Genomic DNA, 121896 nt, shown 5'->3' with positions numbered 1-121896 from the left:
CCCGCTGGCAGTGAGCAGCCAGATCCCGATACCTGGGACTCCTCCCCCCTACTGCTCTTTGGTGGGGAAGCTGGTCCCGATTTCCAGCTGCTGCTCTCTGAGTCCCCTCTGGCCCCTTCTTCCTGGGGTGTCCCCCTTGCTCTGACCCTGGGAGCCCCTTTCTGTGAGTCTTCCGATTCGCTGGAAAGACTCAGAGACCTCGGACCACTGTCATTGCTTACGTTTCCTTCGGATTCCTCCCCCTCGCTCTCCGTTTCCTCCCTTTCCTGTGCCTCTGCTCCTGAGCCCCTGACACATAATATTTGCGGGGCTCAGTAGGGCGCTTTCTATGGGGGGAAATTGCCCCAAATATATTTCATAGCAGGTCTTCATACTCTTCCCATTTAGTATGTTAAGGATTTGATTACATGATTTTAAAGCAAAAAAGACTGAGAGCATTTCTTAAAATTTTCTGTGCATAGATGTATCTAGCACTTAAACATCATTTTATTCTTAACCAAAAGGCTTCAGATAATAACCTCCAAATCCAAAGGTTTAAAATTTACAATATTGGTCATATTTTAGCTTTGCACCCAGTTTAGTTCCTGCTAAGCACTCTTCAAATTTTGCATCCATTTCCCGGCTCTGAGCTTCAGTAAACAAAGTCTTCCAGTCACCCACAGCACCTATTAAGAAACGATGAAAAATGAATCTCAATACAGTGATACCTTGGGTTACATACACTTCAGGTTACAGACTCTGCTAACCCAGAAATAGTACCTTGGGTTAAGAACTTTGCTTCAGGATAAGAACAGAAATCTTGCTCCAGTGGTGCGGCGGCAGCAGAAGGCCCCATTAGCTAAAGTGTTGCTTCAGGTTAAGAACAGTTTTAGGTTAAGAACGGACCTCTGGAACGAATTAAGTATTAAGTAACCCGAGGTACCACTGTATATATTTCTTCCTATATAGATGTTCACAGATGAGATTTATGGTTTTGGAATGTTAAAGCAGAAGGGTGTACTGTCATGCTTCTCATCCTGCAACCCTATGCTCCCTTTCTTGGGATTAAGCAAGGAAGAGCATTACTAGCATGCATCAGAATGGGCTGTTTGGGGATGTGAAGAGTGAGTGACAGAAACATTTGAGGGGTATATGTGTGCATGTGCATGCAGTTGCAAGGTTTTCTTTTTCAAATATATCTGTTTCTTTTAACATCATCATCATCATCATCATCATCCTCATCATTATTACAGTCGTACCTCGGTTCTCAAATGCCCCAGAACTTGTATGTTTTGGCTCCTGGACGATCGAAAACCGGAAGTTAGTGCTCCAGTTTTTGAACATTCTTTTGGAAGTCAAACGTCCAACAGGGCTTCCCACGGCTTCTGATTGGCTGCACAATCTTCCTGCAGCCAAATAGAAGCTGCGCTTTAGAAGTCGGATGTCTCAGAAGTCGAACGGACTTCTGTTTGACTTTTGAGGTACAACTGTATTATTATTAAACAAACACAGCTTTCCTCCCAAGAGAAGCCTAAGGGATTTTTGAGAATTAAAAGAAGCACACACACACAAACATCATAAAATATATTATCTTAGCATGCTGGCTGACATGTTTTTAAGGCAATATTTTTAAAATATCATTCTTACTTCCTTGTAATGCACTGGCTACTCTTATAGTAGCTATATAAGAGAATTTAACATAATTATAATTTCAGTATATTGTAAATTTTGTAGAACTCTCAAATCATCTCGCCTGCTGAGGATGTCTCTTATCTTTGCAGCAGTTTTTAAAAAAACTATTCTTTTTTTTTTTGAGGGGGGGGAAGAGTTTGACACCAATTAAGAAAAATGCAAACACGAGAAAGAGTAGAGAAGCTTGCCTTGATCTGTGGAAATATTCTGTTGTCTGAAACCAATGGAAAAACAAAAACAAAACTGGAAGCTTATCCCTGTCAAAATGGTTCTGGTTAAAGAAACATGATGTGGTAGTATTGTAAATAATAGTGTGGTTTAAATTACACAGAGAAGTTATTTATACTGTGGCTAATTGGTTTACAGTTAGAGCACCAGCCTACTTGGAAATAAGCTCCACTGAATTCTATCTATCCACTGTGCACTCCTATGCTTGTCCACTTAGAACCTTTCAAGTTCAATAGGATCCCTCCTCCCATAAATGGCACCCCTAGATGGCGCTGTGTTACTGGAAGAAAGAGAATTCAGTGTAAACTAGTGGCATAAAAGCAATATTACCTTTCCTGAAAATGACAGGAGCAAGTATACCATGTGTTTCTTCAGATTTGCTCCGCATTGCTTGGAAGGTAGAATTCTCTGCAACAGACTTAATCATTTCATCAGACAGAGGTAGTTCATAAAAGTCAGCTATTCGCTTTACTCCTTCGTAAAGATTCTGGAAAATAACAATAAAGTTAGTTATGACTTCATAAATATATTTGGTACTAAGGTAGATTTCTAAGTTAGAATCAGCCCTAAGATTCAAGAATGGGGCAGGCTAAACATCTGAATCAATATATTCATAAGTGCAAGTGCTTTAGCTATTCTAAAAAGGTGCATTTGATATTAGCAAAATAAGTGTAGCGTGAAAAGTACAGAAACATTGTCTCAGCAAAGGCACATCATTTACAACTTTTCATTTGCTTCTGTAGCTTAGATTTGAAAAGCATTTCCCCCCCCCAGATTTCTGCTGGGTAGATTTCTGCTCCCCATTTCCCCCCCCCCCATTTCCACCGTGTCATGTTTAATCATCTACAGTATATTCCTTTTAACTCAGAAATGTTAGAGATGATTAAAAGTTTGGAACACTACTTCTGATAAACTTAGTTAGCCTGTGAACGAGTACACCCAGAGAGATTACACCACAATACTTAATCAGACTGGCATATTGGTATGCTTAGTATTTAATGAACTGCAGAACTGTAATTTTTCTTTTATTTGAAATATCCAAACCTACTTAACAAACAAAAACCAAATGCGCATGCACACGCGCGTGCACACATGCACATACTACTCATGCTCTTAAGAAAACAGTTGTTGCAGAAGAAAAGTCAAAATATAACACTGGCAGAAGCACAGCAGAAAGGACAGCAGCATGCTAAGTAAGAACTCCCCCTCTCAAGGGGGGGGGAGGACACAGAGGACCAGGCTTTCGGTGAAGACCAGAGAAGTGGCAAGTTCATTATGCCCTTGATTGTTCCAATGAATTATGATAAAAGGGGGTGGTGTAATAAAAGCAATAGCTACTATATAACCAGGACAAAAGGATAAACATTTAACTAACATTCTTTTCTTGTTTGAAACTGGGAAGTGCAAAATAATAACATATAGATGGATTATCAGATTGCAGCATCCCTTCCCCCGCCCAGCATGACAATTTAGTTTTTTAAAACCTTCTTTTGGAGCCAGCAGAAAGTTTTTCAGCCTAAATCTGGCATGGGAGGTTGGAGAGGTTGCAGCTGGGGACAAACACACACACACACAGAGAGGGGGGGCACCTAAAACACAATCTGATCTGTATTTAGGCCTCCATTTAAAAAATATCGATGAGGACCTCATTCCATAACAAGAATGAGGAAAAATGAATGCATTTCTAATAATTATTAACTACAGGTTAACTACAGGAAAAGAAAACCAAAGGCAATGAGGAGGGAGGGAAAGGGAGCAGAAACAGAAAAGCAAAACAATGCTTCTCCCTTTACCAATTCAGCAACCATCAATACACCTGTCTTAATTTCCACATACAGCTTGATTAGGCCATCTAAGAAAATAAATGCACAACAGAATCATTATCTCAATTTCAAAGAATGCTCACTTCTTTCAGCTCTTCAAATGTGATGATCATGATATTTTCATCATCCATATGTTTGTCCCAAGCAAGAGCATGGTCAAAGTAGGATTTCCAACAAACTGAAATGAAATGCAAACAGCATATTTCATAGCCGGGGGGAAATAAAAAACAAAAATGACATCAGTTGCTAGCAAAAGCTGCACATATCATACAATGAGAATACAACACTTTGTTAATTCTGTTTAACCCAATACTGATAAACACCAGCCATTTTATGACATGTAAAATCTGTACACAAATCATCAGGTGTTGAAAAGATGCCTAAATTCATATCACCCATCAGTGATGAGTCTGGCTATCTACCACCATCTGGAGGACAACTACTGATGATGCAAGTCTGAGCAAAAAAAATATCGACTGTGGGCTTTTCCCTGCAATCAAGAGTCCTGGTGATCTGAAACTTGTTTGCCTTTCACCTGAACAGAAGCTCTATACAAATACTTTGTGGGAAGTTTCAGAAATACAGAAAGTGAGAACTTCTAACCTACCTTCGCCACTCATGAACTTTTGAAAAAAATCATCCCAAGAACTGGCATCTGGAAGAACAGGGTTTTGGTTGTAAAAATGGTAATAGGATACAGCGGCATCTTTGGGGTTTCGAAATACTACCAACATCTATTTTAAAAGAAAGAAAGAGAGATTAGATTTTGTTGGAATCTCCCCTGTGCAAACAGCTTTCTGGAGCTGACACATCAAGGAGGCCATTGGCCCCTACCTAAGGCAGAGCTTTTAAGCTCCGTGCCTTGCTCTGGAAGGGAGCCTCTCACACAGGGCTCCCACAATTTTTCCCAGGAGCCTCCAGAGCCCATGCGAAACCCTCCCAGAGCCCAGTAAGAAAGGCTGAGAGCTTAAAAGCTCTTTCTGTGACAGGAAAACTTAGCACAGAAAGTGCTTTACAGCTCTTTGCCGAGCATGCGTTTAATTTGTGCCATTGCATGCTGGCCAAACAGTTAAAGCTGTTATTGCGCAAGTTAAATGCAGACAAGTTGCAAGTCAACAGTATCTATATACAGTAAGCCTGCAAGTGACGCTCATTTAGCTTTACTGTATTTTTAATCTCATGTTGGAAGCCGCCCCGAGTGTCTGGGGAAACCCAGCCAAATGGGCAGTGTATAAGTAATAAATTATTATTAATAATATTATTATGGAATTGGCAAAGTATTTTATTAAATTAAATTCAATTTAATTAAAATTAAATTGAAATGCTGAAAAAGCTGGTGCCTAAAAATGTTGTCTGTTCTTGCCCATCTCGCTTAACCTGGTTGTGGGGAGAGACTTGTGTTTCTGGGATATAACAGACTGCCACAACAAAAGGCAGGAAGTTTAGCAGAGTAGATATCACTTCCAATAACACTTTGCCTTGGAGAGACTTGGGGGATGGCTTTTGCTTTATAGTTCCCTCTTCGGAATTTCCCCCAGGTAAACCTGAGTATCTAATTCTGAGGAAGAAGACAGAGGAAGGAGACTGTCTACATTATTCTATGGTTTGGCTCATGAAACAGAACAGGCATAGGCAAACTCAGCCCTCCAGATGTTTTGGGACTACAACTCCCAACATCCATAGCTAACAGGACTAGTCATCGGGGATGATGTGAATTGTAGTCTCAAAACATATGGAGGGACGAGTTTGCCTATGCCTGAAGCAGAACTGTGACAGACCCGCATGTGAAGAGAACAGTTTCAAAGGTCCCTTACCTCACACAGAGATTACCGATAAAGCAGCACCTTTGCCTCCAGCTATGCAAAGAATGCAGTGGGTCCAGATTTAGTTGTACCTAGGTCCTATTGAAATCAATGGGTTTAGTCATGAGTAACTAAGCCAAAGCAGGAGAGAGCAATCCAAACCAGCCAGGAGAGCCGCGCAGAGGAACAACTCTGCTCAGTCCTCAGACAAAATCTTCAGCCCAGTCCGAGGGAGGGTTGGAATGCTCTGTTAGCCTGGATTTAGGGCCAACTGATGTAGAATTTGCTTTGACAATATGACAAGAGCTGTCAAATTAAGATACCTATATTAAGTACTCAGTATTGTGATTAAATGCTGTTAGAGTATTAGGCAATCATAATAGTAGTGAAGCTAGTCACTTACCTTCACCTTATTCTCAAAAAAAGATTTGGGAATATTATCATAATGAAAATGTGTAGAAAAAATACGTGGAGAAGGCTGCTTGTCCATGTCCTAGAATAAGAATTAGAGGAATGTTAACTTTGTTGTTGTTTCAGGATCTAGAGGGGTTGTTTTTCCTCTTCTTTTTATTGAGCTTTATAATGGGGGGGCCCCTTTGATTTACATATTGACAGAAGAATAACAACAAACTATACAAAGAGGTTTGGAGTACATGACCATTTGGGTCTCTTCAAGTTGTACAATTCTTTGATTCTAAGTATTCACCTCTCTCCCTCCCCCCTTTACCTAACCTAAAGACATGATTCGGATCCAAATAATAATTATTAATAAAGTTCATATGATCACTGAAGTGGAGAGGGTCTGAAAGTTGTTAACATCAGCTTCCGGCACTGACTGCCATGGTGAACAGCTGTGCCCATGCCAGCGGAGCCCTTCTGCGCGGCTAATTGAGGATAATATGGGAGTAATTATCCTTGCAAAAAGGGGGGGCTAGCTTCACCCACAGATCATCTGATACCTACCGCCCGTTCCAAAGGAATGGGGGGGGGCAGGGGACGTTGGGTGCATTGCACTGCGTATATCAGGAACTCTCAAAAGCGGTCACCATGAGCAGAGGTACTCTGTTTTTAAAGATGAAATTTGGACTTAATTAACAGGCATGCTCTGAACTAGAGGAGGTAAGATAACCTGCTAATTGGATCAGCCACTGAGTGCCAAGGTTTCGATGTGGAGAAGGACTTTAGTCATAATTGGATCGGTATGTTGGGTGACAGCATCTTAAAAAGTAGAGACATCACCTTGCCAACAAAGGTCCGTATAGTAAAAGCTATGGTTTTCCCAGTAGTGATGTATGGAAGTGAAAGCTGGATCATAAAGAAGGCTGATTGCCGAAGAATTGATGCTTTTAAATTATGGTGCTGGAGGAGACTCTTGAGAGTCCCATGGACTGCAAGAAGATCAAACCTATCCATTCTGAAGGAAATCAGCCCTGAGTGCTCACTGGAAGGACAGATCGTGAAGCTGAGGCTCCAATACTTTGGCCACCTCATGAGAAGAGAAGACTCCCTTGAAAAGACCCTGATGTTGGGAAAGATGGAGGGCACAAGGAGACGGGGACGACAGAGGACGAGATGGTTGGATAGTGTCTTCGAAGCTACAAACATGAGTCTGACCAAACTGCGGGAGGCAGTGGAAGACAGAAGTGCCTGGCGTGCTCTGGTCCATGGGGTCACGAAGAGTCGGACCCGACTAAACGACTAAACAACAACAACATGTTGGGTGAGGTGAGCCTCCATTATTTTCTCTCAATATATTTTATGTTATGTATTAAGATTAACTGCAGTTCTCACTCAGGGCCACTGGGTGGATTATGGTTTTGGTGAGGTGTCAGCTTGTTAGTAGCTGGAATGAGATCACAGAAGATAACTTTGGATATCTGCCTGGGGTCAATGGTAGAATGCCAGACTTCTCTTTATCTTGGGTGTGATGCATTGAGAATTGCGCTTGTGTGCAGAAACCAAAAGTGAAGAATGTTGCTGAGGACTTTGGATTACAACAGGAAGAACAAATAAGAAAATTAAAAATATTTAACACATAACTGCACAGAATTAACCCTCTTGCTAAATTAATGGATGAATTATTTGAATACGAACGAAAGTCGCAGGACCAGTAGCTGTCAAAACAAATGAAGGATTAATATCGGAAATGTTTTATTTGGACTAGCTAAGAATTGCAGCACGACATTAGATCATCCTTCCCTGAACTTCAGAACATGGGACGTCACCCAAAAATATGTAAGTTGGCATTGGATAACTGGTTTTCTTTTTTTTTATCATAATTTGGAAATGTATTATTGTGGCTTTTATTGGATTGTAAAAATGGAAAATTAATAAAAATATTATTTAAAAAAATGAAAGTTGTTGATGTAAATATAAAAGAAGACATTAACAAAACTGTATTACAGAATGTGGCAAGTACAGTTTTTCCTTCAGAGTTTTGTTTGTGTGTTGGAGAAATGTGCTTCAGGTTACATATGCTTCGGGTTACAGACTCCGCTAACCCAGAAATATTACCTTGGGTTAAGAACTTTGCTTCAGGATGAGAACAGAAATCGTGCTCCAGGAGCGTGGCGGCAGCAGGAAGCCCCGTTAGCTAAAGTGGTGCTTCAGGTTAAGAACAGTTTCAGGTTAAGAACAGACCTCCAGAGCGAATTAAGTTCTTAACCCGAAGTAGCACTGTACAGGGAAATGACAAAAGAAGCAGAGGAGGCGGAGGCGGAGAGCAGTCAAGTGGTGACAGGGCTCTACGATGTTCTATGAGCTCTATGATGCTCTCCCTGCCACCAACCAGGGAGTTCAGGAACAGAAGGGGAAGCGGTGCCTTGGCACATGCCAAAAGAGAGTTAAAACACAGGGATCCAAGACCTCTCGCAAGATTCCCACTTATGCTGTGTTGGAGTAGGAGCTGAAAGAAGCCAGTCCCCAAATCTGACTCCTCAGATGCAGAAGCATGATTCAGAACTGTTGCTGTTTGTGCATATGTAAATAAAGAACTGTAAATATCTCTCTGAGTGAACAGGGGGTGTTTATAGCGAAGAGCAGACACCACTTTGACAACATTTCAGTTCTGATCATTTGCTAGACAAACTTGGAAATCATGCCAACCTGAGCTTTTGTGGGCAATCCAAATTCAAGCATTTGTATGTTTTCTGATGGTGACAAGTCCTTGTAATTTGGGATTGCAACTATCATGTCATTTACCATTTGGAGCACCCAGTTAGTACCTGCAACATAAAAGCAAATGAGACATATATGAATCACAAGAGCATAAGCTGCACAACCAAATGCAGTCATGTTCATATACAGCAGTCAACTTAAATCATAGGTCTTCTACCAGTGCATTGGGACCTGCAGGTGGGTCATAAGACCACACCAGGTAAGTCACAACAAAGCTGTTGCCACCACGCAAGCCTTGGAGACTGCAGACTTTTATTCTCTCTTCTTTTGTGAGAAAGTTCCTTCCCCACCTTGGCCAGCCCAGCTTTTTAAAAAGAACTGTACAGAGTCAAGGCTTTGAAAATGAAAAAAAAAACACAAACCCAAAACGTTTTCTTTTGGAGTAAAAACTTCATTGTGGGAGAATCCAGGGAGTTTCTTCACATTTCATCCAACAAAGGGGCAACAAAGAGCAGTTGCCACTTACATTAGATTCTGAGGGTGAGGATCCTTTCCCATAAATCATGTTTGTTTTCAGGCAAGTTGACATTAGGTGGGAACAAGAGTCACAGAGGAGTGGATTAAAATGGCAGAGAAGGTGGCACAAGGTAGAAGGAAAGTGAACAAAGTACAAAAAGGTACAATTTCAGAGGCCTCACTGAATAACATGGAGGATGGGTTGTAACCAAGGACTTATGAGGCACACATCTCCTCTCCACATAAAAGAGGGCCTTGAATTGCTTCTCATGGCTGTTGTGGGGTGCTCAGCCACTAAGTGAGGGGTGAATCCAGGCACCCCAAAATGTATTCGCCTGGGTCCCATTTCAGTTCATTTGACGTAGCAAATAAACACTGGCTTCCTTGTTCAAACTTTAACAGAAGGCACTTCCACATGACAGCTTATTATTCGCTGTGGAGTCAGCTGCTCAGGTTTGCAGGTTTTGCATACAAAATCCCCATTTACCATTTATGAAAAGCACAACAAAACATGGAATCTGTAAATCCAGATTACATGGGGGAAATAAACACAAATCGTATGTGATCAGATATCAGTTGGTAACCAAATCCATTCCCCTTTAATGCCATTAAAAGATGGATACTCACCGCATTTTGGATAAGCAACAATCAACTTATCATCCTTCCTAGCTTCCATGGTTTCCAATGCTTCAAAAGTCCCAGGACTACAAACAAGTTTTGGATACAGCACTCCTCTGTAAGTAAAGAGCAGCTCCTCATTCTCCTCCCCTTGAAGCGTAGCAAAAAGGTGCTCTATTATTTCCACAAGACTTGTCTTTTTCTCGGCCATCTCCTTGGCTGCCTCAGTCTTGTCACAACCCCTTTTAAAAGGCAGATTTGCTTCTGTATGACCAGAAGTTGTACAATAAAGGTATATAGCAGAAGAGGAAGTAATTCTGAATGACAAGCACTGTACTCTCAAAACACTCACACACTACACTCTCATTGACCTCTGAGAGTTTGCAAACTCTGTCCTCATTTGCTTCTGACTTGGAACAGCCCCATTTTCTGGATATGTAAATTACAAAATATTTGAGGGGCTGGGCAGGGTGCTTTTGTAGCACCCTGCTTGTGGTTAACGCTTAGCTGGAATGAAATATTCAACGCAGCAATAGAGAAATTAAATTAATAATTTATTTGTCAGACAAATAAATGATAGACACAGTGGTATAGGGTTACCAAAGCTCTGCCCACTCCAGCCCTGATGGCCAGCACTTATATTTCCTCAGCCCAACCCCCTTGCTCCTCCTTTGGCTGCCTCTGTCCAATCAGCCTGGATCTGCTTTGTTCCCTTCTCTTATCTAGCAAAGAACAATTAAGCTCCCACTCCTGTTAAGCCAAAACTGGGATGATGGTTTATTGCTCCCTAACAAGACACATTGCTAGCCACCTGTAATGGTTGTAAGGGGGTTACTTGTGCGTAAATTGCCTTCGGTTTAGTTAGATTGCTTGCCCAACCATGCTTAGGCTCACAGCTCGCCCTCCGTGACCTGTTAGTCACTTGCAGAATCCGTCAGTGGGCGTTTCTTGAACCTCTTCCAGCATAAAAGCTGGAGCTGGAAGACGCCAAGTCTCTTCCTATGTTCCCTGCACGGAACTCGGCTGTGCAAGTAAGGGGAAGGCAGGGGCGTGCCAGTGCTCTCTCCACTAGTTTCGGGTGAAGGGTCTTGGAGCCCTGTCTCCAATTCCTCCATCTCCCTCTCTTCTCTACTGGTGTTACGCTGAATTCCTTCCCCCCTGCTGGTCCCCTCTCCGGCATCGCTCTGGAGCCCTGCCTCCGCCTCTCGCTCTGATGTCAGTTCCCTGACACCACCTTTTGTTAGAAAGTGGGTCTTGAGACCCTCAAAATAAAACCTGAACAAAATTGGTGCAGCAGCAAAAAGTTTCTCGCAAGAGTGGGTGTCCAGAGTAGGCACACCCAAAATTGACAAAGCATAATCTTATATTCCCTATACCCGAAGCTCAGGTTCCCTAGCATTGGCTAGGATACAGCCTATCACGACCGGCTAATTACCCTACTAACATTCCCACCCTTGTTTACATCTCCCATTACTCTGATTTCGATGCCCACCCCTCTTATTCCTTATTTGATCTATGTTCCTATGCATTTACATGTCAACTGTTATACGAATTCTAAGATCATATATATATATATATATATATATATATATATATATATATATGCAGGTTTTGGTGTCCTCGGGTGTCTTCCCGTGTAAAAGTTGGGGTGTCTAGGCGACGTTTCGACGAGGTCTCACTCGTCATCTTCAGGCTGGTGCTTTCGGCTTCTTGTTACTGGAACAGAGCAGGATCTCAGTGTTTGAGTTCCTATAAATACTGTTGAGGGGGTGTGGTGTATAGCCTCCAATGTTCTGGGCAGAGAGGAAGTTCCCAGGCTAGTGTGCCTTTTCTTCTTTTGTTCCTTAATTACTTGAGGGATATCTTGAGTGATTTCTTGAGTGATATCCTGAGTACCACTTAGGTGGGTCATTAGGTGTGGATTAGTTGCTAAAGTCTTTGTGTCTTGACCTCTTGAACTTTGTGAAGAGTTTTTCTGAGAAGATGGCTGTACTGCACTTAGTTGTGCTCTGGCTTGGCTTCGTGTATAGGGGCGAGCTGTGGTTTTGTGGCCTGTGTCAGCCAGATCTGTGTAGGGATTGCAGGGGGGTGCAGCATCCGGAGGTGCCACCATGGTTTGGCTACTGGATGGTGTCTGTAATTTATCTGTGGAGAGAATAATCATGGAAGCCATCGAGATAGAGAAACACCCTCACAACATGAACAAGCGTGACGACACATCCCGCTTGCCAGACATCTGGAAATTAGCCCTCCCCACAAAAACTGACACCAGATCCAGAGGCACACAGAACGCCATCACCAATCAACCACACCAGACCCAAACCCAGACCCTCTCCACAGATAAATTACAGACACCATCCAGTAGCCAAACCATGGTGGCACCTCCGGATGCTGCACCCCCCTGCAATCCCTACACAGATCTGGCTGACACAGGCCACAAAACCACAGCTCGCCCCTATACACGAAGCCAAGCCAGAGCACAACTAAGTGCAGTACAGCCATCTTCTCAGAAAAACTCTTCACAAAGTTCAAGAGGTCAAGACACAAAGACTTTAGCAACTAATCCACACCTAATGACCCACCTAAGTGGTACTCAGGATATCACTCAAGAAATCACTCAAGATATCCCTCAAGTAATTAAGGAACAAAAGAAGAAAAGGCACACTAGCCTGGGAACTTCCTCTCTGCCCAGAACATTGGAGGCTATACACCACACCCCCTCAACAGTATTTATAGGAACTCAAACACTGAGATCCTGCTCTGTTCCAGTAACAAGAAGCCGAAAGCACCAGCCTGAAGATGACGAGTGAGACCTCGTCGAAACGTCACCTAGACACCCCAACTTTTACACGGGAAGACACCCGAGGACACCAAAACCTGCATTCCTGTACCCGTGAAAATCTACGAAAGCATATATATATATATATATATATATATGCTTTCGTAGATTTTCACGGGTACAGGAATGCAGGTTTTGGTGTCCTCGGGTGTCTTCCCGTGTAAAAGTTGGGGTGTCAAACTCGTCGAAACGTCGCCTAGACACCCCAACTTTTACACGGGAAGACACCCGAGGACACCAAAACCTGCATATATATATATATATATATATAAGATATTCATAGATGTACCAAGCAAACACATACAAATATGTAAAGCACATGTCTGAAACCTTAATTACCAGATCACCTTTTGCCCCTGTTGCCCCTGCATTCCAAAACAAATGACTAAAACAAATGGCTCATGGTATTAAACTCTATCTAAACAGAGATCTTGGGTTCACATTCTCACACACCCGAGTGGTTTGAGCCTTCAAAGGTACGCTCTCTCCGAAGGTCTAGTCTTCCTTAAGAAGCTGAACCCCTTGAAAGGACCCCTCAATAGTCTTGTTTCACCAGCGAAAGCAACTGAGCCACATCCTGACCACTAGTTGTCCCAACAAAAAAAATTCCTTCCAGTAGCACCTTAAAGACCAACTAAGTTAGTTCTTGGTACGAGCTTTCGTGTGCATGCACACTTCTTCAGATACACTGAAACAGAAGTTTCCAGACCCTTCTATATAGTGAGAAGGTGGGGCGGGGTATTACTCAGAAGGGTGGTGGGAATGGGTGTATCTGAAGAAGTGTGCATGCACATGAAAGCTCATACCAAGAACTAACTTAGTTGGTCTTTAAGGTGCTACTGGAAGGAATTTTTTTTGTTTTGACTATGGCAGACCAACACGGCTACCTATCTGTAACTGGAACTAGTTGTCCCAGTTACAGGTGTAAGCAAGTTCTTTACCTGCTGTCCTGTTTATGAGCATCCTATCCACAAGCTGTTCTAACTACTAGTGTAAGCAAATCTGGGCTGTCTGAGGTTGTCTTGCAGGTGCAAGCATTATGGCTTATGTGATAAAGCAACATTATCATTTATCATACTTTTAAATCCGGCGTTGGTTGGCGGCTTACCTAACAAGGCTTTTTAGGGATTAACAAATGAAGCTTTTTAAGGGATTAAGAAACCATAATCCTAGGTTTGAGTACAACAAGTACCCAAGATTAAATCTAGCTCTTTCAGAGTCTGCATCACATTCAGCAGGGGTGGGGTGCCTTCTGAGATGAGGCCCTGCCTATGCTGCTGAAGCCTGCTCACATTTTCTTGAGTTCTTTTCCCTTGAAAGGCACTGACATTCCCTCTACCCTTGTGGCATGTTGGGAAGAGAGGGTAATTCAGAGATTCCCAGTGCTAGGGGATAGATTCAGATATTCCAACTGAGCTCTAGCTTCAAGCAACCTCTTTCTGGAGCCCTGGAAAGCTTAATGCATTAAGCCCTCCAAGCATTAAGCCCTCCAAGCTTAATGGTGTCTATCAGCTGTGTTTGTCCCACTTGTCCCAGGGGCACAGCAAAAGAGGAGCAATCAGGTACCAGGCATCAACAAGCCTGAACAATAAGCCAGCAAGCCTGACTCAGCATGATGTCTGAACATTCCTTCTGATTATTCTAATAAATGGTGATGAACAGTAATCTATGGCTGCAATCCTAATGTACACTTACATAGGAATAAGACCCATTGAAATCAATGCAACTGATTGGCATTATCAGGGAGCATTTCTCCATGCGGTATCATTCTAAACATAACCAGGTCTTTCTTGTTGGGCCCTTGTCCCCTAAATAATTATTTAAACATTCCCATTCTTCTTTCACCAATTTTTTAGGTTTATCTCTTATTGCACCTGTCAGCTTTGTGAGCTCCAAGTACTCGCACAATTTGACTACCCATTCCTCTTTAGTGGGTGTATTTTTATCTTTCCAGTGTTTTGCCACTATAACCCTTGCTGCTGACGTTGCATACATAAATAGCCTGGTTTTATTTTTGCGAATATTATCTGAAACCATTCCTAGTAAAAATTCTTCCAGTTTCTTGCTAAATGTAGTTTTTATCAATCTCTTTATCTCTTCATAAATCATGTTCCAAAATCTTTGTATCTCTAGACAGGACCACCACATATGGTAGTATGTTCCTATCTGTTCCTTACATCACAAGCACTTGTTTGATTGATTTATTTTTGCAAGTTTTACAGGGGTTAGGTACCACCTATAGTACATTTTCATAAGATTTTCCCTTATAAGGAAACAAGCTGCGAATTTTATAGTTTTAGTCCATAATTCATTCCAAATATTGGGTTTGATCGTATGTCCCTGGTCCCTCTCCCATTTTACTGTAATTTCTTTGATATCCTCCTCCTTTCTTTGCCAATTCAAAAGTAGTTTGTACATTTTTGAAAGGGTCTTTTGATTATTATATAAAATACAGTGGTGCCTCGCAAGACGAAATTAATTCGTTCCGCAAGTCTCTTCGTCTTGCGGTTTTTTCGTCTTGCGATGCACGGTTTCCCATAGGAATGCATTGAAAATCAATTAATGCGTTCCTAGGGAAACCGCCTTCAGACCAGGTCCGGGGACAGTCTGTCCCCCGACCTCTTCTGAAGGCTGGGGGGGGGGGGACAAGGGCTTTTCTTCCCATTGCCAGCCTTCAGAAGACTGTTCTGAAGGCTGGCGGTGGGAAGAAAAGCCCTTCTTCCCACCTCCCGCCCCGCAAGCTCCGGGGACAGGAGGGCTTTGCTGCCGACCGCCAGCATTTTAAAAGCCCCTGCTGTCCCGGGGCGATTTTAAAATGCTGGCGAGCGGGAGCGAAGTCTCCGCTGCCCCGAGGAGATTTTAAAATGCTGGGGGTCGGCAGCGAACGCTTCGCTCCCGCCCGCCAGCATTTTAAGATCGCCCGGGGCAGCGGAGAAGTCTCCGCTGTCCCGGGAAGGCAGGCGGGGGGAGCAAAGACTTTTGCCCCCGCCTGCCTTCAGAAGAGGTCCAGGACCTCGTTCCGATGCCCGGTGGCGGGGTGCGAGGTTCCCGCCCCCCCGCCCCGCTTCGGAGCAGCGTTCCGAAGCGGGGCGGCTGGGGCAGGTGTTCCCGCCCCCCCGCCCCGCTTCGGAGCAGCGTTCCGAAGCGGGGCGGCTGGGGCAGGTGTTCCCGCCCCCCGCCCCGCTTCGGAGCAGCGTTCCGAAGCGGGGCGGCTGGGGCAGGTGTTCCCGCCCCCCCGCCCCGCTTCGGAGCAGCGTTCCGAAGCCGGGCGGTGGGGGCAGGTGTTCCCTCCCCCCCGCCCGGCTTCGGAGCACCGGGAGAAGCGATCTCCCCGCAGCCCCTTGCTTCAAAAGAGGTCCGGGGGCAGCAGGGAAGAAGCGCTGCGCTTCCCGCTGCCCCCGGACCTCTTTTGAAGCAAGGGGCTGCGGGGAGATCGCTTTTCCCCGCAAACCCTTGCTTCAAAAGAGGTCCGGGGGCAGCGCGAAGCGCTTCCCGCTGTCCCCGGACCTGGGGCTGCGGGGAGAAGATCGCTTCTCCCCGCTGCCCCTTGCTTCAAAAGAGAAGACCCGCTGTCCCCTGGGCAAGCTTCGTTTTGCGAAGCAAGCCCATAGGGAAATTCGTCTTGCGAGGCAACTCGAAAACGAAAAAACCTTTCGTTTTGCGAGTTTTTCGTCTCGCGAGGCGTTCGTCTTGCGGGGTACCACTGTATGCTTCTCCAGATAGGATATTTTTTTGTCAAATCCTTTGGTTCTTTTATCCTTTTCAAGGGCGGCTTTTAGTTGATAGTACTCCAGCCAGGTTATTCCCTTCTGTTTTAATTCTCTTAGGTCCTTTATTTTCGGATCACTACTTATTTCCTCTACTAAATCCTTGTATGTTAACCAATTGCTGTTCATATTTAATCTATGAACTGACATAGATTCCATCGGTGACAGCCACCATGGTGTTTTGGTTACTACTGATTTTTTACTCCTCTCCCATACTTCATATAATGCCCTTCTCACAATATTATTTAAAAATCCTTTGTGGGATTTAACCTTGTCATAGCCTATGTAGCCATGCCACCCATACACAATATCCCATCCCTCCAGATCTAGGACTTCCATATTTTTAATTAATATCCAGTCCTTAATCCATGTCCAGCTCGCTGCCTCAAAGTACAGTTTAAGGTCAGGGACCGCAAAGCCTCCTTTTTCCTTCAACTCTTTAGTAGCTTAAATTTTATGCGTGGTTTTTCCCCTTGCCAAATAAACTTGGCAAGGTCTTTCTGCCATTCCTTAAAACACTTTACGCCTCTAATTATAGGTATTGTTTGGAACATAAAAATCATCTTTGGCAAAACCATCATTTTAACTGTGGATATTCTCCCCCACAGGGACAAATTCAATTTTCCCCAAGTCTCTAATTCTTTTTTTTATTTCCTTCCACTTCTTCTTGTAATTATCCTTATATAAGTTTATATTCTTATTGGTGATCCAAACCCCCAAATAATTTACGTTATTGGCTCCCTTTAAACCTGTTGTATTTTCCAGTTCCTCTTGTTCCGAATTACGTAAATTTTTCGTTAATAATTTGGATTTTCCTTTATTCAGTTTGAATCCAGAGTTCAAACATTTTGGCATTTTATTCTGAAAACTGACGACAGGGTCAAGGTAATTGGTTCTTTCCCAAATGAGTGCTTCAAATCCCCACTCAGTCATTAAGCTAACAGAATGGCTTTGAGAAGGTCACTCCCTCTCAGTCTAACCTAACTTACAGGGTTTGGTGCGATAATAAAGTGTGTGTGTGTGTGTGTGTGTGTGTTGGGGATGATGGAGGAGAAATTGCTGTGCCCTAAATGAGGCCCTTCGAGGAAGGATGAATGGTATCATCCATTTTTTAAAGCCAATACATGGTGTAGTAAAGTTAGTATTATTTAGAAATCATTCTTTGGTCAAGTGAAAGGAGTAAAGCCTTATGGGAACTCCATCAGCCACAAGGACCCTGGGAAAGAAGTTGTGTCTCTTTAAACCCTAGACTAGCTGGCTCCTCAGCTGAAAGTTTTATTAGAACCAAGGAAGCTTTGATTTAATGAAAGAACTAACACCTGAGTTCGATGGTGTAAACATCCCCCCCAATGATGCTATCTGTCCTTGAATTGCTTGGGAATGTGTGTCTGGCTAATTTCCACGGAAGGGAGGAAGCCCTTTGATTTAAAGTTTGAATTCCAAATTGGCCCAGCTGTCAAGAGGTAAATTGATTGACTAGCAAGCCGGTCATTGGCGCATTTAAAAATAATTTGAGTCTTATGATTGGCTTGAAAGTTATAACGCTAAGTGCGAATTGTGAATAAAAGATCAGGGAATTGTTTTGAGATTTGCTCTCTGCCATTGCTCTGCAATCTGCAAAGATGCCGGCTGTATTGTTCCAACCTAATAGCCGTCGTTTCGTCTTTTGAAATGGAGATCTTCAAAAGGCTTCAACTTGCAGATTCCTAAAGGACTTCAACTATCCTATCTTGTGTTAGAGCTTGTGAGTATGTAGAGTTAGCTACACTATGTACCTTTGTTATTTTCTTATCTGTAACGTTCAAAAGAGGTGCCTGCTATTCTAGCATGTTTCTTATGTTATTTTAAAATAAAACTTTTAAGAATGAAACTGTTTTAGTTTGTGTGCCTTTCCGGAGGGAATAGCTAAGTCCTAGCCTTACGCTTGGTTACGCTCTACCGTAGAACTTCTGCCTGCAAGTCTGTGGATGCAGCTTGTGGAGTAGGGGGACAGCCAGGCTAAACGGGTCGCAGCCTTCTCCCTGGGTTGTGATTCTGGGTCCCCTGGACAAGAGGGAGTGGTGGCAACCCTACCGGGTCGTGTTTGTTCTGTTTTGAAAAAAGTAATACGTCTGTCAACCTTGCCCTGGGCGTCCTAGTCTGGCCGGAGAGCAGAGACAGGAGAAGGGAGGGGCAAGAGGTTGGGGGCGACATTACTACACATGGTGTGACCCACTTCACCAGAAAGTGTCTGGAGAACATCCTGGGAGTTCATTGCAGTTTTTGTAATGATTTAGAGAAACACAAAAATCCAGTGATGTTTGGGTTAAGGTTTCTGGTGTGTGATCAGACCAACAGTCACACCTGTCTACTATGTAGAGAATTTGACCTGGTATCACACAATACTGCAAATCGCTATGAGTACGTACATGTGTACATAGAACAAAATAACAACTGCTCTGGGAGAAAAGTGTCAATGCATACACATGGATCAAATATTAAAAGTATTACCTGTTCAGGAGCCATGTATTGTGCTGTTCACTGTTTTCTGCCCTCTGTATATCTACACCTGCTGTTACCAGCCAAAATAATCAATTTTTATTTTATTGTCTCTAGACATGAATATATTTATTGGCTGCTGGAGGGGGACGGGGACAAAAAACAAAATAAAAAAGCTACTCCTATATTCAGACATACAAATTAATAAGATCTGAATGAGTCAGCATAGTCCAGTTCAACAGTTATCCTGCAGAGTCTGAACCATCTCAACTTCTTATCTTCTTTTTTAAAAATGCTGTGCCTTTCAAAAAAAACCCTCCCATCTCCCATCTCAATTTCAGTAACGCTATTTCACGCGCCTTCATGTTCATACCCAAGACCATGAACAACGATAATCATGTATCAATAGAAAATGAAAAGCTAAAGCCTCAAGATGAAAGAAAATGGTTAGCCTAAGACCACCTAGCTGATCGGGTGGCGCTGTGGGTTCGGGTGGCACTGTAGGTTAAACCACAGAGCCTAGGACTTGCTGTTCAGAAGGTCGGCGGTTCAAATCCCCGCAACAGGGTGAGCTCCCGTTGCTCGGTCCTTGCTCCTGCCAACCTAGCAGTTCGAAAGCATGTCAAAGTGCAAGTAGATAAATAGGTACGGCACTGGCAGGAAGGTAAACGGTGTTTCCGTGCTCTGCTCTGGTTCACCAGAAGCGGCTTAGTCATGCTGGCCACATCACCCGGAAGCTGTACGCCAGCTCCCTTGGCGAATAAAGCGAGATGAGTGCCACAACCCCAGAATCGGCTACAACTGGAACTAATGGTCAGGGGCCCCTTTACCTTTACCTATCTGATAGCCAATGCCAGACATGAACTAATTCACAATTCAGTCCCATAAAGACTATGCTAAACATATAGGGGGCAATGACAAACCTAAACAGCATCTTAAAAAGTAGAGACATCACCTTTCCAACAAAGGTCCATATAGTTAAAGCTATGGTTTTCCCAGTAGTGATGCATGGAAGTGTGTGAACCTGTTGGCCCTGACCATCCGGTGCCCATGTAACTGGACTCAGCATATTTAGGTCAGCAAGCTCTTCCACAGTTAGGTGAGAAGATGCTTTTGCCTCCTTAACCATTTGCCGGACAGCAGAGATGTTTGCCTTCTGAGCCTTTACCGACTCAGGAGGCACTGCTATGCCTGCTAAGTGAGGCAGACTTGAGGGGTGAAATGAGGTATCACAGGAAAGATTGGGCTGAGATAAGAGAGGGGATTGCTGAGAAACCTGAGAAACTTCAGAAACTGACTTCTCAGACGCTGGCTTCTTAAAACCCAGGTTCAGGGGCGTTGTCACCAACAACCTTGGCAGGGCGGAAAGAACAGATGGTAAGAGAAATAAGATTATCTCTTGATAAGAGAAAGGACAGGCTGAACTTCTGCGGATGGTGGCCTAACAACCGAAAGCAAAGCCTTTCTTTCTATGGGAACAAAACACTGAATAACAGCAGAATGCTGAAAGACAGCAGAACGCTGAATTTGAGCCAAATGCTGAATGGCATCTCGGCAGAAATGCCAAACCTGCAGGACTCACACTCGGGCTTTGGGCTCTGAGTGCAGGGTCTGTCCTATTTGTTCCCAATCCTGGAGCCTAAAGGAACCAGCCTCGGGGTACCACGGACATTGGGTATGAATTACCGTATTTTTCGCTCTATAAGACGCACTTTTTCCCTCCTAAAAAGTAAGGGGAAATGTGTGTGCATCTTATAGAGCGAATGCAGGCTACACAGCTATCCCAGAAGCCAGAACAGTGAGAGGGATCGGTGCGCAGTGATTCCTCTTGCTCTTCTGGCTTCGGGGATAGCCACGCAAAGCCTCTTGAGTGCAGCCGGAGTGCTCCTGCCTCTTCACTCAAGAGGCTTTGTGTTGCTTTCTTGTTTCTTGTTTTCCTCTCTAAAAACGAGGTGCGTCTTTATGGTTGGGTGCGTCTTATAGAGTGAAAAATACGGTACTTGCAATAGGACATTTAAGTGCTTTTAAAAGTAGGCACTGCAACTCGTTACGATGTTTCAGCTGTTGCGCAGAAAGGGAACTCCTCATACTCACGTTCTTTCCTTCCTATACTCACCAGGATTCTGTAGAGGATGCAGGGACATGTCTGTAGCTCTTGCCAGTGTGGTGTAGTGGTTAAGAGCGGTAGTCTCGTAATCTGGGGAACCGGGTTCGCGTCTCCGCTCCTCCACATGCAGCTGCTGGGTGACCTTGGGCTAGTCACACTTCTCTGAAGTCTCTCAGCCCCACTCATCTCACAGAGTGTTTGTTGTGGGGGAGGAAGGGAAAGGAGAATGTTAGCCGCTTTGAGACTCCTGAAGGGGAGTGAAAGGCGGGATATCAAATCCAAACTTCTTCTTCTTGCCGAGCGAAGTGAGTAAAACCAGCCCCGTGGACCTGGGTGCCAGATGAAGTGATGGACATGAGGCAGGAGTTGATAATGCAGGTGAGCTGCACACAGGTGAGCTGAAAGCGAGCTGCTGGCTAGCCCTGTGGAGCCTCCTTTTATTGAGACAAATATGCAAACCAGGCAGATACATTTTGGGCTGTCACCTTTACACATCTTCCGGTCCCAAGATCGTGGGGTGGCATGAAGTTATTTTGGCACCTGTTTCCACCATGTCATTGCCCCCTTGCACAGTGTATGACGAATGAGACAAAAGGTCTCAGAGAAAAAGGTTACCGACAGGGCACCGCAGACTACTGAGACCGCAAAAGGGTAGACAGAGGCAATGATGTTCAGACAGCCGTGGCTTTGTCTGTGAGGGGTGTGTGTGCTCCGCACCCCAAGGTCACACGTGCAGGCAGGCTGAGGCTGCCTGCGGGTGGGGAAATGTGCTCCCTCCAGACCCCACTCCGCAATCATCCCTACAAGTGAGAGCTGGACCATAAAGAAGGCTGATCACTGAAGAATTGATTCTTTTGCTGGAGGAGATTCTTGAGAGTCCCATGGACTGCAAGAAGATCAAACCTATCAATTCTGAAGGAAATCAGCCCTGAGTGCTCACTGGAAGGACAGATCCTGAAGCTGAGACTCCAATACCTTGGCCACCTCATGAGAAGAGACGAGTCTCTGGAAAAGACCCTGATTTTGGGAAAGATTGAGGGCACAAGGAGAAGGGGACGACAGAGGACGAGAAGGTTGGACAGTGTTCTCAAAGCTACCAGCATGAGTTTGACCAAACTGCAGGAGGCAGTGGAAGACAGGAGTGCCTGGCCATGGGGTCACAAAGAGTCGGACACAACCAGACGACTAAACAACAACAACAAACATATGGGGGATGCAACAGATGTATGTAGCTTTCCTATGGCTCCATATACACAGGAAGGAGTTTATAAAAGTAAACATTTAAGGAGTTGGGTAATGCAGCAACTGAATAGGTGAGTGTGAGCACTGCCGGAAGAAGAAGAGAGCGGGGGGAGCGCACCACCCCTGGCAGCGCGATCCTAGCAGGGTGCCATCGCCCAGCCTGCGCTGGGCACCAAGGCCCTGCAGGCGGCGTGCCCTGCCCCCAGGATGCTCGCCAGCCCCGCCCTGCCTGCTCTCCGTCCCCCGGTGCCAAAGCATGAAGCTCCGCCACTGACTGTGAGCACTGCAAATATGAAAAGGGCCAAAGCAGTTTCAACTAATTCAGCAGAATTGTACATCAAAATGGGTCAGTGGGTTTTGGCTCCACAATAGGAGTGAGAAGAATAGGATATGAAATAGGACATAGTCATTAAAGAATAGAAGAGATCACTGCCGCAAAATTATTTCATAGCACATCTTCATGTCCTTCCCATTTAGTATGTTATAATTTGAGTACATGACCTGAAAGCAAAAAAGACTGAGAACATTTTTTCCCCGTGCATAAATGTATCTAGCACTTAAACATTATTTTATTCTTAACCGAAAGGCTTCAGATAATAACCTCCAAATCCAAGGTTTTAAAATTTACAATATTGGTCATATTTTAGCTTTGCACCCAGTTTAGTTCCTGCTAAGCACTCTTCAAATTTTGCATCCATTTCCTGGCTCTGAGCTTCAGTGAACAAAGTCTTCCAATCACCCACAGCACCTATAAAGAAACAATGAAAAATGAATCTCACTCTTTATGCCTTCCTTGTATAGAGATTTAAATAACAGATTTATGGCTTCTGAATGTTGAAACAAGTGAATGTATTGTCATCTGTCACACTTGCTTGGGTGTAACCAAGGAAAGACATTACTAACATGCATCATTGGGGCTATCTGGAGATGTCAACAGCGAGTGACAGAAACAACTGAGGGGCATATAAGCAGATGCAATGGTCAAGGTGGCGGTTTCTGCATGCGCTGTAGAAGGAAGTGAGAGGCTGATTGGGTTTGTCAACATGGGAAGGAAGCCCATCTAGGAGAAGGAATACTCTGATCCTAAACCTCAGCTGCCTTGGGGAATATCTTTGAGAGAAGCAAAGGCTAAGGGGTGTATTAGATTGGGTGTTGGCAGTTTAATATTTCTCCTTTAGGTTAGTTGCTGGCAAAGAAAGTTGGAAAGACCAGTTTCCTCACCTTGGTTAACTTTGTTACTCTTAGATAATGGACAGTTTTGTAACCATCTCCCTGCCTGGAGCTGCCGCAAGCTATCCAGCCTCTAGATTCTCTGAAAACTATTTGGTTCTGAGCTCCAACCAATGGCGTAGTGTGGATTGCTAGCACCTGGGACAAGGCAGCAGCATACCCCACACATCCCTCAATATGTGGGCGGGTTTATTAAGTGAACTAGGCTCTCTTAAGGGGGCACACAAAGTTCTGGAGTTGTGGTGCTTCACTGGCAAAAGCACAGAGGGGCTTTTTTTAGCTGCGGTGCAGAGGGATGGCCAGAGAGTGGGGGAGGGAAAGGTGTTGGGGCTGAGTGGTGACCTGCCTCTACAAGGGGTGCGAGAAGAGAAGAGGAAGTTTTAAAAGGGGGATTCCTTCCATGCCTCCTTAAACACCATGCAGGTGCTGCTGCAGCCACACAGCTTCAATTCTGAGGCAGAATCAGGTTCCTGTGGCTGTAGGGGAATGGCGGGGGGGGGGGCACACCAGGGAAGAAGGATGCTGAGGGGCTTCTCTCTCTGAGGTGCAGCTGCGGCTCAGCAGCTTCAAGAGCTCAGATGAGCGAAAAGTGGAACTTTTGGGCTCCAAAGAATTTTGCACCCAGGGCAACTGCCTCTATGGGCCCCCCATGCTACGCCACTGGTTCCAGTTCCATCCCTGGATCTGCTTTGTTCTGTGTTCCTTGACCCAAATATTGTAATTTCCAAGCCTCACCCAAGTGCTAACATTTTTAATACTAGCAAACTTCACACTAATATTCCTGAACTGGATGCAGATCGTGGAGTGCAGTCCACTGTGCTTAGGATTTTTTTAAAACTGTTTTCAGATTTTTTTAATTATTTCTTAACTGTACTGTTTCATTATTTGCTGCCCTCGGCTCATGGCTTTTATGCTTCTTATTCCACATAACTGGCAATCATTGGCAGGAGACAATGCAGAAAACTGTGATGTCATGGCACAGGTAACTTCCACTTTTGCAGAAGCTGCTTTGCTATAAACAGCTGATTTGGCCTATTTAAAACATGGCATGTGCAAACTCTACTGTGGCTAATCTGTTTGCAGTCATAACACTTAGGCATTATTTCTATCCCAACCTACTTGGAAATAAGCCCCACTGAATTGCATCTATCCCACTGTGCAGTCCTGTGCTTGTCTACCTAGAACCTTTCAAGTTCAATAAGATCCCCAACTCCCTGGTCACTTAGACCACTATTCACAGTTTTAGTTGTCTTGTTTGACTATTGACATAATAAAACACGAGCTGCCCTGGACTCATGGTTTTTATGCCTCGTACTCTACATAGTTGGAAGCTTTTAATGTTTAATAGGTTATTGTATTTTAGTGTTTTGTGGGAAGCTGCCCAGAGTGGCTGGGAAAAACAGCCAGATGGGCAGGGTATAAAGTATTATTATTATTATTATTATTATTATTATTATTATTGATAGGATAGAATGCAGAAAACTGTGATGTCACAGCACAAGTAACTTCTACTTTTCCAGACTAATTTGGCCTATTTAAAATATGACATGTGCAAACTCTTCTGGACCAGAAGACTTCCTTGTTCTAATTATAGCAGAATGGTCTTACAGAGGCTTTATAGGGGTTCTCAATGTTTTTGAACTTTGATTCTATATGTGAGATGGGAGTGAGAAAGAGGGAAATCAAAACTATTTTCAAGATACAGTGGTACCTCGGGTTAAGTACTTAATTCGTTCCGGAGGTCTGTTCTTAACCTGAAACAGTTCTTAACCTGAAGCACCACTTTAGCTAATGGGGCCTCCTGCTGCTGCTGCGCCACCGGAACATGATTTCTGTTCTCATCCTGAAGCAAAGTTATTAACCCAAGGTAATATTTATGGGTTAGCGGAGTCTGTAACCTGAAGCATATGTAACCTGAAGCATATGTAACCCGAGGTACCACTGTATTGACAAAATATAATGTTTAGTTGTCCCGCCCCCCCCATAAATGGCACCCCTAGAGGGAGCTTGTGTTACTGGAAGAAAGAGAATTCAGTGTAAATGAGTGGCATAAAATCAATACAGTACTGCAGTACCTTTCCTGAAAAGGACAGGCGCAAACCGACCATGTGTTTCTTCAGATTTACTGCTCATTGCTTGGAAGGTAGAGTTCTCTGCAACAGACTTAATCATTTCATCAGACAGAGGTAGCTCATAAAATTCAGCTATTCGCTTCACTCCTTCGTGAAGATTCTGGAAAATAAATAGTAAATAGTAAAGTTAGTTATGATTTCATAGAAATAGTAAAGTTAGTTATAGAAATAGTAAAGTTAGTTATGATTTCATAAATGTATTTGGTACAAAGGTAGATTTCTAAGTTAGAATCCACCCTAAGACTCAATAATGGGGCAGGCTAAACATCTAAATAAATATATTCATAAATGTATGTGCTATAGCTTCCTAAAGAGGTGCATCTGATATTAGCAAAATAAGTGTAGCATGAAAGGAAACACAGAAACATTGTCACAGCGAAGGTACTATCATTTAATTTTCGATTTGGTTCTGTAACTTAGATTCTTGAAAAGCATTTTCCCCCCCCCAAATACCAATCTTTTCCATTTCCAGTGTGTCATATATTCAATCAGCCATATTCCTTTTAATTAGAAAATACACTTAGTTATTCAAAGTCCCAAATAAACTATAAAAAACCACAAATTAATTAAGTGCAAGCCTATGAATATGCACACTTGAAAGAGTTTACACCACAAAACTTAATCACACAGGATTAGTGGTGTGCTTAGTATTTAATGAACTGCAGAACCATATTTTTTAAAACATATATATTTTAAGACATTTAAATATCCAAACCTGCTAACAAAAGAGAAATATACATATAGAATAAAATACTCATACTTAATAGTAGCCATAACAGAAGAAAAGTCAAACCATTATCTCAGTTTCTAAGAATGCTCACTTCTTTCAGCTCTTCATATGTGATGATCATGACATTTTCTTCACCCACATGTTTGTCCCAAGCAAGGATATAGTCAAAGTAGGATTTCCAGCAAACTGAAATAAAATGCAAACAGCATATTTCAAAGCATGGAGGGGGGGGATGACATCAAAATACAGTAGTACCTTGGTTCTTGAACGCCTTGTGACTCGAACGTTTTGACTCCCGAACGCCGCTAACCGGGAAGCGAGTGTGCCGGTTTACAAACATTTTTTGTAAGTCGAACGTCCAACACGGCTTCTGATTGAGTGAAAGAAGCTCCTGCAGCCAATCGGAAGCCGTTCTTTGGTTTGTGAATGTTTTCAGAAGTCGAACGGACTTCTGGAATAGATTCTGTTCGAGAACCAAGGTACAGCACTTCATTCATTCACTTTAACCCGACACTGGAGCTATTTTCATGACATGTAAAATCTGTACACAAATCATCAGAAATTGAAAGGAGGCCTAAATTCACTTTGGCATTTATGACGGGCTGTGAATCGCCAGGGTTTCGGACAGGCTCTTCCACAAGCGAACCTGGAGGTGCTGGGGGTTAAACCTGGAACCATCTGCATATGAAACAGATGCTGCTACTGAACTTCTGAAGGTGCCTGGGCCACCTAGGGAATAGAAAGAAGGACAAGGGAAATGTATTTTACCATATGTGGCCTGTCTGCAAGGCTTTTTAAAACTGTTGAACATTATTCATTCTTATGATTGAACCATGCAATTGTAGAATTGGAAAGGGACACGAGGGTCATCTATACCTATTATACTAAAGGGTTGGTATAAAATGTCTCAAGAAAAGGGATATTATACATGCAGAAGAGGGCAAGTGCAGCCAGAGTTTTGCTTGCTGAGGTTGTTGATTATTTTTAAGTTGTCCAGTTATTGAGACCAATGTGCGTGCATCTCTTGAAATGGACAGGTCACAAAACAAAGGTGGTTGTGACTATTTAGAATTTGCCATTTGTTAAGCTCTTAAAACAAATGACATGATTGCTGCAGAAGTCCTGATGTCATGGGGAAAATCCTGCATAAGTATGTTCAGCATTGACTAATCTGAAATTAGAAACATGGGGGGGGGAATCAGTCTGAGCTCTAAAACTCCTTCAAATTAATTGCGTTCCTCCTTTGTGGTAGGCAATAGCCCTCTGTGCCACTGTAAGATTCCAGTTTTTGATATAATATGAACCGCCCTAAACCCTTGTGATGAGGGGCAATATATAATCTGATAAACAACAACAACAACCACACAATCTCATTATCAACTGATGATGCAAGTCTGAGTAAAAGGAACATCGACTGTGGGCTTTTTCCTGCAATCAAGAGTCCTGCTCATTTGAAACCCGTTTCCCTTTCATCTGAAAAGACATTGTACACAAATATTTTGTGGGAAGCTTCAGAAATACAGAAAGTGAGAACTTCTAATATGATATACCTTCGCCACTCATGAACTTTGGAAAAAAATAATCCCAAGAACCGACATCTGGAAGAACAGGGTTTTTGTTGTAAAAATGGTAATAGGATACAGCAGCATCTTTGGGATTTCGGAATACAACCAGCATCTGTTTCAAAAGAAAGAAAGAGATATTAGATTTTGTTGCTTAAAGCAAGTTATGTCATCCGGTGATATGAACTACAGTTGACTATCAACTTGAGCAGGGGTTAGGTTCCAAGAATTGCATGTGAAGCTGAAATCTTGTGTAGCCACAACAACCCCAGAACCTCCCCTGTGTAAACACCCCAAACCTTCCAGGGCTGGAGCATCAAGCAGGCCATTGGCCCCCATGCAAGGCAGAGAGCTGTTATGCTCTCAGTCTTTCTTGCTGGGCTCTGGGACAGAGCCTCTCACACAGGTTTTAGGAGACTTATCAATATCTCATAGGAGCCTAGTAACTTACTGTCAGGGTTTCTGGGAGAGAGGAGGAGATGACAGAGGAGACGGAGAGCGAGTGGGAGGAGGGGCAGAAGGATGAGGAAGAAGATGACGGAATTCTGAGGGAATCCACGAGTCTGAGCAGCGAGTCAGAGGATTCTCAAAAGGGGGTTACCTTAATCAAGCAAAAGGGAGGAGAAGGGAGAAGCGGAGAGGAGCCCAGTGGAAGACAGACGCAGCAAGAGGCGTCTCAGCCGGAACGGAGTAAAGGGGGTGGAGTCGTCAGCCTCTCGGAGGGAGCAGGATTAGGAGAGAACAGAGAAAGGGGGTTGGAGCAAGGTGTTCAGCCGGAAAGGGTGGAGAGCAGAACAAGGGGTGGTGTAGCGGTCGAAAGAAAGGTCAGCAGCAACGTACGCGCGCCAAGTTCAAACGTAGAGGCGCGCGGAAGTGGAGAGAGCTCAGGGGAGGAGCCCGGCCCTAAAGCCAGAAGGAGGGGGGAAGAGGCGGCAGAGGATTCAGCCTCAGGCGAGTCACGGAGAGAGGGAACCCAGGGGGGCAGGAAGACCCTGCGGAAAAGAAAGGAGAGGAAGAGGTGGTCTAGAGCCAGGCTATTAAGTTGGTGTGGAAGAGGGGAGGAGTCAGAGGGGACTTCAGCGGTCTAACGTGACAGACGTACGGCCACGAAGCTGAACTGTACGAGAAGCAGAAATCTTCAATAAACTTTTCCTGTAAATAAACTGCAACGGAGTGAGGTCTCTTGTGAGCTGGGACCCGTCCTGGGTGGCCGTGACAGTAAGTCCCCTCTCAGAAAGCAAAAAATTTTTTTTTGCGAAGCTCACGAACGGGAGCAGCCATGAGCGCTGAGGAGCAGCTGGTTGCACTGCGGGATCAGGTTACCGCTCTCACATCGGCAGTCATTGCTTCGCAGAAGAAGAATGACGACTTGGAGAAGACGTGCCAGGATTTGCAGGCAAGGTGGGAACACGCGGACAGGGCGGGGGCCCCAGGTTCCAGAGCGGAGGGCATTGCGCTTGGACGGAGGGGGGGTGCCCTGGTTCCGCATTTTAATGGCAACTTGCAAGACTATCCCAATTTCAGAGCGGACGTCGTATATGCACTGCATTTACTCCGTCACGATTTTAAAGATGAGGAGGAGAAAGTGGGGTTCATTGTTTCGCACCTGCATGGGGAGGCCAGGGCTTGGCTACGCAATCTGTGGCGCGAAGATGGACCGGCCCGTCGCAATTCAACTGCGTTCATCAAAGCGATGGATTCTTGTTTTCAATCCTCTGTGGATGTGGACATTGCGCGCCGTCAAATGCACGGGCTGAGGCAGGGGAAAGCGACTGTGCGCCAATACCACTCTAAATTTTTTGCATTGCTCACCGCCTTAGATTGGCCAAAGGACAGTAAGCCGGTCAGAGATCTTTTTTGGGAGGGATTGAGCCCCCCCATCAAGGATGAGATCGCTAGGGGGGACAGACCCCAGACCCTAGAAGACGTGGTGCAACGGGCTTTAGCTATTGGAATTCGACATGAGGGACGTCCGTGGCACGAGGAGGACGGGCCCCAAGCGCGTGCGCAAGCAAGGACTCTCCCTTTTGTGCACAGGGATTTCAGCCGTGCGCACCCCTCGCCAATGGGGAAGGACAGCGAGGAGCCAATGGAGATTGGTGGTGCTAGGGCTCAGAAGCCATCCCAGAGCCCTGTCCCTGGCGCAGCCAAAGCGAAGCCTCCTAGAGGAACCAGGAAGTGTTACATCTGTGACAGTGCGCACCATATGGCGAAAGAGTGCCCCCAGAGGCTCCAGAAGCACACTGCAGCACTGGCAACTGTAACAGCAGAGGTGCAACCAGGGGAGCAGCTTCAGGGAAACGACAGTGCCTGGCTGGAAGCAGAGCTACTGGGGCTCAGCCAGGCGGATCTGTAGACAAGCCCCCAGCATCACTGCAGAGCGTGGACCCTTTGCCTCCCAGACCGGCAGTTCTGCTCACAGCAACACTCCAGTTGCCTGATGGGAGACTCCTCGAGGTTCCAATAACGATCGATTCGGGAAGCAACGCCGACTTCGTGGGACTGCAGTTCGTTAAGCAGCACAACATGGCGCTCCTGCCTGCAACGACGCCTCTAAACGTGGTCACGGTAGACGGCAGGAAGTTGCTGGGGGGGCAAGTGGTGCAGCAAACCCCTCCCATGATGATGCAGATTGGCAACCATCGAGAACTTATTAGTTTCAATGTCACCCACTTATCGGACACACCCATCGTGTTAGGCATGAGTTGGCTGGAGAGGCACAGTCCCGCGGTTGCGTGGTACCAGCGGCAGATCACCTTTTGTTCATCGTATTGTGCTCAGCATTGCTTTCAGGCCGATCAGGGAGGAGAAGCCGAGCAGCAGTTGCATCTGGGTATGGTGCAAACAGTGCCTCACAAGTACCAGGACTTCTTGGAGGTTTTCTGTGAGAAGGAAGCTGACAAGTTGCCGCCTCACAGACCTTACGACTGCGCGATTGATTTAGTGCCAGGGGCGCAACTGCCTGCTGCCAAGCTGTACTCCATGTCGGAAGACGAGATGCAAGAGCTTCGGGAGTTCATAGACCATAACCTCAAGCGAGGTTTCATCCAGGAATCTAAAGCAGCGGGTGGCAGCCCTGTGTTCTTTGTGAAGAAGAAAAACACGCCCCAAAAAAGGCTTATAGTGGATTACAGGTTCATAAACAGCTTGACTAAGCCCAAAGCTTTCCCCATGCCCAAGATTGACGACCTTTTAGCGACCGTCAGGAGGGGCAAGATTTTCACCAAGCTGGACCTACGTGGAGCTTACAATCTCATCCGCATCCGGAAAGGAGATGAGTGGAAGACCGCCATGTTCACCCCTCTGGGCACATACGAATACAGAGTCATGCCTTTCGGTCTCCAAAATGGCAGCCACGTTTTTCAAGCATTTATGCACCACGTGCTAGCAGGTCTCCTCTACAAGAAGTGTGTCTGCTTTCTCGACGATATCCTGATTTTCTCGGAATCGCCGGAGGATCACGATAAGGACGTGAGGGAGGTCCTGCAGAGGCTGAAGGACCACAGGCTGTACGCCAAGTTGGAAAAATGCCAGTTTGATGTCAGAGAGGTTGATTTCCTTGGCTACAAGTTGTCCGACGAGGGACTGGCCATGGACAGGGCTAAGGTTCAAGCGCTGTTGGACTGGAAAAGCCCTCGCAATCGGAAAGAGGTCCAGAGGTTCATCGGCTTTGCCAATTTTTACCGCAAGTTTATTAAAGGTTTTGCGAACGCGACGGCGGCTATCACTGACACCCTCAGTTCCAAGAAGAAGAAGTTCGTCTGGACCGAACAAGCGGAGCGGTCCTTCCGGACGCTTAAAGGTCTTTTCGCTTCCGAAGAGCAGCTGCTCCACGTGAATCCCGGCAGACCCATGCGGGTAGAGACCGATGCGTCAGACAGAGCGGTTGGGGCCGTTCTTTTGCAAGAGGATTCACAAGGCAACTGGAGACCGGGTGCGTTCTACTCCCGGAAGCTCAGCAAGACGGAGCGCAATTATACCATATGGGACAGGGAGTTGTTGGCCATTCATGCAGCTTTCAAAGCGTGGCGACACTTCTTAATAGGAGCCAAGCACACGGTGCAAGTCCGCACGGATCACAAGAACTTAGAGTATTGGCGGACGGCTAAGTTACAGACCCAGCGACACATGCGCTGGGCGGAGTTCTTTGCGGATTTCGACTTCAAAATAGAATACATCCCAGGAGACTCCAATGTTATTGCAGACGCGCTGTCCCGAAAGCCGCAATACTTGGAGGAAGCAGCTCCAATCGCAGCAAAGCACATTTTCGCACCGCAGGCGTGGACGTGCGCGACCATCGCAGTCGACCTGGACGCGGTGCGACGCGCGTTGCAAAGGGATCAGTTTGCACAGTCCAAGATGGAGGAGCTACGCGGAGGGTCGCGAGACAACGATGAGTTCCAATTGCAAGATGGACTTTTGACTCGTAAGGGTGCCCTTTACGTGCCCACCGACGATCTTCGAGCCAAGGTTCTGCAACAATTGCATGACGCCCCTAGTGCAGGCCATTTCGGCAAAGAGAAGACGATGGAGTTGGTGGCTAGAGACTTTTGGTGGCCCCAGATGAGAGGAGAGGTGGCGGACTACGTCGCCAGGTGTGATATCTGCCAGAGGTCCAAACCAGTGCACCAGAAGCAGGCGGGATTGCTAGAACCGCTGGAGACACCGCAGCAACCGTGGGAGAGGGTAGCGTTGGACTTTGTTACGGACCTGCCCAGCTCCAGAGGTAAGACGGCGGTGTTAGTGGTGGTGGACTTGTTCACCAAGATGGCGCATTTCATCCCTTGTGCCAAGGTGGCGACGGCAGAACAGACCGCAAAGCTCTTCATCGATCACGTCTTCAGAGTGCATGGACTTCCGCAGTCCGTCTTGTCCGACAGGGGGCGCCAGTTTGTTTCCACTTTCTGGCGAAAGCTTCTGGGCATCTTGCACGTCAAAATCAACCTGACATCGGCGAGACATCCACAAACCAACGGTCAAGCGGAGAGGGTCAACGCGATCATGCAGCAGTACCTGCGGTGCTACGCCAACCAGCGACCTGCGGCGTGGGTGGACTATCTGCCGATGGCTGAATTCGCCTACAACAACACGAAACACGCATCCACCGGGGTGACGCCTTTCTTCGCGAACAATGGCCGTCATCCCAGAACCTTCCCGAGATTTGCGGCACCAGGAGGGGGGGGGCCTCAAGATGCCGACCAGTTTGCAGCGGAGTTGCAAGAGGTGCACGAGGAGCTGCGGAGACATTTGGAGCTGGCAAAACAGGCGTATAAGGTGCAGGCCGATAAGCACAGGAGGGCGGGAGAGGACATCCAGATTGGGGACTGGGTGTGGTTAGCAGCCCACGCGATGCCGGCCAGGTCATTGGCCAAGAAGAAGTTAGGACACAGGCAGCTAGGGCCATATCAAGTTGAGGCTAAGATCAATCCGGTGGCTTTTCGTCTAGCCCTTCCGGAGGGTTCCAGGGTGCACCCGGTCTTTCATAGGTCGGTGCTCACTCCCTACAAAACCCCACACAGGTTTCAAGAGTCAGGAGCACTCCCAGAGCCACGTGGGAGGGCGCCTGAGGGGGGGGAATCGCCAAGACCAGAACCTCTTAACGAGGTCACAGAGATACTGGACTCGAGATGGGGGGAGGAGGGAGTTGAATATTTTCTAGCCAGGGAAGGCACTCCGGCCTCTGCCAATAGCTGGGTGCCGGGTTACGCGTTGGACGAACCCCTGTTGAAGGAGGAGTTCCATGCACTTTTTCCGCACAAGCCCATGCCCGAGGAGTATTTTGATGATTGGCTTTTCACGCCCACTTTGTCAGACAGCACGTTCGAGGGTTTCTCCTCACCCGAGGGCCATACGCCCAAAACAAGCCCGACCAGGGATCCGAGACTGGGGGGGGAGGAGACAGGCCCTTGTTGGTGGGTGGATCAGCCAAGGGAGGCATGGAGTCAGAGATGGATGGTAGGTCCTTGGCAGGCAGCGCCAGGAGAAGCAGTGATGGAGGAAGAGACTGTGAGGTCTGTGGGTGGGGAACCCGAGTTCGAACACACATATACGGAGATGACAGAGGAGAACGTTGAAGTGGACAACTTGTATCCTGAACCGACCCCGGAAGAACCACGTTTTCCTCAACCTGCACCCGGCGAGCGGGAGGGGGGAAGGGGGGGCTTCGAGGGGGGGATGGATGTCAGGGTTTCTGGGAGAGAGGAGGAGATGACAGAGGAGACGGAGAGCGAGTGGGAGGAGGGGCAGAAGGATGAGGAAGAAGATGACGGAATTCTGAGGGAATCCACGAGTCTGAGCAGCGAGTCAGAGGATTCTCAAAAGGGGGTTACCTTAATCAAGCAAAAGGGAGGAGAAGGGAGAAGCGGAGAGGAGCCCAGTGGAAGACAGACGCAGCAAGAGGCGTCTCAGCCGGAACGGAGTAAAGGGGGTGGAGTCGTCAGCCTCTCGGAGGGAGCAGGATTAGGAGAGAACAGAGAAAGGGGGTTGGAGCAAGGTGTTCAGCCGGAAAGGGTGGAGAGCAGAACAAGGGGTGGTGTAGCGGTCGAAAGAAAGGTCAGCAGCAACGTACGCGCGCCAAGTTCAAACGTAGAGGCGCGCGGAAGTGGAGAGAGCTCAGGGGAGGAGCCCGGCCCTAAAGCCAGAAGGAGGGGGGAAGAGGCGGCAGAGGATTCAGCCTCAGGCGAGTCACGGAGAGAGGGAACCCAGGGGGGCAGGAAGACCCTGCGGAAAAGAAAGGAGAGGAAGAGGTGGTCTAGAGCCAGGCTATTAAGTTGGTGTGGAAGAGGGGAGGAGTCAGAGGGGACTTCAGCGGTCTAACGTGACAGACGTACGGCCACGAAGCTGAACTGTACGAGAAGCAGAAATCTTCAATAAACTTTTCCTGTAAATAAACTGCAACGGAGTGAGGTCTCTTGTGAGCTGGGACCCGTCCTGGGTGGCCGTGACACTTACCTTCACCTTTTTCTCAATAAAGGATTTGGGAATGTTATCATAATGGAGATGTGTAGAAATAATACGTGGAGAAGGCTGCTTTTCCAGCTCCTGGAATGAAAATTAAAGGAATGTTGATCTGTTGTTGTCATTTCAGGATCTAGGGAAGTTGTTATTTCCTCCTTTTTATTGATTCATATAATTGGGGGGGAAATTAGTACTTTGAGTTACATGATTAAAATGGAAAACAACAAAGTGAACAATGGGTTTGGAGTAGTAGTAGTACTACTACAATTATACAAATCTATTATTCTAAATACTCACTCCTACCCCCATTTTACCTCATAAACTTATTAAAGTCATCTCCCCCCATCATGGAAGCACAGGAATATTAATAGCAAGGATTCCCAGTGGAATATCCGGGTTATCCTTTCACAGCAAAAATGATGACTCATCACCATCATTTATTTATACCCGGCCCATCTAGCTGGGTTTCCCCAGCCACACTGGGTGGCTCCCAACAGAATATTAAAAACACAATAAAACATCAAACATTAAAAACTTCCTAAAAAGGTGAAGGGACCCCTGACCATTAGGTCCAGTCATGGCCGACTCTGCGGTTGCAGCGCTCATTTCGCTTTATTGGCTGAGGGAGCTGGCGTACAGCTCCAGTCATGTGGCCAGCATGACTAAGCCGCTTCTGGCGAACCAGAGCAGCGCACGGAAACGCCATTTACCTTCCCGTCAGAGCGGTACCTATTTATCTATTTGCACTTTGAAGTGCTTTCGAACTGCTAGGTTGGCAGGAGCAGGGACTGAGCAACAGGAGCTCACCCCGTCGTGGGGATTCGAACCGCCGACCTTCTGATCGGCAAGTCCTAGGCTCTGTGGTTTAACCCACAGCGCCACCCGCGTCCCCCCCAAAAAACTTCCCTATGACACCTTAAAAACTAACAGATTTTAGCATGAGATTCAGATACATTGTTATCCTGAGTTGCAATTATATTTACAGTATACAGGCTTGAGTGGTGTGGCTGTAAGGGGGAAATGAAATGCAGAAAGTACAGATATTAGGGATAATTCACTGTTTTTGAGAAGCACCTCCATCAAGTAAATGGTTATGTCCTCTGAGGAACATAGGATGACATGCATATTCTATTATGCTTTCATTTGTAAATAGATTTTTAATGAAAAGAGATATATTAAAATTTGATATAAATGAAGTATATTTTCTGTGTTTATCGAAAATTGGCTTCATTGTTCAACAAATCTAAATCTATCTCTTATATGCTACACAATCACATATAATAGCTGTAAAGTGTCCGCCTTCTGTGTGGCACATGTAAGCACTGATCATTTGCTAGAGTAATTTGGAAATCATGCCAACCTGAAGTTTTGTGGGCGGTCCAAATTCAAGTATTGGGCAGTTTTCTAGTGGTGGTAAGTCCTTGTAACTTGGAATCGCAGCTATCATGTCATTTACTATTTTGAGCATCCAGTTAGTACCTACAACATAAAAGCAATTAAGACATATATGGTTTGCTGGAGCGTATGTTACACAACCAAATGCAAAGTTATGTTCATGTATGTCAGTCAACTTAAATCACAGATTTTCAACCAGTGGGTTGGGACCCGCAGGTGGGTCACAAGACCACACCAAGTGTCACAACAAAGCCATAGACACCATGCAAGGTTTGTTTGTCAAATTGCAACAGAAGGTACTTCCTCCCCACTTGGCCCAACCCAGCCTTGCCACAGCTTCCTCCCCACCTGCTGTTGGTAACATGCTGCCTGGCTTTGAAAGACACTATCCTTTCCATTTCAGAGGCCTCACTGAGCCACATGGAGGTGTTGGGATTTTAGTTCCCACCAGCTGCAAAGAGGCAGCTGAATTTTTTACATCATGTGATGTGTCTGATATACTTGAGCATGAGACAGGAAGTCTCAACCAGTTCTCTGGCAGTTCTCGGTGTAACGGGGTGGAGTTACTGAAAGTGCCTTCCGCTTCTGGACTGAAGCAGTGTTGAGTCACAGACTCTTATGCTGTACTGCTTGGGTGAGCAGCCATGTTTTGTACAGTCAAATAAAGTAGCTGTGAGACTACAGACTGTTATCTTTCTTCTGTGATGGATTGCCAGAAGATCGTTAGTGTGTTCCTCTCAGAAGGGAGGGATCGCTTATCACCGGTCTCTCTGGAGTGAAGATGGATTTTAGCCTCTGGAGAAAATGCCCCGGTGTGCCTGGGAAGCTGGCAACCCTCCCGGGCAGGCGTTTTTTCCAACAGGAGGATGGGTTGTAACCAAGGACTTATGAGGCACACATCTCCTCTCCGCATAAAAGAGGGCCTTGAGTCACTGCTCATGGCTGTTGTGGGGTGCTCAGCCACTGAGGGAAGAGGGAATCCAGGCACCCCAAAATGTATTCACCTGGGACCCATTTCAGTTCATTTTGGGTATCAAATAAACACTGGTTTCCTTGTTCAAACTTTATTTGACGGCACTTCCACACGACAGCTTATTATTCATTGTGGAGTCAGCTGCTCAGGTTTGCAGGTTTTGCATTCAAAATCCCCGTTTATGAAAAGCACAACAAAACATGGAAACTGTAAATCCAGGTTACATGGGGGAAATAAACATATGAATCGTATGTGATCAGATAGCAATTGGTAACCCAATCCATTCCTCCTTAATTCCATTAAAAGCTGGATACTCACCACATTTTGGATAAGCAACAATCAGCCTATCGTCCTTTCTCGCTTCCATGGCTGCCACTGCTTCAAAGGTCTCAAGACTACAAAGGCGTTTTGGATACAGCACTCCTCTGAATGTAAGCAGCAGCTCCTCATTTTCCTTAGTTTGAGTTGTAGCTAAAATATTGTCTATATTTTCCACAAAACGCGGCTTTTTCTTGGCCATTCTTTACTCTTGTCGGCTGCCTCGGTCTTGTTACAACCCCTTTCAAGAGACAGATTTGATTCTTCATAACCAGTAGTTGCACTATAAAGATATATTGGAGGACCTAGCAATTCTGAATCACAGGAACTTGTACACTATGTACCCAATTAAGCCTCTGACTTGGAACAGTCCCATTTTATGAAAATATTAATTACACAATATTGGCTGAGCTGGGTGCTTTCACAGGGGAAAAATCACTTGGAAATGACATTGCAACACCCAAGGTCCTGTAGGGAGAGAAAAGCAGCCTGAAACCATTCCATTAAGTAGCTCCTTGTCTCTTTATGTAATTATAGAAGAGTGCATCCTTTCTTCTTTTGGTATTCTTTGGGAACTCTGTGAAACAAGCATTATAGAGCTTAAGAATGTGCTCTAGCATTTGGAAGTGTATCAAGTAAGATATGAAACAGGTTTCTGGTATTCATATATCCACTTATTGGATTCCCACAGAAAGATTCATTTCTGATTATATGGGATGGGGTGAGAATGCAGGCTCTTATTTTGTTGCCAATGGCATCCTTTGGTTCCTGAAAGAAACTTGCATGCACAAGAACCCTAACCATCCATCTGGAAGCACCCTTTGTTAACCACTCTGGGAAGTATATTGCAGGGGTGGAAAGCTATATATCCTACTAAAGAAATAACTGTTAAGTGTGTTTAGGATTACAGCCATAGTGTGCCAGTAATGCCACCCATAATTTTGTGTTAACTGTTGTTGCCTTATTGTCAGGAATGATCCATATGGACGAGGACCACTGCTTTAGGCAGCAGCAGAGCTACTTACATTAATGCAAGAGTTTTGCTCACTGTTTTGGGCTGTGCTATACATACTGATTGTGCTGGAAAGTCAGTTTTGGAGGGCAAGATCTGCACAAACACACCGGAAGGGTAGGGAGATTGTTCAGTCTGCCAGGCAGAACTACTTGCATTGATGGAACCTTAGTGCAATGTTAAATTCCACCCATAGGCTCCCATTTGTAAAAAATAAATAAATAAAAATTAAAAGTAAATTAAAAACTTATTTTTATGGATGGGGCATGGAAGATTTGGAGAAGTTAAATTAGTCTCTAGCTATTATCCTTCATAAAATGTGTTTGCCAATCCTGCAGCACTTTACTCACGTTCAAAACTGATGGAATTAAACAGGCCCAGATTTGAGGGGCATTTTACTGAACAGGGTAAATTAGACGTGGCTGCTTTATTTTACTTTCTAAATAGGATAAAACTAAATGTTTGTTCAGACATTTAGGATTTAAGACAAAATATCTAAACCCCTGTCTCTCAGAACTTTGGTAAGTACACATAAAAAATTCCTACACTGCTTCCTACATACAGTATATATGACTCCCAGAAATATACTTGTGCTCAATGTGATTTACTCCCAGGTAAAGTAATGCCTCAGAGTAAATTCATTATTACTTACTTCTAAGTAGACACAGGGTTGTAATGTATGTTCACAAACTTTTATGATGGTAACAAGTCTGCTTACTTTGCAGTGTTAAATAGCTTTTGCAAAAGGAGAAGTCTGAAGGTATATGTATCAAACTGGTGAGGCCATAACAGAATCCAGTCACTTAAAAAAACATGTTTGCTTTACAGCTAAAGTTCTCAGCGTATCAACAAGCTTTAATGTAACAGAGGATTAACAAATAGCAGGTCACTAAGATTTCCCCAATGAAACCAAACTGCCCCTGAAACTGGCCAGTTCTGCATTTTCATTGTCAGGTTAATCTTTTAAAGGTTTTGTTACCCCCCTACCCCTTTTAGGACAAACATTCTAATCTGCAAGTAAGTTCAGATGGAGATCTTGTATTTTAATTTGATAGCCATGTCCAAATTCACACATCTTCTTTTTTATCCTGGGTGAACAAATGTGAATTACCGGTAACTACAATATTCGCAATTGCTGACAATTAGACTAGCTCAGAGCTTTCCAGGCTGTGTGTTGTGATACATTAGTGTGACGTGATACATTAGTGTGTCGGTTGTAGTGTGCAGATGTGTCACACAAACCCTCCCAGGGCTAGAAAGGGATTAGTTTAATTTATGGTTTGCTAGTAAAACTGAATTACTGTGTCGTGAAATGATGCATGTCTAAAAAGTGTGCCACCAACATTAAAAGTTTGGAAAGCTTAACAGGTCCACTCAAAAAAGAATGTTCTAATAATTAGCTGTGAAGTACTGTAAATTTTAAAAAATACATCCCAGCAAAGAATTGGGGTGGGGGTAGGCAAAGATGACATCAGAGCCAATTCCAGCTAATCTTTAACCCTTTTCCACAGGGCAGCTGGTGGTCAAATCCCTTATAAGAAGGATCCTGATGCATTGCTATATTTTAATGTGGTTTCATTCATCTATCTTTCTTACCTCTAAGCCGCCTTATAAGGACTTGTATCCTGAAAGGTGAGGTCTGAATGAGCTCTACCTTTAAGCGGCAACTTCTAGAGCCTGGCCAGACACATCCAGTTTAATAGAGGTTTTCTGCTTTGTTTCTCCACTTTTACCAGGGGTGCAAGCAAAGCAGGAGCGAACAAGCACCAGCATACTGTTCAAGCTTGATCAACAAACCAGCAAGCCTGACTTAGTATGATGTGTGAACATACCTTCTGATTATTAAAATAATGGGAGCGGTGTTCTATCCTTTGGGCTCTAGGTTGCCCCCATTCCACTGACCACAGGATGATAGCCTAGCTTGTATTATTTTCTCCGAAAGAATAGCACAATAAAAAGCAATGACAAAAAAATTAACTTTTTAATCAAGCCAGATACTGTACAGTGGTATGAATCTTTATATATATATTTTATATACATTTTTAAATATTCAGCGGATGAGTTCTCTGTTGAACGGCGTTTGCAGGTGTAATGAATGTCCTGGAAGACTAGTGGAACCTATAAAAGGAGAGATTTAAAACTAGAATAAATTTCATTACCCAAAATTAAATGCATTATTCATACACATTAATTATCACAATAGCAAATAAATAAACTGAAAATGGAAGAAATCATACTGAGCCACAAATTATTAAAAACTCGCTTTCAACCTAAAAATAAGTAAGGTTCACATTTTAGTAGCAGCAATTCTGCATGTGGCCAATGCCAGATATAATTTTGACATCATAAAATGTCATTTAATATATATTTCTCCAAATATACCTGAAGCGTATGTAACCTGAGGTACCACTGTATATAAATTGTTGAACTAAATTGATTGATTGATTGATTGATTGATTGGAATAAAAATAAGTACTCTGTCTCCAAGGCTATTGTGTTTCCCTTCCCTATTCAGGGTCTATTTGTGTGTCAGGGGATCTAGAAAAGCCTCCTCCTAATCCACCCATGGTATCCCTCTTTTTTGCTGTTGCACTTGCCACAAGGAGGTTTGCCAGGATGGACCTTCTCCTCTGCCCAAAGGATAGAACACCACTCCAGGGACCACAGGATGATAGCCTAGCTTGTATTATTTTTCAGAAGACAATTGCTTGCCAGGCTCACACAGTGGTATTACTGCCCCAACAATTCAATACAGTGGTACCTCAGGTTACAGACACTTCAGGTTACAGATGCTTCAGGTTACAGACTCCGTTAACCCAGAAATAGTACCTCGGGTTAAGAACTTTGCTTCAGGATGAGAACAGAAATTGCGCACTGGTGGCGCAGCGGCAGCGGGAGGCCCCATTAGCTAAAGTGGTGCCTGAGGTTAAGAACAGTTTCAGGTTAAGAACGGACCTCCAGAACGAATTAAGTTCTTAACCCAAGGTACCACTGTACAGTGCACTTTACACTAAATATAAATTTAATTTTTGATATGGTCATTTCTGTCACTCACTAACCTTGCTTACCTAAATTCTGCCTTTGTAAAAGATTGGGAAGGCTGATCGGATGTCTTGTCACTGATGAGAGTGAAGGTGTTGGTGTGCATCGATAATGCTGCATAGTTCTTTGTCCAAATCCATCTGGCGTTTGATGTATATTATTTTGTGTTGATACGAATGGTGACATATAAGAAGTCTCCCTATTTGGCATTCTTAAGGACAATGACCTAAAAAGTAGAAGGACAAGACAGTGTCTATATCTCATATTGAGAAAGGTAGGCCTATTGTATAATCAATTCTAGCAGGATGTACATTTTTGTTTAGCAAGAGGCATGGCTTTTATTATTTATTTGCTACATTTATAGACCGTTAAACATTTAGTAAACTTTGTATATTATGGAAATGACAAAACAAAAAAGTGATAAATTACATCCGCCTCGCAGACGTTCTAAGTTGCGACTGTGGCAAACCCGGAAGTAAACACCGGGTTTGCCGTGATTCGTGCATGTGTGGAAGCATCTTCTGCCATCTGCGTGTGCGCACAAGCGGCTGCCACCTCTACACATGTGCAGAAGCGTGTTGTCGCCAAATGCGCACAATGACACCTCTACTAGTGTCTGGTTTCGCCCAGCCGACAGGCCTCCGGAACGAATTATGATTGTAAGTAGAGGTTTTACTGTACTGTTAGGAGATACCCCTCAAGAGAAAAAAATTACCAAGGTACATCCACATATTTGGTGAATGTATTCTTGGAAGTTTTATTCTGTCAGAATAAAAAAGAATGGAGATATAAAGATAAGGACTTCGTTTTCAACAAAGTAAACATTTTATTAATATTTAACACAATAAATAAAAAATTCACAAATAAAAATTTCAAGCAGGATATATTTGAAAACGGAGGCCAATTTGAATAATAACTTTTTTCTTTGGAGAAACAAAATTCCTAGATGTGAACCGCCCTGAGATCTTATGAGGAAAGGTGTTAAATAAATAAATAAATCTTCAATCCAAGTTGTTCACCGCTGCTTTGCACAGCTATTGATGCACCCACAGCCTGGCCACTCACAGACGAGTGAGTGGCAGACAGATTGGGTCTGATCCCTAGGCCAGCTTCAGGCTGTTAAAGCAAAAGGGCCAATATCAGGCCCTATGCCAGCCAGGATTGACTGTGAGAGTAGCATGCGGTCCTGGGCAGGTGACACCCTGCCCCCCCCCCGTCCTCGGAACACCCCGTTTTTGGGCCAACCACCAGGCTCTCTTGATGTGGATACTGTGGGCAGGCAGAAGGGAGAGGCTTGCGCCACTGGCTGGCAAAATTGAGTGGAGGGATGCACAGTCCTGCATAAAGGGGTATGGCTTGCAGCCCAAGGCGGAAAAACACGCCCCTTGCGTTTCAAAAGTTGACTCTTACTGCTAAATTGGTTTGTTACCTTACAGAGCCTGATGAACTGTTTTGAGAAGAAGTCATTCCAGACAACTGAGAACCTCTCCATGTAACACTACCTGTAAACAACATTCCTGAATATATTAGAACATGAAAGAATTTAGATGGCATACTACATTATTTTGAAAGCACATATCCAGAAACGCATAAATTTAATACAGTGGTACCTCGGGTTACATATGCTTCAGGTTACAGACTCCACTAACCCAGAAATATTACATCGGGTTAAGAACTTTGCTTCAGGATGAGAACAGAAATCGTGCTCTGGCGGCGCGGCAGCAGCAGCAGGCCCCATTGGCTAAAGTGGTGCTTCAGGTTAAGCACAGTTTCAGGTTAAGAACGGACCTCCGAAACAAATTAAGTACTTAACCCGAAGTACCACTGTATACCTCTTGAAAAAGCGAAATGTCAATGTATCCTTTGGATTACTCGAAATTATCTACTACTGTACGTTTGAAGCCAGCAAGATGATTGACAGTCAAACTTTCAGCAACAATGTTTTTACCATTATAAATGGGCCATGGTTTTGTAAAAAGTTACAAATCCAATGATAACATTAAAAAACAAACAAACATGATCTACTATATTATTTTTCTGTAATTTGGTTTTTTATTATTTTCCTAACTATCTATATATGTTCCTCTGGACCTCACTTATATACTGATGGATCAAATTTGTTAAAATACTTCTATATATGATGAAAATGAGAACAGTGCTTCTTCCACAACAATTAGAAACTGAAATCTACATAGTCCAAAGCAATATATTTATTAGAAAAGTCTGAAAACTTTTCACCTGTATGAATCTTAGTATCTAAAGGCTGACATATATGGTATAAAGTTTACCTAAGTATTGAGCAGACTAGCCAAGCTACCCTTTGAACAGAATGTAGGGTTGTTAGACATTTATTCTAGAGCTGGGTGAACAAATTTTTGCATGATTCTCTAAAAGGAATTGGCTCCTTCAAGTATTCAGTCTGAATTCCTGAAAACCCTCAAGGAATTTTTGAGAGTTTAAAATATCATCTCAGCTACCTTCTACCTTGTCCCATCCTCAAGGGTAGCAAGTAGTGGTAGGTGTGCATGAATAAAACCATTATCAGGGTGCAAGCTAAATTATACCTATTCCTACTCAGCTTTTAAAAATTGGTCATGATATCTTCTTACCCATATGCCCATTCTGAGGTGGGCTTATCAATGATATCCTGGTTGGTCCAGCAGCTGTTTCGGTCTAGATGTATTCAGAAAAATTGACAGTATAATATGTAAAAACATAGAAAATATATAATTTCAGTTTTTTTAAAAAAACTGCTGCTGTATCATGGACATTTTAGCTTGCCAGTAATTTGATTGTTTCTTGACAAGGAGACATATTATTAACTTGTACTACTTAAATTCAATAAAGTGCTTTATTAACCTATTCTGTATTTACTAAAAGAATCTGTTAAGCAGCTTCCAAGAGGCTCAAGCTATCATGCAAAAAAGTAAAACAAATAAAATAAAAAATTGCAATAAAAAACTGCAAAAACAATAAACGGAATAAACAGCACTAAGCAAAACAATTAGCCAGCAGAACAGAAGACAGAATGGAAGGCAAGGGTTTTAAACCCTCCAGAAGAAGAGCAATTACAAAGCTCATTTCACAGTCTCAATGTAACTCTTGTTTCTCACTGCTACTAAGGTGACAAGCCCCTTCTTAATGTTCACAATCCAAGTGCAAATGGGATCAGGAAAAAAAGATTGGAATATGTAAGGTAATGTAAAGAGACCCACACAGAGAAAACCTATTCCACAGTGTCACCCCCAAGCACAAACCCATACGTTGCTATTGCCTAAATTGAGTATCCCCTCATATTGAAGCCACTCTCCCTGCTGACACATCACTTTATCTATCTGGGAATTAGAGTGGAAGATTCCTAATTACACCTAATTTGACACAGAAAAGAGAAGGACACTTACTTTCCTCACTGAAGACGGCACATAATCTGTTTCCATTGGTGAAGACCTACTGATTTGAGATTGAAAGCTGCTAAATGTTAAAATAAAACACCATTAAAGATTTTTTAAACCACTAAGCTTGCCATGTTATATTTAATTTGTTTAGTTATAAACAACAGAATATTGCAGCATCTCTATGTAAAACTATACCTTATTAAAGCTTTTTTGGAGTGAACTTCTATCTTATAGGAAACTATATAAGATCTCATGTCATTTGTCCTTTTTCTAACAGGCTACAAGCATAACTGCATTCTTCAAATACCTTTATGAATAATTCAGTGGTTAATAATTCCTTTAGAGATTTACAGTACAATCCTTTACATGCCTACTTAGAAGTGTGCCTGCTGGGTTCAATGGTGCTTACAGTTAAGTCGACATGGAATTGCAACTTTTAAAGTTGCTATCAATGATAAGCAAACAATTCCATCAGATCACAAATATATATCTTATCTGGATTCCAATGAAGCAATTTTGCAGATGATTTTGAAAACTGCACACAAAAAATAAAACTCTCTTAAGACTGTACTTGAATGTTGACGGGATTTAATACATTTCTTTTCCATTTAAGAATACATTATTTCTGTTGTATCATACCAAAGTTCCCCCCAATACAGTGTAATATTTTCTATAATGAAATATTTTCCAAGAAGTACACAAAACAGCTTTACCCCATACTATCAACAATTAAGTGGTCAGGCTAATAATTAAAATGTTGCTTACTGTTGCACTTGCTGTTTATGTTGCATTTGTTGTGTTGCTTTCTTAAGATATCCTTCCAATTTTGTAATCTGTATAGAATAATGTATTTCAGTAACTTAACCTTCATGATTTATGTTGTCATCCACAACCCACTGCAAATGTCCAATGGTCTTTAACGTGATTGAGAGTAAGTGGCTTGCTGCTCATAGTCATAACATTCTGACTAGCAGATGAAACAAAGGGCTGGACTAGGCAACCATCTCTCTAAAACAAGAACCCACTGCACCTATCCCACCTCTTGACATGCACCATACTGGCCCGAATATAAGCCGCACCCACAAATAAGCTGCACCTTTAAAATTGTAGGGGAAAAAAGACAATATCTGGGCTGCTTCTGGGGGGGAGCTGTGCCGCTTTGCCAGAGCATATGGTTGCGAATATAAGCCGCACAGGCAGAATTGGGGGGGGGGAGTGCAGCTTATATTCAGGGCAATACGGTAATGTAATATTAATAATACAAATGTGTAAGTCAATCTGTTGCATTTTAGTAGTATAATATAAATCTATAAATATAACCTCCTCTAACCTCCCTCCAGTATTTCAAATCAACTAGAATCAAGGTACCTTTGAGGAAGGCCCTTCTCTCAGTCCCACCACCCTCACAGGCACACTTGGTGGGGATGTGGGAGAGGGCCTTCTCGGTGGCTGCTTCCAAACTTTGGAACTGCCTTCCCTAGGGAAGCTAGACTGGCTCCCTCCTTGCTGTCCTTCTGCTAGCTGTCCTTCTGATAGTGAAGACTATCTTGAAACAACAGGCTTTGGAGAACTGTCTGCTTTTAATGAAAGGGCTGGGGCCGTGCTGTTTTTATTGTAATTGTGGACATGTTTCACACAGATTTTATATATACAGTGGTGCCCTGCAAGACGAACGCCTCGCAAGACGAAAAGCCCGCTAGACGAAAGGGTTTTCCGTTTTGGAGGCGCTTCGCAAAACGAATTCCCCTATGGGGTTGCTTCGCAAGACGAAAAAAATCTTGCATCCCCCCGCGGTTTTTTTTTGCTTTTTTTGCCCTTTTCTTAAGCCGCTAAGCCGCTTATCAGCTGTTCCGCTGATAAGCCGCTTAACAGCTGATCGCTGGAAGCCGCTTGACAGCTGTAGCGCTAATCCGCTAAGCTGTCAATGGGCTTGCTTCGCAAGACGAAAAAACCGCTATACGAAGAGCCTCACGGAACGGATTAATTTCGTCTTGTGAGGCACCACTGTATGTGTGTGTGTGTGTGTGTATATATATATATATATATATCGTTTTAATCAGTGTTCAATTGCATTTTAATGATTTATTTTTCTATGTTTTTAGTAGTTCTTGTTTTTATCTGTAAGTTGTTTTGAGTCCCATCAGGGGGAAAGGGGGGTATAAATATATATATATATAACAATACCTTTCCTTTGTAGTTTGCTAATAACCGTCTTCTGTGTTTTTCTTGGAAATGGGCAATCTAGAAAGGAAGAAAAATAGGATTACATGTCATTCAATTATGTTGCCATGATGAACAACTAGATGAACAACAATAAAAAATAAGAGAAACTATATACCTAATGCTAATTATCATACCCTTTCTTTTAATACAGCAGCAAGTATGCATACTTTTCCAGAGCCAGTTCACTCTAAGGCCACTATTCTGTTCTCTCCAAGCAAGAAACTTAAGTTGCAGAACGACTCTTCAATGGCATCCAGCATGATGTTCCCATGCCATTTTACCATTGGGCCTGGTCTGGCCATTCAAAATGCTAAAGGACAGAACCTCTCATACTTCACAATGGATCACTCAGTGAACTGCTCGTCTCAAGGCCTCCACATGTGGCAGAACTCAAGTGTCTATTGAGAATATTGTGTGTGTGCATGCACATTAAGAACTGGGAAGAAAGTGAGCTGATTAAAAAATATTGTTTGTATTTGTTTGGAGATTATGGGTTTAAGTTGTTGGCTGTCTCACAGCTTTGCCCATCTGAAAAAACAAGTTGATAGATGTCACTTTTTAATTAGAAAAGTTTGTCATAATTAAACCCTGTCTATCAAGGACAGTGGCCATTGTTTCTTTGAAGCCTTTGTACTGCAATACAAATCAAAGGCATTTGCAGGCTATAATTAGTCAGGAACCTCTTTGAGATTCAGATTAAAGGAGGAGCAAGACAAAGAGACACACCGCCATACAGGAAGGAAATGAATCAACACAAGTCTCTATGCAAGAAAGTTACAGCATAGAACTGTAAATTTGATCAAAATACTGGATGCAGTTAAACCTAGTTTTCTTTTCTGTACCTTTGCTCCTATTTGGGGAAGTGCCTTGTTAAGAACCATTTAAAAAATCCTTTTAGGAAACTTTTTCATGATATCTGATAATATACCCCCCATGTCTAAAGGTCAAGTTCCAAACTAGTTTGAATTGTTCTTGAGGGGACACCAGAGAAATTTTAATTGCTGGATAAAATTATGAAGGCCACTTCATAATTACTGGATTATATGTAATTTCAAGTTGTTAACTACATTTTTATTAAAATATTTTAAATTTTGCAACAAACCATTAATGTAAGAAATGAAATAAACTCTAAAATTATTCAGATGAGAATAACTGTGTTAATTTACAGGTAGGTAGCCGTGTTGGTCTGCTGTAGTCGAAACAAAATAAAAAAATTCCTTCCAGTAGCACCTTAGAGACCAACTAAGTTAGTTCTTGGTATGAGCTTTCGTGTGCATGCACACTTCTTCAGGTACCTTCAGATACTAATTTTTCACTTAAAGCTAAATTAAAGTTCTCACACCTATGCTCTATACCAAAATGCAATTTTATTGCACAAAATATTACATTATAAGTAATTTCTAATAACTTTATGATGTTCTCTATATTCATTTGCAATACCAAATCCATTAAATAATTTCTTCTTCTGGGTTGGTGACAATTTGATGGTGAAAATCATCTCTAGCATATTCCTGATGAAAAATCCCTCCAATAAATAACAAACAACTCACTTGTGTGATTTCTTTGGAATATGTTTTGCATAATCCATCTATTTCCATAAACAGCAACTGGATATTTGAATTCACCTGCAGAAAACATTACACATGACCAAAAAACATTCAAAGCATATCAATCTTTTTGAAATACAGTGGCACCTCAAGTTAAGAACTTAATTGTTCTGGAGGTCTGTTCTTAACCTGAAACTGTTCTTAACCTGAGGTACCACTTTAGCTAATGGGGCCTCCCACTGCCACCGCGCCACCGCCACATGATTTCTGTTCTCATCCTGAAGCAAAGTTCTTAACCCAAGGTACTATTTCTGGGTTAGCGGAGTCTGTAACCTGAAGCGTCTGTAACCCGAGATACCACTATATACAAAAATAAGCTACTTTGCAAAACAAAAATAAAAACACTCAGTCTTGCATACAGCACAGAACATAAAGGGCAATCTCAAAGTGCTACCACGATACTAATCTAGGCTCTAGGTCCCAGTGCCAGCACAACATTGGAATTATACTAGCAAAGGTTTTACAACCAACCCTGAGTACTCCACTGTACATTTTTTTTCCGTCTTTCTTTTGTGAACCACTAAGAGATTATTTACAGAAACTGGTATGTAAGTCATATAAATAATAAAAAATTGTTACAGAATAGTTACAGAACTAGGTAGTTGGTCTGGGATCAAAATCAAAATACACTTTTTAAAAGATTATGTTCCAGTGGAATCAGCAGGACAAAATAACTAAGTTTTAAAATAACAATAAAAATATTTATGTTACTAAGCATTTGTAAATCCTCAAACATTGTAGTTGCAAGCAACTGTTTTTCTGTACCTTTTTGGAAAGGACTATTGTACGACAAGGAGCTCTGCAAATCACACACTCATCTTTTTTACCTATAAAATAAAGATCAATGCATAGTAAATGTTATTTTGATTAGCAAATGTGTGTTGTAACCTTTGATGAATTAAAAATATAAATAAATACATACATAAGTTGCACCTTAAAGATAAACAGATCTATTAAGGCATAAAATATATTAGTCTTTAAGATGCTACCAGACTCTTGTTGGTTTTGCTGCTGAAAGTCGCCTCACTTGCCAGCAAGACATCCTGTGAGCAGAATTCTGCAGAATGGATGTTTTTGCATTACAAGTGGAGAATTCAGGATTCAAGCCAGGATGTTAAGGCTGCAGTCTATAACTATTTAGCTGGGAGTAAGCACCATTGGAAGTTACTTTTGAGTAGACATGTACAGGATGATTGTATTTTAAGTCTAGATATTGCAATACTCCCACTGAAATCCGCCTGACTTAAAATACGGAGAAAGCTGGTGTTACTCTTGAAATGTGACAGATGCCATAAATAAAATGGTTTTAATTTATTTTGTATGTGCTAATGCTAAAAATTGAGTGGGATAAGTAAACAATGGTTATTGTAATAACTGGTGCCCCTAAGCAATATCTTCATGACTTTTCAGCCACAGGAAAGAAACAACAGTATATTTGTTTCTCAGAGTACAGAGTTGAGATGGAGGTTGTTAAGGCCTTGCAACTCTACTCAACTCTACATTTATTTGCAGTATAAAATTATTTATAGATAACCCCTCATGCAAAATCTGAGGGTGGTATACAACAAAATTCACGATGAGATAAAATACTATTAAAAACAATACAGAACAATAATTAAAAGCTTAAATCTAAATTAAAAGCTCAACTTAAAAGCTTAATACTATTGGACACAACGGACAAGCTTGTTGACACAAAAAGGAGACATTTTAAGGTTAGAAGTGAGGATGCCGGAGATTGAGAATGGCATATGCCACAGTTTGCATTGCTGCAGCTACTTCAGGGCGAGTTTGTAGGTTCAATTTTTATGAAGGACCCCCCTCCAATAACGGTAGCCTGTGCCATGAACTGCCGTGAGAATTAAAAAGTAGGCTTGGGTTCATATTGAGGTTCCTTAACCTATTATTCCTTTAGGGCAGCTGTGGGGGGGGGACTTCCATGTTTTGTTGAACTACAACTCCCATCATCCCTGGCTGTTGGCTATGCTTGCTGAGGCTGATGGGTGCTGTAGTCCAGCAACACCTGGAGGGCCAAAGGCTCAGCACACCTGTCCTAAGAGGCAAGACTCCCTCAATTCGTGTATGTTCTTGCAAAAGTAGCTATTTGTAGAATAGGGAGGCTACCTTTCCGGAGGCACTGCTCACAGACAACATGGCCGCAGTTGGTCAGGCAGAACTTTTGGGCGGCTCTTTGGGGCTTCTGGAAGCAAGCATTGCAGAACACCAGGGCAGCCATGAAGGGAAGGGAGGCGAGCGGGTTTTATCTACAACCCGTCGACGGAGCCATAGCCAGGAGGACACCTGCGCTGCCCCTTAGCTCATTCACTTGAAAAGGGTTTTTCCAGCCCCTCGGCCCAGGAGACCGAGGCAGCTCGCCTGAGGTAGAAAGAACCGCCTTCGTCCCCCGCCCCCTCCCCGCAAGAACGAGCAGCGCCGCGGCGCCCCTCCCCCACTACACCAGGTTGAGTGCTGAGTCAGGAAGGGGGCGGGGAAGAGGCAACGGTGACGCGAAAGGTTTGGCTCCTCCCTCCGCTGCCGACGACGGTGAAGGGAGGCCGCAGAGATACGGCATTAAAATCACAGAGTGGCTCTGTCACTGCTGCGATAGGTCGTTTCTGGGTCCAGATAGGGGAAAACAAAGCATTTTTTCCAATGCCCACCATTGCGGAACTGAGAGCTGCTACGTGTCCATGGAGAAATGTGATGCGGCATTCCCGCCTGAAGCAACAGGGAGGAGTAAATAAAGTTCCCCGCCCCTTCTCTTTTAACACAAGGTCACGCCGTGTGGAAAATAATCGTCGTTTATTTTATTTTATTACTGTATTTTTTATTTTTGAGTCTGCTCTGCCTGTCCAAATCCGGTCCCAACAGTTCTGGTCCCTGTATTGCCCTGGAGTGCAGTGTGAAAGCTGAGAGAAGCTTACAAAGTAGTCATAGCTGTCAACTTTTCTTGCGAGGAATCCTATTCGGAATAAGGGAATTTCCCTCAAAAAACGGGAAACGTTGACAGCTATGAAAGTAGTAGCCTTGCCATGTGATCCATTGACCATATTGCGGGGGGAGGGGGGGAGGTCAGGCTGAGATTGAGCAACCTATGATGGACCACCGTTAAGGGGCTTGAGGCTGGCTTACATTTCCAGCTCAAAACGGAGCCCATGCCAACACTCCCCAAAAACGCAACCCGGAAGGACCCGGAAATTGGCTGTGTGCGTTGCTCTACACTTAAAAGTCTATACGCCTGGGTCTATCTGAGAAGCCCACAGGGACGGGAGTTCCGACGGACTCGTCCCGCATCCCTTGAGCGGTCTCGCTTTTTCTCGGGCGTTGCCAGTTCTCGCGAGACACAAGCAAATGAATCGGCCAGCTGAGATTGCATAGCTGGCAGGGCGGACGCGGCTGTTTCCTCCACCTGCGAGACCCGCTGCGACTCCAGTGGGACTGCTGCTGCTGCTGCTGCTGCTATGGGGCTGCAAGGGGTCAAGGCTGTTTTCTTTGACTTGGACAACACGCTGATCGACACCGCCGCCGCAGGCAGGAGAGCCATTGAGGAGGTACCGGTTGCAGCTCCTCCCTTCTGGTCTTCCTGCGTTAAAAAAACACAGCGACAAGGAAGTGCAAGTATAATAAGCTGTAAAGCCTTATTGCCAGACAGTTCCTGCTCTGAATCTGTTGTGTCTTTTGTGGTTTTTAAGGAAGTAAAGTACTTGAAACTCCCATCTCCCGGACATCTCGGGATAAGGGGACCCAGTGCTGAATCAACATTGGCCTTTAGTTAATTAAAGTACCGGTATCTATGGCCTTTTAAACGGGGGGGGGGGTGCAGAGGCGTTATTATTTTTGTTAGATCCTGTGTTATGTATTTTTGTGTTTTTATATTTTAAGTCACCTTGTGATCCTCGGATGAAGGGCAGTACAGTGTTACCTCAGGTTACATATGCTTCAGGTTACATACACTTCAGGTTAGAGACTCCACTAACCCAGAAATATTACCTCGGGTTAAGAACTTTGCTTCAGGATGAGAACAGAAATCGTGCTCCGGCGGCGCGGCAGCAGCAGGAGGCCCCATTAGCTAAAGTGGTGCTTCAGGTTAAGAACAGTTTCAGGTTAAGAACGGACCTCCGGAACAAATTAAGTACTTAACTCGAGGTACCACTGTATAGAAATTTAATAGATAATAATAAAGAATGTGATGGTGGTGATGAATGCAGCAATGTCACACAGCCAGCATTCACTCCCAGACACGACTTTCAAGAGCACAAATTCTATTGGATTTTCTTTTAAGCTCTTTCAGTCATTACTGTTGGATGTTTAATCTGTTTCACCATGGATCTCTTTCTTGAATATTTTCAAGGAAAGGCCCTGTTGCCCCTTGTAGGGGAGGAAGTGCTGTGGGTATTTTTTATGTCTTCTCTTAGGGCATCTTCATGCCTGAACGGCTGACTTCTGGGGGCCATGTGAAGAATGCTGACAAGTTTAGGGATACCACCTTATACTGAATCTGACCATTAGTCTATTACCTTAATCCATATTGGCTACACTGACTGGTGGGTGACTCTCTAGTTGGTGGTCTCTTTCAGGCCAACCTGAAGATGCTGGGACCTTCTACATGCAAAGCATAAGCACTGAGCCACAGCCGTTAATGTATTAAGTACTCATAAGTAACAGCAAGTAATCCGAGGATAGTTATTTGTTCTTGGTCATTGGCCAATTAATCCAGAAGAAGAGAATGTACCTTGACACTTTATGTACTTTATGCACAGTACGATAAAGGCTTTGCCTTTTTAAAAAAAATTGCAGTGCGTGAGAGACAGAGTAGTTTGGAATTCACATGAAGAACTTGAAAATAGTGTCGCCCTTTGGATATGCAGCATAATGTAGTTCACAAAATATGCCATGATTTGATTTTGGCATTCTAAATCAAAATGCTTACTGGGGTTAATGTCATTTACATGGGCTCTATTATGGTAGTGGTTAAAAGGCTTTGTGCCCTTGCATAGAGAAAGCTCTAGTGTTCCAACATCCCACCTTGCAGAAATTAACTCACGTTGTAACAAAAGGAGAGCTCTTGTGTAAATGTAGAATAGAACAGCATTGCTGTTTCAGGATGTGGATTAGAGGACTGCAGGTGCAGTATCCTTTAATTTAGTTTTTGCTGCTTTGCTGACTTGGTTGGACAATATAAGAGGACAACTGAGAACTTGTAGGTATAGGCTGTAGCAGTTTCTAAATCATGTATAAGTTGTTATGGCTGAAATACATGAATTTCTTGATGTGTGTTACACTGTAGATTACCCCTAGAATTGATGAAGCATCCAAAAGTAATGGCTGAATGAGTACTAAAAGAGTTGTGCTCTTGACAATGGTGTCTGTGAGATGAATACGGGCTGTGTGGCATTGCTGCATTCATCGTCATATTATTATTTAGTATTATCTATTAAATTTCTATACTGTCCTTCATCTGAGGATCACAGAGCAGTTTACAATATAAAAGCACAACAACAGCCGACATAATAACAAACAAAACAAACACACACACACACACACACACACACAAGTTTAAAAGGCCATAGATTGTTTAATTAGCCAAAGGCCTGCGAGAAGAGGAATGTTTTTTGGCTGGTGCCTAAAGATATGTAATGAAGGCGCCTGGCAAGCCTCCCTAGGGAAATCATTCCACAAATGGGGAGCCACTTCATGTTGCCACCCTCCAGACCCCTTGTGGAGGAGGCACATGAAGAAGGCCCTCAGATGATGATTGCGGGGTCTGGGTCAGTAATTATGGAGGCGGTCTTGAGGTATTGCGTTCCATGTGGCAGTTTATTGGATCCATGCTGTTGCACATTCTGGTGGAACATCTTTTAGAAATAAGCTGTCCAGTACAGAGCAAACCAGTAGAATCTTCACCAAACTGATCCTGTTCTGTTTTAACTTTCACTTCATAGGTGATAAATGTCTTGCAGTCTGAGCATCATTGTGATGAAAAAGAAGCTCACCTGATTTGTGATAAAGTCCAAGCCAAACTCCTCAAAGAGTGCCACGATCCTTCTAAGATGTGTATTACTGACTTAAGGATTCAGCACTGGGAAGAAGCTATACAAGAAATAAAGGGAGGAACAGCCAACCGCAATCTAGCTACAGAATGTTATTTCCTTTGGAAAACTACCCGCCTGCAACATCTGACCTTGGCAGAAGAGACACGGGGGATGCTCAGCAACCTTAGAAAATATGTCCGTTTGCTTCTGCTGACAAATGGAGACACTCAGACACAGAGAGAAAAGATTGAAGCCTGTGCTTGCCAGCCATACTTTGATGCCATTGTTGTGGGGGGAGAGCAAAAAGAAGAGAAACCGGCATCATCTATATTTCGTCACTGTTGTGAACTTCTAGGGGTTCAGCCTGAGGATTGCGTGATGGTTGGTGACTCTTTAGATACAGACATTCAAGGAGGCTTGAATGCAGGTTTTAAAGCAACAGTTTGGATAAATAAAACTGTCACGCCCCCAAAAGACACTTCTCCAGTCCCTCACTATATTATTTCTTCCGTTCTTGATCTTCCAGGACTTCTACAAAACAAAGGAGATACCAACTTAGAAATTAACCAGTTGACTGGTATTTGTAACGTGTGCGATAGTTCCGCTGAGGAACCTAGGACTTTAACCTGCTAGGGTTCATTTTAAAGGGCATTTTTACGCGTGAAGCTTGAATCAGATTGCTACTAAGTAAAATACCTACATTGGCTACAATGTACATTTGATTTCTACATTGTTACAGTAGGAGTATTTGCATGTAGCACAAACAGAATGAAAAGCATCTCTGTTACATGCAGAAATGTAGAAGGCAGTATAAAGATCTGTTTTATGATTGTGGAATTAAATCCTAATTGTTCAAAACCCCATTTGGACAATCCAGCTTTGTCCTCTTACATATTCTTGTAATTCTGGGTTCTCTCGTTCATTTTTACTGTGTTTTGCAGTGATTGTTCTCAAATAAAATGGTCTCAACATCATCAGTGAAATGGTCCATGCCCTCGTATATATGCAGACCCATTTATCAGAGATATTAAGTAATCTGCTTTTTGTGAGGTAATATATTTACATTGACTAACGCTAGCATTTTAAAGCAGTGTGGTGATGACATCCCTATGATATATAATCCAAGAGGACATGCGTTCCTTGGCTTGCTCAAACTTCCTCAGATGTATGGCTCTTTGGAGTTCAACTTATTCTACCTTACGATGACAATTTTGTGTGCCATCTATGTCAGTGTTGCTTTACAAAGAACATAGGTGCGACAGCTCACTGCCGCAAGGGGCTTGCAGTCTAAAACAAGCACAGGGTGGCCTCAGAAGAAGGGAGTATTAGGATGCATGGGTAAGGCAGGGGCAGAGTATAGTATTACTTCACTTACACATACTTCTGCTTAGTTATAATAGTGTTGTAGCATTTATTGCTTTTGGACTATCCCATGCTTCAGAAAATAATGTAAAGTGGGACAGGGGAATGTGGGGCCCTTCATATGTTGGACTCCAATTCCCACCAGTCCTAGCCAGCATGGCTGTCAGTCAGAGATGATGAGAATTCAATGCAATACTATCTGGAGGGCCACAAGCATAAAGAGTAAGGGACTAAAGCCATGATGGACGATTCCAGGTGACTTATCAAGCTTCCATACATATGGAGTATAAAGCAAGGCAAGGCCATATGTTTTCAGCTATAAGAAATCTGTTTCATTAGCTTTGTCCAAGAATTGCTAAAGGATACAAACCTAGTGATAGTAGCCAAATGGTTCATTATACTGTTTAAATCTAGGGAATGCAGTGGGTAAAGCCATGGGGAAAGGATTTCAGGTGGGGGAAAGGTAAGGGAAGAGAAAACACATCTTGCAATGGCCTAAACCATGAGGAATATCCATAAGGCTCTCCATATTCCACAAATGTGTGGATTACTTGCATATGGGTACAGCAGCACATCTGCTGAGGGTTCTCTGGATTGAAGTCAGATCCAGCCAAATTCTTCGGCAGGGTGAAGTGGCTTACTTCAAGAGTCAACAGCTGGGAAGCTACTTCAAGACAGTCATTTTTTTAGTTTATTGTTACATCTTTTGTATCACCATGGACGAGTGATATTTAGATTTGGTTCCCTCAGACTGTTTCTTGATGAGGGCTTGGGCTTATCGACAAATAATTTATTCCATAGAATCCTTCAAGGACTGCGCTGTTCTTTCTTTTGAGAAACAGAAGTGGAAAATCTGGTGCTTCCCGACTTTGTTGGACTAGTAACTCTCATCAGCTCCAGGCAACATGGCTGATGGGCAGGGTTGTGGGGAACTGCACTTCAAGAACATCTGGAGGACCACCGGTTCCCTAGTCTAGAAAAAGAATGACATCAACCTTCATTCAAAACTGATTTACAAGTGACTGCCAGGATAGATTACTGTCAAGTAATCTAGTTGCCCTAAGATACCAAGACTGCAGGAAGCAATGGGAGACAGAAATTTCCCAGAATACTTGCTAGATATTCCACTCTTCCTCATGTCACCAATAACCCATTAATCCTAATCAATGCTATTTTTCTAGAAAAAGAGGTGCTGGATGAACACCTGCCTTGTTTTCTTAGAATGGCAATGGCATCCACCTGAGAGGTGCCGGAACTAGAGTCCCAATGAGTTCCAGCTGGGGGGAAAAGTCCTGATCCTAACCATACTGAATAACCCATTAGTCCTACCCATACTGCATCAGCTCAATTGAACACTCTGCTTTAATTCTTAGTGAGCGTGCTGATGATCGTGCCACAACATATCTGATAGATTTGATTTTACAGTATTTGTATACTGCTTTGGTTCTAGGTTCTTGGGACGTGGGTGGCGCTGTGTGTTAAACCACAGAGCCTATGACTTGCTGATCAGAAGGTCAGCGGTTTGAATCCCCACGACGGGGTGAGCTCCCGTTGCTTGGTCCCTGCTCCTGCCAACCTAGCAGTTCGAAAGCACGTCAAAGTGCAAGTAGATAGGTACCGCTCCGGCGGGAAGGTAAACGGCGTTTCCGTGCGCTGCTTTGGTTCGCCAGAAGTGGCTTAGTCATGCTGGCCACATGACCCGGAAGCTGTACGCTGGCTCCCTCGGCCAATAAAGCGAGATGAGCTCCGCAATCCCATAGTCGGCCACGACTGGACCTAACGGTCAGGGGTCCCTTTACCTTTACTTGGTTCTAGGAGGTTGCAGACAGGACAGGTTCAATGAAGATGCAATCATTCCTGCCATTTTGTAGGTGAGGGGTAGGAAACCGTAGCCCTTCAGGTGTTGCTGGACAATGGTTCCCATTATCCCTGTTCATTTGCCATGCTGGTTGGGGCTGATGGGAGGTGGAGTCCAACAAGATCTGAAGGGCCAGAGTTGCCCCACTCCTTCTGTAGGTGGAGATTGTGACTTTGGTTGACAACCGCAGTTGAGGGTTCCCATGGTTCTGTTCTGGTTCCCTCTTGTAATAAGGAAAAGAAAGAATCCAATCAGGTTTAGAAGAACCTGAAGCTGTTCCATTATTGGCTGCTGCAATTCTCACTGTGTCGCTGCCGAGTTGTGCTTCTTTCCAGTAGAATCCTGTGTGCAGCTTATCACCTTTCGATGCAATTGGTAGCTGAGCGTTCAAAATTTAAATGACATTAAAAAGGCAAGCACTCTTCCACCCAACCATCAACAAATTTAAATCTATTCCACATTGTGTTATGGTGCATCTATACACATGGCAAGGTATCGGGGCTGCATGCATGTATCTAATCCCACTATGAACTGCATACAGCATCATACATGGGCACCTACCGTAGTCAGTTGTGTGTGTGTCCTTAATTGTCATGTTCCTTTTGTTCCCGTTTTAGGTGGTGGTGGATGACAGCAGGGCTTGCATGTGCAGCTGCATGTGTACACAACCCATAGGCTTGGTATGTGGAAGGCACAGGAGAGCCACACAAGGGTGATGCTGATGCCCCTCTGTGTATATGAAATCACTTGTGAGTATTTGAGGTTGCCTGTATGTGCATCATAACCCATGGCATGGAAAGTCCAGAGAGGATACACATTCAATACTCTGATAATATCAGAACACATCACTAGGATGTCTGTCTGTCTATTTATTTAAACTTTTACTTTCCTTGAGCATTACTGAAGTGAAGGCCCAAGACAGGTGTTGATCATCATGTGAGCTGTGCACAGGTGGGCTGTAGCGAGCGAGCTACCACCATTCCTGGGGAGCCTCTTTTTATTGAGACAAATATGCAAGCTAGGCAGATACATTTTTGGGCTGTGACCTTTACACATCTTCCGTCCCGAAATCGTGGGGTGGTACAAAGCTATTTTGGCACCTGTTCCACAGCGTCATTTTCCCCTTGCACAATGTATGACGAATGGAGAAAAAAGGTCTCAGGGAAAAACTTACAGACAGGACACCGCTGACTCTGAGACCGCAAAAGGTCAGACATAGGGGACGATGCCATGACTTGTCTGAGGGGGAGTTTTCCCTGCACCCCAGGGTCACGCGTGCAGGCAGATTGTGGCTGCCTGCTGGTGGGGAAGTGTGCTCCCTCCGGACCCCACTCCCCACTCCGCGATATCCCTACACATTACTCTATAAAAAGTATTGGGAGTAAGTGTTTCTCTCCCCCCCCCCCACTCTAGTATTTAACTTTTCATCCTTTCTAAATTAACTATTATGGTACCTTAATTATTGTCCCCTTATGCCTCTAACATGACTTCTTTTTCATGATTATATATATAGGCTTTCTTGCCAGGGTTAGGGATTTGGAGCGATTGCCACAAACATGTTGCAAGCTTTTGTTTTCCAAACTGTTGATGTTTTTCACTGTCTTTTTGTGGGCATTTTACTGAGAAGGGTCCTGAATATTCTCTTTTTTGCTTTCAGTATGAAAATGCACCCACAACAGAAGTGACCAGCTTCTTTCCTGCCTGCAACTGGATGAAACAACCACACTGTTTGCTTCTATTCTAAACTTAAATCTCAGTTACAGTACTTTGAAAGTATCTGATTTGTCTATATATGAGTCACAGATGCATTTTCTAATGCATTTGTACATTGTTTAAAACCTTTCAATAATTCTGTTGTGAAATGTTATTTCAGTATTGTAGTATTAACCATTTCTTGCAATAATTTTTTTGTTTGTAATAAAGCAGTAAAACTATTCTGTATCCAGTTTTTTATTTATGCCAGCATTTAAAATTAGGGTGAAGTATAAAAAAAAAATTTGAGTGGTATTCAACCGAGTTTTACTCAAGTTAAAAAGGTGAAGGGACCCCTGACCATTAGGTCCAGTCGTGACTGACTCTGGGGTTGCGGCGCTCATCTTGCTTTATTGGCCGAGGAAGCCGGCATACAGCTTCCGGGTCATGTGGCCAGCATGACTAAGCCACTTCTGGCGAACCAGAGCAGCGCACGGAAACACCATTTACCTTCCTGCCGGAGCGGTACCTATTTATCTACTTGCACTTTGACATGATTTTGAACTGCTAGGTTGGCAGGAGCAGGGACTGAGCAACGGGAGCTCACCCCATCAGACCCACTGAAATTAAGGGACCTAACTTAGTCATGTCCACACCAAGTGAAACTTAATTAAATACTGCACTCTCTGTCAAACCAAACTTTCTCTGAATGATTCTCTGCCATCACCAAAACCCCAGCATGTCAGATTGTCTTTTGGCTGTGAATCAATTCCAGCTTTCCATGTAGCATACACTTACCAGGTCCTGCCATTAGGTAGTGTGCGGCCGCCACCTGGCATGGCAGATGCTGGTAGGGGGCAGAGAGTGGCAGAGAGGTATTCAGGGGCAGAGTTGTGTGTACCATGTAGCACATCTGCACTCCCTAAATTAGTATCCTTCCTTCAGGTGCATTAAAGGGTGCTTTCCTGCTGTGGGTGTTGAAGTAAGATTAAACTGCCAGTCTATTGGGCTTCTGTATAAATGGGAGAACTTTTTGTTTCTTTGCCTCAGGCAGTAAAATATCCTAGGCAGGCTCCAGATTTGCTTAGGTTATGAAGTATACAGTGGTACCTCGGGTTAAGTACTTAATTCGTTCCGGAGGTCCGTACTTAACCTGAAACTGTTCTTAACCTGAAGCACCACTTTAGCTAATGGGGCCTCCTCCTGCTGCTGCGCCGCCAGAGCACGATTTCTGTTCTCCTCCTGAAGCAAAGTTCTTAACCTGAAGCACTTTTTCTGGGTTAGCGGAGGCTGTAACCTGAAGCGTATGTAACCTGAAGCATATACAACCCGAGGTACCACTGTATTTCTCATTCCATTGATACTAACAACACAGTACACCTTGCTCTTTCTTTCATTGTTCCCTCCAAATGTTATGAACTAGTGGACTCCTGGCAAATTTCCCGTGCACCACCTAACTGGAATCCTTGCATAGAATTCTGGTCCCTGATTTCATCCCATAAGATATTTGTGTTTTTAAGTGTTCTTAAGCCTTAAGCATACTCAGGCTTACTTAACATAGTTTAATTATGATGTCCACCCTATCTCAGTGTTGTCCCAAACCTTTTCCCCTTTAATTGTGGTTTTTCCCCTCTTATTTTGGCTGTTTTGGACTTTCCAAGTACTGGAAAGAATTGGATGTGGGGTAGGGGTGGCCAAAAACTAGACCTATGTGATAATGTTATTGGACATGATTCATTGCAATCCTATGTAAACTGCCCTGTAATCCTCAGGTGAAGGATGGTATTGAAATTTACTAAACAAGTAAAATGCATGTTTGCTCACTGTGCTCAATGGGACTTGTTCCAGGAAAAGTGTGTGTAAGGATGCAACCTTCACACTTAATTGGAAGACTGCCTTTGAACATTTTTCTGCCCTGGGATATATAAACTATAAAATATCCAAAAGGATGAAATATCCTTTGGGGATTCAGCATACCCGCTACTGTAACATGCTTCAGTAATTCCGAATTTTTCAATTGAGACAGATGCATGCAGATTTTGGATGCAGAGCTTCATTAAACATGATTTTTTATTGCAATGGAGATAATATACAGCAGGTGGCGTATACAGACTTCTGCATGCTTCTTGTTCTTTGATGGTAGTAGAGACCAGCCTTTCTCTTTTCTGGGATTTATCAGCCCATATCTAAAGCAGCCAAATGGAGTTAGGACTGAAGAGGAATATTCTACATTCAGATATACTTCTGGGGACCCAATGCAACTGCCAAACAGTAGAGATTGTGCATCATTGTCATGCTCTGCTTATGGATTTCCAGAAACATGTGTGATTAGTTGGTCACTGTGGGACCTATTTGCAAAGCACATGACAGACAAAACCATTTGCATCCCTTCTATCCTGGAGTCCACAGTTGTCACAGAATTGTCCCATGAGAACCTCATGCTACCACAGTTGCTTGGCTGAATTTGTTTTTGTGGCCCGAAGATGTGCATAAAGTTATTGCAAGAAGCTCTTGTTTTGCTTGCTGGGTTAATGTATGCCTGAAAGAAAAGATGGTTCCACCAAGGCCCTTGAAAAAGGCCACTATAAGACCTTAAGTGAAGCAGCTGTAACTAGATTTATTTAACCAAGCTAAGTTCAAATATTCTCTTCACATGCAATATGGTAGGGTGGGTTGTAACGGGTCAGGTCCAGGTTGTCTTGAAGGGAACTGATAAACTGGACACTAACTTTGGCCAGATTGGGACCAGGTACCACCTTGGTTCTGCTGGCTGAAAAACTTTAGTCAGGAAGCAGATAGGGAGAGTGTGTCCTGTCGATTTCTTCAGGCTTCTCAGCAACTTTTAATACCATTAATCCTTTTGGCTAAGCTAGAAATGTAAGCAAAGTCACTAAAATAATGCATGTGGAGTCAAGAGAGAAACGTCCTGAGCAAAACTGAACAGAAACAAACAGAGTAATTTTGTCTTTCTTACTTCAGGTCTCATCCATAGCAGGGAGACATGCAACCAAACATGCAGAGGAAAACTCCTTCAAAACTATATAGCCAGTCAGGACACGTGCTACTTCAGCAAAGATCATAACACTCTGCCTGGTTGCTAAGAACACCTCCATTCATCCCCCTCTTGGCTAGTTGATTTATACACACAAACAGAATTAAGTTGCCCATGGAATGATCTCTGCTGTTTCACTTCCAACAGGATAGGAATATGGTGGTTCTGATCCAAGCTGTTTTCAGAAGATGGTTGCATTCCACAAGAACTGTCTTTTCAGGTGCTGTGAGGTACTATCTTGTCCCTATACTCATTCCATGCAGGGAGTGGTTGTGTAAGTTCAGTGCCATCGCTGAAGGTGCCTGTGCAATCCTTTCCCCCAGTAAGGTGGTGGAGAATCCGAATCAGCACCAGTTCTGATGGAAATTAAATGGGAGAGAAAGAGACAGAATTCATAGAGACCTCAGCTTGCGATGTAGTCACAACTGTGAGACGAACCATTGTTTGCAATGCTTACTCTAAGCTTTCATTCAAATAGTTTTACAATGTAATCAGATCGATGCATTGTAGCCCATGTACTCATTCAGCTTCTCTCACGGTCTCACTATATAGGCACCAAAACCTCATATAAACAATGAGATATTCAGTGTTTTTCTCACATACTGTATTTCATTAAGGTATGAAGAACCCCAGTCAATTCATTTCTTTGTACGTTGTGTAAAGACCTTATGTAATTGCAAGGGAGAAGGCTGTTCTACATGCCATTTGGTGGCACTTTGTACACAGATAGTTTTTTTTTTGTCTGAAACCGTGCCAAGCTCTGCTTTAATCTTTCTGAGCACATTTTAGTTTGAAGAACAGCCAACCACACCCATCTTGACAGACCTAAATAATGTGTTCCCTTAACAAAAGGGAAACCAAAATTAAGCTATCTTTTCTGAGATGTTGTTTCCGGCATATGAAGTAAATGATGTATTTGACATAATTTTTAATCCTTCAAGCAATATATTAAGAGCCAAGTATCAGTGGGACTTTAAAGTAGGTTCTTTCTAGTAAATCTAGATGGTGGAAAGCGCTTCATTCTGCATGTTCATATTAAATAACCCACATTCCTGACTCTGAAACAATCTGGCTTTGTAAATAATTGCAAAACACCAACCAAAAGATCCCAAATGACTTTTATAGTCTGCCTGCTCAGAATAGCTGGTGTAGCAAATTTGGAAATCCACGTGCCCAAAACAAATGGTTTATTTGCCTCATGCAAGTAGGTGATAGGCTGTCTTAACTTAGGGCTGTGTTGTTACTGCATTCTTTTTTCTTTCTTTTTTTAAGGGTGTGGGAGAAAGTTTGCATAACTAACAGCACAAGCCTAACCATCTCTACAAAGAAGTAAGTCCTATTGAATTCAATGGGATTTACTAACCTCAGAGTATGTCTAGGATTACATCCTAGGGCAACATGTAATCCCATATCCACTTCCCTGTAAGTAGCGATGGGGGAGAAATTTGATTCCATTAACAATTAAAGGCAAATATACCTAATTTCCACTTTCTGAAACAAATATATGAAGTGAAAAACACAAATCCTTCGAAATTCACCCTTCTACAATGGACTAATAACTTGGAAGGATTCAATCCATAAAGGATTAATAACTTGGAAGGATGTGATGCAAACACAGCCTTGCTGGTGCACTCTCACCCCAAAAAATGCAACAAGAAGTGTGGGTTTATTTATGATGTGTCTCTCTGGGAGAAGTGAGATTGGCATCCTTAACTTCTCTCAAGGGCAAGTGCTGGAAAGGAGAAACACTTTCCTCTCTTTCGGACTTTGGTACTCGTCGTTTGGGCTATAATCCAGCAAATCACTTCAGTCCGTCTAAAAACCCACAGCGTGCTCAGCGCAAACAGTTATCACATGGCCACATCCTGTGGCTTTCAGTTGCTGAAATGATAAGGAAGCCACTTTATTTGCCAACAACTCATGCGTGCAAGAACTTAATAAGAATGCATTTCTGCTCTACGAGTCCAATGTGTTGACACAGGGGAACAAAAACAAAACAAAACAAGAAACCCGCTTCCAGTCTGCCAAACCACATATGTTGGCAGCTTACAGCCTAAGAGATAACAAAAGCCTATTCAAAAGACTTGGCAGTTTCTGGCAGGCTACTACACCTTGAGTTTATCACGCCAGTCACGCTATGCTGCCTATGTGGTTTAGCTTAGTATAGCATCACCTTTCAGTACCCGGGCCCTGATTTTTGTCTTTTGCATGTCTGAGACTTCAAAAGTTTGGGGGAAATGTGACAGCAGACTGTGACCATTAATGTAGGGATGAATTCTTTTCGATGCTTATTATGTATTCCTTAGCAAGGCATTGTTCACACATTGCATAAGTTGGGATGCTGTTCCCTGCTGATATTTACTGGGGACTTGTTGAAGAACTGTGCCCTTAATGTTTAGTTTTCCATTTGGGCCATTTTTTTCAGGATACGAGGGCAATGGTTTCACAATGCTATTGCCATCACAACTAGTAGTCATCGATAGTCTTATCCTCTGTGAATTTGTCTAGCTGCCAAAGGCAGATATATTGGCCCCTACTCCAATTGCATCGTGCTATTTGTTCTCATTTTTACAATTAAGTAGTCTTGTGTGGTTTAAAAATATAGCTATTTATATGCCACAAGAAACATAGTTTAAAAAACAAGAAAGGGTGTGTTTTTGCCTTTAGAGTATAACTCATTTATAACTTTACCTGTGTGGCAGTTCATGCATTAATGAGTTCATTATATTTATGCACCTTTGCATTGGAACATACTTCAAAATCAAAATGGAATTTGTCTCTAGGCTCAAAAGGTGTTGCTTAAATAGTATATTAAAAGTTGGTTTAACACCACAAGACTGTGGTTAACATTTTATAAGTATACCCTAGCAGTAGGCTGGTGTTATATAGCAAACATAGTATGTTGCACTGATAATGAGGCAGATGTTTCTCTCAAACAAACATTATGAATCTATTTAACCCATATCCTACTGATGAATGTGCAGTGAAGACAAACTCATCTGCTTGGATTTCCTTAGGAAGTACAGTGGTACCTCAGGTTACAAACACCTCAGGTTACAAAGACTCTGCTAACCCGGAAGTAGTACCTCAAGAACTTTCGTCAGGATGAGAACAGAAATTGCGCACTGGCAGCGCAGCGGCAGCGGGAGGCCCCATTAGCTAAAGTGGTACCTCAAGTTAAGAATGGTTTCAGGTTAAGAACGAACCTCCGGAACAAATTAAGTTCGTAACCAGAGGTACCACTGTATCATGAATGGAAGTTACAAAGAAGGATCATCACAGATTGTGGGTATTGTTTTAGAAACATTATACCAAAACAATTTTTCAAAAGCAAGGGAGGACTCGAAATATTTTAGCAAGAGTCCCCTACACCGGTGATTTGTGTAAAAACAAAACCCTGAAATTAGCCATGATCCTGGGATTCCAGCAAATGCTTGAAGATGCTAAATTGTGGTGCAGAGTCTATGGCAGAATCATTCACACACAGCTCCAAGCCATACAGTATCATGTAAAAAAACAAGAAACTTCCATTCAACTGGAGTCTGCAGCTGAACAGCACCAGAAATATGCTTGAATTGCATTTTCTTAAACCACCTTCACTCAAGGAATTTATTTGACTTTCTGCTTTCCTTCAGGGGAAAATTTTAATACCCAAACAATAAGAGTAGTCTGTCTCTTTGCTCGATTTCTAACTAGCCGTGAAAAACATGGGTCCAGGTTGAAGTTTTGGCATTTCGTGTGTGTGCAGATGTGCAATTAGTTCTGGGTTTCAAGCAACACTGACTGAGCTTCAGATCCTGATGTTTAATTTTATGGCTTTGAAGTGGAACATGCAGATAAACTGGGTGGTTCATCGGAACAGCATGGATCTAGATCCAGACGATACCCCCTTGTTTCTCCTCAGAAAAATTTATTGGTCATGAAATTACCTGAACCAAACCAACAAAGCAAGAGTTTCTGTAAAATTGCTCAAAACCAAAGCAGATTTTGGCCCTGCGGACTATGCAGGTGGCTAGGCCATCTACCCCTTTAACTATCACCAGCTTCCAACTCGAAAAGGTATTTTGCATTAAATCAGATGGACAGTATTAAATTAAATCTTGTGCTAGCTAGGGTTGGGGAAGGGGAACCCAGAACAGATTTAGGGTGTGCGCAGGGGCAGGAGAGGAGAACACCCCAAAGAACAAGACTGCTACCACAAGGATCACGACCAAGACCGGGGCCAGTATATAGTTTCAATGCCAACACAGGGGAAGCAGAAGTCAAAGAAACTGTACTTAAAATTCCTCTGTATTTAAAAAAAAATGATTTGCAGCCTAACAGAAGGTTGGGTTGAGGAAAACTGTGCGAGATCAAAAGCGACCAAAAATAGTATATAATCTCCAGTAGGTGTGTCAGGCCTTTCTGGATTATGGCCAATGTGTTTAGAATTGGGGTGTAAAACATTGTTACTTACTTGGCAGCCTTAAGGATAGCTTTAAAAAGAACAAGTAGTAAACTGGAGACTGAGCACAATTATCTCTCTTACCTGACCAACTTGTGCAACTACCCAAGCTTTTCAGTTTCACAAAATTTCCAGCACACACATGACTTCTGTGAAACTTGGTGGTTTCACAGCGGCATAAGTTGGTCTAAAACAAGGCACCCAGCTGTGTCTGCCTGCCAGCAGAATGGACTTCCGTGAGTGTCCCAAACTGGCTTCAGAGAGGAAGTCCAGAGCAGAACTGGGGGTAAGTGTGGGGCTGCTGAAGCAGGAGAGGAAAAGGAAGTCCCATTGAGCAAGTGGACTTCTGCTTGCAGGTTGTTGGCTATCGCACATAAGAACATAAGGAGATCCCTGCTGGAACAGACCAAAGGCCTATCTAGTCCAGCATCCTGTTCTCATGGTAGGCACCCAGATGATTAAGAACAGAGGCCCTCAGGCAGAATCTGAATTCAAGAGCACTCTCCCCACTTATAATTACAGCAAGTGGTATACCTCTGATAGTGGAGGTATCTTGTAGCACAGCTATGATGGCTAGTAGATATCAATAGCCTCATCCTCCATGAATTCAATGCCATTTCAGTTGGTGCTCATCACTACCTCTTGTGAGAGTGATTTTCATAGTTTAACTAAGGTAAAAGGTAAAGGACCCCTGGACGGTTAAGTCCAGTCAAAGGCGACTCTAGGGTTGCGGCGGTCATCTCGCTTTCAGGCTGAGGAAGCCGGTGTTTGTCCACAGTTTTCTGGGTCAGCATGACTAAACCACTACTGGCGCACGGAGGACCACAACGAGTGCCAGAGCACACGGAAATGCCATTTACCTTCCCGCCGCAGCGCATAGTTTAACTATGCACAGTCTGAAGATACGCTTCCTTTTGTCTCTCCAGCATTCAGTATTATTGGATGGTGCAGGTTCTAATATTATGAGAGAGGGAGAAAAACTGCTCCCTATCCACTTTATGCACATCTATATGCCTCCCCTTATCCACTTGCCCCCTAAACTAAAAAGCTCCTAAAAACATTCGTTTACTGTTTCCTTTTTGTTTTAATGACTTTCATTGGACTGATGTTATTGTGCTGCTGTGATCTCTGCTTTTATTAGGCTGGATGCTGTTTTCATCTTATCAGTTTGATTTTATTGTGTGTTTGATTTTATGTGTTTTAGTTTGATTTTATGTGTGTTTTTTAATTATGACTTTTTTTAAATAGTGCTGCAATTTATGTATATTATTGCTAGCTGACTTGTATGAAAGTTATTTTTTCTAAAACACAGAATATAAAAATATTCAGTTAAGCATAAGTAAATGTGGATTTTTTTAAAAAATGAGGATTAATGAAATATGAATTAATTCTGACAAACTTTCAACTTAATAGGCAGGGGTAGGGGAAAAGACGTTTCCAGAACGACCAGTACCTGATATATTTGCCTCCTTTGTGAGAGCTGTAATTAATCAAGGCCTTTTATGCAAAGAACAAATCCACTACTGAATACTAGAACTGCCGATCTTCATTATCCAGCAAAAGCGGAAACAAAGACTGCAGAACAGCAGAGCAGAAGCTCAGCTGTCTCCAAAGAAAATTTGACCCACAGCCTTGGATGTGGGTGACTAGCAGCGAATGAAGAAAAGTCAAGCTCCAGTAACTTTTAATGACAGATCTTGTTAGGGTTAAAAAAACAGCACTGCCCTCATGCTGTGATTAAATGTGAACAGGAACTCATCATCTCAACCATTCCAGGTTGCAGCATTGTGAACAGGCTTGTTTCCATCTAAATTAATCATTCTAAGCTACTCAGCAACAGGGGCCTGGGTACACAAAGCAGCGTGAGACAGAAAACTCACTGCAGGCTGCCAAATTGTAGCATAATAAATTATTGCTGCTTTGCCATTTTAGCCTGCCGGCTGAATCGAGTCTGCTCTGTCCAGTTCCCTTTTTGCTCCAAAGAACGGAGTCCAAACTGGGTCAAGCCAGGAAATGATATGCCTCTATAATTTATTTATTTTATTAGTTTTCCAACATACTCCCAATAATAACCAAATTATAACAATAACAATTCCCAAATTATACAATTATCAAAATGTCAATCAACTTCCAATTAATAGGTGAAAGTAAAGGGACCCCAACCATTGGGTCCAGTAGTGACCGACTCTGGTGTTGCGGTGCTCATCTCGCTTTATTGGCCGAGGGAGCCGGCGTACAGCTTCCGGGTCATGTGGCCAGCATTTTAGTTAAAGTAGCTCCCTACCTGATGGTTTTTGGGTGCATTTCTGATCTTATATCACTGAGTTCCATAATCTTAATTAATGTCAGTTACATTTCTGTTATAATAATAATCCCTTAGTTAACAGCTACATAATTAATGATTTCCATTGCTGATGTTGCAATATATAAATTTATAAAGCTTCAAGTCAGGAACTCAAACAATTATCTTTATTCTGCTCTGTGTGTGAAAACTGTTATATTCATGGAGATTCTTCCTGTCCATATATGGTGTTGTCTCTTTCACTTCCCAGCTGTTGTTTTCTCCCATCATGGCTTGGGGCGGAACTGAATCTTGAAGTTTCTCAGATGTCTTATCTCTCCATCCCTTGCTTCGATGTCTTGAAACAAGCGACAGTCTGCTAGAAACCATTCTGTCTCACTAGTAAAACATGTTGCAGACCTCCACCATTTCCCCCTCAGCCTAGGAAAAGGTAGGCAGTTTTTGAACGTGTTGAAGATTTCATACTCCTTTCCAACTCCCAGAATCTTTGCCGCTTTCTTATCACAACCCCCAAATTCTTTTCCTTCCAGCAAGAGATTTATGGCCCAATTAAACTTCATCTTAGATTACACTCTGTCAGTAGCCCACAAAAATTTCAGTCTCTTTTTCCTTGTCTCTTGTTTTCAAACATAGGTGAGGAAATTACTCTGTCTTTCCAACAGTCATACATGATCTTCCCCTCCCCCTCCTTTCTTCATTTCAGATCACACAGTTTCCATTTTTGCTTGTTAATATCAATATTACTCCAACGTCCCTTGCTCACTAGTAAATATCTTTTTATCTTATATTCCGGAGAGGGTTGCCAAATCATAAATATATAAAAGAAACTTAGAATACCCAAACTGTGGGCTTCTCCTCCCCAACCAACTCTCATGTCGAATAAAATATTATCTCAATTCAAACCTTTGATCCATGTAGCTGGTATATTTGGCAGTATGTTGTTTCAACCCTTTTCCATCACGCGCCAGTTCTTTAAAGCCAATTAAGGATCTAATTAAACGGAGAACCTCTGCTTCTTAATGGCGGTGTAGGAGGGTTTTTGCCAGGCAAAGTGCTTTAGCACTCTGTGCCTTCCTGCCTCCCACATTCCATGCCAAAGCGAGAGCCAGGTACCAAGATGAACTGCGAGTGAAGCCCATTTTCCCCATCCCTGGGGGGAAGTTGCAAGGATGATTTACTCTCTCTCATCCCTGTTTTTCATTCACCGATGATCCCCCGCTGTCGTGGGGGTTGCTTCCATTAAGGCAGGTGGGACCGGAAGACCGGAAATGATATGCCTCAAACTGGCAAAAACACTGCAAACAAAACATTCCCCCACTAACTCAAATACTTAAAAAGCCAGTGTGACCTAATATATACTAACTTGGTGGGAGGCCGGAGTTCACATCCCAGTTCACTCCAGGATTCATCGTGTGGTCTTAGAAAAATCTTTATCTTGCTGGTGTAGTGCTGTACACTTCAGCTGTAGTACGGAAATAATTATGACTTTCCTCCTTCCAAATGGCAAACTGCTTTGCACACAGAGAGACAATTCATACACTAGGCAGACAACATATTAGCCACCGGCGCAGGGGAGGGGTGGTCTTCCATGATTGCAGCAGTAATATTTGCAAGGACCCATCATTTTGGTTGGCTGGACCATGAGGTCCAATATGTCCTTAGAAAGTAATAGGGTCCTTAGAAAGTAATCACTGACTGCCGCAGTGTAGAGCTTTTGACTTGCACACAGCAGGAGTATTCGGCTGGGTCTCATCATGCTTAAGAACTTGACCTTCATTCTCTCACCTGGACATATAAAGGCAGTTCTTCTACCCTTGTAGTTTCCCAAAGTTTAGACATTTCTCTCCATGTTGGCCCTAAATTAACCTAAATTCCAAGCACATTAGACATTGAAAAGATTGTGCAAATCTTTGCCTTTGGGTTTGGAGTTGATTAGAGAGAAAGCAAGTTCTGAAGCTGTTGAGGAGCCACCAAAAATAAGTTCTGGTATCTTGTTTATGCTGACCATATCTTTTGAATACAAAGCACTACCCAAAGGTCATTCTCGGTTGTGCGGTAGTGAACTTAGTGCAATATTGTTGAAGCAAGTCTGTTACATATTGATAAATGTAAACTATTCAATTATTGTTTGCTGATGTTCAATTTTACTGTTTAATATTCGATTTTAGTGGATTATTGAATATTGCCTTTTTATATAAGTTGTTTATTTTAAAGTTATTGTGACTTTTTTATTTTGGATCAGATTGTTACTAGTAATGTTTGCTATTTTATTATGTTTTTATATGTATTGGAAGCCGCCCAGAGTGGCGGGGTAGAAATAAATAATGATGATGATGATGGAGTCAACAACAAAGGGTTGACTCTAGAGCTAATAAATCAATTTAATTAATTTAACCAGTATGTTAATCACCTAAAGGCATAATCTTATACACACTTGCCTTGAACTCAGTAAGATTTGCTTCTAACACAGGATTGTACCATTAAGTATTTAATCAACCTAAATTAGTCAAATTAACTGCAGATTAAAATTTGCCTCCATAGGAGACAATGGTCTCCTTTAGTACAATGGTCACTTTAGTACAACATTGTCTATAATACTTTTGGGGAACATTGCTACGTGGAGATGCTAGGAATTGAACCTTTAACCTTCTGGGTACAAAGCAGGTTCTCTGCCACTGAATTACAGCCCTTCCCCTTAATTTTTGGTGCCATGACTGAGCAACATACCATTATACAGCCCACATAGTATGCTAGTTCCTTCCTACATGTTAAAGACAGCTTTCTATCCAGTTTGTAATTTGAATTAGGTAATATTTCAGGACAGAACTACTGTGGGTTTCCTTCCAACTATAGGAACTATGCAAATGAAGTGCTCAGTTGGCATATTTTATTTATTTATTTATTTTTCAAACTTCAAGGGCTGCCTGTAAAATGGCCTCCCTTCAGATGTCAAAGAAATAAATAATTATACAACTTCCCATAGACATTTGAAGGTAGCCCGGTATCAGGAGGCTTCTAATGTTGTTGGTGTTATTATTAAATATTATATTAAAATGCATGGCTATGATTAAAATTCAAGATAAAAACAGTAAAATGCAGACAGAAAACGCTTCCTTTCTAGCAGCAGAAAAATAAAACCAATTAGCAGCTCAGATTATAACCTGAAGCATAAATTAGAAAACTTTCTTTAAAAGTGACAAGCTGTACAAAAGATTATTAATAGGTCAGGGTCATTAAAAGGTTTTCACTTGCTACCTAAAAGACCATAGAGAAAGTGTTAGGCTCTTAATGTTCTGCTAGCTATATGTGGAAGAAGAAGGCAGTTTTCCAGGTAACCTGGTCTCAAGTCCTTAAGGATTTTGAAGGTTAAAGCAAGCACTTCAAATTGGTCTCAGAAACATCAATGACATTGATTTTTAGCTCATTTTTACCCTGGTGTGTTACTGTAATGATGTCTATTCCCAATTTCCAAAATGATCAAAGAGAAAACATTAAAGAGACTCTTTCCTTCTACAATGAGCAGTTAATTTCATTTAGCAATTTGTAAATTATTTCACATTTTAAGGGAAATTACTCTGGTCCTACAATATTCTCCAAAAGACTGATATTATTAGTATGTTGGCAATATGCACATTTAAATTTAACTGATGAATCAAAACCAGATTATTAATTAAAACACAATACAAAACTTCTAACTTGCTACATTTTGCTACTTAAAAATAAATAAATCAAAGTTTTCATTATTTTTGCTATGTTGTCAGGAAGCAAGTTAGCACTGTTTCACAAAACAGCTCACTCTGGATGAAACTGACAAATTTCTGAATATAACAAACGTTCAGGACCAGCTTTTAGAAACCTTTCAATAGATGGATAAGAACAAACCTTTTAATTCACATTTGCACTTCTATAAAAGGCAATATTGCATATAAAATATGTCACTCAAATTATACAATCAGGCAATATGTCAGTTGCCCGATTATATAATCCAGGCAACTGATTATATCCAGGGTTGTGGCACCTGAAACTTTTGTAAGATGGCTATCCGGCAGAATTTTTAAAAAATCAACATGGAAAGACCCATTCAAACATTCAAACTCAACAAACATGGTACAACAGTGTGATTTCCTAAAATTCCCTGACATTAGCCAAGTCAGCCCTATTTAGGGAAGCTTTTAATGTTTGATGTATTAGAGGATTTTAATATTTTTTTGGAAGCCGCCCAGAGTGGCTGGGGAAGCCCAGCCAGCTGGGCGGGGTACAAATAAATTATTATTATTATTATTATTATTATTATTATTATTATTATTGTTGTTGTTGTTGTTGTTGTTGTTGTTGTTGTTGTTGTTTATTGTTTAGGTTGCATACAGCTTACTTCAGTGTAGGGATGAAAAGAAATTTTTGTTCTCTCAGTTTCTCATTTCTCCACATTTTGCAGCAATTTCAAAAAAAACAAATCCTCATGAAAATTCATCAGCATTTTAGTGTGACTATTTCCTAATTAACTTTTTTTTTTAACTGATGCACAAATTTTCGGCAAGCAATTTCCCTGGATATCATGCAGTTTTGTATGTTATTTTCACTATCCATTTCTATGCACACTTTCTCCCAATATATGCATGTTTGTGAAGATCACTAAATTCAGGTAAGTGTGAATTTTAAAGGATAGCTGTTTTGGTTTTCATACTCTTTCAGAACTTGCAAATTTAACCAATTCAGCTTTTAATGCATACTGAATAAAATTCACCCTTTATCAGTGACTAAATATGTTCATATGTGTACAAAATCTGATCAATAATAATGGTTTTGAATGCCATTAAAATTGTACCACTGCAAAGACATCTCTCACAAATATCCCATCATTTCAACTCCTACAATCTCTCCCTTAGATAATACTACACTACCCACAAGTCTTCACAGTACACCACAAACCTTGACAACAATAACAAAAAGTCTCAGTGTTATATGTTTAATGGTTTAATTTTTCACACACAGCCATAACTAATACTTCATCTAAGGTTCAACAAACAGTTGCTATCACACCACAGGTTTCAAAATTATTTTAAATGGAGAAAAAGGCCCACATTTATCTTCTTGGATGGTGTTTTAATTACTGAGTCCATCCCACATCCCAGTGGCTGGCCTTTTGTTATTAAAAAAAGAGAAAAGAAATGGCTTAATTGTTTTCTGAAGCCCTCATGGAACCCATACATATAAAGCGCTTTTCTTTGGACTTTCAAGACCTACATTTGGAGTTGGCTCGCTACCAGCGCACTCAAGCAGATAGTCACGTAGGTAGCAGCGAGGCCAACGTTGATGAAGTAATCACAGTTGACTGTCTCACTTGCGCTATCCCACAAACATGTCTGCAAACAAAACAAAAAAGAAACTGGGTGAGCGTATTGGTTTTGATTCTGAACTCATTCAGATTGGCCATAGCTGCTTTGGAAAGCAGAGAGACACCTTCACGGACTGTTGCCTACGCCTCGGCACAGCTTTGCAAGAGTCTGTTAGACAAAAACAGAGTCTGATCCAGATACCTTAATAAGCATCCCATCTGTGAGGCCATTGGGATATTTCAAACGACTTTCAACTCTCATTAGTTTGGAAGTTTCCACAGCTATGTCCTTATATTTTGTAACTTCTACAGCCAAACCTCATGGGAAAGTCTCTGAACTGGGTGTGACACTTTTACCCATGGGTCAGCCTTCAGTAATGAGGCCCCAATTGATGGGTCTTTTGCACTTTTCGGCAGTATATGTTTGTAATAACCTTTTGCATTGTGATTTCCCCCTTTTATCCTTGTAATACTCTGGCTTCTGCCATGCAAATCTCATTATTTCTAATAGGCTGCAATTAGGGTCTTCAGGCTGGTGTTCACAGACATTCAGAACTGTTCCAGCTTCAGTGGTTGCCCCCGCCATCGCCACCCCACCCCCATAGTAATGAAATGCATACACTTGATAAAGATTATTTCTATTACATTTTCAGTTCCTAAATTTTCAATCTCTTTAAAACTTTCTTTAAAACATCTCTAACCAATGAACTTCATTCACAATTGATTCATGCAAAGCCAGTTATAGAGAGAAGCATATTGACTTAAGAAATTGTGGTTAATTTTTCATTATATAGTGAAATGTTTAATGGTATTTTGCACAAGTTGGATAAACAAAGTTACTTTCCTATTAGATAGCCCTGAGCAAAACCACATGAAGTAAATGAATATTTTTAAAGAGACAAATAAAGCAATGGTATAAAAGTGATTTATGGTAGTGCATTCCTAGATGCGTCTACTCAAAACAACTGGCAATCTAGTCTCAGTTCTTGGATCATCTATGGGCAAGGTATGGGGATGATCCAGTCCTTAAAAATATTATTCATTTGATTGGGAAACAACTAATGTGGGTGGCCAACTATATAAGAGAAATCACAGAATCCTGAGAGTTGAAACTTGCATTATTCAAACTGAGTAATTGTGACATGGCAGGCTGATTTAAAAAATGGAACGGATGTAGAAAGGATTGCTCAAATTAATTAGATAACTAGGGGCTGTGCTCTAACGAAACCAAGCATCAAAATCTGGGGAAGAAAGGAAAGATTACTAGCAAGCTACTCTCAGGCTGTATGCATTGATAACAAGAAAGATAACAATGTTGTCATTAAAAACTGAAAAGATAAAAGAAAGGCAAATAAAAAAATGGGGGTTTCTCAGAATCCATTTAAAATGCCTCTGAGATATCACAATGTAATTTCAGAAGGATAATTAGAAGTATGTTTGAACAAGAAAGAAAGAAAGAAAGAAAGAAAGAAAGAAAGAAAGAAAGAAAGAAATATTCCACAAGTGTTTAGTTTATTTGCCTCTTGTTTTTTAGATTTGGAAGTGTTAATTCAGAGCAGCCTAGTATAATATAACACATTATATTAAGGTGATAGTTGCACCCTGCTTCCATAATCTCAGTATCTTATAAAGATGGAGTTCCTTTATTTCCCTCATGGAAATGTGCAAGCTGTACATTTGGCAACACAAATTTGCCCATCAGGGAGATGTGCAAATTAATTCTTCATGCAGTACCAAGTTTTATGGAGAAAGCATGTCTCGGTTATAATGTGCATGTCTTAATAGTATTGGATTGAGCCCAAGCACCCAATTCTAAACTCCAAATTTTATTGGCCCATAATAAAATAGACCCAAGAAAATTCCTAAACATTGGTCCCAATCATTCCATTAACATTTTAAGTTATTTCTCTAGGAGTTTGTTATCTTTCCTCCATGGTCTGAATACTGCTTCTTTGAACTGCTAAATTTGGAGGGTGGGGGTATTAAAAGTGGTATTATATAAAGTCTCCTGATATCAGGGTTTGCTTCTTTTTAATCACCTGTGTTTGCAATTTTGGACATTTCTTCTGGCAAAATGTGTCTGGGACACCACCATAAGTCCTTGCTTGCTGAGGTCACACATCATATTTAATTATTTGCTCTTTTAATTAGGTCTGCACCGTTCAATAATTTACTGACAAGCAGCTGAACTCATGAATGGATTGCACTGAAAAGTATTGCATTTGAGATGGTGTGGTGCAAATACAGAACACCGTAATGGCTGTGGTGTCTGACCTATGATGGCAGTTTCATTCATACATGCCATGGGTAGGCAAACAAAGGCCCAGGGGCTGGATCTGGCCCAATTGCCTTCTAAATGCAGCCCGCAGATGGTCCGGGAATCAGAGTGTTGTTACATGAATAGAATGTGCCCTTTTATTTAAAATGCATCTCTGGGTTATTTGTGGGGCATAGGAATTCGTTCATTTTATTTTTTCAAAATACAGTCCAGCCCCCAACAAGGTCTGAGGGACAGTGGACGGGCCCCCTGCTGAAAAAGTTTGCTTACCCCTGATTACATGCTATCACTTCATGTTGCAGACACTGGGAAAACAATATGCATGTAGGAACTAACTGAAAGTGGTTAGATTTCTTTTTTAAGTTTTAACTATGCAAATGCCAATGCAATTTTTTAAAATCCCAGCTTATGATCAGTGATATTCATGTGCCCGTTTTGTCACATTTTCTTTTAGGCAGTAATCCTAGGCACATTTACTTGAGAGTAAATCCAGTTAAACTCAATTTAGCTTACTTCTGCAGAGTAAACAAGCCTAGGAAACCCAGCCTGGTGGGCGGGGTACAAATAAATTATTATTATTATTATTAGATTGTACTATTAATGTTGTATCTATGATATTCACTCTGCCAGTGCCATTTTATTTTAAAGAGAACGATCTGACTATATAGAGTTAATCTGAGCACTTTTAACATTCAATTTTGAAGCGTTTGCATCTTATCTGAACACACATCCAGAAGCCTTTGAATACTTATTATATTTTTAGATTGCAAATAATATAGAAGCTATTAAATGCTATTAGTCTGATCCCACTCACATCCTGGCTTGCTCAAGATTTCACATTAAACCCAGTTAAGCAATATTTCAAGCAGGGGGAGGTGGGGGAACTGGAAGGCAAAAGTAAGGACTGAATGTCAGTGCCATGGGAAACAAGAAACATTCCAGCTTCCCCATGTCTAAAAAAAAAGGCCCCTTTCCCTCATATAGCACCGGTATCTGCCATTATTCATTATTTATGTGAGCAGATCAGGAAGCCAAATTTCTCAACACTCTTTGTACAAAGATATATATCTATGGATATAAAGTTCTTTGTCTCTTTCACCAAAATTCTGCCAGATGCCTGAGCTTACCCCAAATCCCAGCCAGTTTCTTTGTACAGTCTGTTCAGCACCAGTTGAAACGCCCCCCTTCTGCGGCCTCCTGCCTTTCTCATTGAATCATTCATCATCCTGTTTCTCAGAACTGCTTCTGTGTGAATGGCTGAGAATGCAGCCTCTCAGGCAGAGGGGTCTCAAAAAAATTCTACTCAACCTCTGGGTGCCAAGCGGGGGGGGGGGGGGGGGAGAGAGAGAGAGAGAGAGAGAGAGAGAGAGAGAGAGAGAGAGAGAGAGAGAGAAAGAAAGAAAGAAAGAAAGAAAGAAAGAAAGAAAGAAAGAAAGAAAGAAAGAAAGAAAGAAAGAAAGAAAGAAAGAATTCCCTCAATTATCTATCCCCTTTCTTTTATATTAAAAATATCATTTTACTCTATCTTCAATATATAATTTATTTTGCTTAGCATCTTTAAAATCTTCCAGTGAGGTGGGGAGTGGGAAATGGAGACACAGTTCACAGATTCCTAATAACAAGAAGGGGGTGGTCCTCTTCAAATAGTGAGGTTAGGTCTACATCTGCACCTTTAAATGCTCCGAACTGCGCTACCACATGTTGTAACTGTGATCGTGATTAATGCTTTCTCTACAGATATACATAAGATACTGCGCAGCAATGATCCACATATGACCCTGAATGTCATAATGTGCACTGATGACATGCATGGCAGTGACATGGTCATCATGTGCTCATTGGTTTACTCTGCCCCTCTTTGACCTAAAAAAACAACAACTAGGTTCCCTATAAAGTAACTCAATAAACTACAAAAACAGTTATGCAAGTGGAAAGCCAGCAAGGCTCTGAGAGTGTTTTGCGCTGTCTGTCACATGCCTATTGGACAGAAGTTGTGGGTGTATCTTTGGTGCAATGAGTTCCTGGCTTTCCGGGAACACGTTTGTTCTCTTGAGGCCAAGGTGGCTGACCTGGAAAAGCTGAGAAAGGCAGAGAGGTTAGCAGATGAGGGCTCAGGGAATGTTATAGCTGTGTCCCAGTCCCAACATGATAGCTCCCAGACAATAATCTATGCATCTCATTAGACTTAACTACAGCTAGCATTGTACACTTATGGCATACGTTTTCATTGGGTAGAGTCCACTTCATGAGGTGCATGAAAAATGTTTTGGTCTGTATTGTACCCAAATACAGATTTAAGATGTACACTTTCATGGAGGAGGTTCCACTTCATCAAAAGATATGGCAACTGACAAGTAAATTGCCACAGAAGCTAACATTGGATACCACCCAAAGCTTTCTGGTGAGCAGGAGACTCCACCTACTAATTGAGAAAATTTTCAAGCACTTGTGGAAACTTTTTATGTGTCAGCTTAATGGACCTTAAACTAGATGTTGCAGTTGTGAATATCTTGGTTTTAAAGCCAGTAACCAAGCGGCTGAGCTGAATGGAATGTTTGCATTCATACTTTTGTTCCATTGTTTAAACAGGATAAATGGATTTCAGTTTTGCCAAATATTTTACACTGTATAAATCACTCTAAGCCATGGAAGATTTTGCTGAAAGAATTAATTTCTGCATGACAACACTTGTCAACACTTTCCCATTGATTTTTTTTTTTAAAAAAAGAAGGCACTTAAGACTGCTCTTGTGGGAGAGGTTATGATGTAGTTTATGAAGTGAAGAGAAACTGAGCTTCCTACAAACCTATGTGTAGCTTAATTTGTGGGTAAGATGGTTTAAGAGAGGTCTCCTCCACTTCCCTACCTGCTTATCTATCCATATGACAGTAGGTTGCTACCTTGATAGTAGGTTGCTATCTGTCTATCTATGACAGTAGGTTGCTATCTATCTATCATATATATCTATCTATATCTATCTATATCTATCTGTCTGTCTATCTATCATCTATCTATCTATGATCTATCTATATATCTATCTATCTATATCTATCTGTCTATCTATCATCTATCTATCATCTATCTGTCATCTATCTATCATCTATCTATCTATCATCTATCATCTATCTATCTATCTATCTATCTATCTATCTATCTATCATCTATCATCTATCTATCATCTATCTATCATCTATCTATCTATCTATCTATCTATCTATCTATCTATCTATCTATCTATCTATCATCTATCTATCTATCTATCTATCTATCTATCTATCATCTATCTATCTATCTATCATCTATCTATCTATCTATCTATCTATCATCTATCTATCTATCTATCTATATCTATCTATCTATCATCTATCTATCATCTATCTATCATCTATCTCTATCATCTATCTATCTATCTATCTATCTATCATCTATCTATTATCTATCTATCTATCTATCATCTATCTATCTATCTATCATCTATCTATCATCTATCTATTTATCTCTATTTCTAACTCTATCTTTATCTGTGGTTTCTTTGTCGTTTTGGTTATTTTTCAAATAACCTCTTAACTTACTTCACTCTGATTTGTTCACATGCTAAGAGGGTGAACAAGAGGTTGAAAAGGGTTGAAAAACAATAATCAACTGTAAGGCCAGACACTCGCTCATCTTAATTCACTTCTCTTTTGCCTTGAGACAGGGAATCATAAGACAACAAGAAGATTGCTATCTCTGATGCCTTAAAGTAAGTCGCATTTTCATAAAGACACACATAGTGATTTGCAAAAATATTTGAGGCAGTAGGGCATATAACGCCTGTGTTTTCCCCAAATCTGCTTCTGAGGGTTGGGAAACCTTCCTGAGCATATTTAAGGATGTGTCAGAGACTGCAAGGGGAAAGCGAGGAAGAGGAAGTCTTATTGTGTGCATGCAATATTGGGTTCTATTTATTTATGTAAGAAATATATGCCCTCCTTTTCAGTTTTCATCTCAAAGCAGCTTACAGAAAAAATACAGCACACAACAGACAAGATTTAAAAGGTAGAATAAAACATGAGAACAACATTCACAATGCAAAGGCCATCTGAAATAAAATTGAAACTTATCAAGGATGGTGCCTGCCTCATTTCTAATGGGAAGGGGCAGGAGATGACCAGGGGTGTGGTCTGTGTGCAAGCAGGCCTGCAGAAAAGGAGGAGGAGGCATGGACATTGGAATGAAGATGAAAGTGGGTGCAAAGAAAGCCTGCAGAGTAGACGAGAGAAATACCTTCATAAATGAGGTTGCAAAGGGGGAAAGGGAGCTTAGTCGTTGCATGGGCTCTGGTGGAGGCAGAGGGTTGGCAAGCAGTGAGCAGAGGTGCAGCCCCAAGTAAACAATAGTAATTTAAACAGGCACCACCATGTATAGTCAACGGCTTCATGCTAGAGAACAGAAACCACAGATTTTTAAGATATTTGTATCAAAAGCTGAATTTGAAACAGATTTCTGCCACTTTCAGGCTTTATTTTCGGTTGTGTAAAACAATTAAATTCAGTTAAATGATCATGTCCAGGCTATTAATTTACCTTCTAATAAAGGAATATTTATAAAGAATCATTACGTCAAATCAAACGGATATTCAGCTTCATCAGTTCAATCGATAGGAGCCAAATCACAGCTACAGTAGTTCTGGAGGGAAGGGAAGAAAGAAACCCACCGGTGTGGGCTAAAGTCATCAAAGTAACTTTGCCTGAACCACTGTGCCAGAGCTTCATAAATCTCGTAAAGACTCTCCTCCCTGAAAGAGAGGGGAGTGGTTGCGGATGGGAGCCCGAGCACCGCTCCTAGCAGGGGGCGTTGCCCCCTGCCTCCAGCTCACCTGGCTGGCACTCACGCCCCCCCCCGGTGGCCGTCCAACCAGTTGCCATGGGGGGGCGTGTCCATCAGCCTTTATGCTGCAGTGCCAGCCTCCCCCCCGGCCTCATTTCTCTTTGTCATCCTGGGCGAGTCACCCACCCTCCACTCCCTTTGAGTTAGGTCATTGGCCTTGCTATGGACCTTAGGTTGGTCGCCCCGGTTGCCCGGGGGGCCTGGTAGGAGTTTTTCCATTTGGCATTAGGCTTTTTGGTTTTTTCGCCTACCTCGTAGCAATCGTCACAACTTTTTGGTGGTATTGGTGGGTAGGTTAGGCATTGGAATAATGTGTTGTGGTGTGTCGAAGTGCTAGGTGTGGCCATCGCCTATGCCTTCAATTTCTAGGGGTATTCCATTAATGGAATCTGGCGGTCGTGTATTCCGTCCGAAGCCTGCTTGGCGGGAGGCCATGGCACGACCCTCGGTGACATCAGGGGTGAGCCTATAGTTGGATTAGCATCAACTGGTGATGAACCCCTGGTGAATAAACCCACTTGTTTCGCGATCCAATGCCTAAGCCAATACCTTTTCATTGCTGTAATCAATAAAGTTGTGGCCTTTTCTAGCCCATTAACCTTATATCACGTGTCCCTGTGTCTTCATTTTACTTCGCGGGGGTCGGGTCCTCGAAACAAAACATGGAATATAATCAGAATGAAGGAGGTATGCTATTATGGTATAGATATTTTATAGTGGAATCCCATGTATGTCTATTTAGAATGAAGTATGCCCCACTGTATTCAATGGGATTCATTCCAAGGTGTCTGTGTGGGATTGTGGCCAGCAGCAGAGAGTGTGGTGGGGCCCCGCGGCTCACCTGACCTCCAGTTGGTTGTGTCACTGCTGCTTACTGGGAGGGGTGGGACAAATGCACCAGTGGGAGCAACAGATTGGCCCCACCAGTGCCTCTTCTCCATGCTGTACTCACCACCACCTCACCCCTCCACCTCTTTCTTCAGGTAAGCAGCAGTGGCATGGCTGCCCAGAGTTCAGGTGAGCAATGGCAGTCCATCATGCCATCTGCTACTTATTGCAGCATTGAAGATCTATTTTATATATAATGTAGGGACATACAAGAAGATAGCACTTAACTTAGCAAGTTTATTGTGTGTCTGTATTCTACATATAGCATCTATTATCAGTACCATATATGCTTTATCGTTTCCGTGATGCTAGTTTAGCTTTCAGAACTAGTATGTTCTAGGAAAGAAATCAAATTGTTTCAAGTGAATGCCTCTAGCTACATTAGAAAATCATTTACTTTCACACCTTTCATTTCTCCACTTTGAAAAGCAGGGAGTGAATTTGTGACTCTTTGGTTTTCTTGGGTAATTCCAGTTCTCAGCTGTCAATCAGCATTAAAGCCAAAAAATATCTCAGTTGTCAATGGAAGAATCATGTAGGTTTTGGACAGCCCCATAGGTCAGTCATAGCCCAGAGCTCTGTTTAGGCATTCCTTTTTGTGAGAGGGTGGGGTTGCAGATGGGGATGAAGGGAATTAGGGTGCACCCACTTTGCCTTATATGCACATAGGTACATAGGTCTAAACCACAGAGCCTAGGGCTTGCCGATCAGAAGGTCGGCAGTTCAAATCCCCGGGACGGGGTGAGCTCCAGTTGCTCAGTCCCTGCTCCTGCCAACCTAGCAGTTCGAAAGCACGTCAAAGTGCAAGTAGATAAACAGGTACTGCTCCAGTGGGAAAGTAAACGACGTTTCCGTGCGCTGCTCTGGTTCGCCAGAAGCGGCTTAGTCATGCTGGCCACATGACCTGGAAGCTGTACGCCAGCTCCCTCGGCCAATAAAGTGAGATGAGTGCCGCAACCCCAGAGTCGGTCACGACTGGACCTAACAGTCAGGGGTCCCTTTATCTTTACATCAATATACCCAATGCACATACCCAACTATGCATAGGCTCTCATTATCCATCCTATTTAAAAAATGAAGGCTGCAGATCAAGCATAGGAGTCAATAGGTGCTTGGTTGTCTGTGTATAGGCATAATGCACCCAGGACCCACCCTTAAAAACATTGATGTCAAGGGCATGACCGCTGGGCATAACCTAGTGTGCTCCTGTGCTTTGTATACATGTGTGGGCTCATGTGATTTGCATGTATTAAGGTAGCTTCTACATGGTAACTAAATCAGGTAGAAAGGCTGTGAAAGACTTGTGCTCATTGGTGGTTCTCATAGTCACCTGGATTTTCTTCTTCTAAGCATAACACTTTCTTTTTCCTTCACTTGGGATGCCTGCCCCACATTTATTTTATTTATTTTTTTAAAGCTGAACAACATTAATTAAGAATAAATGAATGGTAGGATGTAGAACACAGTTATAGGCATCTTTATTTGCTCTCATTTTCATCAAGAGTCTCTCACACAAAGGTTAGCAACTCCCCTTTATTCCTTTTTATTTTGTAAAAGGGTAAATGTAGTTAACTGGGGGAAATCACACACCAGGGCCCACCGCTTTCCTCCTTCAAATTGGGCCAGTTCTTTTGCCCGTCTTGCCGTGGACTATGGAAACCAAGGAATCCAGCTTTTGCTGGCAAAAGTTTAGAGTGACTCTATAAAAAGGTTCTGTCTTGTCAAATTCAGAGAACACAAAGGCCTGTATTGGTTCACATGGAAGCAGGTAGGTGCCACAGATTCTATGCTGATAAGCACAGCAGATAAGCTGTTGTTTACGACCAGTTGCCAGGCTTTTAAAAAACAGGAGATAGGACTAATTTAGGGATGGAATTTTCTGAATACGTTGATGCCTTGCTTATCAATATCCTTGATCTTAATGAGAAGCAATTTAAAAACAAACCAATATCTCAAAAAATACAAACAACTCTAGTATATTATATGCATGTACTACTCCAGTTTTCCTAAGGTAACCAGCACATAAATAAATGTAACAAGTATAAAAATACTTACAGATCAATACTTATACACCCATGTTGCAGCAATACACAACCAAATGGACCTGACTCCATTTGGTTGAAAGGTTGTTTTCTGCTGCTCCAGAGAAGCGGACACGGAGCAATGGATCCAAACTACAAGAAAGAAGATTCCACCTAAACATGAGGAAGAACTTCCTGACAGTAAGAGCTGTTCGACAGTGGAATTTGCTGCCAAGGAGTGTGGTGGAGTCTCCTTCTTTGGAGGTCTTCAAGCAGAGGCTTGACAACCATATGTCAGGAGTGCTCTGATGGTGTTTCCTGTTTGGCAGGGGGTTGGACTCGATGGCCCTTGTGGTCTCTTCCAACTCTATGATTCTATGTATCTTGTGTATGTATAATACATATAATAGACAAAAGTTTAGTGTAGAATTTTGCACAGAATTAGTTAGGTGCTTTTTTTAAAAGGGGGGCAATCCACAGGGGGTTCAGACACAAGAAGGCACATAGTGAAAGATGGAGTTTGATGTGGAAAAGGTCAGTTCCGTTGTAATGGTCAATTTCTGTTTAAACTCTTCTTCAACCCTATAATAATAATACTGGTTCTCCCCCCCTTTTTTGCTCAATTATTCAGCAAGCATTCCATATTTTTTATGTTTCTTACTAGTTATGGTCAGTGTCTCTATATCTGTCTTTCAACCTTTCGTGGCTTCCTGCTTAAACCACAGCTTCTGAAACATACTACCTTTGTACTATTGGAGCGTGGCTGCTAATCTCTTTATTTTTATTAGCCTTTACCAGCATTATTCACAACCTGCGTGCAACGTATGATGGTCTGATGATATCGGCTTCATCTAACTCCAGGCAAATTCAAGCCACAGCAGGTATATCTCAAGATGAAGATAAATTACTTCAATGAACTTTGCTCCGAGGTATTTCTTTCTTTTATTTTTCTTTTTTCTTTCACAGATCCTAGCTGGTTAGACAATGTTTGTTCCACTATACTTATGTAATTACAGCTATTGCTTGCAGATCCTACATATATTCCTCTGTGTGTGCACTGTTTTCAAGCTCACATGCAATTCCCATGCAATCGTGCCTCAAAGAGTGAACAGGCAATCCAGGTTGCAGAATGAGTTGCAGTAGGTGTGGCAAACAAGACTGTGGTGCTCCCTCTTTCCACAAAAACCCTTCCTACAAGTGAGGTTTGTTTGGCCCAGGCATAGGCAAACCCGGCCCTCCAGATGTTTGGGGACTACAATTCCCATAATCTCTGACCACTGGTCTTGTTAGCTAGGGATCATGGGATTTGTAGTCCCAAAACATCTGGAGGGCCGAGTTTGCCTGTGCCTGTTTTGGCCCCTTGTTAGTTCTGCTTCCTTGCCTGTTTTCCCTGGCAACATGGTCAATCTAGACTTAAGCTGTTCTTTAAATGAGGGGCTCCTAGTCCTACCTGATCATTGCTACATGTAGAATTGCAATTGGCATTCTACCCTGTTGCATTCCCACCCCCCACCCCTATATGTACATCCTGCAATGTTCTGTCCACACCAGTAGGCATGGCCTACCTGCTGTGGGCGAGAACATTTGCAGCTCAGCAGACATTCACTAAAATGTGGTGAGTGACATTTTATAAGTGTTTCTATTTTTGTTTTTGAATTTCTCTAAAACACTTTCCCTTGGTTGTTTAAATGAAAGAAAGATACCGCACTATAATGGTATAATGCTGTTGTGCTTTTATTTTTCAGCCGGAACTCGCCACAACTCAGTTCTGGCACCTCTCAGGTAGGTGCCATTGCCATTATAAGAGAACAAGGGGAATCTTCAAGCTGGAGGCCTCCTATTGACACTGTATGGTTGTCAGGACACATGAGGGGACCCAGTCGTATGTATTTAGTTTGCTGTCTGCAAGCTGTATATTGTGGAATAATTAATCAGAATGAATCCCACAGTTCTCTTAAGTACCGTAATAATGTAATCCAAAAGCAATTATGTAATGCTTTAATGAAACAAATATCCCAAATCTGCTAGATTTGCAGTGGAGCCATAATTTCAGTTTTGAAAACCTTGGTTCTAGTTTAAATAGTTTTGTAGGGGGAAGGTTTAACCGATAGTTAAAATCCTTAAGGGTCAAGGAATGAATAAGTTGCTCTTAGCTCATATTTTCTGCTCATGTGGTATTGAGTTATTATCGTCAAGGTATGCTCTGCTGGGGCAATTAACACCATTTACCTTCTCCTCATCCCTTTTTCTCCCCCTACTGCAGTTAATTGCTTGACTGCCCAACTGCTCTTTAAGTAGCAAGAGCTTCTCCTTCTTTCTTTCATTTTCCCCTCTCTGAGCTTCTCTGGGGTGCTGCTTTATGCATTTATGTTGCAAAGCAAATTTAGGGCATGACTGACAAATGACTGTATGATTTTTAACAAACCTAATAGTTGAAATGCATAATTGTCTCTCATTCCAGTGACTAACTTTCCAAATGAGAGCTAGCCCTATCACAGAGATGGGACGTACATTTTCCCTTCACAGATTTCAGTAGCTTAAGAGGGGAGGCATCTGAGATTGGATGACTGTGGAAATTTCCTTTATGGCCACTAGGTATTTATGTATGTTTGTAAAATGCAGGCTGTGTTTACTAGTCAATATATATTAACAATACAGCACCAAGCATTTTTAATCATAGAATTATCCAGTATTTCAATATTCCCATTCATGTTCCCTGGGTAAAGTTGCAACAGAGGAAAGGGGATGTTTGCAATGTATAATTTTTTCATAATAATGTGAATGCATAGCAGACCCTTTTGTAGACCCACCAGGTTCAATCCCTGGCATCTCCCTGGAAAACTGTTGCCAGTCAATGTTGGCAGTGCTGAACTAGATGGACCTATAAGCCTGACTGTGTAAGGCAGCTTCCTATGTTATTAGGACCTTGTTGATTTTTAGACATCTTTTAAATATCTATTTTGTTTCAATGGACTTTTAGCGTGCAATTTTAAATTTGATGCTTTTAAAGGTTTTCTGTCTGAGGCTTTGAAATGTTAAGATTTTATTTGACTTTTTTGCTGCTGTCAGTTTGCATGTTTTGGTTTTAAATTCTTTTACTGTAGTTGTATCAGCAGTGCATACAGTGGTACCTCGGGTTACATACGCTTCAGGTTACATACGCTTCAGGTTACAGACTCCGCTAACCCAGAAATAGTGCTTCAGGTTAAGAACTTTGCTTCAGTATGAGAACAGAAATCATTCTCCGGCGGCGCGGCAGCAGCAGGAGGCCCCATTAGCTAAAGTGGTGCTTCAGGTTAAGAACAGTTTCAGGTTAAGAACGGACCTCCAGAACGAATTAAGTACTTAACCCGAGGTACCATTGTATATGCTTTTTAATTCTGCACGTCTCTTTGTTTACTTTTTCAGAAGAGGAAGAGGAAGAAGGTGTGTCAACGTATATGAATTTAAGCTCGTGAAAACCACTGTGATCCTGAAACTATATACAGTATTGAAAAGTAAGCATTACAATATGCTATGGAGAGATGTGAAAGTACAGCCAGGTGAGGTGCCTTTTCTGCCTGCAGTGCCAGGATAATAGTACCATTCTGTATTATTACACTATTACTGTTGGGAATATATTGTCCCTAGGGCACATGTGCCAGCAGTGCGCAGGCCTCAGGAGCAGACTGTAAATCATGTCACTTTCTTCTGAGAGCTCACAAGAGGTTCCTCCTTCCCACTCACTGCAAGTCTCACTGGAGCATCCTGTTCCTTAAGACCCTCTAGTGGCAGGTGCTTACAGACTTCCCTGTAACTGCAGCGACACGTCTCTGTCTAGAATGATCACCTTGGGGAACTGTCTCTCATTTACTTTATGAGATTATTCCTGTCATCTTTATTAGGGGAAGTGGTGAATCTCCTGTGTTAATTACATTTGGGTGCCCCCAGGGGCCTGGCTTCAGCGGGGACGGCTTTCTAAGGAATGTAGGAAGTTTAGAATTCACTCCATCCTTCATCAAAATCCGCCATCCTTCTGATCAGTTATTTTGCCGATTCTTGAATGCATTCGATCATCTTGTTAATTAATACCTCTATGGTGTGATATTCCACTGTCCCCCAGGACTGGGAAAGACCCTTTAGCTCACCTGTATGCTAGATGAGTTTGATCCAAGGTATGACAAGCTTCACCAAGCTGTGCTTCAGCTTACACAAGTTGAGGGATATGCCTCTTGCCCCCAGGTCAGAGCTCCTGGTCTTCACCCACAGTGTGACTGGCAGAAATCCAAAATGTGGAACGAGCTGAAGAAGAAGAAGAAGAAGCAAGATTCATCTACCTTCAAAACTTTGGTTTCAATTGTCATTGCCATTTTTTAGTGCAAGAGATATTTGGCTTGTTGGTGGTATATTCAAAAATACATAATAAAAACCAAGAAGTTTAAAATTTTATAGATGATGTTTATTACTTTGAGTTATAATGAATTAAAAACTAAGACTAGTGCCAGTCACAAAATGGCCACTAAGTACAACTGGACAAGTTACTGTAGTTATATGTAGTTCCTGTATTTACATGAAAACCAATAAAAATTATTTGGCAGGCGTGGGGGCCAAATGGCCACTGTGAGGTGTGTGGTGTAGCACACAGTGTGTGCCCTGGCGGGGTGGGGGTGGCATAGCACAAAATGAGAGAGAAGAGAGTCATCTCTATTTGCCCCCATGCTTACCTCATGCTTACCATGGGAAGACTGGTTTAGCGTACTGGTCCTGTTTGTGGCAGTCACACAATATTTATTTTCTTCACATGCCTGCTGGATCCTCTTGGAGTCTAATAGCAACAGGGGGCATTCCCCAGTACCAGGAAAATACACAAGGTGGCCAACTGCATTCTGTCTTGCACATGCTCACACATGCACACGGGCCTGTCTCTCTCTCACATGCCAATTTCACATACAGTATACACATATATGTCTCTCTCTCCTGGCCCCTGGTGCATCTTTCCCTCACTCTCACACACATGCATACATGCCTCATGCCTCTCTAACACAAACACACCATACATACATACATACATCCCTCTCTGACCAAATACCCGTCCCCCCCACACTGACCTAGAATACGTACAGCCTTTTCTCTCACATGCACACAAAACATAAGAGATCACTTCCTCCCTCCTTCACACACACCCTGCAAATATACATTTCCTCTCTCTCACAAATCACACAGTCTCTCTCTCTCTCTCTCTCTCTCTCTCTCTCTCTCTCTCTCTCACACACACACACACACACACACACACACACAACTTGAGCTCACACCCCCATCCAGAATATTTCCTCCCTGGAGCAAAGGAGCCACCCACCACCAGCTTCACATTGCTGACAAACAATGGTAGCCTGAATGCACAGGGATACCTCTAGGGTTGCCATACTTCCCCGGGGAATCCCGCCTTTGAAATCCTGGTAATGTCTGGAAAGATCCGGACATATGGCAGCCCTACTCTTCCCTCCCTACTAACTTTTGGGGACAAAGCTATTTGCCTCTGGTGGCCTGAACGAAGGGGCTGGTATTCTGTTCTGGAGCATCTCACTAGAAAAACACCCACACATTTGCCATTTACTATCATTGTTAATTTGCTTTTGGGTATTCATATAACACCCGTGTTATAACTGAGGTATCATCTGAGGCTGGGAGCCATGGATACAAGACAGAAATGGCAGATGAAAAGTGGGGGCGGGGGGAGTCTACTTTGTTACCATATATATTGGAATAACAGCATTTTAAAAGTTCATCTGCTTTTAACTTGATGCAAAAATGACCATTCCCAGAGGCCTTTTAATTTTTACTACTTTTCAGAAACTGTGATAAAGGAGGTGGCTTCCCAAATTTGGGGTTAAAGCTTATCAGTTGTTGCGTTTCGTGACTTCAGTCTTGGTTATTCTCAAGCATCACTCTGAAGATTCGTGATGGAACTAGGAATAAAATCCAGACCTTTGTGTATCATTCAGTCTCCCATGTCTGCTGAAATGGAAAAAGAAATGGCAATATGATCCTTCCCACAAGAGGATGTATTTCCCCCGATTACACTAAGACAAGATGGCTCGCCTGGTGCCTTTGTTAATAGGGTTGCCAAATTTCAAAAAGTAAAATTCCCCCCCCCCAATATGGTGATTTTAAGCCATACACCCAGGTTTCCCCTGACATTTTGCCGATTCGGCATTTTTGCCCTAGTCAGTTTTACACCCAAACACCAGGACATGTCAGGTATATGGCAAGCCTATTGTTACATATAGGCACCAGGCAAAAACATTTCTTTCCCCCAGGCCTGTGGCTTTCCAAACTGGGTGTGTTTATGTTTGTTATTATGGTATGCAATTTAGTGCTTTTATATTGTTAACCATCCTGCAATCGTCGGACGAAGGGCGGCATAGAAATGTAATAAATAATAATAAAGAATATTAATAAGACAACTCTGGGCAGTGCACGGCAGGATCCCTTTGTTGTTTCTCTGTGAAAAATCCTAGCAAAGTAATTTGCAATACAACAGTACTGCAGTGCAACAGAATCCTGTGGTGCAATTTTGTGCAACCAGCTTTTTAGGCGTTGCTCTGTTCCATCTGCCTTTTAGGACACTGGTGAGGAGAGTAATGAATAGCGTGAGCCACTTGGTTATTAGCTCTCCCTCCCTCCTCCCTTCTGCCTTTCATTATGGTAACTTTACATGCACTTTTAATTTGTGTGCAGACAGGTACAAAAGCATAACCGGATATACCTGTTATTTGCCAATGACCTGAGAGAGTTTAGTTTATGTTAAGCCTGGGGTTATGTCAGAGTTTGCACGCAATTCCCCAATAGATTTGCTGCAGGCAATTAGTGGATAGTGGTGTTGGAAGGGGGAGGAAGACTTTAAAGTGACAGAACTTTATTTCATTCTCCTTTAGTCTTTTCAAGCACGCAACCAACTTACTTTTATTCCGCACGAAGGCAAAGTTACACATTCTGCTCAGGAAAAGATATGTATAATTTAAACCATATTAAGTTAGGAAAGAATTTGTTGCAATTTGTTAACAATCCCTGCAGCAGCTAACCTTGTGAGTGCTTTTCTCTCTCTCTCTCTCTCTCTCTCTCTCTCTCTCTCTCTCTCTCTCTCTCTCTCTCTCTCTCTTAAAAAAATGACTGTTATAAAAGCCAGGCTCCTAATAGCACAGAGACTATGTGATGGCAACGTGCTGTGCTTTGTTAATGCAGGATCATGTGTTGCTTTCTCCATGTGATTTGGTCAGGCACACAATCTTAAAGCCCAGTTCTGTGTGTGTTTTACTCAGAAATAAATCTCACAGAGGTCAGTTTTACTTCTCACACTGGACGTGTGCAGCCTCTACAATGAATTTCAGGAAATCCTGAAAAAATGTGTAACTCAAATGCACACAGTGCATGTTGATTCAAATATACTTTATTTATATCACTTGTCTTCTGGCACACCAAATTGTGAATGACTTTGAAAAAAGATAACATAAGATAAATTATGTTCAAATATAAATTCTGTTTCTGACGATATCAAATATTTGTGACGTTAACAAAATTTGGGTGGGACAGTTTATTCCATGGGTAGGCAAACTAAGGCCTGGGGGCCGAATCCGGCCCAATCGCCTTCTAAATCCAGCCCACGGATGGTCCGGGCATCAGCGTGTTTTTACATGAGTAGAATGTGTCCTTTTATCTAAAATGCATCTCTGGGATATTTGTGGGGCATAGGAATTTGTTCATTATTCTTTTTTTCAAAATATAGTCCGGGCCCCCACATGGACTGGCCCCCTGCTGAAAAGGTTTGCTGACCCCTGGTTTATTCATTAGTTCTTCTGTGAGACTCAGTCAGAAATAGATAGTGGATAAGGAAGGGATAATAAAGGGTAGCAGTTAGTTCTAATAATTTTCCTGTTAGTCACGACAAAAGTTAATTCATTAGTGAAGGAGAGGTACAGCAAAGTTAGAACAGCATGGGGATCTTTTCTTTGTGGCCATTGTCCATTGTCAGTCTGGTGGACCAAAGGAAGGACTGACAAAGGAACAACAGGAAAATGCTCTCAATCTATAGCTAGGTTCTACCTTTTAATTTTATGACTGGCATAAGAACCAGCCAATCAGCCCTGAGGGTAATACTTCAGCAGGAAACAAGGGGAAGTAGTTCTACCTAAGTTTGATCCAGGCCAGAAGATGGTACATGTGCTCAAAACGTGGTAAGTGCACTTCCACAGCAGCAGCATCACTAGAATTATTATGGATGTTTGGACTTACCATTGCTTGGCACTGTACATGGAACTTTGATGCCTGTTTGCAAGTTGTATCTTAGCCTATCAGCTGTTGAGTGTGGGCCTCTATGACCATACTCTACAACTATATTGACTGCATTGTCAAGTCTTGGCACAATTCAAGGTGCCCTTTCAAATCTTATATGGTCTGAGTCCAGCATATCTTGGAAAACTCCTGACCTGAAACCATGGTAGCACTTTCTCTAGAACCACAAACTATGTGGAATGTGATTCTTTCTGAGCTTCCTTGTGCGATTTCAGGCAGGCAGGTGAAGCAAACCAGCTAGCCTTGAGATGGTTGAGAATTGTCTCAACATGGATGCCTGTGTCCACATATTTAGAGAGGTGGGATGTAATTGTCATCAAGGAGATGGAACTTGAACTGTGTGAGCACAACCACCTGCTATTCACCAAGACAAGCATGGCACAGGCGTCACTGCCATGGGCAGTGCATTCCTTGGAGGCCTGATCTGCTATCCCTGTTGCCTGAGGCAGACCCTCACCTTGCCTCATGGGTAGGCTGACCCTAGAAGCACACAAGCTGCAGATAAGCTCTCCTGCAGAAGCCGCCTTCCCCTTACTCTGCGCTGAATGCAGAAGTGAGGAAGTTTGGGAAATGTCAAAACATACCCTGAGGGAAGATGGGGCTTGTAACAAAAAACAAAAACAAAAAAACAGCCCAAATATAATAAGGATGGGCACAAAGTATATTTTACAGCTGGACTGTAAAACAAAATGCATATTGAAAGAGCTTTGTGAATTGGATACACTTCCTCTTCTAAACCCCATAAATCTCATGAACATTTCATAAACCAAATGAAATGTTGTATGAGGTCCATTTTTATGAAAAGAGACCAGCTATGTTCTGTCTCTTCTGCAGGGCTCCAAGCAGAAATGGACAGCGGAAGCCTGTCTGTTATGCAAATGGAGGGCTGCACCACCAACCTCAATCAGCCTCCAATGGCCTCTCTTCCTACTTACATCCAGTTATGGGGATGGCACTGACTGTCAGCTTTCTCCACCTTAGGGTCAGTGTTGCCCCTGTAGAGCTCAGCAAGGAGGACGGGGATGGGGACAAAACTAGAAGGAGTTGGCTCTGTCTGTCATTGGCTCTCCCTCTATGTACTGTTGGCCTCTCTTCCTTCTTTCCTACCAGTCTCAACAGGCACCAGCCACTACTGAAAACAGACCATCCACATCCTTAGGGCTTTCCCCATACAATAACCTCTGCCACCACACACACAAAAGAGTGACAGCTGTCACAGCAGGACAAGCAACTGTTTGCTGTCATTAAAAATAAATAAATCAAAGCATGTGGGTTTCAGTAATGAGGACTGGGAGCACACGGTGTTCAAAGAATCAAATATTTTTAAAGCACAGTCAAGAAAATAATAAGTCCCCCAGAGCACAATATTCATCAGGAAGCTTAGTTTGGTCAGAATTGAGTATACCGTACTCTTATTGAAACAACACTAAATACACTACATATGGCAAATGAGCCACCATAGCCACTAGAGGGCCATGGAAATTTGTGTCCCAGGCTTTTTAGACTCGTATACCCATGTAGTATCTGAAACCCAAGGGGCACCTTGGTTGCCAGGTGTAAGGTCCCCCCCCCAGCTCTCCTACCACACTATTAGAGAGTAATACATTTCTGAAAAACAAATAAATGACAAAATTATAACCAACAGAATGCCTTTTTGGAGTGACTAGCTGAATGTGTTGTTGGTTTTCTCCATTCACTATCTAACTTATCATATTTAGGACTGGGGGTGATTTTTTTTTTGCACGGTTGAGATTCATTATGGAACCCTTGGATTCTGTTTTTGTCTTCCCCAATAGGCCAATTCACTGATGTGGACTTCATTTGCTAGACTTGTACATGGTGACCTGGATCAAGTGGAAAGGGGCCATAGCTCCGTGGCAGAGCATCTGCCTTGCAAGCAGAAGGTCCCAAGTTCAATCCTGGGCATCTCCAGGTAGGGCTGAGAGACTCCTGCCTGAAAGCTTGAAAAGCTGCTGTCAGTCAGTACAGACAACACTGGCCTTGAGACACCAGTGGTCTGACTCTGCATAAGCCAACTTCCTATGTTTCAGTGTTCCAAGATGTTTAAAAATCTGCAGGCTGTAGCCAACAATACCTAGCAACTGATCTTTTTGGCTGTAAATCCAGCATATCATTTATCCCCCCACAGTGTGGTCTTCAAAGCCCTTTGTCTTTCAGGTCTCATCTTTTCAGATAAAATGAAGAGGGAGAGAACCATGTACGCTGCCTTGAGCTCCCTGGAAAAAACGGTGGGATATAAATGCAGCAAATAATAAATATCAGCGTGTGAAGGGATTCATGGACCCCAGATAGAGAGATGCACGAGGCAACAAACCATGTGGATTTGTGTGGCAAGCAAGGGTGCCAACTTGAATAAAATATTTGGGGTGGGGGGCAGGTAAGCCCCGCTCCACAATCACATGACATGGCACACACGCACGATTTGAATGGGATTTCCCCTCAACTTTGGGGTGGGGTTAGCCCCCTCAACTATTTTACTGATGGGGACCTCAGCTCCTAGGATTCAGCTACCATTTCAGAGGTAGCATTATGGCCATGCCATGCCAAAGATCTGAGTGTAGCTTCAAAAAAAGATTTGGCATCAAAACACGCCCCCCAACGCTATCCTCTAATTTCACCCTCTGATACCCCGGCGGGGGTTGGCTGGCTGGCTGGCTGAAGCTGGCAAGTCCTCACACACCTTGCAAAGCCAGCCTGGGAAACAGAAGCCTCTCTGAGAAGTCGAGGGAGGGAGCGAGGGAAGTACCGGGCTGAGCTCCGTCCTGGGAAAGCAGCGCGGGGGGCCCTTTGGCCCGGCGCTCTCCTCCGTCTCCGTTTCCCTGCGGATCTCGCGTGCGCGCCCGGGGAGGGGAGGAGATGGCCAGAGGCTTCCCATCAGCCGCAGATCACGCCAGGCGGACTCCGCACGCAACGGGGAGGTGACACACGCCGAGGGTAGGAAACTTCTCCAGCCTCCGGGGGCAGAGGAGGGCTTTCCCCTACCTCCAGCTCCGCGAGAAGCTTGGGGGGCTGCCTTTTTGCACGGCACTTGCGAGCTCCACTTTCCTCGCGGGGCCCGGAGGGAGCGAGAAGAGGAGACGGCTCGCCTCTCGTCGAGGAAGCAAGACAGTTGCCTGGGCTTCCCCTCGTCGCAAGGCGCTGCTCCTCCCGAAGCAGCCCGAGGGAGACCCCGCCTGGAGGAGCTGGTGGGCGGCAAGCGCAGCGCGGCCGGGATCGGGGGCCGAGGCTGGCGCTGATTGGCCGGCGCGAAGGACCTGCTGCCCAGAGTCGAGGAGCGACCGGGATCTTTTCGAAACCGCTCGCTCGTCCTCCCCCAAGCAGGGGCTGCTGCGTGCGTGCGGAGCTCGAGTCTTGGCCGGAGGCAGGATGAGCCAGAGAGATGTGGCAGAAGCTTTGGTGAACAGGTGAGTCGCCGACCCTGCGAACAAGCAACACCCCCCCGTCCCGTCCTTTTTAATATGGGGTGGCTTGTGCGAGGAAACGGCCAGTCGTGCCTTTTTGAGGCAATGGATCCTCCTGGGGGGGTGGGCGCCCCTCCAACATATACTTCCCTTCTTAAGGGCATCTACCCAAATAGCTGCTTTCAGTCTCAGCCCTATAAGTTGGTTTGCTTAGGTCCCCAAGTCTTTGGGTGACAACCTGGGGCGCTTTAAAGAGGTGTAGCTGCATTAGCTTGTGGCAGCAAAACCTGCAAAGACTTCTGCGGCACAGGCAAATACAGTGGTACCTGGGGTTACAGATGCTTCAGGTTACAGACTCCACTAACCCAGAAATAGTAGCTCGGGTTAAAAACTTTGCTTCAGAATAAGAACAGAAATCACACAGTGGCAGCGTGGCAGCAGCAGGAGGCCCCATTAGCTAAAGTGGTGCTTCAGGTTAAGAACAGTTTCAGGTTAAGAACGGACCTCCAGAACAAATTAAGTTCCTAACCCGAGGTACCACTGTACAAAGCAGCCACCTCCTAGGGGCCAGGGGCTTCGACCCTCCCCATAAAATATTTGAGGGGCTGCCCCCCGAGTTAATGGGCATTGCCATTCAAATGGTGCTCATGCAGTGCGTCATGTGATTATGTGTGATGGGCTTACCTAGCCCCTCCCCAATATTTTATTCAAGTTGGCACTCCTGGGTGAATGCATCTATTATGGCATCAGCTTCCATGGACTAGAGGTCTCAGATGCAGATGTTGCCCTAAGTTGGCAAGCATAGGTGGAGAAGAGTCCTTGGCTCCCATTTGCCCCCTGCTGTTATATCCCTTCCACCTGCAGTAGGATAAGGGATCTTGCAGCATCATTTGTAAGTGCAAATGCTGACTTGTTTCCATCTTCTTGTTTCCATCTTCAACCCACCTTCTGCACACATGCTGAGGGTGAGGAATAGGAAAGACACTCCCCTGCCCACAATTCTGGAGTACAGATTTGTGTGGGTAAAACAGTGGTTTTAAAAACCATGGCAGTGGATACAAGTCCAGAACCCAAGATTCTGAAAGTTTCTAAAAGTGGCTTTCTAAGGCTACTGGTTTGAGTGTGGCCAATCTACAGCATAAGGGTGGCAGCCAACTAAGTCACACTCAGGAGTAGATCCACTGAAATCAATGGCTCTACTGATTCAGAGTATGAAGAACATTGGGTATCACCTTAAGATCCCACTGAACTCAGTCATTCTGGGGCTACCCCCAAACTATTTGTCTACCCCAGTCCTATCAATGGTAAATTGCATTGACTTGATTTCTGCATATTGGTCCCAATCCTACAATCAATCAATCAATCAATCAATCATAAATCACTTGTCCCATTGCCATTGGTGGGTCTTGAGGCCGAAACCTATACACATTTACCTGGAAGTAAACCTTCCTGAAAGGGACACGGGTGGTGCTGTGGGTTAAACCACAGAGCCTAGGACTTGCCAATCAGAAGGTTGGTGGTTCGAATCCCCGCGACGGAGTGAGCTCCTGTTGCTCAGTCCCTGCTCCTGCCAACCTAGCAGTTCGAAAGCACATCAAAGTGCAAGTAGATAAATAGGTACAGCTCCGGCGGGAAGGTAAACGGCGTTTCCATGTGCTGCTCTGGTTCGCCAGAAGCGGCTTAGTCATGCTGGCCACATGACCCGGAAGCTATATGGCTTCTCCCTCGGCCAATAAAGTGAGATGAGCGCCGCAACCCCAGAGTCAGCCACGACTGGACCTAATGGTCCCTTTACCACTTACAACAAAAAAAACACTGAACTGGGTAACTGCTATGTGTTTAGCATCAGGATATACAACTGCAACCTGAAGGTTAGCTTGTAATCTTAGTTTCCACACAAGTTTCAGTGAAATCAATGGACTTTGTTTCAAGTAAGGATGTGATGCTCTGCACTTACTTGGGAGTATAGTACATCCTATTGAAACTAGTGAGACCAAAAGCTAAGTATCATTTTGAAAAGCTGCAATCCCTTTTTTATTTGGGCAAGCAATTAATGGTCAGGAGAAGAGGGTTGTTTTAATGTACCATATGAAAGCAATTCATGGCTCTGCTCGAATTCAATCTAACTTATTGTGCAGAACACCTTACTTTTGAAGTGATGGATGCTTACATGCTGTTTAAGTACTGCAAGTTTTCTTACTTCACTGCTAGGTTCCTGCCTGAAACAGTGCATAGATGTGCACAAATATGATGAATTCCCACAACATTTCAAAATGCAAATTTTCATGGAGTGTTCATGCCTTTTTTCTGGCAGAACTCTGGGAAGCTTTCCAAAAGCACAAACCAAAGATGCAGTTTAGAGCAGGGTGGATGGAAATTGATGGTCTTTATTTTTAAAATATGTTTTTAAAATTTGTAATTTTAAGGAAGCTGATTCTTTTATTTGTTTACTTTGTTTACTCTTTAGCGATATTACATATCATATTTTAAAAAAACACAACTTGGTTTAAACTAAAGCCTGTACTTAATGAAAGCATGCATTCAACGATCCCCTCACATACACTGAATTAAAGCCTGCTTTTCCAACATGGAGGAAAAAACCATGGAGATCATGAATGTGTTATTATACTTGATTATGAACGTTTCTGATTCTGCAATAAACTTCCTAACTTATGCAAAAACAAGTTCCCCCAGAAATTACCACACTTGCTTTTGAAAAGTACTAGATGCTTACAGCTAAAGCTTACTCAAAATTCACTCCAAAAATAGCATTTTTGCTATATACACTTAGAAAAGTGTACACACTCTATACTGGAGTATAGCCCTTGTTTTCAATATTTGGTTCACAGTGCAACCCTGTACCTGTTTATTTGGACTTAAATCTCCTTGTTTCCTGGGGTTTACTCCTTAGCAAGTGCGTTTAAGGGCACGATCAACATTAGAGTTAAGATCCTTGATAGCAAAAAGGCTTTATGAGTTACAAACCAATACACTTGCTACAGCAGCCAATTAACATACACTTCCGTTGAGAAAACACAGAGACGGTTTAAGTCAGTGTATTTACCCTTCAGACACACACGCACATGCTGCCTAAAATTAACCTGCCCGGGCTCCAAGTATTATTACCGAGTATGTAGGGCAGGCTGCGAATGCTGGATGCCGAGTGTCTATAGCAGGCTTGCAAGTTTGAGGGCCCTCAATTTGGTGGGTGGGGATCCCTTTGCACGCAAAGGAAACTGCACGTGCAGGAAGTTTTGGTACATAACAGTTTTTCCCTCTTTTTCAATGGCGCCGCATTTAAAACTGCACCTGCGGCCTGACGCGCGGATGGCGGGGGGCGCTTCCCCACCGCAGGCTGTGCCGCCTCTCTGTCTCTGCTTGTAACCTCCGCCCTTTTCTCCGCAGCGTGCGCCCCCGCGCCTTGGAAGAGGTGCTCCCGGCCGGCGTGCCCCCGGTGCAGAGCTTGCTGCTGCTGCTGCTCTCGCTGCTGGCCGCCTTCCACGCGGCCAGGCTCCTGCTGCAAGAGCGGCGTCGGCGGCGTCGGCTGGAGCCGCCGGGCCCCTTCCCGTGGCCGCTGCTGGGCAACGCGGCTCAGCTGGGCAGCGCCCCTCACCTGGCCTTCGGGCGCCTGGCGGCCACCTACGGCCACGTCTTCCAGCTGCGCCTGGGCGGCTGGCCCGTGGTGGTGCTGAGCGGCGAGCGCGCCATCCGCGAGGCGCTCATCCGCCAGGGGGCCGCCTTCGCGGGCCGCCCGCCTTTCCCCTCCTTCCAGCTGGTGTCGGGCGGGCGCAGCTTGGCCTTCGGCGGCTACTCGGAGCTGTGGAAGCTGCAGCGGCGCCTGGCGCACTCGACGGTGCGCGCTTTCTCGGCGCGCCGCCTGCTGGAGCGGCCCCTGGTGGCCGAGGCGCGCGCCGTGGTGCGGCTGCTGGTGCGCGCCTGCGCCGGAGGCGCCTTCGTCGACCCGTCGAGGAGCCTGGTGGTGGCCGTGGCCAACGTCATGAGCGCGCTGTGCTTCGGGCGCCGCTACAGCCACGCCGACGCCGAGTTCCGGCGCCTGGTGGGCCGCAACGAGCAGTTCGGGCGCACGGTGGGCGCCGGCAGCTTGGTGGACGTGCTGCCCTGGCTGCAGCGCTTCCCCAACCCGGTGCGCTCCGCCTTCCGCGCCTTCCGCTCCCTCAACCACGAGTTCTACAGCTTCGTGCGCCAAAAGTTCGTGCAGCACCAGAGCAGCCTCCGCCCGGGCGCCGCCCTCCGCGACCTCATGGACGCCTTCCTCCGCCTCCAGCAGGCGCAGCCCGCGCTGCCTTTGGAGCACGTGCCCGCCACCGTCACCGACATCTTCGGCGCCAGCCAGGACACGCTCTCCACCGCCCTGCAGTGGCTCTTGATCTTCCTCATCAGGTGAGCGGCTGGGCTGCGGGGTGGGGTGGGGGGCTCGGAAGAGACCGAGGCAAAAGCCCCTCGGAGAATCTCAGGTAGTGGAACTGGCCAACTGGGGACCCGAAGAGGAGCTGATCTCTGCTTGAGAGGCGGTGAGAAAGCATTGTTTTCAATCCGAGGGCCACATTCCCCACAGGGCAATCTTCCGAGGACCGCATGAGCGGGTAGGGAGGGATGAGGCTAAAATGGGGGCAGAGCAAGGAATGGGAATTCTAACTTCGTACATTGTTCGGCCAGTTTCTACATACACCTGCACATCCCGCCCCCTATCCAGGTGAGCAAAAGGCTTTATGGATTGGGAGTGCGCACAAACTCTCAAGGAGAGTGCAAAGCTGAAGGACAAAGAAGCCTGAAGGCCTATATTTTCTTCTTGAGCTGAGGTTCTCCAACCATGTAAAGCTGAATGTATCTTCCCATAAAGTTGAAGGTGATAGCTGAGGTGCACATGCCATCGACTTTGCCCATTCTTTGAGAAATCCAAATTCTCATTGAATTTGGCCTGATGTGATTATCTGGGTCTTTTGGTTCCCCCATTCTATCCAGGAAAAATGAATGGCCCCCAGATCCTGTTAGGAGTCACATTAGCTTGAATTTCAGTTTGGTATCCTCCATTAAGATGCAATTGTGCTCTTTTAGAACAATGAAGCACCACCTTGCTGTATAGAATTTCAGTAAACTGAAAGTTGTTCCAAAATATCTTTCCCCCCCCCCTTTAATTGGATGTTTCCTTTCATAATGTGACATACAAGAACAGGTCATATGGCAAAAAAAAATAGTGGTTCATCATTCCCTTTTCCAAACCATTGCTCAGCCCTCTTACTTCAACCCAATGCTGTTGTCAAGGGCTCATAGTTTAGCCTAGCTGCCCAAAACAATTTGTGTGTCTGCAGGATAACAAAACCAAACCAATTTGGATCCTACCCTGAGGCCAAAATGTGTAATGCACTAAATAGATTTCCATGTACAAATTAGCTCAGTCAGTATTGGGTATTAGCTATTGATATGAAGCCATTAAAACTGTATTGAGTCAATTACTGTATTATCTCTTCTGGACACTAGTATATTCATTGGGAGAATGATAGTTGAGTGTTTTTAGATAAAATGCACGTCCTCAAAGATTCAGAATATATATTATTTTTGGATTCATTGTTTAACAATGCAAGAAGCAAAAGCTCAAATATGAGGTTAAACATCTCAAGGCTCTGGTGGGTTAACAGTGAAATTTTGCAAACAGTTTGCAAGCATATTAACACAAAAACCAGTTCAGTAATTAACACTGACACAATCCCTTCCCCAAGCTGGAACGAGGCAAAGATTGTTCTGTTAAGAGCAAGTAAAGAAACAACATAGATTTTTACTTCAATTTTGGCATACAGGCTTTTGTACTATTGTGAGAAGTTACCGTATATAAAAACAGACCAAACAGGAATTTGTAAGGAGGAAGAAATTAGTCTCTTCACATTCATAGAGCTGATATGGGTGCTATCCAGTTGCCTGTCCTGCTTGTGTTAATGGAACTTCCCTTCCTCTCCTTGACCTGAAACCTGCTTGGGAGGTTGGGGACCCACTGGAGCAGACTGAGGGCATGAGAGGCTGCTGAGGGTACATTGCAGGGGGGACCTGGAGGCACAAGAGGTGGTCACACTTCCATCCCACCTGCCAATTCATCCTCCCCACATTTTACCAGTGGACATACATTGGTTTGGGACATACATTTGCCCAGGTAACCTTTTCTTTCAGAAGAGTTGAGAGAAAATTTCCCAAATGTGTTGTTGTTTTTTTAAACCAGGTACCCAGAGGTACAGGCTAAGCTGCAAGAAGAGATCGATAAAGTTGTCGGCAGGGACCGCTTGCCTTCTGCTGAGGACCAGCCCCACTTGCCTTACGTCATGGCCTTCCTTTACGAATCCATGCGTTTCAGCAGCTTTGTGCCAGTTACCATTCCCCACTCCACCGTGGCTGACACCACCTTAATGGGCTACCACATCCCCAAAGACACTGTGGTCTTCGTCAACCAGTGGTCAGTAAATCATGACCCGGTGAAATGGCCTTCCCCAGAGGAGTTTAACCCACTGAGATTCCTGGATGAGAATGGATTCCTTAACAAAGATCTCACCAGCAGTGTGATGATTTTTTCGCTGGGCAAACGTCGGTGCATTGGGGAAGAGTTATCTAAAGTTCAACTCTTCCTCTTTATTGCCATATTCCTACACCAGTGCAATTTCAGCGCTAATCCAAAGGAAGACACGAAAATGGATTTCACCTATGGCTTGACTATTAAACCCAAGCCGTTTGAACTCAACGTCACACTTCGAGATAACATGGATTTGCTGGATAGCACTGTACAGAGACTTCAGGCAGAAAAGGATTCTGAAAATTGCCTCCCAGATATGTAAACGTTGAAGTTTGAACACTGTTTGTAGTCCTCTTATAAGGATCATTTGCCTTTGCCTTTTTATATTTAAATGAAACACATTGAAATATAATGCATTCTGGAGAGGTAGTAGCATGAAAATGAAGTAAAACGATGCATTATTTTTCAAGTATGGATTCGGTTTTAACCATTGGTATTTCATTACCTCTGCATTTCTTGTCAGGCAGAAGCAAAAAGGGCATTCTCCAAAGTTGTTTTAAAAATCTGAAGTTCCTTCCACAGTAGTGTTTAGTTTGGGATTGCCATGCTTCGTTTACTCGTTGTTTTATGGAGCACCCACATGATGAACACCCATCCAATCATTGTCATCCTATCCTATATTTTCCTGCCGTTCTTCAGTCTTTTCTCAGACCGCAGGAAGTCTGACTTTGCACAAGAAGACCTCTATAGCAGTGGAGATTGTGCTGCTCTTTCGTCACTTTAGAAAGGGCAGGATTTTGACACGACCAGTTTGATGTGTGATGCAGTTGAATCAACACAGCACAATTCACTACTGTTGCAGGCACCGTTTTATCATCCCGGTTACACAGTCTTTTTAATAAGCACATTTTAAATGCTTTACAAGGGTTTATGTCTAGTATCGCTATTGTTTTTATTACATTGGTGAAATACCACTTAAGTGAAAGTGTGCAAGCACTATGATGCTAAAATTTAAAATATGATGGGGTGAAGTCCCTTTCTATCCCCAGCTATCTGGGCAACAATTTTTATCCTTTTTTAAAAAAATGGTGCTTTACCATCTGATACAGCTACTCCCTATACTGCCAAAGGTACAAGTTGGGATTGTATGTGTGAATGACAATTGTATTTCAATTCCTTGGTTATAAAATATCTCTCCATTGACATTCCAGATGTTTTTGTCTGAAGAGATTTTAAATATAAGCACAATTTCATTCTCAAATATTATTGACATTTTCTAAAGTAAGCCGGCACTGATTGTGCATTGCATCTGTTACAACAAATCTTGATTGAGGCAGTGGTGTTAACAGATGTTGAATCACACATAGGGATGTAAGGCAATGTTTTAAAGTAATATTTGGAAAATAATTGCATTTGACAACCTAGGTTTTATTGGTTGAGTGCTCTGTTAGTGTCACTCATTGATATACATTCACAAATAGGGATGTTATTAATTTGGATAAATGCATATATATATAAATAATATGGAAAGTGCTAATTAAGGTTGGTTCTGCATTTTAAAACAATTTGAATAAAAAACTGGAAGCACTCATGAGTGCTGTTGAAGCCAAAAGGCTTCTTAATTAGTGTGTTTCCTTCCAGGATTGGACCTTCTCACTCTAATTGAATCAAGTTCTGCTATGAGGGGTGGGGGACATGAGGTTTCCCAGTTGCTGTTGGGTTCCCAACTTCCACCATCCATGATGGGCTGGGTCTGATTGGGAGCCCCAAACATCTGGGAAACCACAGGTTCCCCACCCAAGCTCTGCACCAATGAGTGACAAAAGGACTGAGGACCTCATCCATCTTCCATTTAAAATAAATAGAATTGCAGTTGCCTTCAATATAAATAATAGCCCCGTAGAGTTAATTCCTAATCTAGGGTTGTGGCAATTGCCCCCACCCCAGCCCACCTCTTTTATCCCCACTTAGGCTTTGAACTTGAATTACTTTGAATAGGAAAACTTGTTTGGTCATTACCCTTCAAAATTGGGAGTTTAAGGTGTTTGCAAACCAGACCCGAGTGCACTGGTCTCAATTTGTGCAGGCTCCTTTTTGAAATGTGATGCTCAGCGTACGGATGACATTCAAATGAGGGTGTGGGTCATCATGATCCCAACCCCCCACTATTAAAACCATATCTGCATAGGGATGTGGTGGCTCATGAAATAATACTATGTTTTCCCCTCCATAGCTAAGGTCCTGTAAGCTTATGTCAGTCATGTTAATTACTTGGGTGTCTCACCATCAAGCTGTCAGGAGCTAGACCAGGGGCTAAATGGGTGGCTTTAATCTGAAAACAGAAGGAAAATTTGTCTGTAGTTGAGTTTCTTTTCTGGCAGTGCTTCCGAAACTTCTGATCCAAGCCCTGCTGAAATATTCACCTTCTAAAGGTGGCATTACCTCTGAAGCAATAGATTTGCAAGTGAAAATGTGTTTTACTTGATTCACAATGCGTTACTGAACTCTGTAGCCGAATGATACAATATACTGTCATTAAACTCTACAAGATCTGTCTACAAGATAGCAATAAACGTGCATTATCTAGTGCTCTTCCATCTTGTTACCGTTTTAGAGAACATAAAGCAGAAATTTAAAAACAGAGTTAAGATCGATAGAAGGGTAGTATGCTTAGATACTTTGTAGATTATAAAAATAAAATTTGGTATTGCAGAACTTAGCCTGCATCTGTGAAAAGCTCTGTACTACATGAAACATTTTCATGCTCAGGTCTACATTAGATCTGTCATTTAGGATAGTACTATTTCCCTCCAATGCTATGTCTGTAAATATGATTCATCTGTATATTATAGGCAGTGTAAATGCTCCTAACATACCGTAATAGTTCCCAGTAACTCAAGAATCACTGAGTTTATTTTAATACATGCTGATTGTAATTTTGTATTTTATTTTATTTTTCATAAAAGCTTTAAAATATATCAGGCTGGTAGTAATTACATTTTGATTACGTAATGATTTTTAAATCCCGGTTTACCAGATTGACTGTATTTTTACATTCAGTTTGTTTGACAGCAAGTATTAGACCTGGGTTGTTCTTGTTGTTTTAGGATAGATTATTATTTTAATGAAAGAGTAAAGAAAACTTTCTTTTCACACAACCACACACAACCAATCAAATAAAATAAAACAACTAGTTTCACATACTGCGAATCAATTTCTGATGTACTACATGAAAGTCTAGTTGCAATTTCTTTCTTAGGATACGTGAATCTAAGCTTAAACCAAAGAGTCTCTCTAAAGAGGTCACTGTAAGAGTGGAGGGTCTTGAGGATTCAAATTGATGAATGGGAAAGAAAAGGCATTAAATTTTCCTTAAATGTGTCTTCCTTTATTTCTCCCCTGGCAAGCCCACACTGCTGCATAAGCTTGCCCGGTTCCAAATTCTATCACACCATTTCTTCAGAGCAGACTCCTGCTCACTGTTGCTATAACATGCAGTTTAAAGTATGAGGTGATAAGATGACATCCTCTTATTGCACCCCTCTTGTTATTTTAACAGGGACAGTTTGCCACCCCCTCACAGGAACATATTAATCCCAACATCGTCCTCAACGGAGAAGTAGAAAGCTCTTATAAACACGGGTAAAGACAAAACACCCAGGTATATACTGCAGCTACTTTGTACTTGCAGAGGTTTACTTCCTTACATGGGTTTGGTGTTTTGCTTGCTATCTTGGCCCAGGGTTTAGGATGGGTAGCCAATGTGTTGTGGACTACAGTTCCCATCTTCCATTATGATTGGTCATGCTGACTGAGGCTAATGGGACTTGTAGTCCAAACATCCTGGAAATAGCCCCTTTGGCTATCTCTGTTTTATGAGATTTCCTATACTGAGAATCTAGCTTCCAAGGATAGAAAACTAAGCTTGTCTTCTGTACCCCACTTGAGTCTTCGCACCATTTACCTGCTTCACTCTGGAATTGTGTATGGTTTGTTTCTTAGCCTTTTCTTCTCCAGAAGATGTCCCACAAGACAGTGGAAATATAGGATCAGAGTTTTCCTTCTCCTTCCCAGGTTCACCAGCCCCATCAGCCCCTTACTTCCCACTATAGTATGTGCAGAAACTGTCTTCTTGACCGTTGGACCCACTATTGGTCTTGTACCCTCAATCCACCAGAGCCTATTTTCACATGCAGGGAAGTCCCTAGCAGGGTTTGTGACCCATCAGCTACCCTCACCTAGCCAGCCAGTTGAAGCATGGGTGTGGCCCGTCACCTGCTGACATTTTCCAGGAGCTACAGGGTGCAGGGTGAGGACCAAATGTGGACAAACTATCCCGAAGGAGCATAACATTCCCCCCACCAAGGGTACGATCCCTGCCCTAACGCTCCATACACCCCTTTGCAGATCAAGCTGCTGTTAAAAAGCCAGTTCTAAGCTGGTAACTTTACAAGCTATGGGGTTGTGGAAACCTCAAGATGCTTCAAAGATTGTTGGGAGCGTCCATTTTAATTTCCCACAATACCCTGGGCCACCTGATATAGTGTCATTCCAGGGCTTCTGCTTCCTGAAGTGGAGGTCCTGAAGTCAATGCTTGTGGGCTTTGCTGGGGCACTGAAGCTCTGGCAACTACCTGAGGATGCCAGGTGCCAAAATGGAGCCTGCATCTTGCAAGTATCCATTTAAAATAAAATCAAACTTGCACGGTTTCTTGCCTCTGGGTTTGTATAAACATAGCTTTAATTTTTAATACAGGGTTTCCCCTCAGTTGTGGATTTTGGATTGAATGTCTCTGGAGATGATTGATCAAGCAAAAACAATAGATCTGAAGATTAAAATCTTTTCCTAGAAACCTTCTGGACTGGAAAAGAAGCTTTGTTTGGGGGATTTCTCCTGCGTCTAGCGAGACGGCGCTTCTTTCCTGTTGCTGAGGTTCAGTTCAGTTGAACAGCTTCAGTCTGAAGCCCTGGCTCATGTTGCAGCTTGCTGCGAGATACAACTGCATTGGCCTCTTGTCTTCTGGCAGAGGTGAGAAGGCAGACCTGTATCTACAGTCCAGAACAATGTGCCTTGTGGGGTAAACGGTGCAAGTGATGCAAGAACAAAAGGGAAGTAGCTTCCCTCCCTGAAGCTGTTTCTGTTTTAAATGCATTCTCTGTCTCTCTTGTGTATCCTCCTAACATCCTGCATGTTGATGCCAAACAGTACCTTCTAAAGTGCGTGACAAGGATGCTGGCAACACTGAGCCCCTTGCAGAGCAGTTAATCCACTCTGGAGGGGAAAAGGAAACCTACAACAGAAGCTAAGTCTCAGTATTGTTAAGCGGGATCAGGTAGAGGGGAAAATGGGAAGAGCTAAATGTAAACAAAGTCTCTGTGTCTGAGGATGGAGTGGCGCAGGGAGAACAAAATAGACATTAGAAAAAGAACTCTTGAAATGCAACCTAGTGCCGTCTTCCACAACTTGGAGCCCTCCAGATGTTGTTGTTGAGTCGTTTAGTCGTGTCCGACTCTTCGTGACCCCATGGACCAGAGCACACCAGGCACTCCTGTCTTCCACTGCCTCCCGCAGTTTGGTCAAACTCATGCTGGTAACCTCGAAAACACTATCCAACCATCTCGTCCTCTGTCGCCTCCTTCTCCTTGTGCCCTCCATCTTTCCCAACATCAGGGTCTTTTCCAGGGAGTCTTCTCTTCTCATGAGGTGGCCAAAATATTGAAGCCTCAGCTTCAGGATCTGTCCTTCCAGTGAGCACTCAGGGCTGATTTCCTTCAGAATGGAGAGGTTTGATCTTCTTGCAGTCCATGGGACTCTCAAGAGTCTCCTCCAGCACCATAATTCAAAAGCATCAATTCTTCAGATGTATTGGACTACAATTCCCATCAGTCCCAGCTAGCACGGCCATGCTGGCTAGGTCTGATGGGAGTTGTGGTTCAAAATATCTGAGGCTACCAAGTGGTGCAAGGCTGATCTGGCAATGGCAAAGACGTCAAAGTAAAATTGTTTGGGGATTTGCAAATATCTGATGCAAAGGAACTAGATCTACACTTTCTGGGTTAATGTGTGAGTCGGCAGTTAGCTGTTTCCTTTGGCACTTTTTGAATGTCCCAATATGGTTCTGGGCTCAAAAGTACAGTGGTACCTCCGGTTGCAGACGGGATCCGTTCCAGAGCTCTGGTCAGATCCCAAGGTTTTTGCAACCGGAGGTGACGGTTCTGTAGAGTGCTTCTGCGCATGTGCGCACAGCGAAACCCAGAAAAATACTTCCGGGTTTGCCGCGTGCGTATCCCAAAGGATCTGTAACCACAGGTGCATGTAAGAAGAGGTACCACTGTATATCCAATTACATTAAATACCAGAAACTGACTGGTTCATCCATCCCTACACTAGAGCTACTATCTTGACCACATTTAATCAGAGGGTGTAGGTCTCAGAAAGAAATAATGGGGATCCCCTGCCTATCACTGCCCAGTGCCCCCAACAGATTATGCCCAAGGGAAGGTTTTTCACCCCTGCTGTGGAGAAGGAACTCAGTCTTAAAAAGCCAACCAAAGGAGGGTGGGGGAACCAGTATGAAAAACAGATGACAGTGACCCCCCCCCATAGTTACATTTAGGTAAGGTAAAGTAAGAAGCTGTTGCTTCTGAAAGCTTTTCCTGATGTTACCCCAGTGGTTAGGAAGTTCCTAGTTCAAATCTCTTCTTGGCCATGAATTACTAGCTGGCCTTCAGCAAACCACTATTGCCCTACGGGAATAATGTGGGATGTGATAGATAAGTAGCAGTCAAGTACAACATTCCTTGTTTTCCTAGAGAAGACATGCGGGAGAATGTTTGGTCCAGCCAGTCAAAAACTTCCTGTTTCCTCCTGGCCTGGAACATCCTTCCTCTTACATGTGACTAGAGGTGGGCGTGACCTTACCTGTTCAGGTAACAAAAGGGCAAGGCACGCAGCACACTTCCCTTCTTTTCAACTCTTCTCCATCTTCCTTTTGTTGTGTGAGCTGCAGTGACTGCTAGTCTGCAGTCACTGGGATTATCCCCCCACGGGGTAGATCCAAATGTATATACTTTGTAACTAAGTCTGCCTTCAGGGATCCAAATGTGAACTGATGATGTGAGTAATCTTTTATATACTTTACACCAGTGTTTCCCAACCTTGTGCCTCCAGCTGTTTTTGGACTACAATTCCCATCATCCCTTGCCACTGGTCTTGCTAGTCAGGGATGATGGGAGTTGTAGTTCAAAAACAGCTGGAGGCACAAGGTTGGGAAACACTGCTTTACACAATATTGTGTCATGTTTATTCCTTTAAGAGGGAGATAAAGGGGACTTACCAGGAACCAAATAGTAAGAGGCTTAAACAAGACTGCAACCAGCTATCTGTTGTGAGGCTGGCACACCTTACAGGATTGTTGAAGGTATTGTTGATATAGTATGTACAAATACCCTGGCAATTGTATGTAAGTCACAGTATTACCTAAATGATGGTTTAATGGTGAACATGTCTCTATCTGCTCACACAAACTCCTGCATGGTTTCTCCTTCTCCCCCCACCTCCCTGTGCAGCTCAGTACTGTAGCTTGTGGCGCATTCCAAACCTGAACTGTGGTTTATTTCCAAAAAGAAAGATATTCAATCAAACTATGAGTAGGAGGCTAGAAATAAGCCAAAAACCTTTGTGCAACACCATAAGCTATAGGCTTCATGGAGATCCATCAGGCAAGAATGCGGCACATTTACTCCTAAATATGCAACCCAGGCCATTGTCTACTAGGAACTCTCATCCTCTGAAATGTGCATTATTATTAATGATGCAATAACAGGCAGTGTAACTCTCCAACAGTTTGACTTCACCCCAAAAGCCACACTCCTCCGTTGTCTCCCAAGACAGATGACAACAGCAGATGCAACAGAGGCAGAATAGAGAGCAATGTGACCTCCCTCTTTTATATCTTCTGTTATTTTAGAGCAACTTTCAGGCTATTTCATGCATATTTGCCCCCTTCTGCTGTGCGTAATGAAGGGGACTGGCCAGCCTCAAGTGATCAATCAGGCACCCCTGAGGCTGAAATGAGCCAGCAAGTTGTTCATGACATTCCCACATGTTTCTGCTTTCGGCACTAATGGGAACCTTCTGTACGGCTGGCCCAGCGCTCCCTTCAACAGCAATTGCCAGTGCAATCAGGACGAAAAATGCACAGCTACGCACAGGATCCCAAAAGCAGGCTTGACCCCTGGGACAATCTCAGCCTGTGTTGACCAGAGTCGGTATGACTGAAGGTTTTTCAGCGTGAATATGTTTCTACAACTCTCTCTTCGTATAGCACTCCTCCTAGAGTATGTGCACACAGCAGCTGGCAGTGCTCCTCGTGCAGCGCTGTGCTCTAGTACAAAAATGGAAATACTGGGAGCGTTATCATAGTGGACAAGGTGTTTAGTGTCTTTTCATAGTGGGGCTACCTTACCATATTGGTGCTAGTGTTCAAAATGCAAGTTTAAGTTACTAATCCAAAGTAGGAATCCCTTCAAAAAAGTATCCAACTTCTCCCATTTCATATTTCTTCAAATTTGGCATTTAGTCCCTTGCAATAGTCACTACAAAAAAAAATTGAAAGCAACAGCCCTCTTATTTTCCCAGTCTCAATAAGTATTATCTCGCAGCAAAGAGGGAGAATATCCCTCCCTTTGGATTTTATTGGATTCCAACTCTCATCAACATCCAGAGGGCCACAGGTTCCCTGCCCCTTTCTTACAGAGTGATTCTTAAAGGTAAAGGTAAAGCGACCCCTGACCATTAGGTCCAGTCGTGACCGACTCTGGGGTTGTGGTGCTCATCTCACTTTATTGGCCGAGGGAGCCGGCGTACAGCTTCCGGGTCATGTGGCCAGCATGACTAAGCCGCTTCTGGTGAACCAGAGCAGCACACTGAAACGCTGTTTACCTTCCCGCTGGAGCGGTACCTATTTATCTACTTGTACTTTGACGTGCTTTCAAACTGCTAGGTTGGCAGGAGCAGGGACCGAGCAACGGGAGCTCACCCCGTCACGGGGATTCAAACCGCTGATCTTCTGGTCGGCAAGTCCTAGGCTCTATGGTTTAACCCACAGCACCACCCGCCTCCCTCCAGACGTGATTCTTACTCTTTCATTTTGGTCTAATCATCACAAACAAGCAACAATAAAACTTAAAAGCCTCATTATTACCCACCAGGACAAGGAGGGCTGGTCCACCAGCGTTCCTCTGGCAATTGGATTTGTTGGCACCTGGGAATGTGTACTTTTATCTGCATTATAGCTGAGCATTAGCCATAGATTTAAAGCATGTTGCTTCCCCACGGATAAGCCGGGAAGCTGTAGTTTGTTTAGAGAGTGTGAGGAATAAACTACTAATTCCAGGAATTTTCAGGGGAAAGAACGCGTTTTAAATGCATGGAGAGTATGCAGCTACATACTCTCAGCTACAGCTACAGTATATGCACTTATCAAGATCAATAGGGACTATGTGAACATTGCACTGTGTAATAATATCAATAGTACCCACAGATCTCCCCTTGCTGGACCCTGCAGTATGAGTTACTTTGAGTGGTGATTTGGACAAAGCAATAATCTTTAGCCATAAGATAAAAAGATGGCTAAATATCCCTAAGCTATATTTATTTCCATTAATAGAACACTGGCAAATGACATGTGTAAGAAATGCATTTTGCCAAACCCATAAATGCTGTGTGAGAGCAGTTAACACATGCCTTTGTATGACTGACATGGTAGATTGCTTCCATATCATATGGTAGGAACTTTTTCTGCCAGGGGAGTATTAAAAAGCACAAAATGGGTTTTATTCTGCAATTTATTGCAGTCTGGTTTCCATCATCGAGTGTAAATATTTCAAACGACAAGACCAGTTTCCTTAGAGAGTGATATTATGTTTCTCCTCTTCCTGATAATGGGAGTTTTAAACAGAGCCATTTATAGCCATTGTTTTACTATCTTTTAGCCTATGCAAGTTCCTAGGACAACTTCAGAATATGTCACAAGAGGATCTATGCTAAAACAGCCTATGCAAATACCATGCAGCAAGAACTATGCATTTATCCTATGATCAATAAAATATAGTAAGCATTTTTAACACACTACAAAATCCCCACATGTATAACATCAGCTCCCTTGCATGGCCCATGTGGTATAGAGAAATGGTCTAACTACTATATAAACTGACCATATAAAGTAAACATGAAAGGAAAAAAATAATGCAGACCCTTTACTTTTTTATATCTTCTATATACCTATATACACAGACATGTGCACAAATGCACATAAACATATGTGTAATCAGAGCACATAAGGATGTGGAAGTCAAGCAACCTTTCACTGCAAGATACACTCAAGCAATGTGATATTTGAGCACTTTTACACTATTGGAGTTTGGGAATTATGGCTCTTCTTCCTGCCCCTGGGACTCTTCTGTGTCAGGTATAGCTTACTGACAAGCTTGTGGTCACTGCTGAGTGGTTTGCCTGTCTGCTTGGCATAAAAACCACGTACTAAGTCACTCAAAACTTGGCTGGGTAGCTCACAAGTTTAAGATTACATTAGGTTTGGCAAGAAAGATGGCAGGGAGGCAGCACAACTTTGTTTTCTGGGTGGCTCAGCAAATAAGTGGTTCAGATTATTTTGCTCCTAAGGGAAGGAGAGCGGTACAGCCTGCATATTAAACGTGCATAAGTGAAATGGTGCTGGTTTGTTCCTCCCCTCCCCCTTTTTAGATGTGTTTTGTGGCTAAGCCATCATCCCCAGGAAGCAAAATCACACAGAAAGATGACACAAAATGGATGCCAGAAGCTTCTGGAATGTATGGAAAAATAATGCTTGCTAGCTTACTGTAGCAAGTCTCAATTAGCTGTGAGAACACTAACATTATTGTGTTAAGCATAGAATATTATAGGGAACTATTTTCAGCGTTATGTAAATATGAAACCTATCAGTGCCAGAACTGTTTGTGGCTTTGAGCAGTATTTGTAAAAGCTATCTTTAGCAAGCTACATATGCAAATCGGCCCCAGCTATGACAGGCAAGTCAGCATTGGGAAAGGTGGACTTTCCCTACTTAGAGTTGTAATTTTATGTTGTGAACCGCCCTGAGATCTATGGATAAAAGGCGGTTTACAGGAGACAGCTGTGTATGCACCATGTTGAAAAGCATGTTTTCCAGCTGCCATAAAGAATCATCACAGCTATCATTCACAGCACCCTTAAACTACAGTTCCCAGGATTGTTTTTTTTGGGGGGGAGTAGGGATGTGTGTACACAGATTATTCAGCTAGAGAAAGAGATGAGACAGGAAGTGTGCATATTCAAGAAAATATTCCATATTCTCCCTTTCTAAGCAGTCATCCCTCCAGAAGGTGACTGGGAGGAAGCAGAAACAGTAGGCATGACACAAGCTTGGTTGATAAACCAAAACAGAAGCAATCAATAGGAATGTAGATAAGAAGCAGAGTGCTGAAGGGGGAAATGGGCCTTTAAAGCTATATTTATAAGGTTTGGACGTTCTGGAGTATGCACAATTTTGTTGTAACACCATCTCCGCTATAGGAACACCACCACAGACGGGATAATAAAGATTTACAAGGGCTGCCATCAGGACCATCTATTTCTCTTGAAAGATATCAAATATGCGAATGCGTTCATTTAGTAAGATAGTTGTTGCCTACGGAAGACAAAGTTTGATGCTGTGAAGTCTGAAAGGATTATCTAATCATAGATCCAAACAAGAATTGGTCAGATGCCCAGATTGCAACAAATTGCCTGTATTAAACTGTTTATATAAGTGGATTTGGGCAGGTGGGAACTGGGAAGGGGTGAGGACAACTGAGGCTTCACTGCTATGACTTGAAACTCTCCAGACTCTTTATGCTGCCCATGTTCAGTTCAGGTTCCTTCTCCAATATGCATAGACAGTCGTTCACCAGAAGCAGTGCCTTGAAGCAACTCACTTTGCCACTATGCATATAGAAATATACTACCACAGCAGGCAATTCCATCAAATCTCATTTAATATTTCAATTTCAGATGTTTCAAGAACAGCGTAACATGTAAATTCATGATTTATAAAATATTATATTTCTATTTAAAATCCAGAGTTTAAAATAACAGCCTCAAAGAGCAATTCTCCCACAACTTACATACTTTCCAAGAGAAAAGGGAAAAGAACAAGTGCACATCAATTTAACCTTCCATGCCTGTGCAGGCAACGAAGACTAGCTTCCTAGTCACTCTCAAGACGATTAATGACCATCAAGAAATCCATTGTCAGCAGTGGATTTTATGCTTGGAGATTCCTAGCAAAGTCTTAAAAATTAATACTAGTAGAAATGTGTTTAAAGAGACAAATGCATGATTTCCATGTTCCAATTTCCTTGGCGACATTCACCTAAGGGCCCCGATGCACAACTTATTCATTGCAGATTAAGCCTGTACAGTGGTACCTTGGGTTACAGATGCTTCAGGTTACAGACGCTTCAGGTTATCGACTCCCCTAACCCAAAAATAGTACCTTGGGTTAAGAACGTTGCTTCAGGATGAGAACAGAAATCATGTGGCGGTGGCGCGGCGGTGGTGAGAGGCCGCATTAGCTAAAGTGGTACCTCAGGTTAAGAACAGTTTCAGGTTAAGAACTGACCTGCAGAACAAATTAAGTTCTTAACCCGAGGTACCACTGTAAAAGGAATGAGGCGATCATGGATGTGTTCTGCTACAGAGAGCCCATGAGTATATGTTGCCAAGAAGCAGCAGCAGCATTTAAAACTAAAACCAATTCCAGAGTTAGCTGCACTTTTTCAGCCCAGTCAAAACAGGGCAATGCCTGAGACATATGGCGATGCTTTAAGTTGGTGTTGTGCAGTCGCAAATAAGGCTTCATGTGAACCAGCCACCATATGGAGAATTGGGAGTGTTGGCATGCCTCAACAAACCCATCTGAATAGAAGTCTGGGGTGGCATTCAAGACAATCCTGCTTAGCATAAGAACATAAGAAGAGCCTGACAGGTCATAATTCTCAGTAAACATTCACATGATTGGACTCCACTGGTGGACTGATAATTCTTTTACAGCATAACCAACAATATGTGGCTGAATGGGTGTCTAGTGTAAATAAATGTGCTAATGCAGGCATATGAGACCTGCTGCACATGAGTAACTGCTACATTCTTAATGGGCTTGAAGTAATCCAGTCCAATGACTTTTTCTCCTGGGGTTTCAGACTTCATTAGGGTTGGGGAAGAAATTAGATTCAGTTCACATTTAAAGGGGAACATACCGAAATTGCACATTCTGGAACAATAGGAGAATTGAAACACAGCCATCCTTCAAAATTAGCAATTCTATGAATTTTGCAGTGCAGTTTTCCAACTGCACAATATTTACAAAAACGCATATGTTAGGAGAAAGTTTGCATAGAAACAAGTATTGGTTAACAATAACATACATAAATGTATTGGGGGAAATTGCTTCCAAAGGTATGGATGTCAGTCAAAATTATGCATACAAAATTGTGTTTATGAGAAGAAATTCACACTAAAATGCTGGCACTCTCCTTCCCTTAGTATTTAAGGTACCGCTCTCCTTCCCTTAGTATTTAAAAGTGGAGCGGGATCCTGCAGGGTGCTGCCACAATGTGGAGAACTGAATTTAAGACTGGAAAAATGAGAAACTTAGAAAACTGAAATTGACAGATCCATCCGTCCCTTGACTTTATTATTGGGATTGTATTTGGATTATTATTGGGATTGTACCTAGCAGTGGCTTTGTAGTAATAATGGAAAACATTTCTGCTTGTACACAAGAGGCACCTGTTTTTTGCCTATCCCACCCCTATCCAGTGTTCCATACCCACTCCCCCACCTGCCTCCTCAAAAGCTGCTCCCGTGGGTTGGGAAACCCTCTGAAACATTATGGGATAGGCAGAGGACACAACAGTAGGTAACTGGTGAATCTGGGTGCATCATCTTGTGCAAGTGGATGTGCTTTCCACTAGATCAAAGTCAGCCTTAGATACAGCCCTTTGGTATTATCTCAGCCCTGTTTCCCCAAATTCTAAGTCTTCCATGGCTATAAACCCCACTGAACTCCACAAAACCCACATATAGGTGCTTTCAGAACTCGGATCTGGGTTCCCAGATGCCTTTCACAGTATCATTCAAAAACATAACGAAAAGTGCTTGTTGTTGTTTGGTTCACAGTTTCAGTGACGGAAGCAATGTTTCTAAATCTTCATCAGCCTCTTTATCCTAAAAGAAAAAAAGGACATTGCATATGAGGAACCACCCAGAGCTTCTATACCCACTGCCAATTTCTGCATCAAAACAAGGGATTATTTTCAGTGTTTATGGACTGGGAAAACATAACTAGTTCATTCTTCCTTTTAATCATTATGCAATAGCTAAGTAGAAAGCTGAACAAAGGGTGGGGGGCTAACCTGATACAATGATTTTCCTTTCCAACTTCCTCCTGCATTGAAGTATTCATTACATTACATTCTAACGGATACTAATAAAGGTTTTCATCCTCCAGTCATCACCTTTTGGAAGACTTTAAGTGAACCCAGGCACTCCTGTGGCTTGAAGTTTGTGACTTACATTATCATCATTTCTAGGCCCTTCAAACCAGTGGCGTAGCGTGGGGGGTGCAGGGGGGGCCGGCCGCATCGGGCGCAACATCTGGGGGTTAGGGTTAGGGGGCGCAAATCCACGGGTTAGGGGGCGCAAATCCATGGGTTATGGCGTGCAAATTACTTGCCTTGCTGACAACCCACGCTACGCCACTGCTTCAAACACAGATATTTAGAAGTCAAATATAGTCTATTGCAATAGTTATGATTATTTCAGATCGCATTGCATTTTGATTTATTTGGTGTCTCCCACAAAGTCACTGTTCTACAGTTGCAAAGCTCAGTTTGTCTGCATATGACTATTTCAAATGGAACCCTGTGGGTGTTATATCTCCAAGCAGCAAGTTGTCTGTGTGATGTGGCTCCACACCAGCATGAGGCACTTCTGAACACTGCAAATTTAGTGATGCTATAGCTGAGGACACCAGTACTGCACAGGCACTTGCATGGAGCAGTTGCCTTGGTCTTTTGGAGCTGCAATAAACTGGTTCTATTTAAGCAGTATCCTACAAAGCCAGGTATATGCATGAATTAGTCTTCAGTTTTATGCAAGGTGTATTGGACTTGATTCCCAGTCACTGTACTCTGGGAATCACCAGTCCCAACCGCCAGACTGATGGGACAAGGCACACACAAAGATAACTGGGAAAGGGTTTAGCCCTGCAATATTGTTAACACTCAGTGGGCACCAATATTTTGGGATCCATTGACGAAAGCTTCCTGGCCAACAGCAGATAAAGTTGATAGGAACTGAACTCCCACAGTGAGTTCATTTCTAGCTAATAGCAAAAAAGATACACAGAAGAGGCAGAAGATGCAGATCTCCAGTGACTTGGTAGTTTCATCATAAGAAGAAGAAACAATGGAAAGAGATATTGACTACTTTTAACTCAATGTAAAACAAGGAAGGGAACAGAAGAAATAGGCCTGGTTCAGATGTCGACAGGATGTTCAAAACAACTGGATCAGATGTCATTGAACACTGAGGTATAAGAAACAAATAAATCTCCTCTGCAGCTGAGCAGAGAAGAGGAAGGAGTGTTCAAGCTCATTGCTTATGTTCACACAAGTCACGGTTTGTTAGAGTAATCTCATTACTTCTGAGAGTTAGTGACCCATAATGGCTAAGAATGTCAACTATTAGCCAGGAAACTGCTATCTGAAGCCTCACCTCCACTATGATATCATGAGATGGCCTTAGGTAAGCTACTTTCACTCATCCTTGGTCCTCCCATCCCCACTGCAATATGGGGAGAATAATACTGGCCTGCCTTACAAGAAGAACATTCTGTAACTAAAGGGTCACTACTGAGAAGACCACATTACAAGCCCTGGTAAGCTGGAGAGATAAAATGCAGAGCACCCTGCAATACACAGAAAAACCAGGCAACCCCTAGGAATTAACAACTCTGTGGACACATTAAAGTCTTGGAGACTTTTGAAATGTGCCCTGTAGGATTAAAGTGTAGTATAACAGATTTAGGATAAGTGTTAGGAAACCTCATAGGAATTCTATAGCAGAATGAGCCACTTGGGAAGGATATGAAATCTCAAGCTAGGCAGACAGAGCTGTGAAGGACCTCTTAGTTTATCTTGGAGCATGAACTGGACTGGAGATCCGGGAAGACTTCAGAAATCTATCCAACTCCATAATTAATGTGTCCACAGCAAGCTTTTGCTTGATAGTTCTTTCAACAATATAAAGACAACATAACCAAACCAAGAAATTATGTATCAGTGCCTTGAAAGATATTTATTGTACTCATTGCAAATCTTTGCCAAAATACTGTCAAGTAACAGGAAGAGATGCCAGACAATTTCCCCACCTGAACCTGCTTGCAGCACTGGTCCCAAAGCTTGCACTACAGAATTCCACATTTCAAACTTCTTGCGTAAGTAAATGAGATATAATTTATCTGAATCAAGTCTTCCTCCTCCCTGCAAAAAAATACCACCCATCTTATATTTAAGTGCATTAGTAGCACGTTTTGCATGGTGGGCCTCCGATGTTGGGCTTCGTAGCCTTAAGGAACGCTCCAGACTGCTTACTGAATTGCCTATGACAATTCTAATGCAGAACTTCAAAATCAGACAGTCACAGCTCATCTGATCAGTGTGACTAACTGCACTGCATGCCACCCAGTTCCTCATTAAAATAAGCATCACTATTATGATAGTCCTCTGTTTAAACATAATTTCATCATATTAGTTTTTACTCGATTTACACAGTTTCCATGTGTTACTGCAATCAGTCACACTGGGGATGCCACAAGCCACCTTTGCATGCAACTGCCATATTTCATAACGATTTGGGCCCAGGACTTCTCTCTTTTTTTTGTTTCTAACTGTTCCTCTAGAGCACTAGAGGAAGAGGAGGTTGGGGACCTGTGGCCCTCCAGGTATAGTGGAGCTACAACTGTGGCAGAACTTGACCGCTGGCTGGGGCGGACAGGGTTTGGGAGTTAAATATTTAGATGGCCACAATCTTTCCCATTCCTGCTCTACAGAAATAAAAGTACAGTGGTGCCTCGCAAGACGAAATTAATTCGTTCTGCAAGTTTTTTCGTCTTGCGAGTTTTTTGTCTTGCGAAGCACGGTTTCCCATAGGAATGCATTAAAAATCAATTAATGCGTTCCTATGGAAACCGCCTTCAGACCAGGTCCAGGACAGTCTGTCCCCCGACCTCTTCTGAAGGCTGGGGGGGGGGACAAGGGCTTTTCTTCCCACCCCCAGCATTTTAAAAAACCCCGGGACAGCGGACGTCTTTGCTGGGGGGGAGCAAAGCCTTTCGGCCCCCGCCGGCCTTCCTGGACCTCTTCTGAAGGCCGGAGGGGGGGAAAGGCTTTGCTCCCCACCGCCAGCATTTAAAAGAGGTCCCCGGAGATTTCCCTATGGGCTTTCTTCTTGCGAAGCAAGCCCATAGGGCTTCTTGCGAAGTGCCTCAAAAAACGGAAAACCCTTTCGTCTTGCGGGTTTTTCGTCTTGCGAGGCATTCGTCTTGCGGGGCGCCACTGTACAACGTACCATGAAGCTCTCCTCTGCAGCACTCTTTAAAGTACATGAAAGCAGCAGAAGACAAGTACCACCATACAGACCCTGTACTTCATCATCACGACTAACAATAGCATAGAAAAGACCTTAATGATTCAGGCTATGATACATGACTGTATCATAACATCCCTAGGTGACTGAAGAGGCAGCAGAAACTGCTTCCAAAGGAGGCACCCCCCTTTTGTGGAATGCTCTCCCCAGGGAGGTTCATCTGGCATCTTCATTATATATCTTTAGGTGCCAGGCGAAAACGTTGCTCTTCAACAAGGCCTTTGGCTGAATAATAGTCTACAGCCTTTTGAATGTTTCTGTGGGAAGGGGGAGTTTATTGCTTTGTTGTTTTTTCTTTTAGATATTTATTTTTTCATCTTGTGAACTGCTCTGAGATCTTATGATGAAGGGTGATATACAAGTCCAATAAATAAATAACATTTAAATAGGGCTTCAGACGCACCTCTTTGGTGACTGACAGGATTGATAATGCAGTGTCACAGAACTTCAGCGCATTGGTCCTCTGGCCAAGATCTTTGTAGCACTGGATAGGAGAGAGGAGGGAAAACATCACACTAAGTTAATAGAAATCGCTGCATTATATTAAAGGAAGAGAGCAGACTAGTTTCACTTACCTTTGCCAAATAGACATAATTGTGTTTCGAATATCCAGGGTGTAGTTCTTCAGCCTGACCAAGAAGAGAAAAAGATGAAGAACAGGACAGCAAGAACACCAAAGTCAATGGAATATTTATAATAAAGCACAAAGATCCTCTTAGAAACAGTGGCACTGTTCGCCCTGAATTTAGGCCTAGGGGCTACACCACTTGGTGGTGGTAGTGGAATATCTGCCAGGCATGCAGCAATAGCAGGCCGGGGACAGAAAGACACAGCACAGTAGGAAATGGTCAACCCAGCAGCTGAGGTTGCATCTGCTTGCCACCATTAACCCAAAGTGAGTGGAACAAAGAATGTCAGGGAACTCAGCCACTGAGGTACCACATGTGGC

The 121896-nt window shown here is 43.2% G+C and overlaps 6 protein-coding genes and 2 long non-coding RNA genes across 13 annotated transcripts in view; 3 read left to right on the top strand and 5 right to left on the bottom strand.

The window, feature by feature from the left end:
- Positions 1 to 437: 437 nt before the first annotated feature.
- On the bottom strand, positions 438 to 10253 carry LOC309366650 (sulfotransferase 6B1-like). The gene is made up of 7 exons (XM_081905388.1): positions 9785 to 10253; positions 8630 to 8748; positions 5928 to 6017; positions 4330 to 4456; positions 3806 to 3900; positions 2230 to 2386; positions 438 to 665 (listed from the first exon to the last, which is right to left on the bottom strand). Exons 1-7 carry the CDS (start codon positions 9984 to 9986, stop codon positions 535 to 537), a joined length of 921 nt encoding a protein of 306 aa, XP_081761514.1. The 5' UTR covers positions 9987 to 10253; the 3' UTR covers positions 438 to 534.
- Positions 10254 to 22712: 12459 nt separating this feature from the next.
- Positions 22713 to 37792, bottom strand: LOC309366649 (sulfotransferase 6B1-like). Its single transcript, XM_081905387.1, has 7 exons — positions 37506 to 37792; positions 36180 to 36298; positions 34814 to 34903; positions 27851 to 27977; positions 26392 to 26486; positions 25514 to 25670; positions 22713 to 22956 (listed from the first exon to the last, which is right to left on the bottom strand). Exons 1-7 carry the CDS (start codon positions 37705 to 37707, stop codon positions 22826 to 22828), a joined length of 921 nt encoding a protein of 306 aa, XP_081761513.1. The 5' UTR covers positions 37708 to 37792; the 3' UTR covers positions 22713 to 22825.
- Positions 37793 to 40479: 2687 nt separating this feature from the next.
- RNF212 (ring finger protein 212) lies at positions 40480 to 51126 on the bottom strand. 5 transcript variants are annotated; one of them, XM_081905389.1, is made up of 10 exons: positions 50906 to 51126; positions 49550 to 49611; positions 48728 to 48802; positions 47139 to 47195; positions 45720 to 45787; positions 44961 to 45030; positions 44169 to 44232; positions 42989 to 43061; positions 41577 to 41785; positions 40480 to 40635 (listed from the first exon to the last, which is right to left on the bottom strand). In XM_081905389.1, exons 1-10 carry the CDS (start codon positions 51015 to 51017, stop codon positions 40568 to 40570), a joined length of 858 nt encoding a protein of 285 aa, XP_081761515.1. In that variant the 5' UTR covers positions 51018 to 51126; the 3' UTR covers positions 40480 to 40567. The 5 variants fall into 5 exon arrangements, with proteins under 5 accessions (XP_081761515.1, XP_081761517.1, XP_081761516.1 ...); XM_081905391.1 differs by having other exon boundaries at positions 41586 to 41785; XM_081905390.1 differs by having other exon boundaries at positions 44961 to 45027.
- An 817-nt stretch (positions 51127 to 51943) lies between these two features.
- On the top strand, positions 51944 to 55796 carry NANP (N-acetylneuraminic acid phosphatase). Its single transcript, XM_081905394.1, has 2 exons — positions 51944 to 52332; positions 54724 to 55796. Exons 1-2 carry the CDS (start codon positions 52243 to 52245, stop codon positions 55444 to 55446), a joined length of 813 nt encoding a protein of 270 aa, XP_081761520.1. The 5' UTR covers positions 51944 to 52242; the 3' UTR covers positions 55447 to 55796.
- A 30011-nt stretch (positions 55797 to 85807) lies between these two features.
- On the top strand, positions 85808 to 89268 carry LOC309366292. Its single transcript, XR_014166628.1, has 5 exons — positions 85808 to 85843; positions 86469 to 86529; positions 86660 to 86696; positions 88323 to 88456; positions 89136 to 89268. It is a non-coding gene; the product is annotated as an uncharacterized lncRNA (long non-coding RNA).
- Positions 89269 to 96023: 6755 nt separating this feature from the next.
- Positions 96024 to 103647, top strand: CYP1B1 (cytochrome P450 family 1 subfamily B member 1). Its single transcript, XM_081905380.1, has 3 exons — positions 96024 to 96667; positions 100070 to 101065; positions 102894 to 103647. Exons 1-3 carry the CDS (start codon positions 96630 to 96632, stop codon positions 103498 to 103500), a joined length of 1641 nt encoding a protein of 546 aa, XP_081761506.1. The 5' UTR covers positions 96024 to 96629; the 3' UTR covers positions 103501 to 103647.
- An 11566-nt stretch (positions 103648 to 115213) lies between these two features.
- The window catches only part of LOC309366665, a 190367-nt gene continuing 183684 nt past the window's right edge, over positions 115214 to 121896 (bottom strand). Inside the window, exon 2 of the long non-coding RNA XR_014166835.1 lies at positions 115214 to 115663. This is a non-coding gene — a long non-coding RNA (uncharacterized lncRNA). The remainder of the gene's footprint in view (positions 115664 to 121896) is intronic.
- The window catches only part of RMDN2 (regulator of microtubule dynamics 2), a 28985-nt gene continuing 22302 nt past the window's right edge, over positions 115214 to 121896 (bottom strand). For both annotated transcript variants that reach the window (XM_081905386.1, XM_081905385.1), the window contains 3 exons: positions 121523 to 121576; positions 121351 to 121431; positions 115214 to 117464 (listed from right to left, as the gene is read on the bottom strand). In XM_081905386.1, coding sequence (XP_081761512.1) covers positions 117411 to 117464; positions 121351 to 121431; positions 121523 to 121576 — 189 coding nt within the window. In that variant the 3' untranslated portion in view covers positions 115214 to 117410. The remainder of the gene's footprint in view (positions 117465 to 121350; positions 121432 to 121522; positions 121577 to 121896) is intronic.

This window comes from Podarcis melisellensis, assembly GCF_964234715.1.
Source record: "Podarcis melisellensis genome assembly, chromosome: 3".
Taxonomy (NCBI): domain Eukaryota; kingdom Metazoa; phylum Chordata; class Lepidosauria; order Squamata; family Lacertidae; genus Podarcis; species Podarcis melisellensis.
The sequence above is the reverse complement of the archived record's forward strand: the minus strand, read 5'-3'. Positions and strand labels throughout refer to the sequence as shown.

What these genes read in the sequence shown, in the direction of transcription:
- RNF212 (XM_081905389.1), bottom strand. Translation starts at nt 51,017, where the DNA reads ATGGCTGCCCTGGTGTTCTGCAATGCTTGCTTCCAGAAGCCCCAAAGA. An exon ending in ATTCCAAAGAAATCACACAA is followed by an intron (nt 47,196 to 48,727) that starts GTGAGTTGTTTG and finishes CTTCCTTTCTAG; the next exon opens with ATTGCCCATTTCCAAGAAAA. An exon ending in ACCTCAGAATGGGCATATGG is followed by an intron (nt 43,062 to 44,168) that starts GTAAGAAGATAT and finishes TGTTGTTTACAG; the next exon opens with GTAGTGTTACATGGAGAGGT.
- LOC309366649 (XM_081905387.1), bottom strand. Translation starts at nt 37,707, where the DNA reads ATGGCCAAGAAAAAGCCGCGTTTTGTGGAAAATATAGACAATATTTTA. An exon ending in GACCGCCCACAAAACTTCAG is followed by an intron (nt 34,904 to 36,179) that starts GTTGGCATGATT and finishes TTTTCATTCCAG; the next exon opens with GAGCTGGAAAAGCAGCCTTC. An exon ending in CATATGAAGAGCTGAAAGAA is followed by an intron (nt 25,671 to 26,391) that starts GTGAGCATTCTT and finishes TTTATTTTCCAG; the next exon opens with AATCTTCACGAAGGAGTGAA.
- LOC309366650 (XM_081905388.1), bottom strand. Translation starts at nt 9,986, where the DNA reads ATGGCCGAGAAAAAGACAAGTCTTGTGGAAATAATAGAGCACCTTTTT. An exon ending in GATTGCCCACAAAAGCTCAG is followed by an intron (nt 6,018 to 8,629) that starts GTTGGCATGATT and finishes TTCTTATTCTAG; the next exon opens with GACATGGACAAGCAGCCTTC. An exon ending in TCCTGTCATTTTCAGGAAAG is followed by an intron (nt 666 to 2,229) that starts GTAATATTGCTT and finishes GTTTCTTAATAG; the next exon opens with GTGCTGTGGGTGACTGGAAG.
- CYP1B1 (XM_081905380.1), top strand. Translation starts at nt 96,630, where the DNA reads ATGAGCCAGAGAGATGTGGCAGAAGCTTTGGTGAACAG. An exon ending in GCAGAAGCTTTGGTGAACAG is followed by an intron (nt 96,668 to 100,069) that starts GTGAGTCGCCGA and finishes TTTTCTCCGCAG; the next exon opens with CGTGCGCCCCCGCGCCTTGG. An exon ending in CTCTTGATCTTCCTCATCAG is followed by an intron (nt 101,066 to 102,893) that starts GTGAGCGGCTGG and finishes TTTTTAAACCAG; the next exon opens with GTACCCAGAGGTACAGGCTA.
- NANP (XM_081905394.1), top strand. Translation starts at nt 52,243, where the DNA reads ATGGGGCTGCAAGGGGTCAAGGCTGTTTTCTTTGACTTGGACAACACG. An exon ending in GCAGGAGAGCCATTGAGGAG is followed by an intron (nt 52,333 to 54,723) that starts GTACCGGTTGCA and finishes TTCACTTCATAG; the next exon opens with GTGATAAATGTCTTGCAGTC.